The 144,179-nt window shown below is 49.9% G+C and overlaps 1 protein-coding gene across 6 annotated transcripts; it reads right to left on the minus strand.

Moving 5' to 3' along the window:
• Window positions 1-8,975: 8,975 nt before the first annotated feature.
• Window positions 8,976-101,410, minus strand: LARP4B (La ribonucleoprotein 4B). Of its 6 annotated transcripts, none has more exons than XM_047739971.1 (18): window positions 101,150-101,410; window positions 72,378-72,512; window positions 71,716-71,775; window positions 55,959-56,109; window positions 55,444-55,584; window positions 42,010-42,088; window positions 40,402-40,538; window positions 34,338-34,441; window positions 31,222-31,332; window positions 29,770-29,823; window positions 29,477-29,686; window positions 26,980-27,086; window positions 26,214-26,465; window positions 25,191-25,236; window positions 16,311-16,475; window positions 13,850-13,974; window positions 13,647-13,755; window positions 8,976-12,507 (listed from the first exon to the last, which is right to left on the minus strand). In XM_047739971.1, the coding sequence occupies exons 2-18, from the start codon at window positions 72,456-72,458 to the stop codon at window positions 12,235-12,237; spliced, it is 2,205 nt and encodes a 734-aa protein (XP_047595927.1). In that variant the 5' UTR covers window positions 72,459-72,512; window positions 101,150-101,410; the 3' UTR covers window positions 8,976-12,234. The 6 variants fall into 6 exon arrangements, with proteins under 6 accessions (XP_047595927.1, XP_047595928.1, XP_047595929.1 ...); XM_047739972.1 differs by having other exon boundaries at window positions 101,347-101,367; XM_047739973.1 differs by lacking the exon at window positions 101,150-101,410 and adding an exon at window positions 100,591-100,704 and having other exon boundaries at window positions 72,378-72,516.
• Window positions 101,411-144,179: the final 42,769 nt, after the last annotated feature.

Genomic DNA, 144,179 nt, shown 5'->3' on the forward strand with positions numbered 1-144,179 from the left:
TGACACACATCCAAACTACAGTGCGCTACGCTACCGCTCCCTCCGGCCGGAACCGCAGAAGTCAAGCGCAGAACAAACAGCAGGTGTTGAGAGGCTGTGGAGAAGTCGGAAACTCCCGCAGCTGCGGGCAGGAATGCGAACTGGTGCGTTCGCTCTGGAGGACAGCATGGCAGTTCCTCGAGATGTTAAACACAGAGCGACCCTAGGACCCAGCAATAGCACTGCCAGGTATTTATCTGAAGAAAACAAAAAAATGGAACTCAAACAGGCCTTTCACCCCACGTCCCCCGCGGCATCATTTCCAGCAGGCAGATGCGGAAGCAGCGCGTGTGCGTCCACGGATGGAGGGACAGGGAGGACCGTGTATAAATAGTCCTCAGCCATAAAAAAGAGTAAGATCGGGCAATCTGCAAGCACGGGGAGGGATCCTGACGGCACTGTGTGGAGTGAATTAAGTCAGAGCAATGACGGAGGACCTCGCTCATCTGTGGAACCTAGAAAAATAGAATGAAATAAACTCCCAGAGCAAGAACAGACTGGTGGTTCCCAGCGGAGGGGGTGGGGCGCAGGCGACACGGGGAAGCGGGTCAACAGGGACCAGACTTGCAGCATAACAGAAGCAGGCCTGGGGGCGTCCTGACACGCTCCTACCCAGAGAGCTGGGCCGGCGCCCACCCGAAGTGCTCTTACCGCCGCGAGGGAGCGCGAGCCGTGCGCGGTGACGCATGCGCCCTGGACTCGGCACAGCACTGTCTCAGGGCGTGCGCGCTGCCGGTCCCTACCCGCACCCCTCAGCCTGAGCGTGGCTGCGGTCACTTGCATCTCCGTTTAAGAGCAGAATCGTTGAGCTCCACCGTGTGCAATGCAAAGGCTCCGGGCTCAGCCCGGCATCAGCGACGCGGGTCAGTAAAGCGCTCCGGGGCCGGAGTCCGGGCGCCTGTCCTTACCATGGGCGCACCGGCTCTCTCTGACACGAAGCTCCTCCGCGACGTCCACGGGCCGTCCCCATGCTGCGGTCTCCCATGCTGCGCCGGCTCCCTCCCTTGTCCTTGTGACCTTGCTCTTTTGCTGGCTGACTCCCTGGGGCGTCCCTGCTGGGGACATGTGACGCCAGGGCCCGGGCTGGCCTTCCTGCCGCTGCCCCGTCATGTGCGGGCTCCGGCGTGCGTGCACGTGTCTGTGTGCTCATTGTGCGGGCTCGGGCGTGCCTGCTTGGGCGCGCGTGCTCCGTGTGCGTGCGGGCTTGGCGGCTGCAGCTGTGCACGATACGGCACTGGACAGCAGCGCGCCTGGATCCCGCAGACCCGGAGCTGAGCGGCTCTGCGCTCCGGAGCCCCCAGCGAGCTGACGTTGCAGGGCCCGGGTTGGGAGCCCCCAGCTCCCATGCCCCGTGAGGCCACGCGTGGTCTTTGGACGGGGCCAGGGCTGCACGGCCAGACGCCCCGGGGCACCGGTGGGGCACACGGGCTTCCATCCAGCGCTCCGGGTGCCCCGGCGCTCCATGCACCCCCGAAAGGCACTGAGTCCTGGCAGAGCCGTGCCATCTGCGGCTTCCAGGCTGTTTTTGAGCATTTTTAATTTTCAAAGGAGAGGGCAGGCAGGCCGGGGCAAGGTGGCCAGCGGCGTCCGGGCGTCTGTAGGCCTTTTGATCCCTTGGTCTCCAGACAGCACTCCAATTTTTCACAGGGCTTATTTGACCCTATGAAATGTTTGATTTAAAGACACATTCCCAGGCCCCTGGGGCGCTCCATGCCTGAAGCCTCTGCCTTCCCATCGGGTGATGATCCTGGGGTCCTGGGATCAAGTCCCGCATGGGGCTCCCTGCTCACAGGGGTGTCTGTTCTCTCTCAGACCCTCCCCCCCATGCTCTCTCAAATAATAAAATCTTTAAAAATAAAATAATAGGGCGCCTGGGTGGCTCAGTGGGTTAAGCTGCTGCCTTCGGCTCAGGTCATGATCTCAGGGTCCTGGGATCAAGTCCCGCATCGGGTTCTCTGCTTGGCAGAGATCCTGCTTCCCTCTCTCTCTCTCTCTCTCTGCCTGCCTCTCCATCTACTTGTGATCTCTCTCTGTCAAATAAATAAAATCTTTAATAAATAAATAAATAAATAAATAAATAAATAAAATAATAAATAAAGACACATTCTTGAGGGCTCAGCAGGACCAGACCCGTCCCATGGTCGCTGCCGGTGGCATGGCTGAGGTCTGAACCGGCAGGGACGAGCAGAAGGATGCAGAAGCCTATTCGCCATGTTCCCACGTGCCTGCAATGATGGCAAGAAAGTGGGGAGCACCAGTCACGACCGCGCCAGAACACGAACCGTGCAGAGATGAATTTAATGGAAGACACACAGAGCGGCGCGGGAAGGTCCAAAACCCATTGGAGGGCTGCCAGGAGGGCCTCGGAAAGGGCCGGGTGGGGGCTCTGTACCCCACGACGGGTCTGTGGATCCGGGCCAATTCCCATCCGAATCCCAGAAGGACGTTCTGGTGAGAACCGACCAGCTGCAGAGGCCCCACGACCTCGCAGATGAAGGACTAAGTGGAGGGCGGGCGTCTCCTGGTCCTCAGCCATCGAGAAGCCATGGTCAGCAGAGGCCGACATGTTAGCGGGCGGACAGACGGGCAGGCTCGGCGCACAGCGGGGTCGGGAATCAGACCCCCACACGCCGGATCAGCTGACGTTCGACAAAGGTGCAAAGTAAACCACCGGGGAAAAGTCACTCAACCCGTGGGCGGCAGCGGCACCGTGCTCGCCCCTCACCTCCCACGCGGAAGTTAGCACAATGGATCTCAGAGCTAAACGCAAGGACTGAAACCATGGAACCGCCAGAAAACACGGGCAGGTAATCAAGACCGCGGTTTGCAGAGTTTTCTGCTTCGTAGTGAAGAACTGCTGCTCCTGAAAGGATTGGGGAGGAAAGGCGACGGACAGACCTGTGTCGTGCAATGCCACGCACACTGGAAGGCGGCGGCAGGAGCCAGGACTGCCGTTGGGGCGGCAAAACCTGCTTTGACTCTTGGATCCGGACACGTGGACGTCAGGTCCCCAGCAGGCGCACAGGCAGGCAGCAGAGAAGCCAGAATTGTCCGGCCACGCTGAGCCGTCCCGCGATCCCCTGCTGGGTACAGGTCCCCTGTGAGCACATCGCGGCTGCCTGGGTGACGGGCCAGCATCCGTCCACTGCGCAGGGACCCAGCACGGGCCAGAGTGTGGACCTTAGCAGCGAAGGCCGCAGGGACGCCGACAGGGGGGCGGCGGAGTGTCAGACGGAGACCCTCAAGGTTGTACAACAGCCTCTCCAGACTCCTGGCTTAATTCCACAAAGCAAGCAAGGTCAGACACACCCAGAAACACAAGTGGGACCAGTAGTGCTGGGACCCCCAAAGGCCGTGCACCCCCGAAGGCGTCTGGAGCTCCGAGGAAGCCTAGCGTCTTGCAGCGAAGCAGGCGTACACGGATGGAGGACATGAACTTAGCTCCAGTTAGTGGCCCCTGTTTCTTTTTATGCTCTTACTGACTAGGGTGCTCACGGTTCCGTGTAGACTCACGCTGCGTTTTGGCAGGACGGTGCTGGCCAAGAGCACTGGCCATGAGTGGGTTTACTGGGAAAGGGCCAAGGTGGGCAGGACCGAGGGCGGGGTGGGAAGCGCTGTTCCCGTCTTCGGACAGGTGGGAGGCCTCCTCTGAGCCACTCCCACTACAGCAGACTGTGTGTCCCATCAGAACAGCAGGACAGACAGCCCTGTGACCACCGGGCTCCGCTCAGCCGGCCTCCAGCCCAGTCTGTCGGGCTTGTGGTCAGGGCGACTGGCCCTGAAGGTGTCCCTTCTGCAAACTGGGACAGAAAGCCAGGGAAACCAAGACTGCTGCCCACAGGTGGTCAAGGAGGGGCCCACGAGGGCAGAAGAGGGGATCCCTGCAGCTCCCCTGTCTGCATGGGAAGCATGGCCCACCTCAGCCCACTAGCCCTTCTGCCCTCGAGATGCTTGGCACGCCCGTCAGCCTGGTGATCTCCTGGAGGAGGCGGGCACCCCTGTCCATGTCCCCAGCCCACACTGCAGCTGGGCCCCTCCTGGAGCAGCGGTGGTCATGCAGGGAGCTCCGGGGGGCTTGCTTGCCCGCAGGGCGCTGTCCCTATGTGCTGGCCCGTGTCGCCTCCTTCCTCTGTGCTCCAGCTCCGCTGGTGCCCGGACTCCCCGACCGCTGTGGCCTCATAAAATTCAAGTATGCAAACGCAACTCCGGAGCTGCCCCACTCTCCACCCCTGCACCCCCAGGGCTCAGGCCGTGGTCCTCCAGCCTCTCCCGGCCACACTCCGTCTCGACCCCCACCCACCACTTCTTTTCCCCGAGGCGGCCTGGACGCCCTTCACACACAGCTCCACTCAGACCACCCTACCCAACAACTTTGAACACTTCCAGGCACCAGGCCAACGGCATTACACGAAACAGACCCCCCAAATCAGTGCGTGCCCCAGTAGGGGCGTGCACTCCACTGGGGGCCAGCCACACATGGCCACGTCCTGTCAGATGGCCGCTGGGCCTCAAGGTCATTAGGCCCGGAGGTCACATGCACTCCCATGGGTGGCAGCAGGCGTGCGCGCTGGGGTGGATGGCCGGTCAGAGCAGCCGTTAGAGGCTTGTGAGGCCGTGGGCCGCCCGGGCACTACGTGGAGGTCAGCTGCCTGGCACAGGTGCACGGTGGCAGCGAGCCGGCAGGTTCAGGGAGGGCTCAGGGACCATGGGGCCTGAGGGGTCGGGATGCACGGTGTCAGCAGCGGCGTTTCCCGAGGAGCGTCCCCGTGTGTCCGGGCCACCCCTCGCAGGCGCCCTCCCACCACCCCAGGGTGGACCCACAGGTCTGACCAGTGCTGCTCAAGGATGGAGTCGGGGGGCGCCTGGGTGGCTCAGTGCGTTAAGCCGCTGCCTTCGGCTCAGGTCATGATCTCAGGGTCCTGGGATCGAGCCCCACATCGGGCTCTCTGCTTGGCAAGCAGCCTGCTTCCTCCTCTCTCTCTCTGCCTGTCTCTCTGCCTGCTTGTGATCTCTGTCTGTCAAATAAATAAAATCTTAAAAAAAAAAGGATGGAGTCGGCTTCCGAGTCCACCCAGTGAGGTGAGAAATTCCTGGCGGCTCTGACAGGCAGCTGACTCCTGTGTTTAACCCCCCAGGAGACCTGGGGCGTGAGGACTTGGCAGATGACGCCCAGCACCGTCCGGGAAGGGAGGACAGGACGAGACAGAGCAGCTTGTGGAAGACACAGCGTGCGGCGCAGGGATGGTTCCTCGGTTCCTCGGTCCACACACACAAGGCCATGAGCGGAGACAGAGGGCCGGAGAGGGCTCAGGTGGGAAGGGGAGCAATGACACCCAGTAAGGGGACACCTCAGAGCGAGGGGATGGGGAGGGAGACGGTACGGGCACAGGTTCCCACAGCCGAGCTCCCCAACACCCCGCAAATGCTCACTGGCCGGCGGAGTGCGCGCGCCACAGCGGGGACTGGGGGCCACCCCACAGAGTGCAGGTCTGAAGCACCACACAGCGCGCCACCAAGCCCAGCCTGACGCATCGGAGGGGACAGCGGTCATACGGCGACCTGCCTGAGCACAGTGGCACCAAACTAGGCACCGGTAACACGAAGACAAGAGGAAAACCTCCCAACACCGTGAAGTGAAACACCACCTTCTACAAAATCCATGGGTCAAAGAAGAAACCTCAAAAAAAAAAAAATTTAAAACAAAGAACTGGGATTCAAGGGAAATGTATAGCATGGAACACTGACCTCAGAAAGGATCATAAATCTGTCATCTTAAGCTCCTGAGAAACTAGGGAGAGAAGAGCAAAAGAAACCCAAAGCCAGCGGAAGGAAGGAAACTCTCAAGGACGACAGCCCCGGCTTGCCCCCAGGCTTGCCCCCAGGCCTGCACTAGCCCAGGGCTCCTGTGGGGCTGCCACTTCTTCCCCAGGGCACTCGACCTGCCGACCACATGTACCTCCGACTGTCCTCCACAGTGGCTGGCGTGCAGGGCGACCCTCCTGTGTCCCTACCCCAACCCCCGCCCTGAACCCCAAGCTCACGGCAGGAGAGGCAGCAGGAAGAAACCTGTTTGCCTTTGCTCGTTGGGCTCAGGCTAGTTCGGAAGCTGGTCCCAACAAGCAGAGTCTGCCGGTGTGGTTTTCAGGGGCATCGGGCCAGGCCCCGGCCGCAAGCGAGCCCTGTCCCCGGTCGGACCGCGACCCGCTGGCACACGGCCTCTGCGGGGAGGCTGCCCAGGGTCCGTGGGAGCCGGACGGGGCTGGGAGTCGAGCTGGCCCCCCGCAGCAAGGCCCGGGGCCGGCTCTCACCTCTGGCACTCCCGGCCCTGCTGTGGCAGCAGGGACCGCTCCCGGGTCACGACAACCAAAGGGCTGATTCTGAGGACTGGGGTTTCGGCCCCGACATGCGGCCACCTGCCCGTTCCCACCTCTCCCACATTCAGACACCGCCGGCCAACCTTTCTGTGGCGAACGCCTCGCAGGCCACGGGGGCCAGGCCAGGCACGGCCAGCTCTTCCTTCCTTCCATAGATCCCAGACTCGTGCGACCACAGTCGTCGGGGCCTCGCCACCGCACCCGTTCAGAAGGGCCGTCTGGTACGGGCCCTGTGAGTGTCCTGAGCACGTGTCCCGTCTGCGGGACCACCGGCCGCCCCCGGAGCGCACCTGCTTCGCTTCTCCGTGTTCCAGAGGGCCCTTGCACGCACGTGTGTTCTGACAGAGCCCATGGGTGCACAACCATTCCCGAACAGGTCATGAGTTTCAGCAACACAAGGGGCACCCTCGGCTCAAAGGACAGCCTGGGCTGGAGCGAACCCAGGCACCGGCTGTCCCACGGGGGGCACGCGTTGATGGCTGCAGCGCCAGCTTGTGGCCTGCACACGCCACCACCAGCGCCTGCCACGGGGAGCCGTTCCTGCCCCGGGGCGGGGGGGCGGCGGCGGCAGGGGCTCCTCCGGTAATGCCACCCTGGGCCCTGCCAGTGCAGCGGAGCCCCTTGCCCGGTGGCCCACTTGCCCGCCGCAGCTCAGAGCAGGCCACGCTGCCCATCCAGCCTCCCGGCGCGGGAGCGCAAGCCCGGGCTTCTGGTGGGCACCCGACGTGTTAGCAGCGCTCTGTGGCGTTTCTGGTTCCACGGACACGCAGACCCGAGCGGGGAGGTGCCGCTGCAAGTGCCCGTCGTTCTGACTTCCCTCCTTACCTCCCACCCGCCTCCGCAGGGTGGCCAGGGACAGAGTGTCAAAGGGAATCCCAGACACGCCAGTCTGCGCCCTGAGCTCCAGCGGGGCTCCCTGCCCGTCGCACCCTGCGGCGCGAGGCCGCCTGCCGGTGGTGCTTCAACCGCCGCTTTGGTTCCGAGGTTCAGAAAAACCCAGGATTTCAATGTCGGTGACAGCTGTGGGTGGGCCACGGAGCGGAATGCCACAGTTCCACCTTCCTGGGGGAGGGACGTCGACAGGCCGGTACGGCTCCTGCATCCTCCCGTGGCCATCAGAACACGGGCTTTGGCTGGCCTGCGGGCCCAGAGGAGGAGCACACAGTGGTGAGGCGTGTGTCTCCCCACACGTCTGTGACAAGTGGGGCCGGGGTCAGCAGAGCCACCACACCGAGCCTTCATCAGCCAATCCTGATGTGTGACTGTCACGTCGAGCCACTGAGTTTTGGATGGTCGCCTGGAAACAGCAAAGCATCAGCCCAGTTTTCGAATTTTCTAGGCCCGTGCTATGCTAAAAAGAAGACGTACTCAGTATCTCCTCAGCTTGACAAACATTTACTGAGCCCAACCACACGGCAGACAGTGTACTCCGAACAGGGGATACAGAGGCGACTGGGATGGGCTCGGTCCCTGCCTTCGTGGCGCACACTGAATGACAACTGCGGGGAGTTCCGTGAAAGAAACTCCTAGTAACGCGGGACGAGAGCTGAGCGGAAGCCCACGGTGTCGGCAGAGACCGAACTATGGACAGTAAAGAAGGGGCACCCAGACAACACGCACGCGTCTGTGGGGACTCTGCAGGCAGCAAGGGTGGCAGCACACATCACGGAGAAGAAACGAGTGACACAGAGAAAAGCGAGTCTCCGTATGGCCCAAGCAGAATTCGGCCGTGACCCAGACCACACGCGCACGCACAGGCCGGCGGTCCCAGGTGGACTGATCGGACGCACGCGCACGCACACGCACACATTATCTTATGCCTCCAGAGTAGGAAAATACTTCATAAACAAGACCAAGACGCTAGGACCACAGGAGAAGGATGACAAATTTTACTCCACGATAATCAGAAACTGTAAGTACGACAAGACGGCCGGCGGGGGTCGAGGGCACTGTCCGTAACATACTAACCGTCAGCCGCGGGACGGAGTGGAACAGCGCGCCGGTGTGAGAGACAACCCCGCCGGAGGAAACGGGAAAAGGAAGCCGCTCGGACGAGGGCGAGCAGTCCAGCGCCACGTAAGCAGCCACCCGTGCGCGCCCCAACCCCGCCACGTCCGGGCCGTGCACCTGCCTGCAGCCCTGGGCAGGGGCGTCGCGAGTGTTCGGGGGAGAGTCGGTTACCTTGTTTCCGAGGCTCCGTCTGACCCGAACACCACAAGAGCCCCTCTGCAAGGGCCTCTGTGGGAACACCGCACAAGAGATGGGCCGTTTCCCGCAAGCAATGTAAGACCCCAACACGGGGTCTTTGTTTGACCACTCTGTGGTCGAACCCGGACTCCGTGCAGGGCTCCCCGGAACGCCTCAGCCCGCCACGCCGCCCGGGGCCCCTCGCGCCGCGGCCGCTCCCGCTCGGGGTGTGCGAGAAGCGGCGACAGTCCGACACCAGCTGGGAGGCAACCACATTCCATTCTCACATACACTGACGGGAAGAGACGAGAATTATTTTTTAAAAAGATGTATTCTTGAAGGAATTTTTAATTAAAAAAAAATCAAAAGAAAAACTGAACAGTGCCTAAATCTTTATTTTTCATAACCTACATTTTTTCCAAATTAGACAGTTTTACACTGAATGACACAAAAGGAAACTTAAATTATCGATAGTTTACACGTAAGCTTGATTCCAGTCTTAATGAAAAGTAGAACAAAAACAAAGGCCCTCCAGAAAGCTTCCGGATTACGTCCCGCTCCATGGCCTGGCGGCTGCTGGCCCCACTTCTGGCTTGGATTGTCTGCCGTGCTCCAGGGGACAGGCCACCAAGCCATGAGCCCACGACTGCAGCCCGCCGGCGGCAGGCGCAGACACGCACCCTCCTCACCCGCGGCTCGTCACAAGCAGAACCAGCCTGTGAACGTCACCTGCGTGACCCTGGCGAACTCAGCCACCGGAAGCGTCTACTGCCGCCCGCTGGTGACAATCAGTGATGCGGGGACAGGCGGGCCAGACCAGGAACATCGGGACACCAACTCTTAAAAAGCAACTACTCTACGGAAATTCATGTCTGGTGAACTGGGGCGAGATTCTCATCCCTCTATTTCCACATTGCAAGTGTCCTCACACGATTTCACAGGCCGCATGTCATTTGTGATTGCTGCGTCTGATTCCACGCCTTGAGGCGCTGCAGGAAAGGAAAGACTTCCGCTTCTACAAACGGACAAAACACTCCGACTGCTGGCCGCTCGCGCCAGAGCCGCCGTCTACCAGCCGCGTCCCCAGCCTCCTCGCGCGGTCTCCACTTCCGTGAGTGGAAAGTCTCACGGTGCTCTCCGAAAGCTGGTGTCCGCACAGGAGACGAAGCTACTTGGCGGATCATCTTGGCTTCACTCGAAAGGGCGCTATAAAACCCCCGCAGGGCGAGCCGCAACCCTGGATGCCACCGGCGGGGCCGCGGGGCAGCAGCGCGGGGCCCGACAGCCAGGCCACGCCGCTCCTGCGCACCAGCTGCCCCCGGGCCTGGCCGGGCCCCGTGGCTGTCACTACTGGCCACCTTCACCCTGCCTACGGGGGACGGCTACAGCTGGCGCTAGCAGTCTCAGCTCCACGGGGTCTGCAGACGGGGGTGACGGAGGCAGACCGCGTCCGCTCCCTCTGCCGGCAAAGACCACCGCAGGCAGGACGTCCTGGGCCTCACCTTTCCAGCTCTCCTTACAGCACTCGTAGGAGTTGGGGCGTCAGAGGTCAATTAATTCCTGATTTCTTAAGTCAGCAATCCCTCGCCTACAAAAAAAGAAATCCCCACGTTCCTCTTACGCTAGCATGGTGTGCTCCGGACACGAGTCCTGGCGGCTTCTCTGGGGAGACGGTCCCGCGCACCGGGGCGTGCGCCCCTCCGGCAGGGCGAACCGTGCTAGTTCTGATTTTAAGTAGATTATCTTTTACGGTCTCCTGAAGCTCCTGCCAGTTTCTGCTTCCTACATTCTGCTTTCACATTAGCTATGATTAGTACATATTTACAGACTTGTGAGAAGAGCATGAAAATGTCGGAAGGCTTTGCTAGGACTTTCCACTTCCCTTCTGCAGCAGCAAAGAGGCAGAATCAGACCAACACACCAGCATCAGGGAAAAAGAAAAACACCTCAACAAATTAAAATAATATTCAAACCACAACATTTAGTTTATCTACATCCAGCTCAATAGCAACATTTATAATATATCAATAATTTTTATCAGATTTTTCTCTGTAGGGTACCTTTTTAATATGTTCTGATTATTTACAACTGTACAAGCAAAGCACACACTCCCAGGTGCACATATGTAATACAGCATTGACCATCCGCATTTACAGGATTTCCCAACCATCTGAAAAAGGTCAACTGTTGAAGATCTTCGGGTCTACTACGGACGCCACTGCCAGGCCCTGTGCTACAGAGCGTGCGCTCAGTGACACCCGCGGCGGCAGCCCCACCAAACCGAGTGGCTCGTGACCCACTCGCGCCAACCCAGGGGCCAGTCTCCACCAACTCTAAGCTGTCTTATACAAAAGTTAAGGCAAAGTCATTTTCAAGTTTAAATAAAATTCAAGTCTTTAAATATTGGATGGAAATAATGTTTTAAAAAGAACCCTCAGTCTTGTTAAATAACTTTTTGTGGAATAAACTGTATGGTTACGTTTAGCAGGAAATGTTTTAATGTCTGCTGCTTAGAATACTTCAAGAAAAAATTTAGGCATTTTAAAACAAAATAATTTATATTTAACTTTATTATGAACTGCTAGCGTGAGTGCATGCGTGGTGTTCAGAGCGCAGCACTTCCAGAGGGGTCGCTGAGACCCTCGTCTTGGAGGAACGGCGAGCCTCGCCACCAAGGGCACTGCAGACACCACTCTCATGACTTAAGGAACACTTCCACTGTGTGCCGCCGCGGAGGTCCAGGAAGGCGCCCATGGAGCCGGCTAACGTGGGGCAGACGCGGGAGCCACGGTGGCACCCACGCCCTCCCCGCAGCTCCCAGGAGCAAGATAACATCAGGGTACATTTTCGCGGGGACGCGTCAGTGGCAACCAGGTTTATGTTTTCATTTCAGTTCTATTCACAATGTGCTTTGACTCTATCTTACACAACAGCCGTGCGAGCCAGGAGTGAGCGGCTGGTTACTAGCTTGCAGCACATCAAAACTCAAGGTTTCAGGGCTCTCTTGGGTGCATCTCGCCCAGTAGATCAAAAGCGGGCTATACTTTTTTTAAAAAACAAAAACAAAACCAAAAACACTAGCGTCACTTGCTAAGGTTCTGAACGAAGCACAACTCCTGTACCAGCGAGGGCGCGACCTGACCCCATGTCGCCTCCAGGCCACACGGACCATGTCCCCTCCAACCTCCATCCCAGCTGTCCTCAGCCCATGCATCGGTCTGGACATCGCAGAGGAATGACTTGCTAACCAGTTATTTTAAAACAAGAAGTAGCATAGTTCCGCTTAATTTAGAAAAACTCACTATATATAGCCTGCATTCACAGCCACATGGAGGCTTAATAAAAATATCAATTTGTTCGGATAAATGCATTTTCTACCCTGAAAAAAATCAGACTTATGCATCACCTCCAGTTAAGCACCAACCTAAAATAAGGTTTATGTTAATTAAATCCTGAAAAATAGATTTTTTTCAAGAGGGGAAAATCTGACTCATGGAAGAAAAACCACTCGCAGGCACCTCACCGGCCTTGTCTACGCTGCAAGCCCCTAACCAGCGGCTCATTCTCGGCCCGAGCGGGGCAGTGCTTAGTTGTGGCGACCCCAGCTCCTCACAGCCCTCCCAGACCTCGGCGCTCACTGAGGGGACTTGGGAGGGGTGCTCTGTTCTCTGTGTGGACGCTTCCCGGCGGCTGGGGGCGAGGGCCGGCGGCCTGGCGGCCTCCTCTGGTCTTTGGGTGGTCCCGGGTTGGACTTGGGAGCGGGGGGCTCTCTCTCGGCGAGCTTCTTTTCTTCCTTCCCGCAGCTGACGGCGTTGGGCTTCTGTTCTTTCGGCGGCTGCAACGGGGAAGACGGAGGCTCTCTACTCGTCCTCTGACAAATCTCCGCGTAGCTGGGTTTTCGCAGTTCCTGGGAACAGACACAACCCTGGGGTTACGTACGCGGGAGGACACCCCCACATGTGCGAGAGCAAGTGCACTTCTGCTTAGTGAACCAAGCCTTCAGCAGGTGCCCCATTCCACACCCGGAAGTGCTATCACTTGTACAAGTTCATGAATTTCAACAGGTTTGGTTTCCCTGCAGCACATGGCTCCCTCCGAGACACTCTAGGAACATCTTATAAAAACGGGTAAAACCAGAAACAGTCCTGAGATACACAGTGCCGACCTCTGTGCCCTCCCGAGTCACACGGAAGCCTAAAAGGTGTGAGAAAAGGTGCCCCTGGAAAGAGCCAGAAGCAGCATCTACTTTCCCTGCCCACAGGTCCTTGCAAACACCGTCACTCTGCACAGCATGGGCCTCCTGGAAGCCCCGAAAACCATGCTGCCCATCGCGGCCCAAGGAGATTCAAATAATGTTTGTGCCCATTTCAAACCAGAGGCTGGTGGTGTGGATTCAGGAAAGGTGAAGACAGAGTTAAACACTTTTTAAAAAGTTAATTTTTCAGGTAAGTGGAAGCTTGAAAGCCAAGTAACAGGAGAAACAGAAGACGGTCTCACCTGCATAAGCCACACACTCACTTAAAAGCAACTGTAATCTATAAACGTCTCCTTCCGAGATGCGACCTTATAGCTGGGATTTCCCTCCCAAATCTAATGGCAAAAGTCCCCCAAACCAGAACAGAAAGGCCGGGCGCGCCAAGTGGGAGGAGGCAGGCAGAGGAGCTGGAGGGGAGGCCGGTGGCCGCACGGAGCCGCCCGACAGGGAGAACAGGTGGGCGGGGGTGGCACGGCTCCTTCTCGACATCCCTTGGGAGGAGACTCGCCCGAGTGATGAGAATCGACGGAAAACATGGGGCTGTAGTCTTGACACTTCAAAAGACGACCTCACTCAACCAACAGTGAAAGCAGCAGCCCCCAGGGTGGCGGCAACGAGCGACAACCGCGCCCTCGGTGGGGGTCGGCAGCCGTACCCGTACCCAGGGTATTCCGTGCAGAAAGCACGGCACCGACACAGGTGAAAACCCAGCAGGCCGCAGGTCACTGAAAAGCAGCGGAGACAGGAAAGGAACACCGAGCCCCTCCCCCCTGGGGCGGCTGGACACGTACCGTAGCAGCGCCGTTCACCTGCACCGATTTACTGGCCGTCGTAGTTAGGGCGGAAGGAAGTCTGTCCACACTCGAGGCTTCTCTCTGCTTCTCCACCATCTTGGGATCCCTGTAAAACGCCACCACAGGCGTGACTCTCGCGCTCACCAGCGACAGGCAAGAGCAGTCCGACGGCGCCGAGGGCGGCAGAAGGCAGTACTTACTCCGGCAGCCGGACGGGGGAGGGGGAGCGCCCATAGGCTGCAGATGCGGCACAGGGAGCGGGCACCAAGGGCTCTCTGGGGGTCACCGCGGGAAGCATGCTCGTGCCTGCATCCGCGTTTAGGCTCTGAAAACCAAGAGGAGGACGGTTTAATTTGGGTAGAGACGCAGCCCTGAGACTTCTGTCCCCGTGAATTAGACACACAAACAAAGGACCTAGTCTGAATGACAAACCTTCCCACCTTCCGCCGGTGGAGGGGCACCGGGGTCAAAGCATGGCCTAGAACAAGCGGGGCAGCTGGAAAACACTGCCAACTAGCAGCATGAGGAGAGAGAGCCCTGCCTGTCCAGAGCGCCCCCGTCACAGCCCACAGACCCCTCACCACTTCTGCGACTTGGGCTCCCCTCTGGGCTCCACTTGCATCGCCCGTAAGCTGGTTTTCTGCACGGAGTTAAGTATCAAAGGCATCTTATTCCTGACACCCCAGTGCCCAGCACAGCCTGGCACATGAGGAGTCTTCAAGTCTCCGTTACATGTGGAGCTCCCGACCGAATTCCGCATAGCTCCTTGTAACTAAAGCCCGAAAGACGGACCCTTCAATCCAGACAAATCAATTTGGGTGCCTCAAGGTGGGCAGGCACGGACAGTTCCCACCCCGGAAGCAGGTGTATGAACCCCCAGTTTCACAGCTGTGGAAACAGAGGCTGGGAACACGGACATGAACCTGTCCTTGGCCGTGGGACACGGCCGTGAGCAGCACCCGCGGCACTTGCTCCAGGCAGTGCACCAGGGCGGCGCTCCTCATGCCTCGTGCCGGTGTCACTGCAACTCCGAACAAGCACAAAGAACACTGTCTTCCAATTCTACTTCCCAAGGAGACCAAAGGTTCAGAGGCGGACTGAGCGGAGAACACCTGGAGGGAGCAAGGCGGGCGGGATGGCACCGTCTGTGCCCTCTGCCCCCGGCACCGGGCCCTACCAAAGCACCAGACTCTTCACAAGTCCATGCTCAGCTGCGGGAGCAGAAAACGCCTCCTTTCTGTAAAGGCTCATCGACTCCAGGGGCTTCGCTACGCTGCAGGGCAGACGGCAGCCGGTGCACGACCCGCTCCCCCCAGGGGCGAGCTGCCAAGCCCCTTCCAGCCGCCTCCCACACCAAGAGCCGAGGCAACGCAAAAAGCTGCTGGAGGGGCTTCGGGGAGAAGCTGGGACTCCCTGGCCGTGGGATCCAGCTCAGACCTGTTTAAAGTGGCCCTTCTTTCTTAAAAAAAAAAAAAAAAAAAAAATTACACGGAGACTCCAAGTATAAACCACTGCAGTTCCTGCTTTTGAAGCAGGTGGAGGCCAGCCTGTTGTCTCCCCGTTCCCACCACCAAGGGGAGTTAAGGCCAGGGGGAATGCTGCAAGTCAAGGTCCCTGCAGCGCTCACACTCGGACATCGATGGAGAAGGCAGCTGTAACCTAGAGACTACGGTCTGAAGGTGCAAGACTTAAAATAACGCACAAGACATGCCAAGGGCAGCATGTGCTGGGTACTGTCACGCACAGACTCCTGGAGTCCACGCCCCCTCCAAGGTTAAGGACCAGAGCGGTAAGCACATGGCGGCATGACGGGGACCGGACACGGGGCCTGATGAACCCCTCCCCGAGCCCCTGGTACCCCGAGCCTCTGGTTACCAGAGCTGGTAGCGCAGGGTTTCTATGGTGGCCCCCTACGTCTACACGGGCCAGTGCAGCTGCGAGGCGGCGCCTGCCCCAATCCAGAGGCCTTCCATCAGGGCGCAGGAGGGGACTGTGACTGAGCCAGGCAGAGATCTCACACAAGGACGCATGTTACTGTGGCAACTTGCTAGGTGCCCCACACCTCTGCCCTGGCGAGAGCTCACCCAGGCGCCGTGCATCACTCCCAGCAGCTGCACAGACCCTCCGTCCCTTGGGACTGCTGCAGAAGCCAGAAGGAGCACTGCAGACTCTCAGTCTCTGGCTCACATAGCTCACCAGGTGCTTACAGAAGAGGGAGAGCAACTAGTGTGGTCGCAGAACTGACCAAAGCCGCCAAGCAGAATTACAGAAGGACGTCTCCAGGCCCCTTGCTGTGGCGTGCGTCACTAAAAAGTCTACCACTTCTGTTGCAACTCAGATTTCTGTTTTATTTTGTGGACTTGTAAAATAAAGGCAGGTCCTGAATAACAACAGAAGCGCAATCTGAGCCTCGTGGGGACAGGGAGCATCTGTATGGCATGCGACACCGGTTTACACCTGACCCTGGTGGGCAGTAAGGGGATGAACAGAGGAGGTCTAGTCACAGGTTCCAGTCTGACCTGGCCACTGCACACCCACGTAACCTCTGGCTCACCCCCTTCCCTGGAGCTCCCGCACACGCCAGCACTGCCTGTAGGAAGAGTGTGGCAGAGCACCCGGTGCCGACTCGGCACCAGGCAGACACCGCGGTCCAGAGCTTACCCTTTCTTTCGAGGACCCTAGTAACAAGCTAGACAGCCTGTTTTCAAACAGGTCCTCTGTCTTCAGGTGGCCTGCTGCCCCAGGCAACGGAGGGAAGTTGGACAGTCCTAATTCGAAGCTCGGGGACGGGGGCTTTGGTGGCGTTGGAGACTGAGTTTGACTCCTCTGAAAGAGAAAACACAGTCACGCTGCAGGAGTGCAGACTCTCCGGCACTGCGCCCCGGGGCCCAAGAGCGAGGCGAGCGATGCATTCCGGCGTCCTCCCGTCTGGGAACAACAGAGGTCTCCCACCACGGCACTTCGTCATTTGAGGCTGCCGCCGGCTATGCAGAGCTACCTCTCCGGGATGCCGAGACCACCCAGTTCCCGGCCCACAGCCAGCCACAGACCGGGGCACACGAGCATGCGGCAGAGCAGAGCACAGCACACGGACAGCGGAGGGACTAGTGAGGGAGGCAAATTCAACCCCACCGGCTGAACACCACAGCAGCCCGAGTATGGCCACTGACCGTGTGCATCTCCAGACAAGGACTGCTATTACCGGAGAGCCTGTCACCTGACTTACAGAGGAGACAGTGAAAGAAAGAAACAAAAAATGCCACTCTGCTCTGAAACTTATGTAAGAAACTTTACAAAGATTTCCCTTAAAAAATAGTTTTAAAAAGGGGCCTGGGTGGCTCACTCACTCAAGCATCTGCCTTCGCCTCAGGTCACGATCCCAAGGTCCTGGGAACAACTCCCCCATCTGGCCCTCTGCTCAGTGGGAAGTCTGCTTCTCCCTCTCCCTCTGCCCCTCCTCCCCTCTCCTGCTGGCTTGCTCTCTCACTCTCTCAAATAAATAAATAAAATCTTTTAAAAAATAGTTTAAGGGGTGCCTGGGTGGCTCAGTGGGTTAAAGCCTCTGCCTTCGGCTCAGGTCATGATCCCAGGGTCCTGGGATGGAGGTCCGCATCAGGCTCTCTGCTAGGTGGGGATCCGGCTTCCCTCCACCCTCTCTGCCTGCCTCTCTGTGTACCTGTGATCTCTGTCAAATAAATAAATTCTTTTTAAAAAAATAGTTTAAGAAGGGGGAAGGGACTTCAGTCACCTGAAACCTTATTTATTTAAACACTTTATACTTTAAAATCACTATGTAAAAACATGGTATTTGATGACAGATTTTTATCAGATTTCTTGAGTTTTCTTCACAAATATATCCAAGAGTAATTTATAAACCCAAGATCCTGAAGCAAGGGATGTATTTTTATTGAAAAACTATCTGAGCAAGTTGCTTTAACAAGCTAGAGTCATACTGTGAGCATCCAGTTCCTTGGAGAAGATAAGGGACAGCGGGGAACAGTTATCTGGGTGAGGTGCAGGCTACTCTGACTGGAAAAACAAGGCTTTCATGGGGCTCAGGTAGCTTCAAAGGACCAACACTGCCCAGCAACTTACACCAACAGGAAGAGGATTCCCTACAGGGGCAGAATCTGGAGAAAGTCTGTGAGAACTCAAGAGACCGCAGGTTAAAGAATGAAAAGGGATCCACGCTGACAAAAAAAAATCCCACTGTGTCTTAGGGGAATTCATCCCAAACCACAGAATAAGGTAAGACCACAGCCAGAGATCTAAGCAAAAAAGATGTAAGTAATATGCTTGACAGAGAACTTAAAGTAATGATCGTAAGGATGCCCACTGAGCTTAGAGAAAAGAAGACATCAGGGAGACCCTTACCCCAGAGATAAAAGAGCAAAAACAAACAAACAAAAAAAACACACACAAAAAAACAATAGATCAGAGGTGATGAGCACAATAAATAAGATAGGAACAGGCTTGATGCAATGAACCGCAGGCTGGAGGAAACAGGAACAAATTAGTGACCTAGAGGATGAAGTAATGGAAAGTAATGAAGTTGAACAGAAGAAAGCAAGCATTATGGAACATAAGGAACACAAGAACAGACTCAGGGAACTCAGTGACCCTATCAAACATAGTAACATTCTTATCAACAGGAGTCCCAGAAGAAGAGAGAAAGGGGGGCAGAAAGTTTATTTGAGGAAGTAACAACTGAAAACTTCCCTACGCTGGGATCCAGAAGAAAAAAAAAAGAACTCCCATCAAAATCAATAAAAGCAGGCCAACACCAAGACATACTGTAAATTAAACTTGCAAAAAATAGTGATAAAGAAAACATCTTAAAAGCACCAACACAAATCATTAACTTAAAAAGGAAGACCCATAAAGTTAGCTGGAGATTCTGCAACAGAAACCTGGCAAAGCACAAGGGAGTGGAATCATATAGTCAATGTGCTGCTGAATGGGAAAAATCTGCATCCAAGAACAGTGGATCCAGCAAGGCTGTCATTCAGAATAGGAGAGACAAAGGGTTTCCCAGACCAACAAAACCTAAAGAAGCTCATGACCACTAAACCAGCCCTGCAAGAAATCTTTGAGGGGAAAAGAAAGACCAAAGACCTTTGATGATCAGAGAAAATGATCAGAGAAAATCTCCAGAAACAATGAAATCAGTAATAAAATGGCACTAAATATAGATCTATCAACAATCACTCTGTACGTAAATGGACTAAATGCTCCAATCAAAAGACACAAACCCTCAAAACAGATTTAAAAAAAAAAAAAAAAAGTAAGATCCATCTATGTGCTGCCTATGACTCATTTTCGACCCAAAGACACCTCCAGATTGAAAGTGAGGGGGTGGAGAACCATTTATCCAAGTACAAGGCTGTCAAAGAAAACCAGAGTAGCAAGACTTATAACAGACAGTCTAGATTATAAACCAAAGACTGTAACAAGAGGACAGGAAGGGCACTAGATCATAGAAAAGGGGACAATCCAACAAAACAGACCTAAAAATTGTATTTATGCACCCAACACGGGAGCACCCAGATACATAAACCTATTCATAACATAAACATAAACATAACCCAAATAACAGTAGGGGACTTCCACACCCCACTCACAGCAATGGACAGATCATATAAGCAGCAAAGCCACAAGGACACAATGGCTTGGAATGACACAATGGAGCAGATGGACTTAACAGATATATTTAGAACATTTCATTCTAACACAGCAGAATACACATTCTTTTCAAGTGCACACGGGACATTCTCTAGAACAGACCACATATTAGGTCACAAAGCAGGCCTCAACAACTACAAAAAAGACTGAGATCATACCATGCATCTTTTCAGACTACAAGGCTATGAAACTTGAAGTCAACCACAAGAAAAAATCTGGAAAGACCACAAGTATTTGAAGGTTAAACAACAGGCTACTAAACAATGAATGAACGGGTCAATCAGGAAATCAAATAAGAAATAAAAAAAAACAAAGGGAAACAAATGACAATGAAAACACAAAGCTCCAAAACCTTTGGAACGCAGCACAAGCTGTTCTAGGAGCAAAATATATAGCACAGGCCTATGTCAAGAAGCAAGAAAAATCTCAAATAAACAATCTTACACATAGAAGAGGTAGAAAAAGAACAACAAAGCCTAAACCAACAGAAGGAAGGAAATAATAAAGATTAGAGCAGAAAAAAGTGATACAGAAACTAAAGAAAACAACAGAACAGATCAATGAAACCAGAAGCTGGCTCTTTGAAAAAACGAGTAAAACTGATAAACCCCTGGCCAGACTTACCAAAAAGAAAAGAGAAAGGGCCCTAAATAAATAAAATCACAAATGAGAGAGGAGAAATAACAGCCAACACCACCACAGAAATACAAGCAATAATAAGAGGATATTATAAAAAAAATTACATGCCAAAAAAATGGGCAACTTGGAAGACATAGATAAGTTCCTAGAAACATACAATCTACCAAAACTGAAACAAGAAAAAGCAGAAAATTTAAACAGACAAATAACCAGCAAAGAAATTGAGTAAGTAATCCAAAATCTCCCAAAAAAACAAAAGTCCAGGGCCAAATGGCTTCCCGGGGGAATTCTACCAGCATTATCCTAATTCTAAAATCAGATAAAGACTCCACTAAAAAAAAGAGAAGTTCAGGCATATTTATCCTTGATGAACATCGATGCAAAAATTCTCAATAAAATACTAGCAAACAAAATCCAACAACACATTAAAAAATCATTCACTACAATCAAGTGGAATTTATTCCTGCCTTCAAGCATGGTTCAATATTCACAAATCAATCAACATGATTTACCACATTAATGAAAGAAAGGATAAAAACCATATGAGCAGGCGCCTGGGTGGCTCAGTGGTTAGGCCTCTGCTTTCGGCTCAGGTCATGATCCGAGGGTCCTGGGATTGAGCCCCGCATCAGGCTCCCTGCTCCACAGGAAGCCTGCTTCTCCCTTTCCCACTGACCCTGCTTGTGTTCCCTCTATCGCGGTCTCTTTGTCAAATAAATAAAATGTTTACAAATAAAAAACCACATGATCATTTCCGTAGAGGCAGACAAAGCGCAACATCCAATCACGATAAAACCCCCCAATAAAGTAGGTACGAGGGAAAATACCTCGGTAGATAATAAAGGCCATCTACGAAAAACCCACAGCGTCTTCAATGGGGAAGAAGTGAGAGCCTTTCCTGTACGGTCAGCAACACAAGAAGGATGTCTGCTCTCACCACTGTTACGTGTGACAGCACTGGAAGTCCTGGCCTCAGCGGTCAGACAACAGAGAGAACTAAAAGTCGTCCAGGGGCGCCTGAGTGGCTCAGTCGGTTAAGTGTCTGCCTTCGGCTCAGGTCACGGTCCCAGGGTCCTGGGATCGAGCCCCCCGTCAGGCTCTCTCTTTCTCCACTCCACCTGCACTCTCTCACTGTCTCTGTCTCTCTAATAATTAAATCAAATCTTAAGGAAGGATGGAATGAAGGTCATCCAAATCGGCAAGGAAGAAGTCAAAACGTCCATTATTTTCACATAATGGACCACACCTTAAACTGCAAAGATTCCACCAAAAAACTGTTAGAACTGATAAACAAATTCAGTAAAGTCACAGGTTACAAAACCCACGTACAGAAATCTGTTGTTTATCTATACACCAATCCTGAAGCAGCACAAAGAGAAATTCAAGAATCAATCCCATTCAATACTGCACCAAAAACAGGCACTGGGAAGAAGCAAACAGGAGAAAGACGTGCACACTCTGCAAACCGTGAATCACTGATGAGAGAAACTGAAGATGACATGAAGAAACGGAAAGGCGTTCCATGTTCATGGACTGAAAGAACAGAGGTTGTGAAAGTGTCTGTAAGACCTAAAGCAGTCTGCACGTTGAATACCAAAATACCAACAGCATTTTTCACAGAGCTAGAACAAATGATCCCCAAATTGGAACAGAATCACACAAGACCTCAAATAGGCAAAGCAATCTTGAAAAAGAAAAAAAAAAAAGGCGGGAAGCGTCACAATTCCAGACTTCAAGCTGTATTACCAAGCTGCGGTCATAAAGACAGTGTGGTTCTGGCGCAGAAACAGACGCATAGGTCAGCAGAACAGAATAGAGAGCCCAGAAATGGACCCTCAACTCTACGGTCAACTAATCGTCGACAAAGCAGGAAAGAACGTGCAATGGAAACAAGACAGCCTCTTCAACAGACGGTGCTGGGGAAATCGGACAGCCACACGCAGAAGACTGAAACTGGACCATTTCCTTACATCACACAGGAATAAATTCAAAGACCTCAATGTGACACCTGAGACCATAAAAATCCTAAGGAGAATACAGGCAGTAATTTCTCTGACCGTGGCAGTAGCAACTTCTTTCTTGGTAAGTCTCCAGAGGCAAGGGAAACAAAGGCAAAAATGAACTCGTGGGACTTCATCAAGATACAAACTTTCTGCACAGCACAGGAAACACAGTCAACCCAACAGCAGGGCAACTTTCGGAATGGGAGAAGTGACATGCAAGTGAGGTACTAATAAAGGGTTAGTGTCCAAAATTATAAGAACTTCTACAACTCCACACCCCCAAATTAATACTCCTATTAAAAGACAGGCAGAAGACATGAACAGACATTTCTCCAGAGATATCCAGATGGTGAACAGACACGTGAAAAGATGCTCCACATCACCCATCATCAAGGAAATGCAAATCAAAACCACAATGAGATAAAAAGTCACAGTGGTCAGAATGGCTAAAATTAACAAGTCAGAAAATGAAGGTGTGGACAAGGTTGCGGAGAAAGGGGAACCTCGTGCACTGCTGGTGGGAACGCAAATTGGTGCAGCTGCTCTGGGAAACAGTATGGAGATTCCTCAAAAAAATAAAAATAGAGCTACCCTCTGACCCAGCAATTACACTAGGTATTTACCCAAAGAAAACAAACACTAGTTCAAAGGGATGCATGCACCCCGATGTTTACAGCAGCGCTATTTACAACAGCCAAACTCGTGTGTGTGTGTGTGTGTGTGTGTGTGTGTGTGTGTGTGTGTGTGTAACAATGGAATATTAGTCAGCCATCAAGAAGAACAAAATCTTGTCATTTGCAATGACATGAATGGAACTAGAGGGTATTATGCTAAGTGAAATAAGTCAAAGACAGACAGTACCACATGGTCTCACACACATGCAGAACTGAAAAAAGAGGAGATGAGCAAGGGGAAGAGAGAAACCAAGGCACAGACTCTTCACTGTAGAGCACACACTGCTGGTCGCCAGAGGGGAGAGGGGCGGGGATGGGGGACACAGGTGACGGGGAGGAAGGTGCGCACCTGCTGTGACGAGCCCTGGTGACTCGTGGCAGTCCTGAATCACTATGCCGCACGCTGAAGCGACACTGGGTCGACTAAGTGCAACTGAACATTTTTAACAATAAACCAATACAACGCGGTAAGAAGTTAAAAATATCAACCCCACCGTGTCTTTCCGGCGTCCCTACCTGTTTCTCACCTTTATCACGGTGCAGGTAGCTGAAGTTCAGCTCGTTCCGGGGGGCGACGTGCCCTCAAAAGCAGGCCCGCACTTACGATCACTCGGCCCCTCCACGCTTCAGGAACCTCGGTGACTCGGCAAGGCTCTGAGTGAGGCCCAGACCTGTGGTCTCAAAGTACTTCTCAGGGGCTTGCAACATTTGCATTTTCTTTTTCTTTTTTTTTTTTTTAAGATTTTATTTATTTATTTGTCAGAGAGAGAGAGAGGGAGAGAGAGCGAGCACAGGCAGACAGAATGGCAGGCAGCGGCAGAGGGAGAAGCAGGCTCCCAGATGAGCAAGGAGCCGGATGTGGGACTCGATCCCAGGACGCTGGGATCATGACCTGAGCCGAAGGCAGCTGCTTAACCAGCTGAGCCACCCAGGCGTCCCAACATTTGCATTTTCTGAGGGGAACCCAGGTTTTCAAAAGACCGCATTTCCAAGCATTCACACTTCAGAAAAGTTGACTAGACCCTGAGGCCTGGGGAACAAGAGGGGCAGGTGACAACGGCCGAGGCGCAGAACTGCCAAGCAGCAGCGCCCACGGGTGAGGGCTTGTCTTGAGTACAGTGTTCAAGAGTTTTTAGGATTTGCACGGCTTGAGGTGAGGTACGAACGGTGGCCCTCGTCCCACAGCCTGGCTGGGCCAAGCGAGCACACGCTATTACCCATTTCTAAGTTCCAGAAACTGTCCCGATGCAACCACAAATGCACTCCCCTTAAGAAATGCGCCTGCATCACATGCCTGGCCTTCCACGTGGCCACGACGACTGGGAGTCAGGAACACAAAATGTAGCAGAGATGGCAATGGGAAGAAATGTCACCTCTAAATGTAATTTAGTAACCAAGGAGAATAATTTATTTAAGGTAACTATTAACTGACGACCTATTCTGATGCTAGCCTTGCCAGTCCAAATGTTACAGGAATTAATTCCAACTATAATCAGCCAATAAAAATGACCATACCAAAGGGTTCACCAAAACCAGACTAAACTAACCAACAAGGTAGAATTCTGGGTGTTTTTACTAACTACTGATTTGTACTTTCTGAGTTCAAGGCAGAGAAAACAGATCTTTTACTATGGGAGCGCACATACCCGCTGGCTCAGGGGGCCGGACCAAGAATTCACTCAGTCTCTGCAGTCCTCCAAGTGTCAATGTCTGTATCCTTCCTCCCACGTGTGGACACACAGCGGCTCCCCCAACACACCAGAGCTGGGCAGAAGCCGTAGCCACGGGAGCAAGTCGTACAGAACCCCAGCGAATGCGGCCGTGCCCCAGGAACTCAGCACCCACACGAGCCACCCTTTATTTCTGCGTTTGTTCCGAACATAAGTTACAACAGAAGGCAGTAGTGCTTTCTTGCTTTCTTGCTCTTTTTTTAAGAGACAGAAAGAGGCAAAAGCAGGAGGAGAGGGAGAAGCAGAATCCCCACCGAGCAGGGAGCCCGATACAGGACTCGATCCCAGGACCTAGAAATCATGACCTGAGCTGGAGGCAGACACTTAACCCACTGAGTCCCCCAGGAGCCCTGGCAGTAATGCTTTCTGTGTAGGGATACACATTAAATGTTCCGAACTAAACATACCAATGAACTAATTCCCACACAGAAGTTCACTCTGCTTGTCAAGAACCATTAAGTTCAGTTACTTTCACTCGCACCACACGGTTACCCAGACAGAGAATGCGTCTCCATGTGTGACAGACTGCCCTGCGTGCCTACTGGGTGGTCAGCCGTGCCTGCCGCACAGCGCGTGCACATGGAGACACCAGGGAGCGACACTCTGCAGCCGCGGGGGCCAGCAGCATGTCTAGAGACACGCCGCCAGCTTGTCCCCTTCAGGCCACCGAGTCAGTTACCACCTGACGCTCATCACAGTAAAAGAAAAGCTCCACACGTCCTAACCTTCAATCACGCAGTTAAACTGCACGTCTGTTTAGTACAAATTAGGTTTAAAAGTTTTATAATAGTGTCAAGGGCTGGATGTACTCACTGTCAGCTTCTCCTCCCGTTTCTTCCGGTAGCCAAAGGAATTCTTCCTAGAGAAGAGGAAAGCAAAACACTGTGAACTTTTTCCCACTTGAAAGGTTTTTCACTGAGCACATGTATGTGCACACATAGTCTTTCTTACTTTGTAATCTGTTACAGTTGACTTTTTATTGTAAAACCCCAACCTTAGGAAGTATAACCAAAACAAAAATTTTGTGGTAAAAGACTAAAAGTGATGTCAAGATTTTAAAAAAGCAGAAGAGTAAGAAAAACATTTACTGAGAGAATTTTCCTAGTGAACATTTAGAATTTTTGTTACAGAGATACCTGAATGTCCATTCAGCTGCCATGACAAGACACATAAAACCAGACAATGAGCTCTATAGGTGAACTGTTAACCACTGCTAATGAAAACGGACTGGGTTAATCGTCACAGTGGAAAGACGCCAAAGCAAGCTGGCATGCTCTCCCTCCCTCCCAGCCCTGACATGACCACATCAGCCCCCGTCCGCTGCCACCGGCCGGCACTAAGGTTTCCAAGCCCCAGGCCCCTGTGACAGCCAGCTCCCAGCTGTGTGCACAGGTTTCTAGAGGTCTAGGACTGGCACCGTGTCCCACACTGAAGCAACAAACACCGATGGAGTGGCCAAGTCCTGGCAGGCCCTGAGGCCACACGCCACTCTCATGCCCTGGACAGGCTTCTGTGGCCTGACAGCCCACAGGCTAATTCTATTCCATAATTTTGTTTTTATTTACTTATACCTTTGTTATTCCTACTGAATACACTGGTGCTGTCCGTGTGAGCTGGAAAGGAGTTCAAAGAAGTAATTTTGACTAATTCCTTTCCTTTCCAGAAAACATACAAGCAGTCTTGCCCAAGATGGCCTAACGAGCTGAGAGCCCTTGCCTGTGATGTACTTGAAAATAACATTTATAAAACATACCTAAATTGATGGAACTTGTAAATATTAAGAACTTTTTAGAAAAGGCAGGTCATAGCTGTCTGACAGCAGCTCGAAGTACTCACCTCCCTCTCCCTAAGCCAGGAGGCGACTCCGCGCTGCTCTGCTCCACTCGGCCAGACCCAACCTCCCTCTTGGTGTAGGTCGGAGGGTTCTGTATCCGTGTTCTAGGCTGACCTGTCTGCCGTGTCTGTGGGCTTCGAACACCATTAATTAGCCGATCAGCAGTGAAGTTAAATATCGAAGGGCTTTCTAATAGCCCAGCTCCTCTCTCTGTGGTGGGAATGGTGTGGCGAAGATGAGATTTACTAGGATTCCTGTAAACAAAAGGTTTGCATGCTCATTCAGTTATAATGGCATCATGGCATCCTAAAATGGGATCACTGATATAGGAATGTCTCAGCTAAAATGCGCTCTCTACTTAGAAAAATCTTAAAAATGTTACTGAAGAAACAGCTCACGCATACCATGTCTGCTAGCATGAATCGACAAGGTATCGACGTCCTGCTCAGCGGCGTCCAAGCCCACGTTAAAAGCAGACACCCGCAGAGACGCGGTGCAGACAACCTGCAGGCTCTCAACACACGTTTCAGGGCTTCATCCCATGGAATGTTAAGTCCGTGCCTCAAGCAGTGTGATTCGCACGGTCAAACACATCCCGACAGATCGCCAAAGCCCTTTCTTCACTAAGTCAAAGGGACTCGTGCACATGGGGAGGACCACCTGGTTTAAGGCCATCTGTCTTGCTCTGCCCTGGAGCACACCACACAGCAGTGACCCGCCACCACCAACCCCGGACACCACAGCCCTTCAACCACTCATGCAACTTGCCTGCTTCGTGGAGGGTACTGTCTGAGGGAAGTCAGAGGAGATGCTGCAGGTTTGAAGGTTGGAGACGTAAACCCATTTATAAATCCAGTATTTGGAAACGGGGTCACCTAGATTCATTAAAAACAAGTCAACAAGCCATAAACAGACCTGGAATTGGCGAACACCACAGACACCTTCCGCTTATCTGGGCTGTTTCTCGACATTTTATTCAATTTTATACTGAAAATATTCCCAGGCTGAAAAGAATATGGTGTTAGATCATTGCCAACGACCAGTATTTCCTGAGCCAGGCTGGGGCAAGACCTTTATCTGGGCCGACTCGGGTAATCTCACAGCAGCCTGCTGAGGAAGCCACTGACACCTACTCGGAAGCTAGAGCCGAGAGCAGGCGGGACAGAAAACAGATGTTCAGGACAGCGGAAGACCCAAAGTTGATTTTAAAAACTAAAGGAAAAAGGAAAAGCAGCGGGGAAAACTCTGGGTCAGAAAGGTACCCTTGGAACTTTGTAAGCCACCTCAACAGCCTGCTTGAGAACAGCTGCCAGAGTGAGACAATTTAAAAATGGGTCAATCACACCAGAACCCGATTCTGAGATTATAAACTATGCTAAGGTCACTCGTAACAAATCACTTCCTGGATGTACTTTCACATACACAACTCTGCTATCTGCGTGACTGAACTCAAGAGTTTAAAAAATAAACTAGCTCCTGACCCAGTAATTTAACAGGACTCGCAGAGAATTCACAGGCACCGTATGTTCACATCTGCTCAAAATAACACAGCACGCTTTCGAGCAAGCACAAGGCCGCAGGTGCCCACCCCCAAGCCAGGATCACAGGAACCCTCCTAAGTGGGCGGACAACTGACCCCAGGTGCCAAGAGCCCCTACTCCAGCCCGATATGGGTGCAATTAGAGAAATCAGAGGAGAGACTTAAGAGGAACGAAACTGCACAACCGCGGCGGCTAGCCTCCTTGGGAGAAATTCTCCCACAAAGGAATTTGAGGACTTCATCTCCCTGGAAGGTTCCCTCATCATGTATCAGCTACAAGGCTCTCGACACGCTTTTACAGAAAGCAGCAAAGATTTCAGAAAAGGGGCGCATTATGAGGAGTCCCTCTGAAGAGAGAGAAGCGGCTCTTGACGCCAGCACCTGTCTGCTAACTGCCTCCGCCACTGCGGGGTTCTAGACCTCCGGGCTCTGCCAGCGCCAGACAGGACCCCTCCTGACCCTTCTCCGTCTGCCCTCCTCGCATCCCGTAAGCCACGGGCCAAAAGCACATGGCTCAGGGCACAGTACAAAGCCGAACAGCTTTGTCTCCCAGTTCCCCGCCTACACCTATGGGTCAGTTCAGAGACCCCCGCGATGCCACCGCTGCCAGCGCCTCGGCACGCGCCGCACCCTCTCCTGCAGCCTCGCCTCCCTCACACCCCTGCTGTAAGCTCAATGGAGGAGGACGGGACACCTGGCAACCTCCAAATTTGAGGTTTCACCGTATCAGTCCCGCTTTGCCAATGACCGCGTGTCTGACGGACACCGCTGTCCTCCCCAGGCCGCGTCCCTTCCCGAACACATCTTCACGAGTCAGCAGGGAGCAGGCACCATCCCCGCTAGGCGACTCGCTCCTCTCCAGCTCTCCCTTCAGCCAACGCCCTCCTCCCACTGCGAGTGGTAAGGGGAGCCGCGGCCAGGCCTGGCCCGCAGGCGTCTCCCATGCCCCACACCTGACCCGAGCGCCGCACCCTCAGTCATCAGCCGGCCTCCTGCTTTCCGACCACGACCTTCCACACACTCCACTGCCCCACTCTGGTGCCCACTAAAGCCGCCCTGCAGCCCGAGGCACACCTGTCCATCTGTCCGTCCATCCGCACTGTCGTGGACGGGAGGCCGACGGCCGGGACCGAGTAGGCAAGTCCTGCTTCTCACACCCCACGCTCCACCAAGCGCGCAGCAGCGCCGAGGCAGGGTCCACCTGACCTCTCTGACCTCTCCACTCTCGCCAGCAGCGCCCCTGGAGGAAAGCGACTGGCCCCACTTCACAGGCCGGTCAACTCCAGGGCCGGTGTGAGGGAAAAAGCTCGCAGGTCTTCCACTTGTCCTCGGCTGCTAGAATTACTGGAACGCCTACCTCTGTCTCCTCAAAAGCACTTCTCCCTGCAACCCGCCCTGCGCTCAGGAGTAACCCAGGCCTCCCAGAGCCCGGACCACGCTGTGTGTTTTCCTGGGGATTACATAGCATAGGAAGGTGCGGCCACACAGGAGGGCAGGGGGACTGGGCCGAGATCAGTATTAGAGCCTCCGAACGCTTTCTTACGGGTACGAAGCTGCATACTGATCTCCCGATGAAGTTTAAATCTGCCGAAGAACTCAGGTCTGTTTCATGCTGGCCAAGCATCTACGTCCCGGGTTCGCTACCAGAACGACATCCCTCCCGAGCACCCAGTGCAGCGTCCACAGCCTCCTGCCACGCGAGCTCCAAGTAACGACAGGACTCACCAGGGGGGGGTCGAGATAGCTGTGTGTCGCCGACCACGTCTGGGGGGCGATCAGGCTGTACAGGGGGAACTGCTGCTGGGGGCTGTAGACCGGAGGCAAGTAAAAGGAGGCTGTGTAGCGCTGCTGCGCGTAAAGGCTCATGTCCAGAGGTCTAAATCCGTTCTTTGGCAAAAATGTGTTTATAGCTATTGCCTTTGCTTTTATCCGTGCCTATGTGGGAGCAGAGAGATTTCTGTCAGCGCGCCCGAAAACTGGTCTGCAAGCAAACAAAGCATAACCAAGGTCCCGCTTACCTTAACTGGTTTTCCTTGAAAAGTCCTGACTTCTTCTCGCAGATACTTGTAGGCCTGAGGGCAAAAATCACCCAAACGCCACCATGTTAATCTCATAAGTCAGATGAACAGACAGCCCAACGCCTCCAACCAGGAACGGGACAGTGAAGGTATGGCAGACAAGACCCAAAACACCATTCTTAATCCACTTCGGGTTACAGACTCCTTTGAAGAACCTCTAAGACCTAGGGAGCCTCTCGCAGAAACTCTCCTGAATGACGTACAATTCTAGCAGTGCTAACACACACCACCAAAGCCTCCCACGACCACAGGCTCAGCACGCCGAGCCCCTAGCAGTTACCCTGATGTGGAAGCGGATTCACAGTCGGAGAAAGGGAGACACTCTGATGGCGGTACCGGTGCAGCTCCTACGCCTCCCCTAAGCGCCCTCCTTAGCTGGGAAGGCTCTGCGCCGCCTGTGCTGCCCCCGGCCGCCCCCCGCCCTGCGCTGCTGAGGGGCCTTGCGCCTGCTCCGCCAACGGGACTCCCCTCATCTCCCACCGCCCGGCCCCTCTTATGCCCCTTCCCTCCAACCCAGTCAAGCCCGTCCTTCAGAGGCCTGTTTCTTCTGACCATCGCAGCACCCACATCGCTTCCCACCGCACAGCTCCCCCCGAACAACCGGAGTCGGAACTGCGAGGGTCCACTTAAAGGCAGGCTTCGGCAGACACACACAGGACAGGACTATGAACGGACTTTCTCCTCCCCGTGATTTTCTTCACAGTCTCCTCTCTCCTCTAGCTTACTTTATTGCGAGAACACAGTACACAACACAAATAACACACAAAACACATGCCAAATGTCGCTGCTATCAGTAAGGCCGCGGGGGGCTGGCGGTGGAGTACAAGCGGTTCAGACGTGAGGCGTCCAGAGTTCGATGTGCGTCCCCCCTGCATGGAGTCAGCATCCCTAACTCGCCTGTCGCTCAGGGGTCAACTGTACTAGCATTCCTTGAAGCATGTTAATGTTTCCCCCAATTAAAATTCCTCTTTCAGGCCAGGGAGAGCGTGCGTCTTCCCTCCTTCCCTCTCCTCACAGAGCTTCCTCAGGGCCTCTGCAACTCTCTGACACGCACAATGATACCTCGTGAAACTTAAAATGACGTTCAAATTTCCCAGAACATTTATCGAATATTAAAACTTTCTCTCACCCAGATGAAGGAACAGAAGTCATGTTCACGGGCTACTTGTCGTACATGTCCTTGGGAAATAATGTCACATGCTCTACTGCCACACGAACAGTCTTCACAAACATGCCTACTCAGTCTCTATAACCTGATTCCCCTGTGCTTTATAGTCAAACTTAGGGCCACCACACAGCAGTAATCTCTAGGCCCCAATTGAGTGCCCCCCACGTCTGGCTTGTGAGGTCAGGGTAACACTGAGCTCCACAGGGGCGGGGGGGACGGCTTACCTGCTGTGCATCAGCTTCAGTCTCAAACGTAATAAACCAATTATCGTTATAGGCAAATTCACAGTTTATAAATTTCGGTAAATTGTCTCCTTTAAATAGTGCTTCTACTTCCTACAGGAAAGAGAGAGGGAGAAATTAATTCTCATCTATGCCACATGTGTCCTTACCAAGTAGAAACGACACCCAGGGACGGGGGGTGCGTCTCCCCCACCAGGCAGTGCAGAGAACACCCCCGGCACACAGGCGCTCAGGCGCAGCGTGCAGAAGGGCACCGCTTTGGAGTCACGGGCCCTACTTCTGCTTCACAGCACTCCTGGAGGGTCGAAGGGAACCTCACACGAAGCTCCACACCAGTTCCAGGAAACAATACACGAACACTTAGTACCCAATAAAGTAAAATCCAAAATGCCTGGAATCCATTCAAAATCTACTGGGCACACAAAGAAAGAGAAAAATGGGACCTGAAGGAGAAAAAAAAAAAATCCATCACATTAGACCCAGAAATGATACAGACGACAGAATAAAAGGGCAAGAATATGAAAGCAGTTCTGGGATATATATTCTATATTCAAAGAGGTGAAGACTGAGCATGTTAAAAAGAGACACAGAAGAAGAAAGAAAGATCCAAAAAGAACTTCTGGAATGAAAAATGCCGTACGTAGGATTAGCAGTTAGTTAGGAACTTTGACAAGAAAAGACAGGAGAAGAGAAAAAGTGAAGAAATGATCCCTCAGGAAACTTCCATTCAAGAGACGTGCGAGCGGCACCAAGGGACATCACCACCAAACAGCTTAACACCTCACGGCACTGGGAGAAAGGGAGCAGCACTAACACGCAGAGGAGCCAAGGAGGAACGCCGCGCACCAGAGCGCAGGACAGCAGCTGCGGACACCGGAAAGGAACACACACCTGGAATCCCCAGTTCTACGCCCAGAGAAAAGGGCTTCCGTAAATGAAGGCAAAAAACAGATTTTCTCAAAAAGAATGAATAAAAAAAAAAGAAAAGAATTTCTCAAACACACAAAAGCTGAAAACCCTCCCTGCCAGGAGAGCCACAGCCCAAGAACCAAAGGACGCCGGCAGAAAGGAGGCCAGAGCAAGTGCGGACCTGGACGTGCGCATAAAAAGCACCGTAAATGGCAAATGCTGGATAAACACATCTTTCTTACTTTCAATCTCTCGGAAAGAAAACGAGCTTGCCTGACGCAAACGTAACAAAATACAGTGTGGTTCGGGGCGGCAGCGCGTGCCAGCTGGGCATGGGAGCAGAGACGCCCGGGAAGGGGCAGCCACCGGCCCACGGAGGACGGCCCCACCGATCCCGGACGCACCCACCAATGTGCCGGCTGGGAAAACAAAAGAGTTAGAGCAAGAAGCCAAGAAAGGGAAACAGAGAGAACGAATGTGACCAAGCCGAATGGGAGGCGCGGGAAGAAAGGAAATGAGGACCAGCACGGAGACACGGAGCAGCAGGTGTGAATCCAAACCCAGTCCCGTCACTGAGGGCTCACACAGAACGGTCCCAAGTCCCCGCCGAGAAGGCCGCGAACCTCCGAGAGGCCCAGGAGAGCAGGACGCCCGTCCAGGCAGCCCGCGGACCGCCCGCTCTGGCCGCCGACAGCCAAGGCGCTAAAGGCCCAGACACCGGGGCCACACCCACAGGGACAGGACAGCACAGGGGCGGCACCGCGGACACCACGGCTGGTTCCAGAGCAAAGTATTCCCGGGGAATCAGGGCCACTTTGTGAAAGTCTATTACTCAACCAAATGAACTACCATTTAAAGACTTTTCCAACCCTGGACCGGCACGGGGCTGCGCGGCACCGGGAAGCGCACTCCGCAGCCGGGGCTGAGGGCTCTGCACTCTGCGCCCCGTAAGCTAGCGACCGCCCCTGCAGCCAGCCCCACTCTCCCCCTTCCCTTCTGTTTCAACCTCAGTTTACCAAAATTCTAAAACACTTCCATGGCTCAATTTTACAACAGATCTAGGGTGTGCTGTTTGGAGTAACACAAATACACCAAGATCAACGTGTGCGGCTCAAAAGAGAAAATTCTTCTCCGCTTTAGCCCTTACGAGTGTCTCAGAGGACCTCCGTGTGCGGGATCACTGGGCGCTAACAAAGACTCTGGACTGGTAGAAAGAAGTAAGGGGACACTCCATATTTACAACCTTAAAAAGAAGAGGATAAAAAATTCATTCCCAATTTCTTTTTCTTCACAGAGAACACAGAACTAGAAAACAGCAAAAAGTAAAACTCGCTGGAACAGGGCCACACTCGAGACAGGCGAGACTTCTTAGGCCAGGGTTGTCAAAGCGCACCTCTGTCACAGCGCGCTGAGACGTGTCCCTCAGACACGCACGCAGACCGGCTCCACAGAGACGGCGCTGAGCACGCGGGCGGCACGAGTCCCTCAGGCCTGACCCAGGAACACCTGTGACGGACGGAACGGACCTCCCGGGGTCGCGGACAGTCCCCGCAGCAGACAGCGGCCGTGCTGTCAACAGGCCAGAGCTGGCACTGTCGGAGCCTCACATGAAGGCTCCTCATCATTTCTGGGGCAGAAATAGACAGAAATGCTCGTCACTGCAAGAGGCACCGCAGTCTACGCTTTCAGACAAGTGAGGAGTTTTATAGCAACGCAGTAACTGTGGAAGACTTTTCATGACTCTGACACTATCAAATACTGCGGTTCCCTCAAATTATTGCCCAAGTTGGCATTTTTTTTTTTTTAAATTTGAGATAGAGTGATAGAGTGAGAGGAGAGAGCACAAAGGCAGGTAGCAGGGAGAAGCAGGCTCCCTGCTGAGTAGGGAGCCCCACACAGGGCTCAATCCCAGGACCCTGGGGATCGCTTAACCAACCAAGCCATCCAGGCATCCCACCCTCTTCAGTATTTTTTAACGTGAAGAATATAATGGAGCTCCAAGACCAAAAAGTTTGAGCACCACTCTTAAAAATGAGTCACACTGTAACCAACAATGTATAAATCCTGGGAAGAAAGTGTTACTGTGCGTATTCTTTACAATATGCCCTCTAAAAAAAGACCACAGGAGTAAACAGAAATAAAACAAAAACCCACAAAGAGAGTCCGAGCACCCTTCAGAGGAGACTTACTTCTACAGGCGTGGACTCCGGTATTTCCCGCAGGATCACAATGCAACGACTCTGATTTGGCCTTACTTTTTCTCCCTTCTCATCCACTTGGACTAACGGTAAAGCTACAAAGAGAAGAAAAATGAATGGTAAAACACAAATATTCAAACAAATTGTCTGTATTCTACTTATGACATAACAGACACACCAGTGTGATGTGCTGTATCTTACTCACTAAACACAATGAAGACACCTGTATGCAGCAGGACACCTTAACACAACCCATCAGAAGGTTTTACACCCATCTCACAGGTTAAATTTCTCAAAACTAAGGAGCACAGGAATTTAAAAAGTCCTTTAAGATTTAGAATAAATTTAACACCATGAAACAAGGATTCAACAGTGCAAACGACATGTAAATCACAACTCAGAGTTATTGGCTTCCTCTTTTCTATGAGCCCCCAGCGTAAAATAATTTTCTGACCATCACGACTCTTTATTTTGAATCACAAGGTGCCACGGGGTCCTACACAGCTTTTCCCAGCAGTGACGTCCTCCATCACCGCAGCCCACGGTCAACCCAAGGAGGGTGGTGGTGCTAGGGCAACAGTGCCAGCACAGGGACGAGCCAGATTCAGACCTCACAAGTTTTTACATACGCTCCTTTTTGTGCTGTTCTGTTTTGGTGTCTCGTCTACGAAACTGTACCACGTGTGGATTCCAGTCACAACGCAGCACGACACAGTCAGGGCTCAGAGCTGTCCACCCCCCAACAAAGACATGCTGCCAACATGAGGAACGAAGACTAACTTCACTACAAGTTCTACTGATATTGAAAGTACCCTAAGGGAACGTTATGAAAAAGTTCCTGCCAATAAACGTTAAGTTAGATAACTTACATGAAACAGAAACATCCTTAAAGATACACACTATCAACGTTCGCTCTAAGAAGACAGTCACCAACACAGACCCAGATCTATGAGAGAGAGAAACTCAAGGCCCCCGTGGTATCCCCGGAGAATCAGACACTTGAGAAAAAAATAAACCCGTTCTACAGCACAACCTCTTCCTAAATACCTGAAAGAGAAAACACGCCAGCTCCACCTGCGAAGCCAGCCGCTCTCCGATACCCAGACGGAACAAAGACAACACAAAGCAAGAAAACTAGAGACCAATATCCCCTGCGAACACAGATGAAAAATTCTCACCAAATTCTGCCAAATCAAACCCTACAATATATAAAAATAATAAACCATGACAAGTGGGGTTTAGCTCGGTAATGAAAGATTGGTTTACCAATCAAAAATTAAGCAACAGGGGTGCCTGGGTGGCTCAGTGGGTTAACCCTCTGCCTTCGGCTCGGGTCATGATCCCAGGGTCCTGGGATCAAGCCCCGCATTGGGCTCTCTGCTCTGTGGGGAACCTGCTTCCTCCTCTCTCTGTCTCTGCCTGCCTCTCTGTCTGCATGTGATCTCTGTCTGTCAAATAAACAAATAAAATCTTAAAAAAAAAAAAAATTAAGCAAAAGAATTCAAATTAATGGACTAAAAAATAAAAAAAAAAAAAAAAAAAACATTTAATCACCTCACAGATGCAAAGTATGTGGCAAAACCCAACATTCTGAAAAGAAATTTTCAGCAAATTAGGAATGAGAGAAACATCCTCACGTAGGGAAAGCCAGCGTCTAGCAGCACACTTACTGAAGACAGGACAAAGCAACAACAGCCACTCTCTCTGCTCCTGGTAGGCGCTGTCCCAGAGGCTCAACCAGGGCGATAACGCGAGCGACAGAAACTGGACGCACCCAGACTGGGTACGAAGAGCGGAAACTTTCCATTCACAGGCAACAAGCTTAACTCTATGAAGAAAATCTGAAAAAATTTCCCAAAAAACTAGAATTGAGGAGTTTTAACAAAGTTTTCATCAAACTTTGTTACAAAAAATACAAAAATGAATTATATTTCTACATCCTAGCACTGATGGAAAACTGAAATAAACACATTTAAAACTGTGTCAAAAACAGGAAAATAATTATAAAATCTGTTAAGATACGGACTACCTGTACATTGAAAACTGCAGAACATTACCAAGAACAAATTATAAAAGATGTAAATAAATGGAGAGTTACTGTGTTCATGGAATGTAAACCTCACTATCATTATGTGTCAATTCTCCCCAAATTGATTTGTACATTCGATGCAATCCCAATAAAAATGTTTTTAAGGGTGGCTCAGTCAGATATGCAGCTGCCTTCAGCTCAGGTCATGATCCCAGGGTCCTGGGATCAAGTCCCGCATCGAGCTCCTTGCTCAGTAGGAAGCCTGCTTCTCCCTCTGCCTCTGCCTGCTTGTGCGTGCTTGCGCTCTCTCTCTCTCTCTCTCTCTCTCTGACAAATAAATAAATAAATAAAATCTTAACAACAAGAAACCTTAAAAAAAAAAAAAAAAAGAAAAGACACTGCAGGGCAGGTGTCAAAACAGAGAAGCAGATCAAGGACACAGGCCCAGAGATAAATCTGCAGTGGGGGGCGCATGGTCCCGACAACGACACCACCCAACTTAGGGGAGAAGGGAGAGCCCGTCCAGCTAACGGGGCTGGAACAGCTGCATATCCACATGTGAGGGGGGCAGAGAACTTAGATCCATACCTCAAACCACATACTAGTATTAGCTTAAAATGGACCACAGACCTAAACATGTAAACCCTAAAACTATAAAACTTCTGGGAGAAAACCTCCATGGCTTTGGTAACCACAGATTTCTTAATAGCTATGCCACCAAAAGCAAGATCATGACAGAAAAAAATTAATAAATTGGAGTATACCCAAAATTCAAAAGAGTGTTGTTCAAAAGACACTATTATTGGCAGAATAAAAAAGAGAAGCTAGAGACTAGGAGAATGTATTTGCAAATCACATACCTGGTAACAGCTTATATCCCGACACAGATGATGATAATACAGATCTCACAGGACACACCCTCCCACAAACCTCAATTGTAAGAAAACCAATAAAAAGGTGTGGTGGGGGCACAGGACCGGACACTTCAACAAAGATAAAAGGAGAGCAAAGAGGCACGTGAAAAGACCCCTCCGCGTCACCAGCCATTAGGGAAACAGAAACTGAAAGAGCAATGAGATAAAGTCAGAGAATCTGCAAGTAGGACGCCCGCCCGCGCACACAGCGGGGACAGCAAGGGCGTGGGGCAACCGGCCGCATCACCGCAGGCAGTTTCACAAGTCAGAATACGCCCTCCGTCCTGTCCCGGCTACTGGGAGAGAGAAGCAGGAGCCCCGCGCACCACGGACTTGCACACCAGTGCTCGACGCACCTGATCTGCACTGGTCCACACCTGGCGAGCGCGAGTCTACCAACGGGCGTGAATAACCGAGTGCGGCCGATGTACCGTGCGGAGCAGGACTCGGCAATGAAAGGCCAAAAGCTATGGGTGCGCTCTCCAGCAATCGTGCTGAGCCAGGAGGCCGGACCCCCACCCCAAAGGCTACTACACGACCGACTGCATTTGCATGAAGCTTCAGAAAGCGCAAACTAAGGCACAGTGACAAAAAGCAGACGGGGGGCAGCCCGAAGCACGAGGAAACTCCCGGGTGGGCAGTATGGTCGTCGTCGCCACTACGGTAGCTCTGCAGGTGCATGAAGATGTCGAGACCTGACAGATGTACAGGCAGTAGTTTAAGGTGTGTAAACTCTGCCTCAGGAAAGCTGTAAAAACAAAAGAAGCAGGGACTGGCGAAGTTCCCTGTGCTTCTCATGTCCCAGTTTTGTCCCCGGTTCGTGTGCCCCCGCCTTAAGGTTCACCTTGAACCAGGAAGGTCAGTCCCACTCGGGTCTCCACACTCTCACCCCTGGACCTCTGAACCCATGAGAGGCCGACTCGGATCTGCGGGACTCGTACCTGCGCACTGCCGACATTACCGTCCCGCGGGTGTGTGAAACGGGCTTTGTGGTCAACACTACGATGCACTCCTGCTGAAAAGGCAGCCTAGTTCATTGTAATTGTTGCAGCGTTCACAGTGAGGCTGCGTCACAACGCATCTACTCATGCTCTGCTGACGAACACCTGAGTCTATTTTTTAAATTAGCAATTTCAACTGTATTAAGTATAAAAGCAAAGCATTTGAATCAGGCATTCTGTGCCATGCACTGCGTACCACGTGTATTATGACACAAAAACATAATTTCTGCAGTTCAACCAACACCAGAGTTTTGGTGTTGTACCAGGGAATATTCAAATTAAAATGTTATCAAGTGTCTACTGTGTGTCTAATGCTACATGTGAGGCATTCTGGGGACGGGGTAAGATTTAAACAGGAGATCTCTGCTCACAGAGGCTCATTTCTCTCACCGTCCGCAGAACTACAACCGCTACGCTAACTCCACGATCCATCAGGCCATCGTGCTGGCACATGTCTCTGTCTGAAGCCAAGTGAACGGAGGCAATGAGACACTTCAGAGCTGAGGAGGAGGCGAGGAGGTACCCCTGCAACTCCAGACCCTCCCCCCCAGCAGGGAAGGCAGAAGAAGGGCGGAGAGGGCGGCGGGGCTGTGGGTCCACAGAGAGAAACAGCCTCCCTGCAGCAACCGCACAGGGCAACCCAACAGCCTCATGCTCTGCAGGAACGACTCCTGCCAGCGTCAACCAGGAATCATCCATGGGGCAGCCAAGTTCCCAAGGAAGGCCTACAAGAAATAACTACACCTGGGACTCCTGATAATGACCAAAGGCCGTGAACTGAGTAAAGTGTTTTTAGGTTAGGAAAGCCACTGGCCTTTATTTAAGTGCGCCAGACAGGACCAAACTCAACCCGACCCACCAAACAGACTTCAGTTCTGAATGGAACGTCAAAAACAAAGCCACACTGGAAAGCATAAACAATCTTGGGAAACAGCGGTTACAATTTTCAGAATTCAAACTTCATAGATGATGCTTGCCCGTTTCTTCACTATCTGCTCAAATAATTGAGTGACCTTACAAAATCTGTCTGGGAACAGGAAGCAGAGAACTTTCATTTGCGAATAGAAATCCAACCAAGTTTTAAGATAAGATGTTCACGTTCACCTATTCCTCTATGAAGTCGAATGCACACAAGAAAAAGTCATCACTACCTGCCAGTCATGCTGGGGAGTGTGGAATCCCTGCTTCCTCAGTGACAGAGTCACAGCGTGACCAGGGAAATGGGGTTTCAGTTCTGACTTGACGGATGTCCCCTCGTTTAGAAATATTTGGGGCAAGGGGACATACTGTACACTGTGTTCTTTGTGAAGGAGTCAGAGCAGCCCTGAGAAGGGAGGCTACAGAAATAAATCATCTGGTACTTGCAGTCCTATTATAGAAAGTGACTTTCTATAATTAAAAACAATCCCATTTGAAAAGATATCCAATATACTGTACACTGAATTTAAAACTCATCCCCAGAGAAGCTATCACAGGCAGCAGGGAGGGGTGGAGGCAGTACAGAGGCCCTCCAAAAACTCTGGGCGGTGGTGGTCTCGCAGCCATACGCCAAGGCCCACGCTGACCCAGCCAAGCGGCACACACACGCACGGCACAGCGCCCTGGACGTCGGCTGTAACCTCAGGCAGATGGTGTCTTCGGAAACACACGACCAAGTGGCTGGGCTGTAGACGCCTGCACCAGCAAACCACAGCTTAGAAGCCCACAGTCCCGGAACCCCTGCTGGTCTCTGAGGTATTAAACCTTGCTCTGATGTTGTCAGAGGTCCAAGAAACAACTTCACTCACAATAACCTTTTAAAGAAAACAGTCCCACTTCACCCAAACTTGAGCCGGAATTTGAAATTTAAAGCCCTTCTTGTTGCTAGTATGCTAATGGAACTGGCCTCCAGTGCCGTCCTTCCCCACATCTGTCACCAGCCCCAGCGGCCCTCCGCCTCTGCAGCAGCCTTTCTCGGGCGCACTCCCGGTGAGATGCGTTTCTGAGCCCATCAACAGGCCCCGCCAGACAGGGCACTGGCCGGAGCGGCCAGGAAGGCAAAGGAAGACCCCACTCGTCATCGAGTACCGGGCGAGAGCACACTCTCACCCCCCCGACCGCCGTTTACTTACACCTCAGCACCTCCACAATCAAGTTCATGTCCGTGCTCAGCTTCTTGACATGGTCCAGGTTGGCGACCGTGGTGATCGGCACATACTGATCACTGTCCATCTGCGATATGAGGTACATGTCGCTAGCCAGGTTCTCCCTGCGGAAAGAAGACAAGAGCTTTTAATGCCTCCTTCTCTAAAGGGACGCTTCCAAAGGGGGGTGAGCGTGGCACGGCTTCAGAGCCAGAGGAGAGCTCCAACCCCAACTGTGCCTCGTCCTCTCTCGGACCTTAGGGAAAATTTTTAAAGGTATCTGGGGAGGCAGAGAGAGCAGAAGTATAGTGCGCCTTTTACAATCACAATGAATGAGTGGATAATCCATTAAAAATGTATTTATAGCTTATCTTTGTTCTAAAAAGTGTCTGAGTAACTTAATAAAAATACACACAGTTTTTTAGGTAAGAAAATCCAGCTGAAAGAACAGGCCAGGAAAGGCCGGTGCCCAAGTGCCTGCTGCGCCCGCTGAGCCCTCTGGAACGCTAGCAGCCGGGAGCAGGGAAGGACCAGGACCAATCCCACAGCCCTCGGGGTCACAGCAGGCAGGCTGCAGGCGCTGGCAGCTCAAGGGTTTGCGCCTCTGGTGAGGCTTCCAATAAGTCTCCGTTAACAGGACAACGTGCTCAGAACACCTCAACGCAGACACACTGGTCCTAGGGAAGGCAGAGGACAGTCTCCAAGGTCCGCAGACGGCAACGCTGCTCCATCCCCACCGGTCAGGTAGCGCAGAAGGGACAGAGGGAGCTGTGTGAGATGCAGACGCCGCCCTTCCACCTCGCGGCCTCGGAGCAGCGGCCCTCCCCTGCAGAGCGTACGCGGAGGCCGTGTGCCAGAGCCATAACCGGGGAGGGGTAGGCCAGGAAGGCAAGCTGGGGCACCCGCCCCGCCTCTCCCCTCCACACAGGCCCACAGTCTCTACAGCGGCCCTTCCCAGAGGCTCTGTGAAGTCCGAAGACAGCCCCAGAGAAACACTTGAAATATCACCTTCGCAGACAGAAAACCTTACACATGGCCCATCAGTTTTCCTCACAAAGAAAACTACATTGAACCCAGTCCCATCTTCCTGTATGTATGTTTCTGCCACATGGAACTTTAAAGGTTCCACTCTGCGTGTCAACAGAAAAGGCGGTACTCAGGACAAAAGCACAAGTGGAACTACAAGCGGCACACACAGAACGATTTGCCACTGCAGAGCCTGGCATACTGGGGGAACTAGAACAGGAAATCTGTTCTGACTTCACTGCTCCAGAGTGTCTCTGGGAGGTCCCACCCTCAGAGTCTGATTCCATGGGACTGGGGGCGGAGGGTCGTGTCCAGGACTCTGAATTTCAAAAAGTAAACCCAGGTCAAGATCATCACAATGAATTTGGGGAGAACCATGGGAAACACTGACCTAGCTGATTCAGTTCAGTTCTCCCCGTCAAAGGCTTTCACCCCTCCATGTTCCCCACGTCCTATGCAGAGATCAACAGCTCCCTGCCCCTTCTGCACTGAGTCACATCTGTACATAACAGCCAGTGCACAACACCCGAGTGAGCAGGCACTAGAACTTCTAGCCATCGGCATCCTTACCTAGATAAGCAGAATTCCAACGTCTTTTTAAGTACTTCTCGGGGGTCCTCCTGGCTTTCCGGCTGAGACTCATTTCCTCCTACATAAAAGAAATGATCAACTCAGGAAAAATGGTTTAAAATTTACCAAGCAGATGATTCGGCACAGTGATTCTCCTGTTTCCAATATACATATTAATTCATCTACACATCTGTGCACAGACAGTAAGAAAACTGCTACTTCACCTACTAAGAAAAGGAAATCAGAGGCAAAAAAAAAACTTAAAATCCCCTCTCCCCTAAACCAAAACAAGAGTTAATCTGAGGAGTAAGACTTATTAGTAAAGTGCGGAGGTCCTTATTCCCAGCTCCTGTGGAGGTCCTTCTTCCCCGCTCCTCCGCCCCGTAAAAAAGTGTCAAGTTTCTTTAATACCTTGTCTCAATTCAAAAAGGACTTCCAGGTAGCCTACAAGAACACAGATACTTAAACAATAACAAAATATAAAGGAAAGAATAAAAGCAAGGAAAAAGATAAACACAGGCCAGAACGATAAAGGCTGGAGATCCTTAAGCCCATGGGCCATCAGGACGACGCAGTCTCTACACCGGAGTCTTGCTCTAACGTCCACACGATCAAAGCTCCAGGTGCCAAGTGCCGGGGGGGGGGGGGGGGTGTCAGAGGTCCGACGGAAGGGGGCCACGTACGTAGCCCTCACGAGCAGGCAGGGGCCGGAACCGGCTTCTAGCGGAGACTTCTCCCAAGATGCCAGATGGTACAGTGGGGGACACTGAAGTGTGTTTCCCACGAGGCACTGGTCACGGAGCAGAGGGCTGGAGCTCAGGGTAAGGCCCTGGCACCGCCAGCAGCCACACACTGTGACAGGAGGTTTTCATACTGGAGTTTGGGGTGAGTCCCTGCTCCCCTCCCCCGGACTCTGCATAGCAGGCGAGGACCCTATTTTTAGGTTGCCAGGATAGCAGAGGCAAGGAAATACAAAGAACTAACAAGTTTTTCATACACTTCTGTGTAGATCTGCATAATCCTATACGTGGAATTTTCTGAGAACAAACACTTAAATTTTAAAAGTCAAAGACCAACAAAAAGTACGGAGAAAGCAGGGCATTTATTAACAGTAAGAACAGAGAGCTCGTGCCTGTTTCTCACAGAGCTTTACCAAAATCCACCCACAAACAGCAAAAGCAAACAATAAAACAAAGCAAAAAAACCCACAACCAACAAAATAAAACCAATGGACTTGATGAGGCTGGAAATTACAAAAGGCCCTTGAAACACAATCTAATGTCATTCCTTTGTCCAGAAAGGCCTCTCCTGGGCACTCACTTAAACTCATATCCCACCACAGATTTCAGACATCTACTGTCTCCTGCATGCCAGGCACTGCTGCAACGCTGTTTCCTCAGCCTAAAGCCGTCAAACTCTGCTCCTGGAGGGAGAGGCAATGCCCAACTGAGTAAATAAACACTGGACATCAAGTCAGGGGCAACCGGACACCGAGGAGAATACCACAGGTGCAGGGAGAACAGGGCGGAGCTGCTCCAGTCACGCCAGCCAGAGGGGTCCTGCCTCAGAGCCCGGCGGAGGGGACGGCAGGCCTGGCAGGGATCCGAGGGAGCGCACCCCCTAGCAGGCAGGTCCCCCATGTGCACAGGGGAACACATGAGGAATGAGGCCACAGAGGCAGGGAGGGAGGCTGAGGACATGAGAATTCTAACGTAAATGTGATAGGAAGCCAACGGATGTCGTCTTGGAGCAATTTCTCTGCGCTGAAGACGGACAGCGAAGGCACAAGAGGGAAGCAAAGAGCCTAGTTGGGACGCCAGCACAACAATCAAGGACAAACTAGTGTCTGGGACTATTCTAGGTGAAGGATGGGACTTGAGCCACGAACACAGCAGGACAAGGCCAGGGGGACGGGACATGGAGTCAGCAGGAAACAGGACACAGCAGGGCCAGATGAGGGAGGCCATGAGTTCCTCACTCAGCCTGGCAGCACCCCGTCGCTGGAGGCCTGGAGAAAGGTGGTGCTGGTGATGAGGCTGGGGCGAGAGTCCACCTGGGCGGGGCTTGAGGACGCATGGGAGGCAAGCACACAGAGGCGGACGATCCAGACGGTGCTGCTGCAGAGTTCTGGGGTGGGGGAAGACAGGACATCGAAGGCGGTCTCATGTAACGGAAGCGAGGACAGAGCTATCTGGAAGACTCCTCACGCAGCGGAGGCAGGGCCCCTTGTGAACGTACGAGCAAAGGGGTCACAGAGGATGTGAGACAGACAGGTGTCAGGGTGGAAGGTACTCTTCTGACAGCTCCAGTCCTCATAATTAAGACACAGACATGAGGTCATCCGCTTCTAGGCAAGAGAGAGAACAACCAGCAAAACAGCTGGAAATGGAGGGGCAGTGCCAGCTGCAAGATGGCAGAAGAGGAGGTCCCCACTCGTGCTCCCCTCAGCAACAATCCAGCATCCATCCTCAGACAAAAATGCCCTATGGCAGCTGTGGCATCCAGGGAGGAGACTGAAACCCAGATGTGGTCCAAGGCTAAGCAGAGCCGTTGGGGAAAGCGCGCCCTGCACTCAGGCAGCTGACTTGCCAGAGGCCCCAGCTATAGCCTTCTTTGACTTGGTCCTGTCCCCAGCATCCTCTGCCAAGAAGGAGCCTTGCCCACCCAAGCCCCGGGTCATAGGCGCACAGACCTCAGTCCTGGCTTTGGACCCCACAATGGCCGACGACCCAGCTCCAGTCCCGTGGGGCTGCAGTCCAGTTAGCATACTCAGTCACACTCAAGTACTAAGTGGGTCCTGGAAGTGGGCTCCAGCCACCTTCCGGCTGGTCCCTGAGCAGGTCTGTTGGCCAAGGGTCCCAAAGGAAAATGACTGCAGTCAGTGCCCCTAGAGACAGGCCAGCCGACCTCAGGGTCCTGAAGCGCACCTGGGACTTGGCTTCAGCTCCTCCCAGCTGCACCACAGTCTACAAGCAGTTCTGCCCACCCGGAGATGCACCCAGGGACCAGGCAAGACCCACAGCCTGCTAACAAGCCCACTAACTCCACTGCAGACCCAGCAGCATCCTCGTGACCCAGCTCCGACCCATCATGACTGTGAAAGCAGAGGGAATGCCATCAGCCCAAACCCACAGGAGAATGTCCTTGCCAGACAAAACCAGTCTGTAAAGACAGGAAGAGCCGTTTGCTCCTTCAAATGCACGGCATCAAAATGCAGCTGCACATAGGACGCGACCAATGGAAACTGACAAGGCTCTAGGAACTGAAGCCAATGAAACACAGACGGATTCAAAAGAATCACCTTAAAGAAACTCGGTGAAATCCAAGAGAACACACACACAGACAACTAAATGCAATCGGGAAAATGATGCAGAAACAAAATAAGAAGTTTAGTAACGAAACAGAAGCCACAGGGAAGAACCAAACAGAAACCTTGGAGTTGAAGAACACAAGGATAAACCCGAGAACTCAACACAGCACTTCCACAGCAGGGTCAGCCATGCGGACGGAAGACTCAGCAAACGCAAAGACGGGTCACGTGACTACAGCCCCTTAGAGCGCTGACAAGAACCAAGAATGAAGACAAGTGGGGAAGTCTACGTGAGTGACGGGTACCACGCGCCCATCTGCGTGTGAACACCAACAACCTGAGAGAGAGATCAAGAAAACAAACCCATTCACGACTGCATCAGAAAGAACAAAATACCCACGAATGAATTCAACCAAGGAAGTCAAAGACCTGTACCCTGAGAGCTACAGACATTGATGAAAGAAACCGAGTAAGACACAAGTAAGTGGAAAGACAGTCTGCATTTACGGACTGCAACATTATCATTAGAATGTCCACACTCCCAAAGCAATCCACTGACTCAATGCAATCCAACCCAAAATTCCAATGGCATTTTTCAAAGAAACAGACCAAACAATCCTAAAATTCATATGAAACCACAAAGACCCTGAACAGCCAAAGCAATCTCAAGAAGGACAAAGGGGACTTCAAATTACACTACAAAGTAATCAAAACAGGTTGGTATGAGAATTAAAAAAGACACACAATCAGTGAACAGACTCCAGAAATAAACCCACACATACACAGTGCACTGGTTTTCAACAAGGCTAACAAGAACACTGAATGGGGACAAAGTGTCTTCAGTGAGTGGTGTTGGGAAAACTGGACAGCCATATGCAAAAGAATGAAACTGAACCTTTATCTTACATCACATGTCACGTTGTTGTGAAGTAGACAAAAATCAACTCAAAATGGGTTAAAGACGCACATAACACCTAAAACTGTAGAACTCCTAGAAGAAAATGTGGGAGAAAAGCTCCTCAACACTGGTCTTGGCAACAACTTTGTGGACCTGTACCGAAAGCACAGGCAACAGAAACAAAAACAAACAAGTGGGATCACATCAAACTAAAAGCTTTTGCACAGCAAAGGAAGCCACTGACAAAATGAAAAAGTGCCCTATGGAATAGGAGAAAATATTTATGGTGTCTATATTTATCTGATAAGGGGTTATATCCAAAACATATAAGGAATTTATTCACACTTAAAAGCAAAACAAAAATGTGATTTAAAAATGGGCAAAGGGGGCACCTGGGGGGCTCAGTCGGGTAAGCGTCTGCCTTCGGCTCAAGTCACGATCTCAGGGTCTTGGGATCAACTCCCACATCAGGCTCTGTCCTCAGCAGGGAGCCTGCTTCTCCCTCTCTCTTTGCCTCTCCGCCTGCTCACACTTGCTCTCTCATAAATGAATAAAATGTTCAAAAAAAACTGAGCAAAGGACCTAAAGAGACATTTTTCCAAAGAAGATTTACAAATGGTAACGGGTACATGAAAAGGTGCCCAACATCACTAACCATTAGGGAAATGTGCATCAGAACCACGGTGAGGTATCACTCATCAGACCTGCTAGGATAGTTACCATCAAAAACCAAGACAACAAGTGCTGGCGAGGGTATGAAGAAAAAGGAACTGCTGGGAATGCAAGCTGGGGCTGCCCCTCTGGAAACCAGTACGGAGGGTCCACAGAAAGTTAAAACCAGAGCCGCCCTACGGCCCAGCAATCGCACGACGGGGCGCACATCCCACAGAAGGGACGTCACAGAAGGGACGTCAGCACCTAGAAGGCTCTGTGCGCGCCCGTGCTCACTGCAGCTCTGCTCACAGGAGCCCGGACCAAGGACCACCCCGGCGGCCGCCCGCGGATGCGCGGATGAAGACGATGTGATGTACACACACACTGGGAAGAATCCTGGCATTTGAGACAACGTGAGCACTGAGGCACTACGCTAAGTGACCTAAGTCAGAGAAAGGGAAAAACTACATGATCTCATCTGCATGTGCAATCTACAAAGTCCAAACCATACACACAAAGGACGGACCCGCAGCTGGAGAGTGGGAACAACGGGGAGGTGCTGGTCACAGGATACGATTCAGTCACCAGCTCAGTGAGGTTCTGGGGATCTTAGGTACAGCACGCTGACTACAGTCAACAATACTGTATCACATGCCGCAAACTTGCTAGGAGAGTAGATCGTACGTGTTCCCAGCACACCGAAACCAGAAAAACAAAAATACTCTGTGAGGTAATAGATGTGTTGATTAGCTTGACTATGGTAATCATTTCACAGTGACTATATAATATCAAATGATCAGTGTTGGATACCGTAAACATATTCAAATTTTACTTGTCAATTATACCTCAATAAAGCTAGAAAAAATTGTCACCTTACCCCATTTTTCTTATACTGTTTCCTTACGCTTTTGTCTTTTCTATTGTCATTCCCATCCCCTTACCCTACCTACCACAAGCTTAGTATGTGTAGTAGGAATTGTCTGTCTCTGCCAAGCAGAGGACGCTCAGTACAGCAGGGGCTCTTGTCAGTTACACTCACTGATGCGTCCCAAGGACACAAGGCACATGGTGGGCTCTGAATAAATATTTCTGAATGGAAAAACAGAGTAAATGAAACAAGTTTTCCAGATGTAGGAACACTGGTCCCAAAGAGATATGACACCTACAACTTTCCCAAGCCCGGGATCTGCAAGTGGGATGGGAAGCCAAGAAGCCAGTGGGCATGCTGAGCTAAGAGGCACCGGAGAGGGTGCCAGGACAGGCGCACCAGGAAGGCCTCACAAGCAGGCAGCCCTGTCACAGGATGGGTGTGATGCGATCCCGGGAAGTGGGTAAGAACCACCCAAAAGGACGAGAAGCAGCCTGCCTCCCTCCCTCACAGGGGCTCGAAGCAGTGCCTGCTCCCACCACAGCTACACAGAGCATGGGGTCTTGCCTCGGGGGCTGGAAGTAACTGGCTCCTAAGCAGCACTCCACTCCTGCCTAACAAACCTTAAAACAAGATTTAAAAAGGATCAAACTATTTCCACGTCAGTTAGATGCATCCTGGAACAATAATCAAACTATCTAAAGAAAGAAATACAAAAATACAAAAATACCAAGCACCCAACCAAAAATTACCATGAGTGTCAAGCAGAAAAAGTCACCCATTAACTAAGAGCGACCTAGCAAGAACAGTCGGCACGGGTGTTAACACTGACCAAGGTAATTATCATGGCAACTGTCCACATGCTTCAAAAGTTAGGTAGAAACATGAAAAATATTTAAAAGACCCAAATCAGACTTCTACAGATGAAAACTACAAGGTCTGATATGAAAAACATACTTGATGGAATTAACAACAGATCAGACATTATAGAAGATTAATGAGCCTGAAGACAGATATACCAGAAACTTTCCAAAATGAAACCAAGAAATAAGAATTTTTAAAAAGGACAAAGGATGGGGGGGCGCCTGGGTGGCTCAGTGGGTTAAGCCGCTGCCTTCGGCTCAGGTCATGATCTCAGGGTCCTGGGATCGAGTCCCACATCGGGCTCTCTGCTCAGCAGGAAGCCTGCTTCCCTCTCTCTCTCTCTCTCTCTGCCTTCCTCCTTGTCTACTTGTGATCTCTCTCTGTCAAATAAATAAATAAAATCTTAAAAAAAAAAAAAAAAAAAAAAAAGGACAAAGGATGGGACGCCTGGGTGGTTCAGTGGGTTCAGCCTCTGCCTTTGGCTCAGGTCATGGTCTCAGGGTCCTGGGACAGAGTGCCCTATCGGGCTCCCTACTCAGCAGGGAGTCTGCTTCTCCCTTTGCCCCTCCCCTGGCTGGTGCTATCACACTGTCAAATAAATAAGTAAAATCTTTAAAAATATGTATTTAAAAAAAAAAAAAAAAAGGAGAGGGGCACCTGGGTGGCTCAGTGGGTTAAAGCCTCTGCCTTCGGCTCAGGTCGTGATCCCAGGGTCCTGGGATCAAGCCCCACATCGGGCTCTCTGCTCAGCAGGGAGCCTGCTTCCCTTCTTCTCTGCCTGCCTCTCTGCCTACTTGTGATCTCTGTCTGTCAAATAAATAATAAATAAAATCTTTAAAAAAAAAAAAAAGGGGAGAGGATCAGTGAACTCTGGGACAACTTCAAGGGTCTTAACAGAGACATAGCCAGAGATCAAGAAAGAAAAGAAACGGCCAGGGAGGCATTGAGGGAGGAGCAACATTTGAAGATATTATAGCCAACATTTCTCCAAGTCTGGTGAAAACATTTATAAATCACAGACTGAAGAAACTCAATGAACACCTACCACAAGAAACATAAAGACTGTCTTTAAGTTACATCATAATCAAAACGCCCAAGACCACTGATAAAGAAAAAGGGCTTGACAAAAAAAAAAATCTGACAACAGAGAATTCTATACAAAGCAAAAATGAATGTAAAATAAAAATGGTTTGGCTGAAACACTCCACCACAGCAGATACGCACTACAAGAAACATCCAAGTCTTTGAGGTGGAAGCAAAAGGATACCAGGAGGAGGTCCAAATTTACACAAACGAATGAAGACCACCAGAAGTGATAACTACAGAGCACCCCCCTAACAAAAGCAAAATACATATTCTTCTCAAGGGCAAAGGAAACATGTACTAGGATGGCCCAGATTCTGGGCCACAGTACAAATCTTAATAAATTTAAAGGGATTCAAGTCATAAGAATTACGTCCCATGACTATAAGGAGATTAAATTAGAAACCAAGAAAAGAAAGGTTCCCGGAAAATCCCTAAATATTTGGAAACTAAATACCAGACTTGTAAATTACCCATGGATCAAAGAAAAAAAATTCAAAAAGAAATCAGAAATAATTCTGAACTGCATTTTTTCAAAAACCCACTATGTATCAGAATTTGTGAGGCTAACGGACTACTTCGGAGACTTATGGAAGTGAACAGCTACCTCAGAAAAGAAGAAATGCCTCTCATCAATGAGCTCCGTTTCCACTGTAAGACACTAGGGAGAAAAGTAAACCCCAAGTAACAAAGAGAAAGTAGATCATACAGATCAGAAGAAAACCAAGGAAAGATGAAGGAGAAAAACAATGGAGGAAAAAAACTAAACCAACTACTGGTTCTTTCAGATGACCACCAAAACTGACGAACCTCTACACGGATTTATTACAGGGAAAAAAGAGACACGAATTACCAATAACAGTAAGGAGTTATGTGACACAGCTGCAGATCCTATAGACGGTGAATCAACACTCATTAGGAGCAAGTCTAAGAAACAGAGCTGACATTTCAGATGACGGGGACTGAATCTTTACAAGACCCAAGTAACTAAAACTCCCTCAGGAAGATACAGAAAACCTGAGTAGCCCTACATGAAAAAGCAAACTGTAGGGCCACCTGGGTGGCTCAGACCGCTGAGTGTCTGACTTAGGGTTTTGGCTCAGGTCTTGGTCTCACGGTTGTGGGTTTTCAGCCCCGTGCTGGGCTCCGTGCTAGGTGTGGAGCCTACTTAAAAACAAACAAAAGCTACAGCTGAAAACTTACCCTAACACAAAACCCTAGGCCCAAATGGCTCCACTTCTTCATTTAAAAAAGAAATAACCTCTTCCCAAAAACAAACTGCATAGGAGGGAATACACTGAAAAGAAACTACAGACCAACATCCCTCATGAACACAGGTATAAAAATTCTATGCAGGGGCGCCTGGGTGGCTCAGTGGGTTAAGCCGCTGCCTTCAGCTCAGGTCATGATCCCAGGTCCTGGGTTCAAGCCCCACATCAGGCTCTCTGCTCAGCAGGGAGCCTGCTTCCTCCTCTCTCTCTGCCTGCCTCTCTGCCTACTTGTGATTTCTCTCTGTCAAATAAATAAATAAAATCTTTAAAAAAAAAAATTCTATGCAAAATTCTGGCCAATCTAATCTAACAACAAATCAAGTGTGTTACATCATGACCCAGTGACGCTTATCGTAGGAATATGAGGTGGACTGAATACATGAAAAATCATCCTAAGACTAAACGAAAAAATTATGATCATTGCCACGATGGAGGAAAAAGCATGACAAATTCCAACAACCCCTCCTTATATAAACTCTCGGCAAGCGTAACAGAAGGGCCCCTCATGAACCTGATAAAGGTCATGTACATAAAACCAAAACTAACATTACACTTACTGTAAAACGCAATGTCTCTCCCCTACGATTAGTCAGATGTTTGCTCTCATGATCTGCTCGCCTGTTTTTAAAAGTCACCCCACACTCACCGTGGAGCTGGAACTCACAACCCCGTATCAAGAGCCACACACTCCACTGACTCAGCCATCCAGGTACCCCTCCGTTCCCCTCTGTATTGAAGGCTCTATCTAGGGAGATCAGGCAAGACGAAGAAGTTAGAGGCAAAGACAGACAGAAAGACAAAAAGAAAAAAAGAATGACAGAAAGACAAAGAGAAAGAAAGAATGAAAGAAAAAGGAATCAGATTGGATAAGAAATAAAGCTGAATGTATTCACGAATAACATGACTATCTATGTAAAAGATATGGAATCCACAAAAAAGTTCCTACAACTAGTAAGTGACCTTAACATGTTTCCAGAGAACATCAATTTACAAAAATTAACTGTATTTCTGTATAATAATTTCAAATTAAATTTTTTAAAAATCACTTACAACAGCCCCCCAAAAATATGAAATACTTAAGGATAATTATTTAAATACAGAAGACATGGAAGACCAGGACACTGAAAAGTAAAAAATACAGCCAAGAGATATTAAGGAAGACCTAACCAGGTGTAGACATACAAGAGCTCGCGTGCACCACACTAAAATGCCATTTTTTCGGGGCGCCTGGGTGGCTCAGGGGGTTGAGCCTCTGCCTTCGGCTCGGGCCGTGATCTCGGGGTCCTGGGATCGGGCCCCGCATCAGGCTCTCTGCTCAGCGGGGAGCCTGCTTCCCCCTCTCTCTCTGCCTGCCTCTCTGCCTACATGTGATCTCTGTCAAATAAATAAATAAAATCTTTAAAAAAAAAAATTTTTTTTAAATGCCATTTTTCTCCAAGAGATCTATGGATTCAATGCAATCCCAATAAAATCTCACCACTTTGGAGACAGACACTGACCAGGTCATTGTAACCTGTATGGAAATGAAAAGGAGGAACTAGAATAGCCAAAATAATTCTGAAAAAGAACAGAATTGGAAAGCTAACACCGCTTGTTTTTTTTTTTTTTTTTTTAATTTTTTTATTTTTTTTCAGCATAACAGTATTCATTATTTTTGCACCACACCCAGTGCTCCATGCAATCCGTGCCCTCTACAATACCCACCACCTGGTGCCCCCAACCTCCCACCCCCCACACCGCTTGTTTTTAAGAATTACTTACAGTAATCACAACAGTGTGGCACTGTTGTGAAAACAGATTTAACAGATGCGTGGAAAGGAAAGACATAGTCCAGAGATAAACAGACACATGTAGGGACAAATGATCCTGATGACAACACAAAGACAGCTCAAACGAAAAGGGGGAGTCTTTCTAGCAAATGGTGATTAAAAAAAGACTTTGCTGCTGTACCTCACACTATATCCAACAATTAACTTAAAATGAGCCATAGACCTTAAAAATGTAAAATTTAAAATTATACCACTGGGAGAACACCTTTGTGACTCTGGATTAAGCACAGATTTCTTGGATACAAAACCAGAAGCAAGATCCATAAAAGAAAAAAAACCTGATTTAAAAAAAAAAAAAAAAAACTAGACTGGGGCGCCTGGGTGGCTCAGTGGGTTGTGCCTCTGCCTTCAGCTCAGGTCATGATTCCCAGGTCCTGGGATAGAGCCCCACATCGGGCTCTCTGCTCAGCGGGGAGCCTGCTTCCCCCTCTCTCTCTGCCTGCCTCTCTGCCTACTTGTGATCTCTGTCTGTCAAATAAATAAATAAATCTTTAAAAAAAAAAAAACTAGACTACTAAATTTTATAGGTAGTCTAGTCTAATTTTCAAAAGATAATGTCAGAAAAACAAAAGACAAGCCACAAACTGAGAGAATGTATTTGCAATTATAAATCTGATAAGAACTTGTGTATAAACATATAAAGAACTCCCAAAACTCAGTGATTAAACAACTCAGCAGGAAAATGGGCAGAATACCCAAACAGATCCTTCACCAAAATGGTAAATGCGTATGTTAAAGATGGTTGACACTATTAGTCATTAGGAAAAAGAACTTAAAACTACAGTATGATCCAACCACCTTCTGAAGTGCTGAAATTAAAGGACTGATCACATCAGGTGGCACGGCCGGGGCTTCACTCCACAGCGGACGCGCTCACAGTGGCACCACTACAGACCACAGCCCCACTGTTTCTTAAGAAGATAACCTACCAGGTGATCATCGATTCCATTCTTATGTATTTCCCCAAGAGAAGCAAAAACATACATGTATACAAAGTCCTGCCTTATAAGTGTTCATAGCAGCTTTATTGGTAAGAGCCCCACCCCACACTGGAAAACACCCAAATATTCACCAGCACATGAATGAAAAACCAACCGGGGCATAGGATGGAACGGAATGCTGCGCTCGGAAAAAGCGAAAAATGACCTACAAATGTCACAACATGAGTGAATCTCAAAATTAGTAAGCCAAGTAAAAGAAGCCTCACAAAAAGCACATATGCCATAAAAATCCATTTATATAAAATTCTAGAAAATGCAAACCAACCCAGAGTGACAGAGAGCCTGTATCAGTGGTTGCCCGGAGCAGGGAGGGGCCCAGGAAGCTTTCAGCAGTGACAGGTGTGCCACAATCTGGCGTCGCAGGGACATACACATCTTACCAGACACAGCAGAGAACAGAGTGGGAGTAGAAGTCAGCAAATCAACCCTATCATGCCCCCAACTGTGTGCGCCAAACCAGGGCAAATAAAACCTACAGAAAAGCTGGGCTCCACTTCCAGCACGTAATGCTTGTTGTACGTCCATGTACAGCTCTACAGCCCCAAGAAAGAAGAGGAGGAGAGCACCAGGGTCTAGGAGAAAACAGAGGGCTCGCTACGGCCGTCCAGGAGCTCGGCCACACCGGGCTCCATGGCAGCCCAGCTGGGAGTTTGTGATCCCAAATTCAAAACGACAGCATTGCACACTACATGTTTTGTTCGGCCACCGTCAATCCGGTCAGGACCAGACACACCGGAGGCAGAGAGCTGATGGAAGGAAGGAAGGGAGAACAGGCTGAGGGTGACAGAGGCAGAGGTGGGAGGAAGAGACGGCAGGAAGACGAGCGCCAGCGGCCATGGTGAAGGCAAGGTGTTCACGGGGCTTGCCCTGTCAGGGGACACACCAACACGGACGCACTGCTGTCCCCCGGAAGCGCGTGAGCACTACATGCAGGAATGTGTTAACACACCGCCTCCTGGGAAGCCTCGCGCGGCGACACACCGGGAAGGTAGGCCTTCTGGAGCTCGCGTGTGGCTCCGGCCCGTCCCCTGGGGCACCAGACACACTCCCCGTGCCTCTGGTCTGCGTGATTCCCGTCAGCCACCTTCAGCGAGTTACCTGTCCTGCTCCCACGGCCCCATCAGCCGCTCTGAGACAGCCACGGCCCGCCCCACCGGCTGCGGGGCCTTCTCGCTGCGCTCGTGTTCCAGACACAGAACCAACTCGCAGGGAAGCCAGCCGCGGCCGCATCCATCTCCCTGACGTGGTTCTATGGCCGCCCACATCCCGGCCCCACGACAACTGCTTTCTTCCCCCCCGCCCCTGCTCCTTCTCTTCTGCAAACAGCTTTCCACTCACCCTCCCTTTTTATGAAGTAAGCTCCGCAGGCTCCGAGTCTCGCCTCCAGCACTCCCTGCCCCTCGCTGCAGTGTCCCAGACACCTCGCCCTGCAGTCCCCCTCCCGCTTCTCCCCATCAACCCAGACCCGCCTTCCAGGAACCACTCCCTGCGGGGCCTTCCTGACAGAGCTCGTACCCACTTAAGAGGTAGTTTCAAGGAGAATCAAAGGAACCAATGAAAGCCACGGTGTTTGGAGAAAGACTTAAGCTAAATTTTAAAAAGCAAAATGAAAAAGCTCACACTCTATATAAAAATGAGCTCATGACACAGCCTTACCGGTCTCGCTATCTTCCGGCGGAGACTCATGTTCCGAGCGACCCAGAGCCAAAGTGCTCACAGCGGTTTGGTCTGACGCCTGCAAATCCGACAGCGCCACATTCTCACGACTTTTGTCACCATCACCATTGGCATCCAACCCTGTAATTAGGAATTTGATCCCAAAACGCAAAATCAGAATAACTTTCTTTTAAAACCAAACAAAATAAAAGCTTACAGATGCAGTTGCTTCAGTTTCTGTAACTTGGACTCCTTGGCTCTTCAGTACTATAACCACAACACAAATTTTAATTAACACTTTTTCTCAATTTTTTTTTATGTTAACTAGGCTCCCAGCCCAATGTGGGGCTTGAGCTCACAGTCCTGAGATCCAGAGCTGCGCGCTCTGCGGACCAAACCAGGCAGGGCCCCAGTCAGCAATTCCTTCAGATGGGTAAACGGGAACAAAGACCACACCAAAAGACCACACCGTGAGAGCAAAGGCTCTGCACATCCCGGTCACGCCCACAGCTCACCCTCCTGGCCGCAGTCCGTGCACGGGCCCGACGGCTCCTCCCAGTCGGCACTCACACCGCCGTCAGCTGCGGGGCCCGCTTCCAAATGCAGCACCGGCGTCCCCCACACTTTAGCATTAGGGTTTAGCTCCGAAACCTTGGCTGTCGGTACCTAGGGGAGAATGTGACAAACATCTGTATCCCAAATCCAATCAAACACAATTTTACTCACTAATTCATACTTGAAACACGTCTGTGTGAGAGTTAGGCCAGAAAGGCGGAGTCTATTTACACGTCCACTGCGGAGGAAACGTCATGCAAAGGAACAGAAGCTGACAGGCCGAGCTCGGCTTCGTCCACCAGCAGGCTCCTCAGTTCCCAATACGCAGAAGGCTCTCCAGACACTGCACACGAAAGACGAGGTACCTGCCTTCGTGGACATTCAGGAAATAACTGGGGACCCAACTGTCATCTCTGTCCCAGACACAACTCACAGACTGACCACCTGAACGGACTGTAGATGGATAAAATTCTTCAATCTCCACCATTCACATAAGCAAAGGAGACAGACAACACAAGTCCCTCAGAAGAGCAAAGGTCCCACAATGGTTCTGTCCGGTAAGGGCTCCGTGCCGCTCACGTGCAGGACCTTGGTCTCCTTCCTGCTCCGACATGCTATTTGTCCCAAATGCTCCCCCACTGTCCACATGCTCACACCTTCATTTCCTTTGGGGATGGGTGAGCTCTTCTCTGGTGCACCTAACTAGCCCGATTTTTCTTCTCTTGCTCACACACCTCAAGTGGATATCTGAGTCTAAAGAAAAATCAATGTCCCTGGGGCAGCTGCTCCAACTCACTCCAACTCGTCGTCACAATGCTCTCAGCAAACCTAAAGCAACTTCCTTTGCCCACGTAACACAGCCTTGATACCACCACACAGAAGTCGGAGTTTCCTCGGAGAGCGACAAGGGTGCTAGTCCCAGGAGCTCTCAGGGAAGGTCAGGCAGGAGCCCTGAACTGGGAGCAGCCTCCCTGCATGAGCCCGAGGGCAGATGTGGTGCTGTACTGTCCCCAGACGTGCAAAGGGTCAGGAAATATCATGATCCGCCATCGAGGACAAGTGCGGATTAATACCCTTCAGAAGACAGAGTAAGGGGGCGCCTGGGTGGCTCAGTGGGTTAAGCTGCTGCCTTCGGCTCAGGTCATGATCTCAGGGTCCTGGGATCGAGTCCCGCATCGGGCTCTCTGCTCAGCGGGGAGCCTGCTTCCCTCTCTCTCTCTCTCTCTCTCTCTCTGCCTGCCTCTCTGTCTACTTGTGATCTCTCTCTGTCAAATAAATAAATAAAATCTTAAAAAAAAAAAAAAAAAAAAAAAAGAAGACAGAGTAAGTCCCCCTGGCTGGGGTGATTAGGGCTCGCAGTGAGAACCAAACCTGTGACACGGACACGAGAGGCCATGTGGTTAGGCGACAGTATGCACTTTGCTCACACCTACAAGGTGAGGGAACCCACCCCCCCCCCCCCCCCCCCCGGTACCAGAGGCCTAATGAGGCCTGTCTGGGATTCTCCTTATGAAGCACGCGTGACAGGGCAGAAAGCGAGGCTCCCCTTCTCCGGGAGTATCACACCCCGGAAGCACCGGTTCTTCTCCCTCCCTACGGGACACTGAAACTTCCAGCTCATTTTCAGCGCACCACTTCTCTCTCTTCCACCCATCTCTCCAGGAAGCGCTCCCTACACGCTCACGGAGCGCCTCCCCGGCGCTCGGCGGTCCGGATAAAACAGTGAGCAAGCAGACACGACCCCGCCCTCCTGAGCAAAGAGGACGACTCGGGAGACACTCGTGTTTCACAGACATCACTACCCTCCCCCAGCACTTCCATGTTTTCCATCTGCTTTTTTTTATTTTGTTTTGTTTTGAACTCTTCCCCTCTCTCTTTCCCAGTCCAATGCTGGTATCAAGGCCTTTTCCTCACTGGACTCTCCATCATGTACCAACACACATCAAGCCTTCCCACGTTACTGTATTCAACCCCCTGAAGTGGCCCCGACCTCAGGCACACACTCCAGTTCCTGCTGCCCACTGACACGGGTCCTTCCCAGCGTGAGCACCTTCCGGAGCTACCTGCTCTGCAGCATCCCCCGCGCGGACTGCCCGTCACACTAGGACGCAACGCCGGAAGCAACAGCCTCAGAGCCAGCGCAGGGCTCGCCCTGCCACAACACACTTGACCTTCCCACTAGTCCGTCCCTTCTGCTCACCACAGTACTGCTAGTGCCTCGTAGTCCTGACCTCAGTACAGTTGTGCCTGCGAAAGGTGCTCAAGGAATGAATGTTTAATAAAGAACAACAAGAATTTTGTGCCAGAACTGAGAAGAAAACCTATCCTTATGAAAGGTACTACTTCTTCGGTGGTGAATACTCCACTCCAAGTCAAGAATTTGGGACTCGGCACAGTTGTAAGCAGTTAACCGTATCCAAGTGATACTCTTGAGTGACAAGGGATCAAAGAATGGGGACATATCCTTAGGAGCTGATGACATGACAACTACCTCGAGTCTGCTAGGTGCCGGGCACATTCACGTACCTTCCTGAGCAGAATCCCAACAACCCTATGAGGGTGTCATGAAGAAGAAAACGATGGCAGAGAGAGCTTAGGTAACATGTCCACGAAGGCAGAAATTAGAAAACTGTTCTAACATCAGCAAAAACAAAACATTACCAAAAACTCATTACCTTCTTGTAATTCACATGAAAAATAACTTGTCTGTTGTATTTCTTTAAGGTGTGGGTCTTCTCCTGAAGTCATGTGGAACTCCAAGCATCCATCAACAACCCAAGTTTCACCTGCTTGGCGACCTTATTTTTCCACCGAAAATTCATGGCTAAGCAGTGGTTATTATAAAGTGAGCTGACCTGGGGCGCCTGGGGGGCTCAGTGTGTTAAGCCTCTGCCTTCGGCTCAGGTCATGATCCCGGGGTCCTGGGATCGAGTCCCACATCGGGCTCTCTGCTCGGCAGGGAGCCTGCTTCCTCCTCTCTGTCTGCCTGCCTCGCTGCCTACTTGTGATCTCAGATAAATAAATAAAATCTTTTTTTTTTTTAAGATTTTATTTATTTATCTGAGATCACAGTAGGCAGAGAGGCAGGCAGAGAGAGAGAGGAGGAAGCAGGCTCCCTGCCGAGCAGAGAGCCCGATGTGGGACTCGATCCCAGGACCCCGAGGTCATGACCTGAGCCGAAGGCAGAGGCTTAACCCACTGAGCCACCCAGGCGCCCTAAATAAAATCTTTAAAAAAAAAAAAAAAAAAAAAAACCTGAAAGTAGAAACCCGTAAGTTCCAGCACTCCCACTTCCAGATGTTTACCTGAAGAAAACAAAAATACCGATTTGAAAAAAAGTATCCGTACCAGACGTCCCCTGCAACATTATTTACAGAAGCCAAGACACGGAAGCCACCGCAGCGTGTGCTGCTGTATAAAGCGCGATGCAGCCTCACTCGGTCGTAAGTAGACCAGGAAGGCCTGCTGCCCGTGACGACACAGGCAGAGCTGCCGGGCTCTCGGCGGAAGGAGACCCGTCGGACAGACACCCGACGATCTCACTTCTGCGCGGAATTTAAAAACGAACAAATGAGCCAAGCTCGTAGAACAAATCTGGTGGCTGTGGCGGGGGGGCTGGGAAAATGGGTGAACTGTTTTTTAGTTTTAAGGTTTTTTACATGTGTGTGAGAAAGAGAAAGAGCGAGCACAGAAGCAGGGGGAGCTGCAGACAGAGGGGAAGCAGGCTCCCCACTGAGAAGGAAGGCCAGCGCGGGGCTCAATCCTGGGACCCAGGGATCATGACCTGAGCCGAAGGCAGAGGCTTAATCGACCGAGCCACCAGGCACCCCGGTTTATAGCGTAAATAAACTGAATTTATAGACAAAACAAACTGCCGGTTGAGCCAACGAGACTCTGGTGTTAGACGTCTGCCCTTCAGTCGCGCGTGTCCAGAAGGACCGTGAAGCGCAGGACGGGCCGCGCGTCTGGCGGTGTTCGGGCTCGTCGCGGGCTGCGGAGAAGCTGCTCCACCGACCGCGGGCTGCGGCGGCGCCTGCGGCCTCTCCAAGGAGCAGCACCCAGCACCCTGTGGCCAAGGCCTGCAGGGGCTTCTCCGGACACGAGACGGACGTCCACACCAGTGAAAAGCAGCAAACGTGGAGCAGGAAGCACAGACTTGGGAGTCTTCTCCACTGTCCGAGTGTGGCCTCTGTGAAAGGACTTTAAAATGCCACGGGACAAACGCTTGCTCCGCTCCGACAAGGGGGTCGTGAGGAAGGAGCGGGCGGGGCAGGGCAGCCCTGAGGAGCAGCCGCCGCACCCTCACCGCAGAGGCCTGCACCGAGCTGCGTCTGACGGCCAGACACGTGCCGGCGACAGCTGGCCCACAAACGCTGGCCCAAATATATCACGCGGTCAACTGAGTCACGGTCCCCAGGTGGGAAATGGATAAGCAGAGGCTACAAGAACTCACGGCCTGACGTAAACATCCAAACTACTGTCCATTATTTAGAATAGAATTTCGTGGAAGTTAAAAGCAATCAAAGTGAAGCCCCAGCACTCCCCAATAATGAACACCGATAAACATACTTACTAACTGTCCACCTCTACTCTGCCATCCCCAGAGAACAGCCTCTTCTGCCGCTGGCAGCTGGTACAGGGGCTTCTCCAGCCAGAATAGACCGGCCTCCACGGCCAGCGGCCTCCCAGGCAGACACGCGCTGGGCCCCTGCTCCTCTTCCAAGGCCTCGTTCCCGACGGCGTGAGCCCACGCACAGCCCTCTGGGTGGTCCTGGCAGCCATCGGCCAGTCCCTCAGAAAACGTCACACTTGCAAACGCTCCCACTGGGTAACAGGCGGGCTCATTCAGAGACGGGGAGCACCACGGCCCTGGGAAGCTGGGCAGGTCCCCTCCTGCAGGACTCGCAGGTATATGTACAGCGTCTCCTGTGAGGGGGACGACACGGGCCCTGCCACGTGGCACTATTCCTGCACTGTCCCCTGTGGTGACGGGAACCACCTGCAGCACCTCGTGAGGGGGGTCGGTGCATCCATGCACTCGGGCCACACGGGAACATGCCTCGAGAGTCTCCCCCAGTTCCATGTCTCGGACAGTCACCTGTGGACTTCCCACAAAGTCCACTCCGCCGTTCCACGCAGGGCCACTGGGCACGGGTCCGGCACGACGTTGCCCGACGTGGCGTGCGTGTGTGCTCACCCGGCACACGTGGATGCTGTCCCTCTCCCCCCGACCTGCTGCTGCCCGCGTGCTCATCCCCGTCACGCCACCCCCTAAGGCATCCGCTCGCTCCTCAGCCAAGTCTGAGCAAACCTGCTGCAGTCCTGCCTCTTCACGGCTGTGAACAGAGTCCGCCTCTCCTGCCTGTGACCTCTGCTCACCCGGACTCGAACCCAGGCTCAGAGGCGATGTGCGACCCAGACCCTCCAGTCTGCAGGCACTCAGGGCTCCGGCCGCGCCGCCCTCCCGTGTGTGGTGGCTACTGCCACCAGGCGGCGCCGTGGAGGCCGCCGGCCTGAGAGCCGCCCCGCGCGGTGCGGAGCCCGTCTCCCAGCGGGAGGTGGTTTCTGAGTCTGACTTCACATCTCCTCTGGTATCCTCACGGGTCTCTCTCGGACTGGCCTTCAGTGACTCTTTTCGGGCACTTCCTGACCCTGGCCGGTCACTCACTGCGCTCTTCACACACACCTCATCTTCCGTTTTGACACACGGGCCCGTTTCACGTTCTTCTTCTGGGCCGGCGAAAGCAAACACAGAGGAGATAAAGCTACCCTGAAAACAGTCGGAGCCGTCAAGAGACTTGCCATCTGGGGGCACTTCCTGGGAGCTTCCGAGTTCTGGGGTGCCCGTTGTGGGGAACACCCCCTCCGCGCCCGTCTTGCACGGCGCAGCAGTTACATGGCAGATCTGTGCTTGGGCCGGGCTGGCCCCAGGATCTGCACACAGGTCTGCCACCTGATGTGAAGGTCTCCATTCGAAAGCCCTCTGTCCATGACCCTCTTCTTCAAAAATGCTCATTTTATCCTTATCTGGGTAAGATGAACTACTTTCAGATTGCAAAGACAAGTGTGCTTTGTTCACAGGCTGGATGCTTCCAGGTTTCAGGCTGCAGACACCGGGCTGCTGCCCCCCGGCCATGGCTGGCGTCAGCAGGCGGGCTGGTCCAGCATCACCAGGTCCGTTAGGGGCTACTTCTCGGAAACTGGCATGAACGGGAAGACACTGGTTTCTAAGGCTCAGGCAAGGGACACAGCTTTCCCAACTCGGATGAATCCTATCTAGACTCCGGGGAAGGAGACTACCTTCTGGCCTGCTAACATCAAAGCGGAAATAATCACGGTCTTTCAGTGGTCTCAAAGAATTATCTTCTCTTTCCTTTTCAGAGTTTAAGCTCTGGCCTACGCTCACTGCTACAGCTCCAGAGTCACCATTTCTCTCCATTTCTGAAGGGTGGGTTAGTGAATCAGCGTGCGAGTCACCCGTGGGACTTACCCGTTCTAGACTACAGTTCTCACTTCCTTCAGGGAGGGCACACACACATCCCGGCGAGCTAGTGCCCACGTTACGGTGAAGTGCAGGGAGTGCGCCCGCGTTACATACTGCGCTGCTTTCTGTGCAGTCTCGAGGGAACCCAGTGCAAGCGTGAGCCCTTAAAGACACAGTCATTAGTTCCAAACCAGGTTTGATATTTTCCTTAAAAACTTCCTTCCTTTCATTTGGGCTGGGCATGCCCCGTGGGGACCGCTCTTCCTGCGGGGCAGCTAACTGTCCTGGGCCTTGTGCAGCCTTCCCCAGCGGCCGGGCCCCTCTGCGAAGTCCCTCAGAGGTGACAGCTGAGCGACTGTCTTCCCCAGCAGCTGCACCATACACGGGGACACACAGCTCCTCGGCGAGGCCCAGGCCATCAGGATCTACAACACAAATACTGTACAACTCGCTCTCTCCCCAAGCCCCATGTGCCTGGTGACCACCGCAAACAGGGTATCTGGCCGTCACCCCCCTGCCAGATCTGTCTAAAGAGCTACTGTCACTTCGGATCTGAACGTTTACCGCCCTGTCGTGCTCGGTGAGGGCGTTTATGCGAGCGGCTGGGGGATGGCCAAGACGGCTCCCTATGTGGGCACCTCCCTGCACGCCCTGGCCGGAAGACAGAGCCTCGTCACCTTTGGGACAAACGTCTTCAGAGAAACCCCGTTCCCCGACAGAGCTCACACGGCGAGTGACCGATACACGGCCACAACCGTGCTCAAGAGCAACAGCTTCTGAATTCGTCTCTCTCTCCTCAAAGCTTTCAGACCGAGGCAGGAACTGGGGCACGGGAGGGGACACAGAGTCGGACGACAGCCTCAGCCCCAGCCCCCGCGGGGGCCCCGGGCTCGCAGAAGCCCTCACCCACAGAGTGGCTCCGGCAGCCGCCCGGCCGCCGCCTCCATGTCGGACACTGGGCAGCCCCTCACCTTCAAGGGTATCAAATAATGAAGACAAAGCTTTACTTATCTGGCGCCCCGACTCCGCCTCCTCCACAGACTCCGGCAACAGGCCAGCTTTTTCGCTGTCCCTGTCACTGCTTCCTTCTTTGCTGAAGCAACAACCCATGTTCGAAAGTTGAAAAGCTCACACAACCACGCCTGCCGTGCTCGGAGCCTCCCCAAGTGCATCTCACGCTAACTTGCTGTGACTTCTGACGAGAGGCCGACACCCAGACACCAAAAATAACCCCTTGCACAGGAGTCACATGTCCCTGCCACTCAAATCCAAAACCCGAACTACCACAGGCCCCGCTGAGCAGCCGTCCTCCGCCACGCACTAGAGACCAAACGCCACGTGGAATCCAAAGCCTCAGAAGAATACATAATTTTCCTAGTATTTTTCCTATTCTCATAAATTCAATTAAAAAAAAATCCCTACAATTGTTATCCCAGCCAGAACAAGACATTCCAGACTCCTGCGTTTTCCACGCTGTTTCCGCATTCTCTGAATTGCATGCCATGGGATGACGGCAACCCAAGGGTTAGAGTGTTTGTTCCCCAAGGAAAAGCGACAACAAAGACGTGTTCTTTCGAGTGTACAGGCAGCGGGAGCTGCAGCTCACTCCCGGCTCTGAGAACCAAGACCGCAGGTACAGAGGGGTACCTGCGAGGTGCGACGCCACAACGGTGTCCACAAGGGACACACACGGCAGTGTTCATGGTGAACAGTGCACAGTTGGGATTTGCTCTCAAACACCCCAGCAAGTCAAGAAGGAAATACATACGCATCATTTTTTTTTTTAAAGTGTGTGTGTATAGGGAAGGAAGAGATGAAATACCAGTAGCAAAATGGTGGGGGGGACTCTTCAAGGTCACGATGGGCACATCAGGTTTATTATTTTCACTTGCACAGATGTCTATAAATTCTCACTAAGACAAAGGAAAGAGCAAATGAGAGAAAAAAAGAAAATCAACATCCAGCAGGCCAATAGCACCAAGTCCCTTGAAAGTTCCCAAAACCCTTCCTAGTCCAGGTTATCGTCCAGGTGTGAGGCTCGGTTTATGTTGACTACATGCATAAGCTTTGGAATATCATCTAATCTGTGTTAGGAGCTTTCTGATTTGTAAAGCGGGGCCAACAACAGCTGTTTTAAAGGCTTGGCATGAGGACAGTAAGTAAAATACTCAGATCAGAACCTGAATACCCCTCTGAAGTCCTCGCACTCTGGAGCCAGGCCAGCTCTAGAGCCACCTCCTACTCTGTCATGCTTCCCTCCTCACCTTCTCTAGTCCATCCACGGAACCCAACCAAACAACCCCAGCACGGCCTGCGTTTGCCCATCTGTCATGACTTCTAGCCACGCTTTCCCAATCGCACCATCCTTTGTAAGATCATCCCCCCAACTAGGCAGGACAACCATCTCCCACCCCCACACGCTGGTCCCTCTTTATGCCTCTAGGAAAGCATGCGAACAGCAAGTCTCAGCACTGGTCCCATCAACTACCTCAAACCGGGATCTATACTGGCCTCGGAATCTGCAGGTGCTCTAAAAGGATTAAAAGACGCAAACACAGGAACACCTGGGTGGCTCAGTCCCTTAAACACCCACCTTCTGATTTCAGCTCAGGTCATAATTTCAGGGTCATGAGATCGAGCACCGTGTCAGGCTCCGTGCTCAGCGTAGACTCTGCTTGTCCCTCTCCCTCTGCTTCTTCCCACACTCTCTCACTCTCAAATAAATAATTTAATTTAAAAAGATGTAAACACAAAATCTTAAAGACATGCCCACGTTTGTACATAAGTTGAGGAGCACAGGGGCACTACGCTACAATACTTTAACTGACCTGCTCTGTTGAGAAAAGAGTTGGATTTAAAATGTCCCAGCATCAGGGGCGGCTGGGTGGCTCAGTTTGGCTCAGGTCATGATCCTGGGGTCGTAGGATCGAGCCCCGCGTCAGGCTCCCTGTTCAGCAGGGAGCCTGCTTCTCCCTCTCCCTCTGCCTGCCTCTCTACCTACTTGTGCCCTCTATCTCTCTGTAAAATAAATAAATAAAATATTTTTTTTTTAAAAAAAGTGTCCCAAACTCACTCATGCCTGGTGAGGGCCAAGCGACACCAGGTATGCCATAGAAACACACCAGCAAAGTCATGGGCAAGTTGTGCATGTGGCGTTCAGCAGCTCAGGCTGAAGAAACCCTGGGGAACTACTAACACAAGTATCTGGCAATGCACCTTTAGTTCCAATAAAACATCACCTGCCAGACTAAATGAATGTCATTAATTTGCATTTTATTGGTTTGGGCAATCAAGTTTTGTATTTCTGTAAAAGTTACATGCAGTAAGAGTTTATCAGTAGTTCCCTATTATTAGAAAAACAATAACAGCTTAGAAAACGTTCTCATTTAAAATGTTATAAAAAGTCAAGGAAAATGGGGAACTAAGTATCTCCAAGCTTTCATTCCCCTCAGAAATATCAAGAAAACAACGAAAAGGGGCGCCTGGTGGCTCAGTCAGTTAAGCAACTGCCTTCAGTTCAGGTCATGATCCCAGAGTCCTGGAATCGAGTCCTGAGTCAGGCTCCCTGTTCAGCGAGAAATCTGTTTCTCCCTCCACCCCTCCCCCTTGCTCGTGCTCTCTCACTCTCTCATATTTTATAAAAATATAAAATCTTTAAAAATTGAAAAAAATTTCAGTTTAAAGTGTGGGAAAAAAAAAAGAGGGGCGCCTGGGTGGCTCAGTGGGTTAAAGCCTCTGCCTTCAGCTCAGGTCATGATCTCAGGGTCCTGGGATCGAGCCCCACATCGGGCTCTCTGCTCAGCAGGGAGCCTGCTTCTCCCTCTCTCTCTGCCTGCTTGTGATCTCTGTCAAATAAATAATTAAAATCTTTAAAAAGAAAAAAAAATAAATAAAGGACTGTCTGAAGCCCAAAAAAGCTAGGGCGAAACTCTGGGAAATCAGGGAAATCAACAGCAGTCCTGTATATGGGAAATTCCAAAAGCCACACCCAGGCAAGAGAGACGCTCAGAACAGTCCTGAGAAGACCTGAGGCTTTCACCGTGGACTGATCCACAAGTCTCGAGCACATGAGCTAGTCAGTGAGGTGCTGTTTCAGGACAGCCAGTCTATGAATACTAGAAAGGGTAGTTGTAGCCTCTCTCCTGTTTCCTTCGGGGAGGAAGGTGTCTGGACTGTTTCAGTGCCTGGCATTAACAGAAATCTCTGTCAAAACATTTGCTAACACCAGCTAAAAGCACAGAGACTTCAATGAACACACATATGACAAGGGACAGTCTTTACAAAAATAATCTGGGAAAGCCTCAAAACAGTTAAGACATTACACACACAAAATCAAATGCCCAGTTCTCGGCAACAACAAAAATCATAAGGCAAACAAAGACACAGGAAAACACAACTCACTCAAAGGAACAAAATTCACTATCCCCGAGAAAGCTCAGAGATGGGACTTACTCCACAAAGACTTTAAAACAACATTTTTAAATGTGCTCAAAGAATAAGGGAAAAACATGGACAAGGAACTAATGTTAACCAGTAAAATGATATATGAACAAAATGAAAATGACAATACCAACAAAAAGACAGGTATTTATAAAAAGAACCAAAAGGAAATATTCTGGAGCTGAACAGCAGTATAGTTACTAAAGAAAAATTCACTAGAAGGTTTTCAACAGCAGCCTTGGGTAGTCAGAAGAATCAGCAAATTTAAACAGGGGACAAATGAAATTATCTAGAGGAGTAAAACAAAAAACAAAAAACAAACCAGAGAAAAGTGAACAGAGCCTGAAGGACTTACAGGACATCATCTATGTCCCCTATGGACCAACACACTCATCGTGGGAGTCCCCACAGAGGAAGGGCAAGGGAGACTATTTGAAGAAATAGTAGCCCAAAACTTCCCAATTTTGATGAATACACAAATTTACAAGTCCACAATCTCAACAAACTTTAAGTAGGATAAACACAGAGACCCACACCAAGACACATTACAATCAAACTGTTGAAAAACAATCTTGAAAGCAGCAGGAAAAAAGCTAGCTGTGAGGCACAAGAGCTCTTCAGGAGGCCTATCAGCCGGTTCACCACCAGAAACTTTACAGGCTAGGAAGCAGGAGCAGATATTGTTAAAGCACTGAAAGAAAAAACTGTCCGCTGAGAATTCCTTATCCAGCAAAACGGTCCTTCAAAACTGAAGAAGAAACTAAAACATTCTCAGATAAACAAAAGTTGAAGTAGTTTGTTCACACCAGGTCTCCCCAGGAGGAAAGGCTGAGAGTCCTCCAGGCTGAAAGGAAACACGGGACACGGTAACACAGAGCTGCGTGAAGACACAAAGCTCTCTGACAAAGGCGAATGCATGGACAGTTACAAAAGTCAGTATTATTATTTTGATTTACTGCTCCATTTTTTATTTTCTACAGATTTAAAAGGCAAATGCATAAAAAAATTATAAGTCTATGTTATTGGGCATGAAGCGATAGAGATGTAATCTGTGACATGAGTAACATGAGGAGGAGGATTTTACAAGAGAACAGTTTTTGTGTGTTTTATTAAAGTTAAGTAGGATGAAAAATTAGGCAGTTATACCTTCTGGATATTATACGTAATTCCTATGGTAACCAGATATATGTATGATTAGATAAAGATAAGTTTTAGAATAAACAACTAAACTATCAATTATAACATGCTGATACTAATGAGATTTTTCAATTTAGGTGAAGTATGCCTTGCAAAGACATATCAATGAAGTCCATTACACAGTTCCTGCCCTTTTGGGTCTTAAAACTGCTGAGAGAAAACTAAGACATTTGAAACATTTTTTTTAATGATTTTATTACTTGATAGATAGAGCCGGAGAGCACAGGCAGAGCGAATGGCAGAGGGAGAAGCAGGCTCCCGCCCAGCTGAGCCACCCAGGCACCCCACTTGAAACATTTTTTAAAAATAATATAGAACATAACTTCTTAAATAAATTTTAATCAAATTATAAAAGCAGTACAGGTGATTAGAAAAGGATGAATCAATGAAGAGAAAAGTTAAAGCCAAGAATGCCACTGCGGGACATAAACGTTTGTCAAGATAAGCAAAAAATTACAGAGGGAAAAAAAGGGATTAGAGTTGACTTCATTCCAAGTAGTAACTCAGTTACTTTTCAATTATATATCCCAATCCATATTTACATAGTTTTGTTTTGTTTTGTTTTGTTTTGACAGAGAGAGATCACAAGTAGGCAGAGAGGCAGGCAGAGAGAGGGGGGAGGCAGGCTCCCCGCTGAGCAGAGAGCCCGATGTGGGGCTCGATCCCAGGACCCTGGAATCATGACCTGAGCCGAAGGCAGAGGCTTTAACCCACTGAGCTACCCAGGCGCCCCACATATTTACATAGTTTTAATGGTCTTTTCTATATAATAAATTTATAAAGTAGTAAGTAATAAAACCTCTCTCTACTTATTTCAAACTTAAACCCATCAGACTCCAACCTCTCCACTGGGGTCCAACTGGGCCCACTGCCCCCCCACTGCTTGCTTGAGTTTCCACCAGCTGGATTTCCCCTCCACAAACCTTTCCTTCTCCAATTTCTTCCATCTCGTAATAAATGAAGCCACTATCCATCAAGCTGTTCCACTACCCCTGATTTATCTCTCCCTCACTCCAATCCAATCCACCACTTGGTGTGGTTAAACCCACCTCCAGAATAATCTGAAATCCGTTCATTCCTAGTCTGATCCACCATCATCACTTCTACCCTCCATTCCTTAACAGTTTCCTATTTACCTTCTTTGCTCACTACAATCTATTACATATAAAAACAGACTGAAGTCAAAGTCATCTTCCTAAAATACAAGTCATGCTATTCCCCACCTAAAATCCTCACAACTTTATCCCAAGTTAACTCCATCCACTCAGAGATCAGTCTAATAGGTTTTTGTTTGGGGTATTATTTTCTACTTGGTTCTTTTTTTAAATGAAATAACAGATACCAGAGAGGAGGTACATCTCACCTTGAGTTTGGACTCTGAAGCCGGGTTGCCTGGGTTCAAATCATGGTTCTGCCACTCTACAGATAAGTAATCTTGGGGAAATTACTTAAGCCTCTCTGGGTCTCAACTTCATGAGCTAAAGATCAATTTTTTTGATGCTCACTGATTGGCTGGGGTTGTAAAGAATTACTATTCAGTAAGGTTTCAGTGGCGGGGGGGGGGGCTGTACAATAGATAGGATTAATATTACCACTGGATAAATGCAAAGTTGCTCCTGAATTATTCGGACATTTATTTGGGCACCACTATGGCAATTCTACTCTCACCATGTCCAGCTGGAGGAAGGCTGAACCTACAAGAGACCGCTTCCCAAATCAGCCTGCCAGACACTCTCACTCAGCCACCAAAACACCGACGGCCACGCCCACACACTCGGGCACACCGTGATGATGCCAGCTAGAAACTATTCAAAGCCATGCCGTTTATAACAGCAGGAAAGAAAGAAAAACAATATAAATGCCCCCAAACCAATGGCTTAAGAACCAGAGCACTACAACATAAAGAAAATACCATAATGGCAAGGACAAGGAGATACATAGATGAAATCATGCCATGTGGGAAAAGATGAGGGGAAATACACGTACGCTGATTACAACTCCATAAAAATGTGGTATCCTTTCATTTTCTGTAAAGATGCTTAAGTTTGTTGTAAATAAAGCTTTGTTCTAAGCCCAGATATCTCCCCGGGCACCTTGAGCTCTACTATTTAATGATCCTATGAAAACCTAAGTGTGCAACACCCTGTTAACACTGGCAAATAGGACATCCACATTTTACAAAACTTTGCATCAGAGACGGGATGTGCCCAAGGGCCACCAGCGGTGCAAAAGATCAAGGCCGAAGCAAGAACTTGTCATCAAGGGTCTCTTACAGGACATTAGCTCTTAAAAGTGAAAGAGCACATACAGGCGGTACTAGTTGCCAATTTTTTCTGTACAGAAGTGAAATTCTACATTCTGGCTCAAGTGTTTCAATTCTTTTCTAGACAGGTCTTGTCTCAATATTTATGCATAGATTAATAAAACAGGCAAAAAAAAAAACAAAAAACAAAACAAAAACCAAAGAATCCAAGATTTAGTTTTATCCTTACCATAAGTTTTAAAGAGATTATCTGAATATTATGTTGGACCGTAAATCAACCATGGGGAGGAAGAAGATTGGTCTTTAAAAGATTTTTTTTTAATGATTTCTGTATAATTTCCTTTTTAGATTACTAAAGGTCTTGTACTGGGATCTTAAACTACTTAAAATATTATAAAATTCATTTTAAAAAATCAATGTAAAATACAATATACAAAAAAAGTACATATACAATAACAACAATGAAATAATAATAGTTTGGAGGGAATCTTTCATTTTTAAAAATTCTACCTTAATGGGGGCGCCTGGTTGGCTCAGTGGGTTAAAGCCTCTGCCTTTGATTCAGGTCATGATCTCAGGGTCCTGGGATCGAGCCCCGCATCGGGCTCCCTGCTCAGTGGGGAGCCTGCCTCCTCCTCTCTCTCTCTGCCTGCCTCTCTGCCTACTTGTGATCTCTGTCCAATAAATAAATAAAATCTTTAAAAAAAAAAAAATTCTACCTTATTAAAAGGATCCACAATCCAATCCCTCCTTCAGATGCTACATGAACTGCTTGCAATATGGACAAAATTTACTCCAAGTTTTCTAAGATTACTTTGGAAGTTTTTATTTTCTAAACTGTGCCAGGTTTGTAAGATCACTTAGAAGATGCCAAGCTCAGTCTGGAGCGGCCCCAAATGCACCTGACATACGCATATGCACATAAGGTAAAGACAGAGTTGAACAGCGGTGCATCTCCATTGGCTTATTCTTTCACTAACCAGAGCCAAAACATGAAGCTGATTTTCTTAGTAAAAGCCTACTATGACTTGTGTACTTTAAAGAATAGACTTCCAAAATGCAGCTCTAATCATATGTAGCCCACAGATCACCAGTGGATCACTAAGAACACCGAGAAGAGTATTTGAGACTAAATGAACACGACGCACACCCATCTGTAGACCTAGACATGCAGCACACACAGAAGCCAGAGGAGGACACAAAGTACTGGCCACTTACAACAACCCACATGGGGCTCCCCCACCACCAGACCCCCTTTGTTGGGAAACATCAGCATGTTCTAATTTTGTTACAATACACAGTCGTTCATTCGTGAGCCTCGGCTGTGAATTACCTGACTCAAAGCTGGGATGGAGCTTGTCTGAGGAGTGGTCTGGGATATGGGACCATTCATCTGTAAAATTGAAAACGTCAAACACACCATCAGGACAATGGAAAGCAGTATTTTCAAACCACAGTAGTTTAGCAAAAACAAAACCCCCTAAGAAAAATACATTTTTACATGACAAACCAATAATATTCAGAAAGATGTAGGAGCCTAGAAACTTAAAATATTTTAAAATTCTAACTGACCACTGTAAGCCAAATTCTTTGTAGTTTCAATGGGGAAAATTAATTAAAAATCTGCTTTGCTTGATATGGTAAAATCTTAAAAGGAGTCAAAATTTATTTTACAGTCCTAGTTAATTCTTTAAATACCTACCAGTAGAACAGGTGTAATGTCATTACAGTATTTACAAATCACTGCATTTTTCTTGGTGATTTCAGCTCCAAAAGCTTTTAAGTGTCTGGAGATACGTGTTTTCTCTCTCACCCACCACTGCTTCCTCTACTACTAAGCTTCGCATAAACTTATTCAGAATATAACACCTATACTTCGGTTGTAAGATCTGCCAGAGTTACTACTCTGATTTACTTACTAAATCCAACACAGCCTCTGTGAGGAGGAGAGGAGAGCGAGGCACCAGGCCAATTCTGGCCTCGACCCACACTCACCAGATGAGCGCTGTCCTTCCCTTCCTGGACTCGCTGGCCCTGCGGTTCAGCCACGACCTTAGTGTCCTGATCAGAAGTCATGAGCTGTTTACTTTGTGGCTGCACTGGGAGAAGCTGAATGGCGACCGTAGAATGCTGTGAACCAAGAGGAGACAACACATCAGTAACCTGAAGTACAGAATACAACGGATGCTCAAAATTAAGTTACTAAGAAGTCTTAAAATTCTCGGGTTTTCCAGGGCATGTGTTTATCCCTCTGGAGTCTAAGCGGCTTATTTACCTATTTACTTTAAATTTGGGCTCACGCCCAGCATGGAGCCCAAGTCAGGGCTTGAACTCATGACCCTGAGATCAAGAGCCCAGGAGAGATCAAGAGCCAGGCACCCAACGGACTGAGCCACCCAGGCGCCTCTGCAGTCTGGGTAGTTTAAAAAAATCTACCCACTGGGCGCCTGGGTGGCTCCAGAGGTTACGCGTCTGCCTTCAACTCAGGTCGTGATCTCAGGGTCCTGGGATTGAGCCGTATGAGGCTTCCTGCTCAGCAGGGGCGCCTGCTTCTCCCTCTCCCACTGCTTGTGCGCACATTCTCTCTCTCTCTCTCTTTCTCTGTCTGTCTTAAACAAATAAAATCTTAAAAAAAAAAAAAAAGGAATCTGCCCATAATTCAACCCAAGAATATACTAAGACTAGAAATCACGTGTTAACATACAAACTCACTCAACTCATACTCAGAAATCCGTTTTCTTAAAAACAGAAAATAATAAAATAGGACTACAATTCGTGATTTGATGAATCCCAAATTTACATGTATCATTTTGACTGGCCCCATTAATTTATTTTGTTCCAGAACAAGAGTTTTAAAGAGAAATAAACAATAATTAGTTAAAAAGGAATCCCTTCAAAATCCTGACCCACACAAACTGAAAACCACCTCAAGACAGGACCGGGGCATTTGGGCGGCTCAGCGGTTAAGCCTCTGCCTTTAGCTCTAGTCATGATCCCAGGGTCCTGGGATCGAGCCCCGCTGCTGCAAAGCAGACTTTCCAAAGCACTGATTCGCCTCAACAGTTAGAGACTGAACTTCCAACAAGAGATCTCATCTGATTTTCCCAAACAGCATAAGTAATAACTCTTTTAGACAACAACACTCATTATTTCGTACGATCAGCGTACGAGCCAGGGTTCTCAGACACCCGGGGCTGCCCTCTGGTGTCTCCCTCTATCTGCAGCGCCGCGTCGCCTCAGAGCGCCACTAGGACTGGCTTCAATCCAGGTTCCTCTCAGGCTGGCCTGAAACACAGCAGCCACAGGCCAGATAGAGAGATTTAAAAGCGAGCTACTTCTGTCTCGCAAGGTAACCAGGCAGGTTCTTCGTTTCTACGACGGTGCTCCCGACTCTCAATAATCCGCTTAGGATAAATTCCCAAAACTCTCGTGGATGAAACCATCTGAAGATCGGCGGTAATCTCTTCCAACGGACAACGCTACCATCAGGCACGGAAGCACAAAATCACTTCTGTGCTGACAGGTTTGGCAGTATAAACTGCAGGAAGCGAAGAAACGCCTGAAACAGATCAGTTTCATGGAGGTCAACGTCCTCCAAAGTCAGGGTATGAGACGTTCAACTCTAAGAGTTTGCAACACGTGAAACTATCACAGAAACGAACGTCAAGGGGCGCCTGGGTGACTCGATGAAGCATCTGCCTTCGGCTCCTGCCATGATCCTGGGCTCCCTGCTCTGCTGGACAACCACTTCTCTCTCTCCCCTCCACTCCTCCCCCTACTGGTACTCTTTCTCTCCCTCTCTCTCTCAAATAAATAAAACTGAAAGAAAGAAAAAGAGAAAGAAAGGGACGGACGGACAGACGGACGGACATCGACTCTCCCCAAACACCAGAAAATGAAGTCATGGGATGCTAACTAGATGTCACAGAAGGTGTTGTAAACACTTTGCCACTATGAACTCCTCGATTTCTAAGATTCTCAACGAAAAAAAATGTTTGGTTAAAAACAAGGTAAGACAGGGGCGCCTGGGTGGCTCAGTGGGTTAAAGCCTCCTCTGCCTTCAGCTCAGGTCATGATCCCAGAGTTCTGGGATCGAGCCCCGCATGGGGCTCTCTGCTTAGCAGGGAGCCTGCTTCCTCCTTTCTCTGTCTGCCACTCTGCCTACTTGTGATCTCTCTGTCAAATAAATAAATAAAATCTTAAAAAAAAAAAAAAAAAAAAAAAAACAAGATAAGACAGCCAAAAGGGGGACATTCAACTGTAAGAATCCTTTATTACAACTACTACCTATATTTTTTCAGTCAGAGACTCTGTGCCTCCTGACAGAACCGGCAGCAAGGCCAGGAAGTGGTCTTGCAAAACAAACGAACAGTGTGCACACGCCCAGGATGGTCTCATTACTGACTCGCTGCTCCTTACTTGCGAACTCACTACGAACAGTGCCCCTGCGGATCCCAGCGGTGCGGAATACTCGGACAAGTAGCCTGGCTTCCTCAACACCAATGACACACGATGCACCTACTGGCCAAACCATGGCTTTACTTGGTTTGTGTGGCTTTATTCAATTCAAACAAATGACAATCAGAGACGCAGTACCGATGGGATATTTGATGGTATCAAAAAATTACTATATTTTCTAAGATGTGAGAATGATGCTATGGTTATCTTTAATTTAAAAAAAAAAAAAACAGGCCTTACAGAGTTGCATACTGAAATATTTACAGGGTCAGTAATATGATGTCTGGAATTTTCCTCAAAACAACATGTGGACAGAGAGGTGGGAGGTCGTATTTGTTCCCCTTGGAAGAGGGATATGGAGGTTCACGATTCGATCCAGTCTGCTTGTACATGCTTGAAAATGTTCCATGACAAAAGGCTTAAAAGGTAGCACGGCAGTGTCCTAGCGCAACAGACACAGCCAACCTGGTCTGTCCCAGGCCTCCTGTTCACAAATACTCCTGACGTCACACCACAAGATCTCTTAATTACTGATCTAACATGCACTGTTTTTCTAAGTCCTACACCTGAAAAGACCTTACTGATCTCCACCTTGTTTAAGCAGCACAAAAGGTACAAAGCATTAAAATCAGACTTTATCAAATGTCTGAATCTAAAATAAAGACAGAGTACGATTATGCAACACTGACAATAGTTCAATAAATAACAAAACCATCTATTCATCACTTATTCAAGAGCCCCAAACCACCCTGAGACTTAAACCATTTAAACTACTGCTTCCAGGAATGGCTGAAGAGCAGGTCTCCAGGTTTTAAAGAGAAAGGGAGGGGGGGGTAGATTTATCACCAAAACAAAGCATTTGCCAGCATAAGACCTAGGAATTTGAAAACCTGATAGTGTTCAGAGGCAGCCTTCACAAAGCCTTCCTGAGCTGAACAAAAGGGCTTACTTCCCTGGTTTGATTTCATCTCTGAAAGTAAAAAGGCAGAGATGAAATCAAAGGGCCTCCTTCCTGTCCTGTGGTCTCTATGCTAGTTGGACATTTTTAATTTCACCTGTCAAAGCTATACCTAAAAGTTGAATCAGTCTTATTAAACACTTGGGAGAGGATGGTTGTCTCGGATCTGTTCCTAAAGAATCCTTTTCCCATGTACCAGAGATGTCTGTTTCATAATGAAACACTCATTAAGGTCTCGGGGTCCCATCTAGGACCTCCCACGGCATTCAGTTGTCTCTTCCACCTGTGACAACTCCTCAGGCTTTCCTCATCTTGTCCACACTTTCCAAGAGCGCCGGTGACTGCTTCTGTCACACCAACCTGGGCCACACTCACTATGACAGCAAGGAAGCCAGGGAGCATGCCTGAGGTCTCGGCACAGAAGCAACAGGAAAGGAAAGGGAAGGAAAAAGGGAAGGGAAGGAAGAAGGGAAGGGAAGGGAAGGGAAGGGAAGGGAAGGGAAGGGAAGGGAAGGCAAGGCAAGGCAAGGCAAGGCAAGGCAAGGGCAGGGCTCTCACAGCCACAGGACAGAGCCTGGAAAGAACGAACGGGTAACAAACGTGTCCAAATCCACACACCACGCCGGTCACCTCTGGAGGTTCTCAGGATACCAAGTCATCTCTCTGAAGCTTTCTATAGGCCAGCAGTCATCGGCCTGCTGTTCCTGCGTGACGCCTGCAGCGCAGCCACGCAGCTGGTCAGGGCGATCGGCTCTCCGTACAGGAGCCACAACTAATAAACACTGAGAGACCAAATTGGAAAATCAAACTGTTTTTAAGAGCTAATGAAATAAAAAAGCAATAACCCCTGATGTCTGCTCAACCCCGGGGCAGAGCTGATGGAGAACTTCACAACGGCTGGATGAGAGGGGACACTAGAGCAACTTTTCCATCCTGTCAGGAAAGTGGACGACCAGGTGTTACATTCTTCCTGATGTGAAGAGCGAGCACCATTTATCAGTCATTCTTCCCAAAAAAAGAACCTGTAATCAAACCTCTAGACCGGACTCCCAGTGTAAAGGAAACTCTGGGACAATACATGTTTAATCACATCCACACAAAGCCATTAGCTAAATCCAAAATGTGGGGCATTCTAGAAGACAGATGACCTCACTTCTGCAGCACACTTAAGACCTGGAAAAATGGGAGGAATTTTTTATTGCCACAAAATACAAAAGCTTTAACCAAAATAACCTTATGTAATGTGAGAACTGTATCTGGATTGAAATAAATTAACTTTAGAATGACACTTTTGACAGGAAAAACTGACTGCTGCCTAGGTAACAAAGTGTATTATCGAATGATTATTGATTCCACTGGGCACAATACAGGTGCTGTGTCTGTTTAAAGGTCTTATCTGGGAGACATATAAACTGAAAGACTACAGATGACATTACATACGCAGAATTTGCTTTAAAATACGCTAATAATTTTTTTGGTAAATTTAAGAAACAAAAATACAGAAGAGTAAATGAAACAAGATGGGATCGGGAGGGAGACAAACCGTAAGTGACTCAATCTCACAAAACAAACTGAGGGTTGATGGGGGGAGGGGGGTTGGGAGAGGGGGGAGGGGTTATGGACATTGGGGAGGGTATGTGCTATGGTGAGTGCTGTGAACTGTGTAAACCTGGCGATTCACAGACCTGTACCCCTGGGGATAAAAATATATTATATGTTTATAAAAAATAAAATTAAAAAAAAAAAAAGAAACAAAAATACAAGACTGCAGCAAGTGGCTGGCAGTTGAAGACAGACAGGCACACAGAGGGCTGCTCTGCTACCCACCCTCTCTACTTCTGCGGTTAAAAATTCCCACAATAGGGACGCCTGGGTGGCTCAGTTGGTTGAGCAGCTGCCTTTGGCTCAGGTCATGATCCCAGCGTCCTGGGATCGAGTCCCGCATCGGGCTCCTTGCTCTGCAGGGAGCCTGCTTCTCCCTCTGCCTCTGCCTGTCATTCTGTCTGCCTACACTCACTCTCTCTCCCTCTCGCTCTGACAAATAAATAAAATCTTTAAAAAAAAAAAAAAATTCCCACAATAGGGGCGCCTGGGTGGCTCAGTGGGTTAAAGCCTCTGCCTTCGGCTCAGGTCATGATCTCAGGGTCCTGGGATCGAGCCCCGCATCGGACTCTCTGCTCAGAGGGGAGCCTGCTTCCTCCTCTCTCTCTGCCTCTCTGCCTACTTGTGATCTCTCTCTCTCTCTCTGTCAAATAAATAAATATCTTTTTAAAAAATCCCACAATAAAAAGTAAAAAGAAAAATTTGACTAGAATACAGTATCAACATCCACCTAAAACTTCACATGCTTGCTGTTATTTGAAATCTGTGCTGGGGCGCCTGGGTGGCTCAGTGAGTTAAGCTTCTGACTTTGGCTCGGGTCATGATCCCAGGGTCCTGGGATCGAGCCCCACATCAGGCTCTCTGCTCAGCAGGGACCCTGCTTCCCCCCCTCTCTCTGCCTGCCTCTCTGCCTACTTGTGATCTCTGTGAAATAAATAAATAAAATCTTTAAAAAAAAATCTGTGCTAATGAAATACTATAAAAATAACTAAACTATTTCACAAACCATGTTCACAGCAGCTTTAGCAAGAAACAAAAAAATAATTATAGAAAAGCAGGAACTATTTAAAATATTCAGAGGTTGCATTAAGTTAAAAAAGCAGGGTATCAGACTGCGGACAGGATAATTACAGCTATGTTCTAAAATTCACATAACTAACCGTGAATATTTACAAGTATATACACTAGGATGGGGCTCAGGTGGTTAAGCGTCTGCCTTGGGCTCAGGTCATGATCCCAGGGTCCTGGGACAGAGTCCCACATCAGGCTCCCCGCACAGCAGGCACTCGGCTTCTCCCTCTGCCACTCCCCCCACTCATCAATCTAATCTAATCTCCCCCCCAATCTAAGAATAAGCAAAATCTTAAAAAAAAAAAAAAAAGGAAAATGCAAAACAAATATGAACTAGGTGTTTAAAAAAAGGGGTAGTTTTTTATTTTGTTTCATTTCTGTAGTCTCAATTTTTTGAATACCTTGTTTCATAACCACACACACTTCAGAAAACTCATGGGGCTTGCTGGCGGCATGTTTGCCAAGCAAGCACACAACCCAGAGTCCCATGCACTTTTCCTATAGAAAGGAGGAAGCCCTGATCCAGCAGGAAAGCATCCAACTCCCTTCCCAGTGGGCTGTCAATACAGACTAATAAAACTGCCAAATGGGTGTCACAGCATTTTTCTTGTGAAAATGCATAACTCAGTCCTGCTCTCTAAGACAGAGGGTCACAAAGGGTGGCCTGGGCCTGTCAGGGGACCCAGAGACCTTCCCAGGGCCTGCAGGTCATACGAATTGGCACAACAATGCCAAGATGCCACACATGCTCTCCTCGTAAACTGCCATGGGGTTCTGGTGCAGTTACAGAGAATGGCCAAGGTTATATGAAAAGACTATTAAAAGATTCCTCACTTTTCAAACTATGTATTTGTGTAAGGTCAGATTTCCTTCTCATCCTTCAACCAAAATAACATATCGCTAACATATCAAATGCAGAAACAGAGAAGAAGCGACCTGAAAGTCTTTTAGACATTGAAGAGATTTATAAAAATATAGAACAATGTCTTTCTCATCAAATTATTTTTTGTTTTTGAAAAGACTGTTACCTTTTATCATAACCACTGTTATTTATATTACATGTAATGGCTTTGTTATTACTCTCAAAGAAAAATCTTTTTATATTTGAGTCTTAATTTTTAATACAAAGATAAGCCCTACAGACTAAATTCTTAAAGATCTGCAATAATGTTTCAAAGTGCAAAGAAGTCCCAAGACCACAAAGTTTGAGAACCACCAACAGAAGACAAAACTAGTCCTGATGTACAGATGCCTGGTGTTCACGGAGAGGAGACACCGTATGTTCACAGACAGGAAGATGTGGTATTCTGATGGCAACAGTCCCCACATCTAAAGAGTCAACCCAATCCCTATCAAAATCCCCCCTGCCTTTTCTGCAGAAATTAATGAGCTGATCCTAAAATTCCTATGGAAATTCAAGGGACCCAGAATAGCCAAATAATCTTGCAAAGGACAAAGCTGAAAGACTCACACTTCCTAATTTCAAAACTTACTACAAAACTATAGCAATTAAGACAGTGTGGTATTGGCATAAGGAGAGACACACAGATCAACAGACAGAACCGAGAGTCCAGAAATAGACCCCGTTAATTCTCAAATGGGTGCCAAGACCTTTCAATGGGGGAAGAAAGCTCTTCTCAACAAACGGTGCTGGGACAACTGGTATCCATGTGCAGCAGAACGAAGGCGGACTCTGTCCAACTCTGTGCATAAAAATTAATTAAAAATGGATCCAACACCTAAATATGGGCACCTGGGAGGTTCAGTGGGTAGAGCACGTAACTCTTGATGGCAGGGTTGTGAGTTCAAGCGCCACGTTGGGTACAGAGATTACTAAAAAGTAAAATAAACTTAAAAAAAAAAAAAAAACCACCTAAATGTAAGAGCTAGAACTGCAACACTCAGAAGAAAACGTAGGAGTAAATCTTCATGGCCTGGATCAGGCCATGTCTTCTTAGACAGGACACCAAAAGCACAGGTACCAGAAGAAAAAAATCCACTGGTCTTCATCAAAATTAAAAACTTTTGGGCTTCAAAGCACAGCACCAGCAAAATGAAAAGATAACCCAGAGAATGGAAAAGAGTATTTGCAAATTACATACTTCGTAAAGGTGTGTGTATATATACAGAGCAAGAGAGGGAAGAGCGTGTTCCTGGAACTCAACTCTAAGAGACAAGTAAGTAAAAGACAGGCAGAGTCTGAACTGACATTTTCCCAAAGACATACAAATGGCCAATAAGCACATGAAAAGATGCTCAACTTCGTTAGTCATTAGCGAAATGCAAACCAAAACACAAAATGCCACTTCAAACTCACTGGAACGGATATAATCAAAAGACAAACAACAAGTGTCAGCAAGGACGGGAAGAACTGGAATCGCGGCGCACTGCCGGTGGGAACAGGAGGCCGCACGGCCCCTCTGGGAAACGGCTGCAGACGCTGAACACAAGCTCGTCGTATGACCAAGCAATCCCACACCCAGATACACACCCAAGAGGACAGAAAGCACCTATCATCACCAAAAATTGCACATGAGTACTCATCACAACATAACAGCCAGAAAGTGGAAATAACTAAAATAACTATTAGAGGTCGAGATCCTTACTTTCGTCCATGTGCTTGGCATGCCTCAAACAATGAGAACCACAGCTGAAGAACGTGATAATTTCTAAAACAATCAAAATAAAGATCTCATTCTCTTAAACATGATTTTTCCCCCTGCTTACAAGACGGTGGTGTGTAAACATAGATGATTTGTCTGCATATTAGAAATCCAAAAAGGAAAGAATTAGCATTTGGATCTCTGTTATGCAATAATTCCTCAAAGTGCTTTACAGGTCACTGAATCGACTTCAATTCTCTTAGTAAGGTCTCCTGCCCACTTAGCGGACTGGGAAAATGAGTTCAGGGATGACTCGGTAGAGGTCACACAGTGAGCTCATCCACAGACACACATCTAGTTTCTGCTCTGCCACTCTCTGTGCCCACACAGGAGTTCAGCAGGGCAGGCCGCTCACCCCACCCACCCACGCCAGTGGGCATCCCCACCGTGACACGACCTCCAGCACCCACAGCTTCTGCAGCTGGTCTCCATGCCTTCCTCCCTCCTCTGGGGACAGACCATAGCGCACCGGTGCACAGATGATTGAAGAAAACATTTAAAAACAAGCACTCTTTAAAAAACCAACATGGTGCCTAAATATAAGCCAAATATTTCATGTCTTTATATGACAACGACCTGATTCAATGTCAAAAGAAAAACTCACTGCGTTGAGAGACAATTTGTTGCACCTTCCTGGGAAGTTTTCAAGTATACAGAAAATTTTTTAATCAGTTGACCTTGAAATGCAAACATTTCATATGAGATGAGATTCTACTATATGGGGACCAGATATAAGACCTCTTTTCTTGATCTAAAAACATTCTTCTGAAGCCAAGAGTCTCTACTTCCCCAGGTCGCCCTCCAGTCTCTCCACTCAGTGGGCAGTCAACACTTCACACACTCTATTCTGGCCTGGGCCGCTCCTCCCTGAGGGCTTCCTTCCCATTCCTCTCTCCCTCCTCCACTCACACAAAGCCTTCCCGGCTCTTCAGGGCACTGACCAGATCAGTGCTTCTCCTCTACTATCCCGACTCTCTTTAAGGAACCCAGGTGTTTCATGTCCTTACACACAGGGTGCAGGAGGAGTATGTATCCCAGCAACGGTGGCTACAGTTCACCCCCGAGAGAGTCCTTCTGTCAGTAACACCCATATACAGGTGGCTCAGCTGCAGTGCTGTCCCCGTGCTCTGCTTCCGCGCCGCAACCACAAAATGAGGGAGAGGTCAGGTCAGCTGAGGCAGCGTCCACCTCCAGACCTCTAGAACTAAAACTCCTTGGGAAAAACAGAAATGGTCAAAGAAGCTAAATCAAATCATTCCAGTGCAATCAGAGCATCTGCAGATCTGGAAGGACGTGTGTTAAGAAGAGCACCTTTCTTCTAGGAACTCCATTTGCACAACTCTAAATGGAGGCGTAAGAAAATGAAATACTGCCACAGGAGTCAGGGCCCCTCGTGCTCTCGCCTAATGCTGCAGGCCACACTAGCCGGTTTATCCCGCGGCTCAGCGGCCATCTGCATCGCGTGTTCCCGTCTTAGGACGGGTTAGTCGGTGTACCTTCCACAGCACCTTACAAAGATCAGATATTCAGCGGACTCTGTAGGCTGGAAGAGTGGGAACATCCACAGAGCAACAGACAGCGGTCTCCAGGAGAGCGATTTCTCAGACGCACTATCTCCACGACAGCCCGTTCTCCCCACAGAGCTTCTTCCCTGTAACTGTGGCTGGCACGCAAAGACACAAACAAATGAAAGAAAGGAACCCAACCTTAGTAAAGTGGTTGTTCAATTACACATTTAAACTGTCTCCCTATAGGGAAACAGTCCTGAACAGATGCTGCCAGTAAGCTTCCAGATTAATTTTTTAAATTTCCTTTTACACATGTACACCTGTGCTTCTACGGAAAGAGCCGGCAGTGGGAAAAGGTAACTTTTTTTTTTTTTAAGATTTTATTTTTTATTTTTTTTTTTTTAAAGAGTATTTACTTATTTGACAGGCAGAAATCACAAGTAGGCAGAGAGGCAGGCAGAGAGAGAGGAGGAAGCAGGCTCCCCGCTGAGCAGAGAGCCCGATGCAGGGCTCGATCCCAGGATCCTGGGATCATGACCTGAGCCGAAGGCAGAGGCTTAACCCACTGAGCCCCCCAGGCGCCCCTGAAGGTAACTTATTTTTTACAGTTTGATCTGATTCTGCTCCTAGAGAGGGCGTAGAATCAGACACAAGACACACTTATTTCTCCAGCAAATAGGATTGGAAAAGTACCCACATGAGAAGTAAACCCCCAAAGTTACATTTAAAAATTTTCCCACTAACAGCTTTTTAGAATTTCTTTAGAAACTACACACACACACTCAGAAAGGTCCCTTCTAGCTTTATGAATAAGCTGGTTGGTGGCAGGACGCCTGGGTGGGTCAGTCGTGAAGTGTCGACACTCGGTTTCCGCCAGATCATGATCTCAGGGCTTCAAGATGAAGCCCTGCATGGGGCTCCCTGCTGGGCATGGAATCTCCTTAAGATTCTTTCTCTCCCGAGCTGCCTGGGTGGCTCTCCGCCTGCCTCTCTGCCAACTTGTGATCTCTGCCTGCCAAATGAATAAATAAAATCTTTAAGAAAAAATTCTTTCTCTTCCTCTCTGCCTCTCCACACACTACCTCAAAAGAAAAAAAAAATTGGGGCGCCTGGGTGGCTCAGCGGGTTAAGCCGCTGCCTTCGGCTCGGGTCATGATCTCAGGGTCCTGGGATCGAGCCCCGCATCGGGCTCTCTGCTCAGCGGAGAACCTGCTTCCTCCTCTCTCTCTGCCTGCCTCTCTGCCTGCTTGTGATCTGTCAAATAAATAAATAAATAAATAAATCTTTAAAAAATTAAAAAAAAAATTGATGCATGACGTTATCACACTCTGGAGAGGTCAATTATTTCAAAAGATTGTCTTAGATGGAATTCTTATGAAAATACAGCACAATACAAAGGGAGAGCTTAGGTCATCTCATTAACCCTCTGGTTACAAGCATTTTTGACAAACTTCAAACTACCAGTCCAATACTTGGGTCTTAAGGAAGCCTAAATAAAATATTATTTGAAACAAGTGAAACAAATATGAAGACTAAAAAGTCGTCTTACTCTGCGTGTGACTATGATGGTTATTTTGTAAAAGAGGGCACAAAGCTGTGGTAGGCGATCATATCCCTAGATACAGCGCCTTTCTGCCCTCAAACTCTATCTTTTCCTCTGACCATGAGTCACTTCTCTTCCAGGAGAAGACCATCTCCGGAAACAGATACACATCTTTTCACCCAAGAGAAGCAGATGGAAGGAGCATCGACCACATTAGGCCTAGCTACATAGGGCACGAGCTCAGCTGGTCCGCACACCTGCCTGACCATGACCAGCAAGTGCAAGGCCAGACCAAACCGGTGGCCTCCATGGACACGATGCAGCCTGTCTACTCCGTGCCGCCTAAAACGAAAGGAGTAAAATACAGGAAGAACTGTTTTCCACAAAGTTCAATCCCGTAGTTGAAAAGGTAACTGCACCGAATCCAGCCTGTTTAGAATGTACTCTGACCTCCATTTGTCTATCATCATTTCCCCATTAAGAACCACTTCCCATATTCTCTGCCTGCTTGTGATCTCTCTGTCAAATAAATAAATAAAAAATCTTAAAAAAAAAAAAAAAAAAAAAAAAGAACCACTTCCCATATTGTAAACCATAAGCCCGGGCCAGCCAGAGCTGCCACAGTGGCAGGCCAGACAGACAGCCCGCTGAACCGCTCGGGCCTTACTCAGGCCCCCTCAGTCCCAGGATCACAGCCACCCAGGCACTTTCGGGCCACGGGCACCTCCACCTCTGCCATCTCTTTCCTCTGCCGCACACAACCTCCAGATTGCAAGCCAAGTGTGTCTAGTGTCCAGGGGAGGAAAAATGGCCTACTGCTGTCATTCCATCTGTATTATCACCTTATGCACAAAGAGCAGAACTGCCTCATTCAATCTCTTTCAGAATTTATTTTTACCCCAGGGAACTCCATTATGTGTGGCTCTCCCTTGTTTGATGACGCAGTTTTGTTAACTTCATTTTGAATATGGCATCATTTTCTTGAGATAATCCACACTCTCCCTAAAAATCTTCACTTTCTCTCATTTACATTTGAACACAAGAAATGCTGACGGCTTAATGTAGTATCAGTGTACAGCTGCACCAAGGAAAGGTCAGAATCAACACCACAAAAAAAGTCTTTCAAGAGACCCCGAAGTCCTCTTCGAAAAAAAAACCAAGGCTCCGGATAGGACCTTGCTTCAACCCTTTTCAAAGGAAAAGTCTCCATGCACCTCGGTCTTCTTGTCCATCTTTCATTCCCCTGAGGAATGCCGATCACATTTTATTACCCTTTGCATCTACTGTCACCGAACTACAGGTTGAGAGCGCCGCTGACCCAGGAGGGCGCCAAAGATAGAACCAGAGGTGGAAAACTGGTCTGAGTCCAGAACTATATATAGCGTAATTTACTTTAAAAAAAGTTAAATTTAAGAAAAGCCAACACAACAAAAACCTGTACACCTGACACTGACAATTTCCACTTCTTCACCCTATAACAGGCATGCAGTTTGCAAAGATGTTAAATTAAAAAAAAAAGAAAAAAAGCTTTACTTTCAGAAAAGGTACTTTTGAGCTGTGTTAATCAACAGCCAATTAATCAAAACAAAGGAAGAACATCCTGAATGCACCGTGTTTCTCCAAATGAAGGACAATGGAACTCAGCCAGTCATGAAAACATTCCCAAGAGCGTGCAGGCCTCTAAGTCAAGAGCTGTTCATCCAACAGATGGACGTGATAAAGACGACTACTGCGCCTGGGGCCTCACTGGGTCACGCGTCTGCCCTCAGTGCAGGTCAGGATCTCTGGGTCCTGGGATGGAGCAGTGTCAGACTCTGATCTCAACGGGAAGTCTGTCTGAAACTTCTCTCTCCCTCTTCCCACTCCTGCTCATGCTGTCCTGCTGGGGCTCGCTCCGATAAGTCTTTAAAAAAATTAAAAGCCATTTAATAGCTTTCTAAGTGGTGATAAAATATGCCTAATTTCAAAACCTACATTAAAGTGCGTCCCTCCTTTCTTGAATTTTTTTTTTTTTTTTTGGGCTGGATACCTTTCTTGAATTTAATGTTTCTAACGGATGTGTATTTCTTAGCACTGTGGTGAGAGGGAAATACCCTGTACCAACTACACTCCTGCACAGCTCGTGGAAATCAGACCTCGTAAGTCAACGCCAGGGACCCAGCTACAGCCTATACGTAAGACAACCTGAAAAAACTTCATGAAAATGACCAAATTTTCCCTCAGTAGTTCCCACATCAAGGAAGGCCTGGAGGGGGTACTGGGTGGCTCAGTCGATGAATTGCCTTTGGCTCAGGTCATCATGGCAGGGTCCTGGGATCGAGTCCCATGTCAGGAGTCTGCTTCTCCCCTCCCTCCGCCCCTCCATCAGGCTCAGGCTCTCCCCCGCCAAACTTTCACTCACACTCTTGCTCTCTCAGAGATCAATCCTACCAAAACAATGGTTTGGAGAAAAAACAACGTATTCACTGAAGGTGCACTGGTCCTCTATCCGCAGTCTGGACCCCACTTCTCCTCTCTGCCCGGAGCTCCCCTTCTCCCTCCCTTCGCCGCTCAAACATGCTTGCCGGGGCTCCCTCCAAACATGAAGCACCGGGGAGCTGAGCGGGAAGAGGCCGGCGGAGCAGAGACGGGAGCAGAGACTGGGCAGGACGGGAGGGAGAGGCTGGGGGCCTCCCCGGCAGGTGCAGCCTCTCAGGAGACGCCGCTCCCCGGGATGGCCGACTCCCTGCTTGCAGTGGAGATGCTCCCCGAGGTCTCCGCACGCCCTTCCTCGCCGCAGGACACAGGTCATCCCAGCGGCCGGCCGGCCTCGGGCTCCCTTCACCGCCGCAGATGCTGCCCCTCCGCAGAGCGCAGTGAAGCGCTTCCTTGCCCTGCAAGGCCGGAAGCAACTGGAAATGAAAGCAGCTCACCCTAAAGCCCCTGCACAGGTCCGTACCCACTTCGACTTGGACAGGCTCCTTCACACGGATCTCGTCCTAGAGCGAGCCGGCCGGTCGAGGCCGTCTTTTCTTCTCACATAAACCGTAATGCATCACCTAAGACTTGCACTTTGTGTCTTTAACGTACAGCTTAGTTTCAAAGTATGAACGGTACAGTCCTGCTGGAATACTTATTCTCCAAGTTTTTACACCTGTCTTATCCATAGACCCAAGTGAATAGTTTTCTTAGTGGTTTGTTTTTACTGAGACACTCCCAAGTTTTCAAATTAATTTTCCTATGAATGTTTTTCTACTATTTTTATCAATTTCCATTAGTTAAATCATATAACTGCACTAAGGAGTCTAACTGCACTGAACAAGTTTGGGAACGCACTGCACTGGCTTTTTGGAGCCGACAGCGTAACTGGCAGGCAGAGAAAGAGGACAGCGGGGCGCAGGCGGCACCGGCGCAGCCGGCCTGGCCCACAGGCCACTAGGCGCCACACCTGGGCTCACCGGCATGAGCTGTGCTTCCCTGGGCTCTGCGTTCATGGCTTCAGTGAACACCACAGATCGAACATCAGTGTAACTAAAGCAAACATCTGCAGACCTTTTTTTTTTAAGATTTTATTTATTTATTTATTTGACAGAGAGCACAAGTAGGCAGAGGGGCAGGCAGAGAGAGAGGAGGAAGCAGGCTCCCCACTGAGCAGAGAGCCCGATGTGGGGCTCTATCCCAGGACCCTGGGATCATGACCTGAGCCCAAGGCAGAGGCTTTAACCCACTGAGCCACCCAGGCGCCCCTGTGCAGACCATTTTTTGACCTACAGACAGCTCAAAATCAGTTGTTTAAAAAAAATCCATTCCCGGGGTGCCTGGGTGGCTCAGTGGGTTGGGCCTCTGCCTTCGGCTCGGGTCATGATCTCAGGGTTATGGGGTCGAGCCCGGCATCGGGCTCTCTGCTCAGCAGGGAGACTGCTTCCCCTCCTCCCCCCGCTTCTCTTTGCCTGCCTCTCTGCCAACCTGTGATCTCTGTCTGTCAAATGAATAAGAAGTATCTGTAAAAAAATAAATCCATTCCCACCACCCTTCTCATTTAAGACAAACAAAAACGGATAATCCCTCCATCTCAAGGAAAGAGAACAGATCATCTACCCAGCTGCCCAATCCCGACACCTACAAAACGCTTTGAACTTCCTCTCAAATAAGCCTGTATCTGTCTCCCGATCTCTATTACTGATAAAAACTGCTCAGATAACCATCATCTCTGAACCAAATTACCACCCCAACTTCTTATGCATCTCCAACCCCACACCAATTCTTTGTAGATGACTTTTCTGATACAGGAGACGGTCATCCCCAAAGGCCTGCACCTGGACTCCGCATCTTCTCCACTGCCTGGGCTGCAAGCCCTTCACACCTAGGGACAGTGTATGCCAAACGCACACTGTCTCTTCAGTGCTGGGAAGGCAAGGAAGTCTACCTTCTCAGTCACTGTATTTCTGACACAGAACCTAACAGAACTAAACCTCAGCAGATACATGTTTGCTTAGTCACTGCGTTTTTCATGCAATAAACACATGAGAAGAAATTCTTGGTATTTAGAATGATGATGGCCAGTAAAAGCCTCCGTTGCTACATACTACAAAAATGTGTTAATGTAGGAAAAGGCAGTGTTTTTAGGTTGGGGCAAAATTACTGTGGGTTTTCATTTTCATTTCATTTCAATTACTCTCTAGATGCTGTATGTGTGTGTGCATATGTGTGTACTTGGAATCTGAGCATGCAGAAGAGTTAAACTACAGAGTGAGGTTGATAATAAAAAATCACATTTAACTAAAAAATAACATTGAATCCTTGAACTTCTGGGTGGCAAACACACTAAAACTATGACTTTACTGAAGGTGGAGGTCAAATATCTTTTTGAAAATCTTCTGAAAGCTGAGTCCTTCCCCAGGGAAAACAGACCTATACCTGAAATGTTAAACACAGACTAGGAAGTTCAAGGACCCCCTAGCCCACCTTCCAGACAGCAAGCTGGCCATCTGAGGAGGAGGTCAAGAGCAGGGACTCGAGGCACACCCAGCACCCTGACTCCCACTAACCGGGCAGTGACACTGGGCATGCTCATCGGACCTGCTGTGAGCGGGTTTAGGGCAGGTACGACACAGAGCACGATCAAACACCAATGCAGTCATAACTAATTACTAGGCAGAGGCCAGACCGGGGGAGCCACGAAGCACACCCTGACTCACAAAGCAGCAGCCGGAGCCTGAGATCAGGGCTCCACTACCAGGTGTGACAACCTGAGCATGCCTTCACACCTCCCAACATGACCATGCTAAAAGGGAATACTGAAATGCAACGAATACCACCTAGCATGAAGCGTTCCTTATAAAACTGATACCACTCTTTTTTTTTTTTTAAAGATTTTATTTATTTATTTGACAGACAGAGATCACAAGTAGGCAGAGAGGCAGGCAGAGAGAGAGGAGGAAGCAGGCTCCCTGACGAGCAGAGAGCCCGATGCGGGGCTCGATCCCAGGACCCTGGGATCATGACCTGAGCCGAAGGCAGCGGCTTTAACCCACTGAGCCACCCAGGCGCCCCAAACTGATACCACTCTTAAAAAAGAATTTAAGTTCCACAGTTAATGAGTTCAAGAATACATACCACTTTAGATAATCTTTCATTCTGATATACCAAAGGATATGTATCCTAGGCCTAATACCATCTCCATTTTAGAAATAACTGATCATGACTCACTTAGGATTGGAGTTCAACAGATGAACTTAACACCACCATAGAAGTTCCAAGCAAACTATCAGAGTCCGCATCGGCTCCAATAATTCTGAGAGGCTGTTCAGCAAGGTAAATGAACTTCTCTCAGTCCTGGGATTTGGGGAGCCCCTGGCCCCAGTGACACTCACTATAAAAAGTACTATTAAGGGGCACCTGGGTAGCTCAGTGGGTTAAAGCCTCTGCCTTCGGCTCGGGTCATGATCTCAGGGTCCTGGGATCGAGCCCCGCGTCGGGCTCTCTGCTCAGTGGAGAGCCTGCTTCCTCCTCTCTCTCTCTCTGCCTGCCTCTCTGCCTACATGTGATCTCTGTCTGTCAAATAAATAAATAAAATCTTTAAAAAAAAAAAAAAAGTAAAAAAAAAAAAAGTACTATTAAGGGGCGCCTGGGTGGCTCAGTGGGTTAAGCCGCTGCCTTCGGCTCAGGTCATGATCCCAGGTCCTGGGTTCGAGCCCCACATCGGGCTTTCTGCTCAGCAGGGAGTCTGCTTCCTCCTCTCTCTCTGCCTGCCTCTCTGCCTACTTGTGATTCCTCTCTGTCAAATAAATAAATAAAATCTTTAAAAAAAAAAAAAGTACTATTAAAACGTTCTGGTTAAAACCAGCATTTCTGGGGCGCCTGGGTGGTTCAGTGGGTTAAAGCATCTACCTGCCTTCGGCTCAGGTCATGATCCCAGGATTCTGGGACAGAGCCCCGCATCAGGCTCTCTGCTCAGCGGGGAGTCTGCTTTTCTTCCTCTCTCTGCCTGCTTCTCTGCCTGCTTGAGATCTCTGTCAAATAAATAAGTAAAATCTTTAAAAAACTAATTAATTAATTAATTAAAATAAAACCAGCATTTCTGAAGCTCGGCTGGGCTGTGCGGCACAGGCCACAAATGTATCAGGTTACTGTACCTAACGCATATCCGAGAGCTGGGTCCTATTTGCAATGGACTTAGAAGAAAGAAATGAGATAGACCCCATTTTCTGGTCTTCATCATGTCATGTAAAGCAAACTGTCTCGAGGCCTGTTTTCCAGACAGCAAAACAGGTGTTCTGAAAAACGACAACAAAAACCAGCAAGCGTTTTGGGTCCTCTGAATTCCAAGCCAAACACGTTGCTGAGGGTGAAGACTGTGGCGATCTGCATTCATTTCTCACCTTTTGTAGGCAAACTCCAGGCTGCTAAAATCTGAAGTCACTGCACACGGCAGGGAGCGGGCGAGAACAGCAGCTGAGGACGGTAAACCAGGTAAACCTGGCCGGGACAGGGGGTACAGCGCTCACCGGCTCACCGAAGTAACCCTCTCTCAGGTTCGAGATCCTCTTTACCAAAAGGGGAGGAGCACGAACACAGAGGACACTACCAGAGCCTGAACACGGAACCCCGCACCAGCAGCGGAGATACCAAGGTGCGGCTTAGGAAGGAAACCACCAAATTCTTAGGAATTTCTCAAACTAATTCTCAAAGACAGTATGTAAACCGCAGTCTTAATATAGGACACAAACTGGAAGACCTATTAGCGCCTTCCAAAGCTGATTAAAGCCAGTAAGTTAAATTATCTAAAATGATAAACAATATCCTTACTTTTCTTAAAATAAATGTTTTGAAAAACACAGTTTAATAGCAGCTTTAAGATTCTGCTTTAAAAAAAATAATAAGGGATGCCTGGGTGGCTCAGTTGGTTAAGCAGCTGCCTTCGGCTCAGGTCATGATCCCAGCGTCCTGGGATCGAGTCCCACATCGGGCTCCTTGCTCGTCAGGGAACCTGCTTCTCCCTCTGCCTCTGCCTGCCATTCTGTCTGCCTGTGCTTGCTCTCTCTCCCTCTCTCTCTCTCTCTCTGACAAATAAATAAATAAAATCTTTAAAAAAAAAAAAAGAATAAAAAAAATAATAAAATGCCAACTTGAAATTCTGTAGCATACATAACGTGAAGGCTTTTACCAGTTTCACTTTTTCTTTTGAAATCCCACTATTAAGAAGCATCTTACGTGAGGTCTGGAATTAGAGTACAGCGCAGGGCTGAGCTCAGGGAGGACAGCACAGGCGCGGCGCTCTGCCGCCTGCTAACTGGCCGTCCTCTGCACTAACTTTACACTTCTGGGCCTTCAGTTTGAGTCCTTAAAGCTCCAAAATCCTCGAACAGGAACTGCAGAGTTACACTATTTTTCTGACAGTTATTTCAGAAATAAGTTATCAAATCTCAGTTAATAAAATAAAGCAGAGCAACACTCAGCCTCGGACAGTGACTGTCCCAAGTGTCACCGCACTCACACAGAGCACTGTAGAACAGGCGGAAGAACAAAAGCCTTCTCTCTTTGTCTGGTAACTCCACAGTGACCGATGGTGCTGAAGAAAACAAAATTCTCCACGCAACTGGATTAAGGCTGATCAAATGTACTATATGTCATTACTAAACACTCGGTCAGTACGTTGCTCACAAGCTTCCGACAAACGTACCACAGCAACGCGCTACAACATAAACCGGAAGTTAATGATCTAGCTTTTATTTCCCTGCTCATAAAACCGCCCGGTACTATCATTCGTGGCCACATAATGACCCTCGGAAAACTTCGGACCTACAGCTCATTACCCTGAGCTGTAATCTTGCATTTTCAAGAAAAACAGTGAGTTAACAGAGCAAAAACCTGCACAGTGACAAGCACACTTTCCATATTCTGAACTTCAAAGGAAAAGCGCCAAGACTGTCCGTGGGCCTGACTGAACCTTCTAAAACGCAGGGTCAGGAGGACCTCAAGGAACTCCTGTGCAGGAAGAGGCCGCACCCAAGGGAAGCCTCACCAGGTCAGAGACTACTGCAGATGTGTATGGCACATGCATGTCCTGTTCTTTTTAAAAAAAATGTTTATTCATTTACTTGACACAACGGAAAGAGGGCAGGGGGAGCAGCAGGTAGGGGAGAGGGAGAAGCAGGCTCCCCGCTTAGCAGGGAGCCTGATGCAGGACTCAATCCTAGGATGATGACCCGAGCCGAGGACAGGAGCTCAACTGACTGAACCCCCAAACGGCCTGCAAACGTATCTTCTTCTTCCCCCAGTCCATTCACCCTTAGGGGTTAACTCTCCGGCACAGAGGCCTGAAAGGTAATGATTTCAGCAGAAGAAATGGAAACGCAACAACACACAGAAAGAAGTGTGCGGAGCCGCGGTCATTCGGACCTTCGGTCTGCACTGCTGCTCCCCCCCGTGTTTAAGAGGTGCAGAAGAAAATACTGCTGATTCACCAGTTACTCATTTGTACAATGGTCTGTACACAAGTGACCTGTTGAAGGGAAACCGGAAACAGCATTAGAGTCTAAAAACAAGCAGCACTGGAGTTATGGATATTAATCAGAAAGGAACACAGGGGCGCCTGGGTGGCTCAGTGGGTTAAGCTGCTGCCTTCGGCTCAGGTCGTGATCTCGGGGTCCTGGGATCGAGTCCCACATCGGGCTCTCTGCTCGGCAGGAAGCCTGCTTCCCCCTCTCTCTCTGCCTGCCTCTCTGTCTACTTGTGATCTCTCTCTGTCAAATAAATAAATAACATCTTTAAAAAAAAAAAAAAGATTATAAAAAAAAAAAGAAAAAGAAAAAAGAAAGGAACACGGAACTTCCAATAATCCCAAGGAAAGTTTCATCCAAAAAGGTTTTCACACTAAACTTCTGCACTAAATGACAACCAGCGTACCACCAATTGTTTGAATGATTTTACCTCCTAAGGAGAAAATGGTTTTGCATTCTAAAGGCCTAGACTGCTAAAAGGTAACTTTCCACAGGGACTTCAAGTCTACTTTCAAAAGTACCTGCTATTCTAGGGCGCCTGGGGGACTCAGTGGGTTAAAGCTTCTGCCTTGGGCTCAGGTCATGATCCCAGGGTCCTGGGATCGAGCCCCGCATCGGGCTCTCTGCTCAGCAGGGAGCCTGCTTCTCTCTCTCTCTCTCTGCCTGCCTCTCTGCCTACTTGTGTTCTCTGTCTGTCAAATAAATAAATAAAATCTTTAAAAAAAAAAAAGTACCTGCTATCCTATGACTCTGCAGAGCTGGGAAGAGCCAGTCAGCAAAGGATTACGGTACTGCACCTCTGTGTGCATATACATATATACATGGTAGGGCAGAAATTACAGATGGAAGATTTAAGAATGAAATAGACATAAAGTAATCAACAAAGAGAAATATTCAGAAAGCAGTCTTTAAAGAACAGGTTTTAAAGGACACGGTATCTTAAAAAAAAGTACTTAAAAGGGCATGTTTAACATGTTCAGAGAGCTATAATCAACTTGTAAATTAAGGTGACTTGTAAATGTGTATCAAATTGATCACTGTTTTTGTTCTTATATTTTGAGCTTTGACAGTAAAACAAAGCTTTTTGAAATCTGAAAACAGGATGTTCTCATTTTTCAGCGATGTTTCTAAAAAAGGAATCTGTCAATTAGACCACCTTAAAAGCTGATGTCACATACTTTACAACTGTTAAATACTAGTAAATTTAAGGCATATTTTTAAACCATCACTATAAACATTCTGTATAATAAAACTGAATGACTTTCTAAGTAAGCTATTCTTCATTTAGGCCAGGGCTTGGCCTTTGCCCCCGTGATGCACGTAAGCAAAAACACCAGGGCCCTCCACCTCAGGGACCAGTGTGGAACGCCCGTCCATATGTGTGCCCTTTCCTTCCTCTCCATGTCACTCTCCATAAAGCCGGCTAATCACTTAAAATGGCAATTCTGGTCATGTAATTCTCCTGCTGAAAACCCTCCAAGCGCTTTCCACTATTCGTGGGATACAGAGAAAACTTCTCACCTACACAAAGACGTCTCACATCCTATATGATCCAGCTGCTGTCTTGACTCGCCCTTCTTTACCGAGCCTCATTCAGATTATTCGTCCAAATCCCTGTGCACGAAATCGTTGACACTCATCCTGTTTGCCTAGCAAGCTGACTCTGACCCACCACACTCTTCCTTCGAGAGCCTCCTGGCCCCGTGAGGCCCACAGGCCAGCACAATGTATGGCTCTCATATGTGGTTATTTGGTCATCCACCTGCCTCCGTGGCCCATGAGCTCCAGAAAGCAGGGCAATCCATCCCTTTTGTTCACCACTCTAGCCCCCAGATTTATTCATGAATCATTTGGTGAATACTCTGTACCACGGAGAGGCCTGGGTTCCTGTCAACGAACAAAATAGAAACCCTCAAGCTTACAGAGTTAATTCAAGCCCCAGAAGACAGACCATACATGAACTATGGAAATGTCAGGGTCCGTTATAATGTAGTAAGAGCTGCAGAGAAAAATAAGGCAGGGAAGGGAGATGAGAGTGTCCGCCACAGGATGTGCTACAGTAAGAGCGAGACCACTCGAGGGAGTGTGGTGCTGAGTGCCAGCAGTAAGTTTTGTGGATGGAAGCTTCAAGACTCCAAATGCCTGTCTGCTTTACTTTCAATAAAACACCCCACTTTTCAAATCCCTCGTAGGCCATGAGCCTTAGAGAAAAGTTCCAGCATCATCTGTCTTCGTATTGCTAGTGTCTTACCGATCAAAAACACCTGCTCAAGGAAGGCACAAACCCTTGTCTTTCCTCCAGTGCCTTTCGTTCCTACCAAACCCTGAAACGAAGACTCTCTACAGGAAATGAAAAGTGGGAAAATCCACTGAAGTTTAAAAATACATTCCCAGGGTGCCTGGGTGGCTCAGTCATTAAGTATCTGCCTTTGGCTCAGGTCATGATCCCAGGGTCCTGGAATCGAGGCCCGCACTAGGCTCCCTGTTCAGCGGGAAGACTGCTTCTCCCTCTCCCGCTTCCCCTCTTTGTGTTCCCTCTCTTGCTGTGTCTCTCTCTTGTCAAATAAATTTTAAAAATCTTGTAATAAGTAAATAAATAAATATAATTTTTCTGTATTGTAATTGATTTGTTTTAGATTAATACAATCTGTTTTAACTTTAAAGCCAAGAAACATTTTTTATTAAAAGGGGGCAAGTTTTATCTCAGGGTCCTGGGATCGAGCCCCACATCAGGCTCTCTGCTCCACGGAGAGCCTGCTTCCTCCTCTCTTTCTGCCTGCCTCCTTGTGATCTCTGTCAAATAAATACATAAAAATAAAAAAATAATAATAAAAAAAGGGGGGGCAAGTTTTTAAAGACTGAGAAAGAGTACAATCTAGGTCACATGATTAAATGACTCCATCCAATTCACAGCACGCACTAGATACCACTATCAAATCACTAATATTTTGTCTATTTTGTATAACCATGCACTCTCCATTGCACTCATTTCAAGTGAAGATTTTTATGTTTGTTTACAAAGGCGTGCAACTGTACAATCTGCAAATCATTTCCCTACAACCAAAATGAGAGGCGTCTTTAGACACGCCTTTTTCCACCTGGTTGAACAAAGTTTACTAAACATCTACAGATGGGTCTCCAACCTACGATGGCTGGGCTTACAATTTTTTCAACTTCACGATGGTGCAAAAGCAATACACATTCAGTGGAAACCGTACCTCAAATTCTGAATTTTGATCTTGCCCCAGGTTAGGAAGCTCCCTCCCAGTCAGCCCCTAGGTCACAGGAGTAACAACTGAGATACAGACTACCGTCCTGCACCCATGCGACCATTCTGTCACTTTTGGTACAGTATTCAGTGAATTACAGGAGATAGATACTCAACACTTCATAAACAAATAGGCTTTGTGCTAGATGATTCTGTCCTAACTGCAGGCTAATGTAAGTGCTCTGAGTCTGTTTACAGCAAACAAGGCTAAGCTGTGATACTCTAGGTCAGGTATATGAAACCCACTTTCAACTTCGTATTTTCAACCTTCAGTAGGTACACCGGGACATAACCTATCACAAGTCGAGAAGATCTGTATAGGGCACCTGGACCTGAGCTGGCCAAAGAGGTTACAAACAAAAAAGATCTCACCCACAGGAGCTTAAGTTAATTCGTTAGGGGCTGTGCCTGAGCTGCTACAGAAACAGCAAAGCACTAAGCACAACCTTAGAAATTACGGCAAGGATTCCTGAAGGACTCCTGAAATACCTTTAAAAAGATGGATTAAAGAGCAAAGAAGTTTAAAAAAAAAAAAAAAAAGATTCCATCTCAACCAGAGAAATGGGGAGCAAAGGCAACACCACTTGCAACTCCATGCTTCGGAGGGAGAGGCAGTGGTCAGTTTAGGCCAAGGCAAGGCAGCCCAGCCAGCAAGGAGGCGGCAGAAATGCCAAGGCCCCTGGAGCAGGGCCCCTGGGCGTTTCTCATTTAGACAGGGGACAGTCACGGAGGAGTTTTTACAAGGGCTTAGCAATCAGGATATGCCTGTAAAGCAACCTCTGGCCGCAGTGTGAGTAAAATGGTATGTTGCAAATAAAAAAGGCACTTTATTTTTATCACACAAATAAATACTATCCTAATTTTAAGTTTTCAAGCGCATACATATGCATACCAAATTTCGTTAAGAACACTTTCAGTGAAGACTAAGTCTCATCTCAATGATTATTAAACTCCCTCTAAAAATTAAGTAGCACGCTTTCAAATTTGACTTAAATACGAAATGTCCTTAGTGTTCTACAAAGCACTCTGTGACCTAGGTCTCACTATCAGGGAAGCAGGGAGGACACTGAAGAAAAAACCGAACCGTGAGAGAGGACACAAAAGTGTTGACATCACTCAGTAGCAGCCCTTATTAACTAAGCTCTGAGGGATTCACAGAAAAACGGTGAAGATAGTTTATGAAAGTATCAAAGGAGGGGCGCCTGGGTGGCTCAGTGGGTTAAGCCTCTGCCTTCGGCTCAGGTCATGATCCCAGGGTCCTGGGATCGAGCCCCGCATCAGGCTCTCTGCTCAGCAGGAAGCCTGCTTCCCCCTCTCTCTCTGCCTGCCTCTCTGCCTACTTGTGATCTCTGTCAAATAAATAACATCTTTAAAAAAAAAAAAAAGTATCAAAGGAAAAAAAAGTATCAAAGGGACAGAAGGGGCTTTGGAGTGAGGGAAGATAGGAACGGAAGGAAGTATGAGCTGACTTAATACTTCTCTTAGCGGTTCCTGAGGTTAAAGACACGTGCAGGAAAAATAAAGTGTTGGAACATTTCCACATTGGAGTTCTCTTCCTTCTAATAAGAGAACCTAAACTTTCCACTTTACAATTCAATATTCCTATAAAGAAATCCAATTTCTCACCCAGAGAACTGCAAGAGCAGCGGCGTCGCTCCAGGAGGACACCAACGAGTGCAACAACGAGCGGCTCAGTCTGAACTGAACTAAACTCAAATCTGATCTGGTGAGTGTGCGCTCAAAAGGCAGGGCCTCATTTACTGCAGACTCTAAATGAGCTCTCACAGAAAAGAGAACTCTTCATGGGAATAAAATCTTACAAAACAGCATAAGCAATAATGCCCAGCAACAGTTTCTGTTTCTAACCATGTATTTTCCATAAAAACAAACCTCAGTGTTTGTTTTCTTCTGTCGATTAGAAAACTGTTGAGTCAATGGCCTTGTAGGAGGAATTACAAGAATACACTGAGATTTTCTTGCCTTTACCTATTTGAAAAAATCCTTAAGTATGAGAGAACTCTGCAAGAGTACAACCAGGGGTTATGAAAGCGTATTTAATACTCGTGCCTTTAACATGGAGACACTACGAATGGCATTTAAAGTATCATTTATCCATACAGCTTTTAATAATCTCGAGGGACCATCATAAAGATAGCACACGTTAGGGGCACCTGGGTGGCTCAGTGGGTTAAGCCTCTGCCTTCGGCTCAGGTCATGATCTCAGGGTCCTGGGATCGAGCCCCGCATCCCGCTGTGCTCAGCAGGGAGCCTGCTACCTCCTCTCTCTGCCTGCTGCTCTGCCTACTTGTGATCTCTGTTGAGTAAATAAATAAAATCTTTAAAAAAAAAAAAAGCATGTTACTAAAATTAGAAGGCCTAAGCAATAATCCTACTTATCACTATGGAAAGTATGAACGGCAGCGAAACGTGGAAGTAACATGGAAGGAGTCCGTCGCACCACTTCCCACTTGGTCACAGGCCTCAGGTCTCCCACTACAAAAACTTGTAAACCTGTCGCAGATCCACTCACAGTCTTGGGGCTCCTTGAAGGCGCTGCTTACCGTCCGGCTGTTAACAACCTGGGGCTCTCAACTTGCCCTTTGCGGCCCAGAACCACGTTTTATGGTATGTGAAGCTTCGGAAAGACAAGCGACTAGAATGTTTCGCGGAGTTTAAATATGTATTTGTCAAAATTTGTGCTTATTAGTGGAAATCATATTAAGTTCCATAAGTTCTCCAACTCCCAACTGTCTTCTAAAGCACAATCCGTGGGACGCCTCGGGGGGCTCCGCTGCTCCGTCTGCCCCGGGCGGGTCATGACCCGGGGTGCTGGGGCAGAGCCCGCTGAGCCAGAAGCCCGCCTTCCCTCCGCCACCCCTCTGCTTGTGTCTGCTCTTGCTGTCTCTCTGCCAAATACGTAAAATCTTCAAAAACATGCCTCAGTGAAAGAAAGCACAACCCCCGGAGCCCTGCATAAAACCCGGCGCGACCCTCAGTGCGCCGCCGCAAGGTCAGCCGCGCTCCGCCGAAGCCCGGCAACCGACGGCCAACTCGCCCCCCACTTCCTCCCGGCTCCCACTCCCACACAGGCAGCTCCTTTCCCAACACACCCCTGACCCTCAGATGCTGCTCCCTGCGCAAAGGCAGGCGACCGAGCAGAGAGCGAGCCCGGCAGCGCCGTCGACCCGCCGGCCCCGACAGCGCGGACGGAAGCGAACAGCGAGGCGGCCCGCGGCGCTCGCCGGTGTCGGGGAGAAGTCGTCGTACAGACTCGGCGGAGACGGCACCACCGACGGGGGCGCGGCAGCCCCGCGAGCCCGACACCGGACGATGAGGCGAGGAAAGCGAGGCACCGAGAGGACCGGTCACCGCCGAGCAGGAAGACGACCTGCGGTCGGTCAGTGAGCTCAGCCACTGCTCCGGAACGAGCGAACCGCGCTTCTGGCCGCGGACGAGCGTCGGAGGGAGGTCAGCGGTCCCCGCCACGGCCGGCCTGAGGCCTCCGGCCACCGCAGCGCACCGCAGCGGACAGTCGCTCGCAGCCCGAGTCCCGCGACGGCGGCTCCTGCGCTGCCCGCGGGGAAGGCCAGGCGGCCGCAGCGGGTCAAGTCCTGTCAGCGGCGGGGCTGCGGCCCGGACGGAGCGGCCGCTGGCAAGTACGGAGACCGCGCCCCGCGCTCCGCGAGGGCAGAGCCCGGGACAAGAGGACCTCGTCCTTCCCTCCCCCTCCCGCAAACGACCCCGGAGCCCCGACTCAGGCGCGTCGTGCGTCCCTCACGCGGCTCGCGAGCGCGGCTGAGCGCGGCGGAGGAGAACCCGCACTCGCGAAGGGACCCCCGCACGCTAACGACGCTCGTCCTCAGGCTGGCGCCGGCCTCTCCGGACGCCGCACCCGCTCCGACCGACCCCCGCAGGAAAGCCCTTCTGCCCGCCCGGCCGCCCCCGGCTCGGAACGTCCCCTTGCAGGACACACAGCCCGCGGCCGGGCGACGCCGGACGCCGCGAAACCCTCCGGAAGGCTCCCGCCGCGGCGCGTCCAGAAGCGCAGGCCGCCGCTCGCAGCCACCACGAGCAGCCGGACGAGCGCGACACCGCGCCGAAGGGAAGTTCCCACTGACTGGCCGCGCCCGGCGCGCCGCTGCTGGGACGCCGCTGACCTGGCCCCGCCACCGCGCGTCCCGGCGCCGCCGCCAGCACCCCGGGTCCCCGGACCCCGGGTTCCTCCAGCCCCTCCGGAGCCCGCCTCGGCTCCAGCCGCCCGAGAGGAGGACGCGAGCGCTCGGACACGCCCGGAGCAACAGGATCCCCACTTCCTGGTCCCAGTGACCCCGTCCCCTCCCCGCCCGGCCGGCCGGCGGGCCGGGGCCCGGGGCGGAGGGCAGGGCGAGGCCTCTGCAGTGCGGGCCGGACGGCGGCGCGGCCCGGCCCCAGACCCCGGCCCGGCCCCCGCCCGCCCGCCGCGCCGCCCCGGCGACGCCCGGGCCCCCCCTGGCCCGCCCCGCACTCGGGCCCTGCCTCGCCGGCCGCCCCGCGGCCCCCTCCACCGCGGCCCTGCCCGCCGCCCGGCCCCGTCCGGCCCGCACTCCGCCCGCCGCGTCCTCCGGGAAGATGGCGGCCCGTGACAGACGGGCGCGGCGCGGGTCCGAGGCGGCGGCCCAGCACCGAGCGAGGAGCGGAGGGCACCGAGGGGCCCGCCCGCGGCCCGCCGCGCTCACCTGTCAGCAGCGCCGCCGCCGCCCGGCCGCCGACCGCCGCAGCCCCGGTGCCCGGCGACCGCGCCACACGCGGACGGGCCGAGAGGGAGGGGCGGGGAGGGCGCGGCCGGCCCGGACGAGCGGCGGGGGCGGCGCGGCGCGGGCTGGCGGCGGGCGGCGGCGGCTCCTTCCCGTTTCGGGCCCGAAAATGTCTCAACCTCGCGACTCCGGCGCCCCAACGCTCCTTCCCGTTCGCATGAGAACACACAGCTCCCGCTTCCGGGGCTCGGCGGAAGTCCCGCCTGGCGCGCCCGCGCGCCCGCGCGCCCGCGCACTCCGCGGCCCGGCCTGCCGACTGGCGCTCTGCGCCCGGGAGAGCCTCACGTCAGGGCGGCGTGGCGTCCCGATTGGCTGCGCGCGGCGCCCGGCCGCCCCTCCGCTTTCCGGCCTTTCCGTGCGCGCGCCCCTCCCGGCGGCGCTTGTGATTGGCGCGGGCGCGCACGCAACCCCGCCCCGTCCCGCGCACGCTTCCCGGCCCCGCCCCGCCGCCCTCGCCGCCCCCGCTGCGACCCGAACCCGCGACCCTGAGCGGCGTGGACCGGGCTCCGCGATAGCCGTCTGCCGGCGGTCGCCGCACCCGCTCCCCCGGCCTTAGGGACCGCACCCTCCGCTTCCTTCACCCCGGGACCGCAGCCCCCACTCTCCCTGGGGCAGCGACAGACACCCCCCCCCCGACCCCCGCCCGGGACCGCACCCCCCGCCCCCTTCCCCCGGGGCAGCGACCCACACACGCCACACCCCTGCCTTCCACTCCCGACACCGCGATCCAACCCCCACGACCCCGGGACCGCGCCCCCGCCCTCCCCCCGCAGAACCAGGCCTCCGCTCCCCTTCAGGCCGGGGCAACGACACACTCCAGACCCCCACGCCCCCTTTGATAACGTTGTCACATCCAAGCGGCTAGAAAGCTTACAGGCTAAATAATGATATTTAAAATCATTTTAGATAAATAAAAATATTCTAAAAGGGGGGCCGGTGCCTGGGCGGCTCAGTGGGTTAAGCCTCTGCCTTCGGCTCAGGTCACAATCTCAGGGTCCTGGAATCGAGCCCCACATCGGGCTCTCTGCTCTGCCGGGGGCCTGCTTCCCTCTCTCTCTCTCTCTCTCTGCCTGTTTGTGATCTCTGTCAATAAATAAATAAAACTCTGTAAATAAGTAAAAATCTTTTTTTTTTTTAATAAATAGTAAAATCGTTGTAATGACTTCGTAACAGGCAGGTAAGAGTGGAACGTCCCGCAGTGCGGAGAGCGCTGACATGGAGCATTTGGAGCTCCCTTCCGGAGAGGACTGGCCGGTCGAGGGTGGCCTTGCGGAGTGCACCTGGCCTGCTTCCCTGCACTTGTCATCTTCTGGGCCCAGACCCCTCCTCCCCACTGCTGAACTCTGCTGCAGACCACCTTGGGAAGATGGGGAATTCTCCAAAGCTGGTGGTAGACTTCCACCGTTTTTGCCTGTGTCAACATTCAGGCAGACATTTTGACACATAGATAATTTCCTAAATTACGGAAAAGGTCAGTAACCTAAGTGATCCGAGAATACTTCGTATTGAAATGACATCTTTATACTGAAATGACATCTCCTCTTTCGTACTCACATAGTGTGATCCTTCTTCAATCAAAAAGTGGTAGATACCGGGCGCCTGGGTGGCTCAGTGGGTTAAGCCGCTGCCTTCGGCTCAGGTCATGATCTCAGGGTCCTGGGATCGAGTCCCGCATCCGGCTCTCTGCTCAGCAGGGAGCCTGCTTCTCTCTCTCTCTCTCTCTCTCTCTCTGCCTGCCTCTCTGTCTACTTGTGATCTCTCTCTGTCAAATAAATAAATAAAATCTTTAAAAAAAAAAAAAGTGGTAGATACCACTCACACCTGTCGGGCTAAAATCAGCAACACCAGAAACAGCAGGTGCTGGTGAGGATGCTGAGAAAGGGGACCCCCTGCAGTGTTGGTGGAATGCAAGCCAGTGCAGCGGCTCTGGAAGACAGTGTGGAGGGTCATTGGAAGGGTACTAGGCTAAATAAAGTAAGCCAGTCAGAGAAAGACAAACACCATATGATTCCACTTACATGTGGAGCTTAAGAAACAAAACAGACAAACAGAAAAAAAAAAGACAAACCAAGAAACGGACTCTTCACTGTGGAGCACACACTGCTGGTCACCAGCACGGAGATGGTGGGGGATGGGGGAATGGGTGGTGGGGAGGCAGGAGCACCAGGTGGTGGATGGACGTGTTGAATCACTACATTGTACCCCTGAAACTAATATCGCGCTGTATGTGAACTGTGCTGGAGTGAAAATACAAATAAAATTTACAAAATAAAAGAAAAACTGGGTTTTTATTCCCCTTTGTTTTTGTGGGTTGTTTTTTTTTTTAAAGATCTTATTTATTTGAGAGAGAGGGAACGAGAGAGAACATGAGCAAGGGGGAAGGGCAGAGGGAGAGAGAGAAGCAGACTCCGCACTGAGCAGGAAGCCCAGACGAGGGGCTCAATCCCAGGACCCTGAGATTATGACCTGCACAGAGGCAGACACTTAACCAAATGAGCCAACCAGGCGCCCCTGTGTTGTTTTTGTTTGGGTTTTGGTTTTTTGTTTCTTTTTCACCTGTGTTTCAAAAGAAACACCCATTTTCACCTTGGAATATGAGGTTATAACACAAAACACATTTTTATGGCATTTCCGCTTAGAAAAATAAGATCAATTTTAAAAAAAAATTTCAGTATAAATTTCTCAACCCATGGTCCCCCTCACTTCCCATGTCATACAGTTACAAGTTCTACCTATCCCACCTAAAAAATCGTTCCTCCCCCTTAGGATGGTTTCGCTTCCTGTTTCCTCTCTCCTGATTTAATAGCATGGCGGCTGGTCTCTGTTTCACATCTGTTCATCACCCTCCCCACTCACTGTGCCAACACACATTCCCATAAAAATCCTCCTTGCCGTCCTCCTCTGATAATGGCCATGGAGGGTGAAGTCCAGGTTGTGTTTTATGGAGCAGAAGGCCCTTCACAAATTGGTCCTCAATGCAGCTGTTTCCTTACATCTCTTTCCTGCCCCAGGGTCAGACACCTGACCTTCATCACATGCACCTGACTCTGGGGGATTCACTGGGTGTGGTCACGGAGTGAAGCACGGGCTCTACACGGCAGGATGGTACCATTTCCTGACAGTCCCTTTAAAAAGATTTTATTTACTTGTCAGAGCTGAGAGAGCACAAGCAGGGGGAGTGGCAGACAGAGGGAGAAGCAGGCTCCCCGCTGAGCAAGGAGCTCAGTGGGGGGACCCCCGGGATCATGACCTCAGCCAAAGGCAGAGGCTTGAACGACTGAGCCACCCAGGCGTCCCTGACGGTCCTTTTTTTTTTTTTTTTTAAGATTTTATTTATTTATTTGACAGAGAGAGAGAAAGATCACAAGTAGGCAGAGAGAGAGAGGGGGAAACAGGCTCCCCGCTGAGCAGAGAGCCTGACATGGGGCTCGATCCCTGGACCCCGAGATCATGACCCAAGCTGAAGGCAGAGGCTTAACCCACTGAGCCACCCAGGCGCCCCTCTGACAGTCCTTTTAAGGAAAGAGCAGAAGGAGGCACATGGGCTCCTGTTGAGCCTGGAGCCTCTTTTCACTTGTGAGCACCTGGGTTCTTTAGTGCCCCCCTCCGTCTGTTCTTTGCCCTCTGCCTGGCTGTCCGTCTCCCTTCCACTTCTGGTAAAATCAGGCTTTGTTTTCAAGGTACTGCTCAAATGTCAACCATTTAAACCTTTTCTTTTTTGACAGTTGGTTTCCTTTCCGGGTCGTCATAGTGCTGTATTCATAGCTCTGTCAACACTGCTAGAATTTGCCACGGACGTGCCAATCAGCCCCGACAGTGGTCAGTTGCACAGGTAGAAACCATCCATGGTATCTAGCTCTGTGTGTGTGTGTGTGTGTGTGTGTGTGTGTGTGTGTGTGTGGTGGGGAGGAGGGGGCTGCCTAAGACCTCCCTAATGTCCGCTGAATTGCCCAATTAAAAAAACAACATATTTTTCTCTTAGTAAAGGCCGAAATTTCAGCTAGTGTCTGAGAACATTTTCTTTTATTCTCCCAGCATTTTCTGTGAAAAATAAACACTTTTTCTCCATTGTGTATAGCACCATCAGAAATTACCTCTATGGGGGCGCCTGGGTGGCTCAGTGGGTTAAGGCCTCTGCCTTCAGCTCAGGTCATGATCCCAGGTTCCTGGGATCGAGCCCCACATCGGGGTCTCTGCTCGGCAGGGAGCCTGCTTCCCTTCCTCTCTCTGCCTGCCTCGCTGCCTACTTATGGTCTCTGTCTGTCAAATAAACAAATAAAACCTTAAAAAAAAAATTACCTCTATGTTAGGGAGCTCATTTGTGGCTTAGCCACAATGCTCAAGCTTTATTCCTAATGATTTAGAACTATTCACTTATTAAGTTAAACAAGTCCTCACCAGGTACCTGCTTCCCATCCAGGGCTGTGCTAAGTGCTGGGGAGACAGCACAGAGGAGCACAGCCCAGGAGGCAAGTAGACGGGCAGTCAGGGATAGTGAGGGAAAGGTTCCCCCGGTGCGTGCATGGACCTGCGCCTGGGGGAGAGTAAACACTGGAGGGGCCAGAGCCCACTTGCTGGGGGAATCCAAGTGAGAAGTGAGGCAAGGCCAAGGAGACCAGAGTGGAGAGGCTGCAGAGAAGCACCCTGGCAAGGAGGGGGAGGCCAGTCCAGGTCAAAACAGAAGTATTTGAGCACGGCAAAGCAAAAAGTCAAGTTGGTGAGGTGCATGGAGGGCACAGGACCCAAAGGGGCAAGGAAGGAAGAACCCCAGGGGTCTAGTGATTTGGATATTTGGATTTGACAGTGAGTCGAGATTTTACTAAGAGGCAAGAGGGGACTCAAAAAAGGTGTTAAGCTTTGGTGGAGCTCTGTCCCCAAAAAGTCACCCGAATAGATATATAATAAGGAACTAGCTTAGTCAAATTAGTGGCAGTGTCTGAAGGAATAGGACAGTAATACATTAGAACACATTGTGGGGAAAAAAGAATGCATGAGTTCATACTAGGAAATGCAAATACATGGGTAAGTTAAAAAAAAAATACTAAAGATGAGGAAGGAAAAGGGAAAGCTTTTCTTTACAGTATGCTGACTAAGACATCGAAAAGGAATGATTTCACATGTCGCCCCATGCAGCTGTCATGGGATCCTGGCAGGAGTCATCCATGAAGGCTAAAGTCACTGGGGGAAGGCTGTTGAGGGACAAGTTATGCCTCCATTTCACAGCTCATTAACTGCCCACGCTTCGTCATTTCAAGGGGGACAGGGTGTGTTTCCAGTGGATACAAATGTGGACCTCATGTGAATCAAGGGTTGAAAGTTGGCATCCCCAATAATGGTGGCCTCCTAATGTCAGGTGACATGACCTCAGCTATGTGGTGTTCCTGCTGAAAGTGCAAAACTAATAAGAGGGAACAATCAAAAATTTAAAGCAAAGACATATACAAAACAATGGGCCCCTAATCCTCAAAAATATCAAGGTCATAAATGACAGTGAAAGGTTGAGGGACTTTTCCAAATCAAAGGCAACAGAGGAGATGTGACAAGTGAATGCGGTGTGTGACCCCACCCCAGCTGCTCCGTCAGAGTGACGTTTGCAATGGTGGACGCGTCGGAACTCCCCCACACAGAGAGGGTACGACCGAAGCTGACTTGGTAAGTCTAGGTGTAGGATACAAAGTGCTGCGACTTGTCTGAGTTGGGAACTCTTCAAACGGGAGATCTGCTCTTAGAGGTAGTACTGAAGCATCGGGGAACGACATGACCTGATGTCTCAGATTTCCTTCCAGATCATCGGATAGGGAGGTGGTCAGTGGGAACAGAGGCCAGCGGGCAGGCCGCTGTCCAAGCTCCAGGATAGACCCCTCGTGTAGGGGCTCCCAAAACTCCTCCCCACTCCTGGAGGTGTTTAAATTCCCCCTAGATAACAAAAATGCGGGGGTAAGATGGAGGGTTTCAAGTCACTGTCCATAACCCAGGAGCATGTTCTGCTCAAAAGCAGTAGGAGAGGACTTCTTCCCAGGCTACGACAGGGCCTTCTGGCTGGAAGAACATTGTCCGGGTGAGACCCCCAGGCCTTCACCTGCAGAGGCTGGGAGGGTGGGTGTGGGTGTTAGCAGCAATCGCCCAAGGCTGGGAGGCCTCGGGGCAGGGAGCAGGAGAAGGGAGAGTCACACGGCTGAGGGCCTGCTGGGGGAGGTGCAGGGCTTACGGGAGTACAGAAATTCTGGAAAGAGAGGCCCTACTTCGAGAAAGTGTCTGAGAAACTTGCATGCAGTTTCAGTCTAGCTCCTCTGTGGAAAGCCACGGTGAAGACCCAGGTTGGTCCTTCAAGGCTCCCGTGGTTGGATTCGCGCTTCCTTGGAAAGCAGCTCCATCAGGGCGGAGGGAGGACACTGGCCGGAACCGCAGCTTAAATTCTTGCCGTTTCCGGCGGAGATCCTCTGGGATAGCTGACCTGCACGGGGCCTCGCTGCCTCCAGGTCCGGGAAAAGACCACATTTCCACCACGACTGGCTGCCCAACTAGTTCTCCTGTGCAGGAGACCTGAGCCAAAGGAAGGATGAGTTGATGAGACACGTTTGGAGACACTTGCATGGATGTTTCAGACAGAAAACTGGGCTAAATAAACTTTTTTTAAATTAATGGGAACATTTTAATCTTGGAGACCTGGCACACTGGACATCTCTTTTTAACCCAGCATCTGTGGACACTCCGCCTGCTGAGAAATGAGAGACACCCCAACGGGAGAGGAAGCCCCAGCTAGGTGGGCTGCCAGTGTCCTGAGCCTGGAGCGCCCACAGCGACCACCAGCTTCGCTCCTGATTGTTCCGGGTCGCCGTGCCCCGCTTCCGCAGCACCCCCGCCCCAGCTGGAGCGTGGCCCCAGCCCCTCCCGGAGGACCGAGCAGGTGCCCCAGGCTGTGCTCCCACAAGTCTCCCGAGATGCAGGCCTCTCCCCGCAAAACTTCTCTAATGAAGACTGTCAGCCTCACTCTTTTCGGAAATGGACGCCCCCGTGCAGTCATCAGAGACGTGTGGCCCCTGCTGCTCACCAGCCGTGAAGAGCTCGCAGAGGGGAGAGCCCGAAGGGCAGCGGGCTCCATTTTTAACCACTAACCACAACCGCCTAATGGGCCTTGACGTCTCCCTCCCCTGATTATAAACCAGCCAGAGTGTCCCCAAGCATGCTGAGCAGCCCGCGCCCCAGTGTGCTTCCCCTTCTGTCTCTCCCGTCTTCCTTCCTGGAAGTAGTCAGCGGTTATTTCCCATACAGAAGGCGGACGCTTGCACCTCCTCCGGGAAGCCTTCCCAGAATACCTGCCTCCGCCCCATCGTCGGCAGGACCCGGTCCTTCAAGGTGCACCTGTAACACCAGCTCCTACGCAAGGCAGAGGAACGCAGCTTCTGTGCTGTCCTTTCTCTTGGCTCGTTATAAGCTCTGCAAAGGCAGGAGCCAAACGTACAGTTTGTATCCTAATCGTTTCCCGGCGACCCGTTAGTGAGTGTGTGCTGAATGGAAGTCATCCCCGCGGGACACTCGCAGCCAGCCTCCCCGAGGCTTCCTCCTTCGTCTCCAGCTCTGCTCACTGCGCTGAACCCAGCGGACCCGCAGTTCCTACCTGCTGCACTTTTCCCTGCACTGCACGGCGATGCCTACTTCTGTCTCCTTGTTTGTTCCGACAGCTCCATAACCTTAGACACCACACGGCAGAGTGGGGGATTGTAATTCTCCACACAGCGGCATTTTCACCACGGTGCTTTCCTCTGGCGATACCTCAGTCACTCTGATTAGACGTAGGAAGCACTTAATCCACGGCGTGACACACTGGCGTCTCCTCGGGACACAAAGACGGGCACCTCAGTCACAGCTGCCACCGTAGGAGGCTACTCAGCCCATTTCTGCCCATCATCGTCCCCACCCTCAGTGACACAGGACAACACTTCCCAACCTCCCCCCACCTCTGGGGATCTCACTCGGTCGGAGTACGACCCCCGTGCTTGTGTTCTATGAACAAAGGCAGAACACACATGAGAACAGATACGTATTTCAAATTTTTCATTATGTCAAATACCTGAATTTACCCTCTTCTTTAGAATCATCTCATCCTTAGCTCCGCTGGAGTCCCAGAGTTCATGAAATTTCTATCATTTGACAGAGAAGAAGAGTGAGCTAATGGGGGTTTTCATGCTTTTTAAAAAAACCATGACCCGCAGTAAAAAATACATTTTAAGGGGAGCCTGGGTGACTCGGTCGGTGAAGCCTCTGCCTTCAGCTCAGATCATGAGCCCAGAGTCCCAGGATCGAGCCCCAGGTCAGGGTCCTTGCTCAGCGGGGAGTCTGCTGTCTCTCTCTCCCTCTGCCTGCTGCTCCCCCTGCTTGCGCATGCGTGCTCTCTTTCTGTCAAATAAATAAAATCTTTTAAAAAGTACATTTTCTATTAGAGCCCACGACACACCACACACACATGCCCAAGCGAGAGTTCCATGAAATGTTGGTGGTGGAAGCACCACATCGTCAAGGGGCTTAATGCCACTTCCACGTGGTCAAAACGGTAAATTTTACGTTGTGTATATCCTGCCACAAATTTTTAAAGTTTTGTGAAATAGTATTTCCCCTACTCTGTGCCGTTTTTCTCTGATGTCCTCTATCCTGGTTTTTTTTTGCTCATTCTAGGTGCAACATTTAAATTGACTCAGGACTTGCCGTGGTCGCACCTTCCACTCACTGGTGAACCACTGAGCTGAGTGAGGGTGAGACAGCAGCGGCTTATTCCTGGATTTTCACACAGCCCATGGCACCGTTAGCTTTTCCCAAACATTCGAAGCAATGTTATCAAAAAGAGTAAAACGAGTTGATCATTCTCCGTCTATGCACGTAGAAGTGGGTCATTCTCCGTCTATGCATGTAGAATTCACTGTTTAAAGGCTCCAACTGGAACATTTAGAAAATACAACTTAGAGTTGTCTGGGGGGCTCAGTCGTTCAGCACCTGCCTTTGGCTCAGGTCATGATCCCGGGTCCTGGGATCAAGTCCTGGGTCGGGCTCCCTGCTCAGCGGGGAGTCTACTTCACCCCCTCCATCGTTTGTGCTCTCTTGTGTTCTTTCTCTCTCTCTAATAATAAGCAAATAAAATCTTTGAAAAAAAGACAAGAAAATATGGCCTAATTGCATGCCCTGTAAGTTATATCTCAGTGTGCACATCTTTTCTTCCTCACTTTGAAATTTCTAAGTATGTGATTAAATTGAAATTTCTGAGTATGCTGTACCTTGTTTCACGTGGCAGAGTGGAAGACGGGTAGCTTTCCACACAGAGAATTAACGAGACTTACTACATCGCCCTCTGATAAAGTTCAGTCAGACTGAGACCTCTTTGCTCAGAGAAGAACGCCACTTCTACTGGAAGACATTAAAGTGACCTGCAGGTCCAGTTCTGGCTGCATAACCTTTACTGAATGAAGACACGAGTTATTTCAGATCTGCTTGAAATCGGGATTCCTTCCGGCCCGAGACCCCCTGACCAGAGTGCTTGCTCGCACGCAGGCGAACGTAGTTCTTCTGATATGCTCCCCCTTCCTCCCCCCAAGAAACAGGAGCATCCACTGAACACTGGCAAAGTCCCAGCTTTGCTCTTGAGCCCAATGGTGTTTGTATATGTGCTGCCGAAGCGAGCACAACCCGATGGTGTTTGTTAAAGGGTAGAAAACAAAAGGCTTATTTTTTGTAGGCATACAAAGGAAATACTGCATATGGTATGGGCTGCGTTCTCAAAAATACTGAAGTATTTGGGGGGAAATTAGACATTTATGAACAAGACAGTATGTAACAAAATGGTAAATAATCAGAAGAGAAAATGTGTCAAAAATAGAGGTATAGGGGCTCCTGGGTGGCTCAGTGGGTTGGGCTGCTGCCTTCGGCTCGGGTCATGATCTCAGGGTCCTGGGATCGAGCCCCGCATCGGGCTCTCTGCTCAGCGGGGAGCCTGCTCCCTCCTCTCTCTCCGCCTGCCTCTCTCTCTACTTGTGATCTCTCTCTGTCAAATAAATAAATAAAATCTTTAAAAATTAAAAAAAAAAAATAGAGGTATAAATACCAAGGGGTAGGGAGACGGTCAGGAAGGAAGCCTGGTCAAGCTATGGAATTCTTTTTATAGATGCCAAATTCCATGTGCCATTTTGTTATGAATTTTTGCATTTGCATTTATGAGGTCTACAGGGCTTTGGGGGGTTTTATTTTGTTTCATTTGTTCTGTCTTTTTTTTTTTTTTTTTTAAGATTTTATCTATTTATTTGACAGAGATCACCAGTAAGCAGAGAGAGAGAGAATGGGTAAGCAGGCTCCCAGCCCGATGAGGGGCTCGATCCCAGGACCCTGGGATCATGGTCTGAGCTGAAGGCAGGGGCTTTAACCCACTGAGCCACCCAGGTGCCCCATGTTTGTTCTGTCTTTGTCTGACTTTGGTGTCAAGATGATACTAGCCCACGAAATACTACCTTCATGACATGAACTGAGAGACGTTCCCTCCTTTCCTGTGTCTTGGCTGAGATTATGCCGAAATGGAATTAATTCATAGGTGTTTGGTAGAATGCGACCCTGAAAACGTCTGGGCTGGAGATGGTCATACTCAGGGCACAAAGCTGCTTTCCATGTGTGGTGTGACCTCCTGCAGTGAGGTCGTGTTCTTGCACTCCCAGTTCACCAGACCATCACGTTGATGTTGTGAAATCAGCAGGGCGGGATTACCCTCACCTTTTAATTGTATTTCAGTTCAAGAAACAGGCTCAAAGGTTGAATGACTCATCCACTCTCACTTAATAAGCAGGAAGGAGCAAAGGCGTGTTGTTTCGCAGTGGAGGGGGCGAGTTTGCGTCAGGCTGGAGTTAAACACTAGGCTCTCTGGGGAGAGGCAGGTGCACAGAAGGACATGCGAGTGTCGGTCGACAGAGCGCGTGTTTCTGTCTGTTGGGACAGGCGTGCTGGGGGATGTTTGAGCCCAGGAGCAGAAATGCCCTTAGAGACACGGGTTTGTACTGTATATTGACATGCCGTTCACATGTGGCCTTTATGAGACAAGAGGTCCGGCCCTGTCTTCTCCCACAGAAAGCACCCCCAGGAGGAAGCTAACTGCACCCGAGCCTGCGGCCTCTCACCTTGTCTGCTAAGGGGAGAGGGCCGCTCAGAGAGGGCAGGAAGAGAGCGCCCCGGCCTCTGCACACAGCCCGCCCTCGCCCCGGCCTCGGAGATGCTGGGACGGTTCGGACAATGAGCAAGGAGCCGGTAGTGCTAGCGACGCATGGGAGGAAAAGCTGGGCAGCCCCAGCGAGCCCTACCGTGCCCGCAGCACACACACTCAGACAGCCTTAATCCCGCAGTTCCCGAGCCTCACCCACCCCTCAAAGCATCGCCCCCGAGCCTCAGCATCCTCAGCGTTCCCGTTTTCGCACGCAGCTCTGCGAGGTTGTGCGGGCTCTGACTGTGCAGAGAAGGTAGGCAAGCTCGGGGCTTCTGGGGTCTGACCCTTCCCGAGTTTGCGCACGGCCCAGCCCTGGGTGTGGAAGCAGGAGGCGCACACGCCGGTGTCAGGCCGTTCCGCTCGCCGGGCCCCAGCCGAAGCCCATCCATTCCCACCCAGCTCCTACGCGGCCCACAGGGTCCACCTCAGTCCCGCCGACCTCGCCCCAGGAGCTCCGTGCAGGCCCCACTCCATCTTTGGGGCCACCCTGAACCCCCAGCCATGGCCACCGGCCTTCCCCAGCCCCTGTCAGCAGCCTGCGCTGGACCCCTTCAGGTCAGTCTCAGAACTGATTCCCAGCCAGGGCAAAGCGGTGTCCGTGAACAAGGACGGGCTGTCCTGAGCCAGGTCTGGCCCAGTCAGTAAGGGGGAAAGGGGTGCTGGCGGGAAGGTGAGCTGGGGCTGGGGGGAGGGGCTTGAGGGATTCCCTCCCACACTTCGTGCAACACCTTCAAACCTGCTGTGACACCAAGGAATGGCGTCAGTGGATGCCCGTGGCCCCGCCTATGTTCCCCTGGAACTATTTACTTTGCTTCATGTACACGATTCCTTCTCAGTCCAAGCAGCACAAATGAAAGCGTTTGTACAAGCAGTGCTGGGGCCGGGCCCGGACCTGGCACCATGGCCAGTGGGGTGAGGGGACGCTCTGGCATCAGGGCCGGGCTTGGCCACAGCGTCGGCCCCTGTCTCTGTTTCCACTTCCTGCTAGAATCGGTCTTGCCCAGAAACCTGGCCTATTTGGCTACAGCCATGAGTCCCTTTGCCAGCCTTGCTCCCTGTCCCCGTCCTTCCTGTCTCTTCCTCTGTTCCCAGAACTGAAACCATGCAGTGGCTTCCCTGCCCCTCTCAGTACCACCACTGTTTGGTTTGGGGCTGTGACCCATCTTCTCACTGCACTCTTCTGGGGGGCGAGTTTCTGCCATGGTCAGCTCTGAACGGTGCACCCTGCACGCTGGGGCCGACGGCCTCCTCCCAGGCCCTGGTCTCCTCCTTGTCCTCAGCCCCCTAGGGACTGTGAATCTGGCCCCCATGGGTGCAGAACCCAAGCCAGCAGGGGTTTGGTAGAGCAGAGCCATTCCTCTGAGCAGCCATAACCTCATGAACGCAGCCTTTCCCTGTGTCTTCCCATGGCCCTTACTCCCAAGTACCTAGTGTCCCTTATCAGACTGGACCCACCAGGCCCCCACACAGTGGCCCACATGGGAGCGAGCTTTCCCAGGTTTCTGGAACCATCGAACGAGTTCTTGGGTGTGACTAGAGAAGGAATAGCCGTCTGAGCTTAGCCTTGAAGGGTTTGTGATGGGAATTTATTTAGGACTCAGAAGCACAGGGTATCACGGTCACAAAGCGAGGGCTCCGTCATGGCTCGCTTTACAGACGGAGCGACAAACAGCATCTGAAGAGACGAACACAGATTCCCGGGACGAGCCCCGGCCACACATGGAGGGAACTGGGCCACGCTTCGAAGAAGGGCAGAGGCATCGGCAGTGGGAAGTGGGAACGTTCACTTATACTGCAAATGCTCCCCGGGACAATGTCCCACGCCTGCAGTGCAGACACGGGCCTCTCTTCCCGGACATCCCAGCGGACCGTGAAAGGAATCCTGGTGTCTTCCAAGGTGGCCTAGCTTCTACTCCTTTCTCTCCTCCTTTTCAGCCCTCACGCTGCAGTCAGTGGTCTCCTCTCATTCAACGGGTTCCTTCCAGACTCTCGGTGGGTGCCCGAAACCACAGGTAGTACCAAATCCCATGTATGCTATGTTTTTTCCTATACATACGGGCCTTTCTTAAAGTTTAATTTGTAGATTAGGCACAATAACAGGTTAATGACAGTAACCAATAATTAAGTAGAACACATAACAATACGCTCTAACGAAAGTTATGTGGATATGGTCTCTGTCAAAACCTCATCGTCTGCATTCACCTCTCTTCTTGTAAAGACGTGAGATGATAAAACGCCTATGTGGTGAGGTGAATGACACGGCCCTGTGACATGGCGCAGACACTACCCACCCGCTGACGGTGCTTTGGAAGAAGGATCATCTGCTTCCGGACTGTTGGCCGCAGGGAACGGAAACCGTGGAATAGGAGGGCACTACTGTCCTGGCGACCTTGACCGTGTTCCGTAAACCCCGCAGGCTGTCTTCAGTCTTCTTCTTTCTGTTTTCTCCTTGCAGCTCTGATTACACTACTTCAAGCAGCTTGTCTTAGACGTTACTGATTCTTTCTTCTGCTGTGGGAGCTCTCTGCTGAATTTTCCAGTCATTGTCTTCTTCAAATCCGAAATTTGGGGGTTTTGTTTGTTTGTTTGTTTTAATGATTTCTATCTCAGGGCACCTGGGTGGCTCAGTCAGTGAAGCATCTGCCTTTGGCTCAGGTCATGATCCTGGGGTCCTGGGATCGAGTCCCCCATCGGGCTCCCTGCTCCACGGAGAGCCTGCTTCTCCCTCTGCCTCTGCCTGCCTGTGCTTTCTCTCTCTCTCTCACTCTAACAAATAAATAAAATCCTTAAAAATAAAAAAAAATTTTTTTAAACTACTATTTTGAATTCTTTGTCATGCAATTCATAGATCCCCACTGCTTTGGGCTCAGTTGCTGGAAACGTATCGTGTTCCTTTGGTCTTCCTGAATTTTCGGGCACCTTGTAGCCTTTTGGGCGGGGGGTCTGACACTGGAAGAAGAAATCGCCTCTTCCAAACCAGGCACAGTGACTTCAATGAGGGCCTTTGCTGGGACAGGTGCACAGCAGCACCGGACTGGGGTTGGGGGCGGTGTGCCAGGTCTGGTGGGCACTCAGGACTGCTGGGTCTAGTAGGCACGTGGGGGCACAGGGTCCAAGGCGGCTGCACAGCAGCAAGACAGCAAGATGGCTGGCATGTGCCTGGTGGCAGCCCCGGGTCAGCGGAAAGGCACACTGGTACCGTCTCTGGGGGACGAGCAGGGGTCCAGCTCTGAGGGGCCCGTGGTGTGGGCCCTGGCTGTCTGTGGCAGTGGGAGTCTATGTAGCCACGACTGGGGGGGTCTTTGGCAGTGACAAGGGCTGCGGGCCCTCAGGTCTTCCTGCTTGTCGTTTTCTGTGGGAGCTCACCCCGAGGGGGTCCTCTTGGCACTGAGATATGCTGGTCTGGGGCAGGGGTGACACACGAAACACCTCCGCGCCTTCTTCAGGGGCTGCATCCCGCCGCGTTGCTTCAGCTTCTCGGCCGCACCCCAGAGAGGGGCGATCATCCGAGGGGAGCTGTTACCCTGTGCTGTGGGGCCAGGACGCCGTCTTGCTGTCGTCTCCTGCCCCCCTCCGTAACCCGCCAGAACTGCCACCAGGGGGGCGACCCACGGACCAGCACTGGGCAGGCCTCCAGACAGGCTTCGAGATTTCTCCTCCCGCCCCGACCCCTCATAAGAGGACATGTGCCTTTCCAGCACTTTCCGGCACTCTCTGGGGCTGGCGCCGATGGAGCAGGAGCGGAACCGCTCATCGAGGCCGCTATTACTCTTCGAGAGCTAAGACAAGCTGGGACCCAGGTCACTGCTTCTCAGGAGAACACTTCACCGTCCCGGTGCCAGGAGTCTTCACCTGTGGCCCAGGAGGCACCGCCGACACTTCCTCGTCCCGGGCACGAGCTTCTCGAGCCTCCTGACTTGCAGGAAAACCGGAGGAGCTTCATAGTCCTGGGGCGTGGAGTGCAGCAGGAAGTAAATCAAGCCCACGGCACGGAGTGACCGGCAGAACCCAAAGCTGCTCTGTTCGCTCTTCGCAACGACAATCCCTGGAAACCCTGGAAAACCCTGGCAAGAAGGAAAACGCGGGAGGGTGTCCGGAAGCTCAGATCTTTGTTCCTGTCTTCACCCTGCCGGAGGCGACTGCTGCTTGTGGGCACAGAGACCCACGTCCTGCTCGGTCCCTCTGCTCTCTGACACCTTGAGCCAGCCAGCCCCGCTCAACCGCTCCTGCTCGCCACTCCGCAAGGGACGTGCGGCGGGACTCGGGTGTGGCCTCCGAGCCTGCGGCCTCTCCGTGCAGCTGCCCCGGGGCTCCGGCCGGGCATCTGCTCCCGAACTGCGGACCCGCGAACCCTGACGGAGGCGAATTACATCTGCACCGACCCCCAAGGCTAGCGCGACAGGGCGCGGGGCCTGACTGTCACCAGAAGCTGTAGACGACACAGTTCTCTGGAGCTCCCGCGGGCAGGCCCAGTGCGCAGGGAGTGTCGCCGCAGGAGCCGCTCACCCCCGCCCGCTGGGCGGGAAAGGACGGGAGCTGGGCACGCTCCAGCCTCCCTGCGGGCAGGGGCTGCGGGCGGGGGCTGCGGGTTGCAGGTCGGGCATGTTCAAGACTCTGGTATATAGGGGCGCCTGGAAGGCTCAGTCGTTAAGCATCTGCCTCCGACTCAGGTCATGGTCCCAGGGTCCCGGGATCGAGCCCCGCATTGGGCTCCCTGCTCTGCGGGAAGCCTGCTTCTCCCTCTCCCACTCCCCCTGCTCCTGTTGCCTCTCTCCCTGTGTCTCTCTGTCAAATAAATAAAATCTTTAAAAAAAAAAAAAAAAGACCCCGGTATTTACTCTCTGGCCTCATCTGAACCCCAAGTGGGCTGCACGTTTCGTTCCTTTAGAGTCTGTCATTTGGTGACGAGAATCATCTCCAAGTCACAGGAGAACAAAGCCTGAAGTCCCGAGCCTCAGACGGTTTGCAAACATTCTTGACGATGGGAGGGAAGAGCTGGTCTTTGCGGTGAATCTGGAAATACCCGTCCCCCGCCACACTGCTCCCCTCGCCACCCGTCAGGAGCCTGCATTCCCCAGAGTATGACACTCCCTCCCTCACTCTGAAATGCTTTTCATGGATTTTCCTGATGACAAGAGCAGCACAGAGTCGTCACCACTCGCGGAAAACACAGAAAAGCCCAAAGCAGAGAATAAACACGTCCTGTGTCCCCCGGCAAGAAGCAAGCCTTCTTGCGTCGTGTTGCTCTAAGCCCTTCCAGGGACGAGTGCCGGCGCCGGGGCGTGGGGTGCTTGCACAGGGCCTTTTCACCTCCCTGATGCCGGGGCTTTGGAAGTCAGGCGGGTGCTATGGCAGTTTCTGGACTTTTTCCTCAGAAGGGCACTTGGGACCCAGAGGATGAACCCACCCTGTAGGGATAGAGGGAATCGGGGAACCCACGTCCCTGAGGGTTCCTGGGTGGCAGCTCCGGTGGCCAGGACGCCCCCCCCTCCAGGAGGGACAATGCACTGCAGGTGTCCTCACTCCCCATCCCACTGTCTGCTCTAGTGCCTCTCACACGCAGGCACGCCTGGCTTCCCCCATGTCTGTTCGCCTCTTCCTTTCCTTATCCACAGATCTCTGTTCAACGCGGCGGGTCCGCCAGGGGGAAGCGGGGTGAGCAAGACCGCCGGGGCTCCCATCTGCGCGGGGTCAGAGCAGGGAGACGGCAGAGCCGCACGCACGAGCTCCCACCCGGTGGTGAGGGCCCCAGCGGGACACAGGGTGCGGGTGTGTTATTTTCCCTGCACTGTCGCACCAAGTCCTCACAAGCCTCGTGGCTCAACCACACGTCCGGAGCTCAGAAGTCTGACACGGGTCCGGGGTAACAACACGGTGCCCTTCCTGGAGGCCCTAAGGGAGAAGCTGTTCTCTCCTCTTCCCGGTAAGGTGGGCCCCACCCACTCAGCTGCAGGCTCCTTCCTTGACCTACCAGCCCCCGGCCACGGTGGGGGACTGAGTCTTTCTGACGCCCCACCCCCGCACTGACCATCCTGCCTCTCTCTTCCATTTCTGAGGACTCATGATTCCATGGGCTCCACCCAAAGTAATCCCAAATAATCTCTCTTTTTCATTTTATTTTTTTTAGGATTTTATTTATTTATTAGACAGAGAGATCACAAGTAGGCAGAGAGGCGGCGGGGGCGGGGGGACGGGGGTGGAGGGGGAAGCAGACTTCCTGCTGAGCAGAGAGCCTGATGCGGGGCTCGATCCCAGGAACCTGAGATCATGACCTGAGCCGAAGGCAGAGGCTTTAACCCACTGAGCCACCCAGGGACCCTAATCTCTCCACTTTGAAGTCAGCTGATGAGCGGCCTTTAACCCTCCTGCTGTTGAAATCCCCCTTTGCAACGTACAAGGACATACCCACGGGTTCCGGGAATTCAGAGGAGGACATCTTTGTGAGTTTTATTTGGCCTGCCATGGGGCGTGTGGTGAATGGACCTGGACATACGGGGTGTCCTTCAGGTGGAGGGGGGGCCTCTGCAAGGAGATGCATCCACTGGCAAGAGTAGGCCTTCCGGAATTCACCCAGGCACACCAGACGCTCTGAGGCTGGACCAGCCCCTGCTGCGTGGAAGAACAGAGTGGGACCGAGTGGGGGCAGGGAGCGTCAGAGGCGAGGTGGGGGTGCACAGGGGCCCCTGGGCCTAGATCTCCTCTCTGTGGAGTGGAACCTGTCAGAGGTTTTGAACAGCAACGTGATGTTCTGTGGTGTGCGCCGTGTAGACCACGTAGAGAACAAAAGCGGAAATAAGGAAAGTGAACCATGGGGAGGGGGTCACAGTAGTAGGTTAAAGAGGGGTGATCAGGGCGGTACTGGCAGGCTCTGGGAAATGGGAGTGGGTTCAGGCTATATCCTGAAGACAGAGGCCACAGAACTTGCTAACGCAGAACTTGCTAATGCAGAATTTGCTAACGCAGAACTTGCTAGCGGCGGCCAGAGAGGAAGGAGAAAACCCGAGAGTGGGTCTGGGCATTTTGGCTAGAGGAACGGATTGGCTGGTCACAGCTTACTGAAAAGCAGAGAAGTGGGTGAGAAATGGACTTCAGGGATCCCAAGAGTCTGCACGGGTTGGGGTCAGCTTGAGGTGTGTAGCAGGGCTCCCGGTAAGGCAGTGAGGTTTGTACAAGTCGGCTTGGTGGCCTTGATGACACACCTCGGGTGCGCAGCTTGGACAACCAGCGTTTTCTTCCTTCACCGTTCTGGAGGCTGGAAGTCCGTGATGAGGTCCCAGGGTTGGTGTCTAGAGAGGCCCATTCTCTCTGTGCCTTTACATGGTGTTTCCTGTGCGTGTGCGGAGAGAGCGAGCTGCAGCATCTCCTCGTCTAGAAGGGCACCCATCCTATCACAGAGGGCACCCGGAGCCCTTCCCGATCCGGCTCCTTGTCCTTCACACTCACCTCTTCCCGCTTCTGACTCCACCCACGGCGGACCCTTCCCACTTCTCAGGCAGTCACGCACCAGCCTGAGACGCACAAATGCTGCACTCCACCACGGGCGCCTTTCTCTACCTTTCGCAGCAAGGGCCGGCCAGCGGGTGGGGCGGAGAGGCGGGAACAGTCAGAGACAGAGCCAAGGTCGTCAGGGAAGGAAGACGTCTGCTCAAAGAAGCACAGGAACGACATCAGGGGACGGGTCAGATGATGCCACCAACGCCAAGAACCGGGTCTTGACAGGTGCATATTAGAGAGAAGGGCATCTCAGGGGCACCTGGGGGGCTTGGTTCGTTAAGCTTCTGACTCTAGGTTTCAGCTCCTGTCATGGTTTTGCCATCGTGGCATCGAGCCCTGCGTCCAACTCTGAGCTCAGCGTGGCGTCTGCTTCAGACTCTCTGTCCCTCTCCCTCCTGCTCATTCTCTTTCTCTAGTAAATAAATAAAATCTTCTAAAAAGAAAAAGAGAAAAGAAAGAAGGGCATTTCATTGATCAGCAGTGACATTAATGGAGGGTTGGCATGGGTGAGAGAATGCGGAAACCACACGGGGGAGCCTGCGGGAGCGCTCTGGCTAGACACAGCATCTTTCCAAAAAGAACAGGGAGTATCTGGACAGACAGTCCTCCGTCCTCTCGAACCTCTCCTTATCTGTGGAGTGCATTTTCCATAAGTGATATTGGTGGCTTTTTTCCACGTTTGTCCTTCTCACCCATGAGAGAGCATTTGTGCTCCAAACCAGTAGATACAGCACTAAATAACAAACATATTTGTCCTCCAATCTTCCAGATGCCTTCGTTTTAAATCCCAAACCGGTGGCGGCTCAAACTTGTTACTCAGCACGTGCTGTTGAGGCAGGTACGTTGTGCCCACCACCTGCCTGCGGAGGTTCAGGAGGAGGGACTGGTCAGCAGCGTTCCGGGTGAGTAAGCAAGGAAGACAGGGGCAGAAAACGTCCTCTGAATTTAAGCAACCAGAAAGTTCTCGATGTGCTTGCTGGCTGATCTTGTGGCCTGACAGCAAACAAAATAAATGAGGAAAAAAATTTCATGATGGGAAAATTCTCTGTAATGTGTTGAAGAATTTGGGGGTAATTAATTAATTAACGAATGTAGAAGCCATTCTGCAATATGTTTATTTGCTTTTATGTTCAAAATACTATTGTTCTTGGTGCAAAATAATAAAACTTGGAAAACATATAGGTAGGAGTAATCAGTAAAAGTAATCTATAATTACCCTGCAGAGAGAGGCAAGAGGCACAGTGAACATTTCGTTACACGCCCTTCCAGACTTCTAGCTACACATCGTTATTATTTTAAATAAAATGGTATCACATCATTTATACTGTTTTTAAAAAAATAATAGCTTTATTGAGGTAAGATTCACATATCAATACAACTCACCCACTTGAAGTCTAAAATTCAGTGGCTTTTAGCACACGTGGTGTGTTCAAGCATCTCCACAGGCAGTTTTATTTTTTTTATTTTTTTTAAAGATTTTGTTTATTTATTTGACACAGAGAGAGATCACAAGCAGGCAGAGCAGCAGGCAGAGAGAGAGGGGAAGCAGGCTCCCCATTGAGCAGAGAGCCTGATGTGGGGATCGATACCAGGACCCTGAGACCATGACCAGAGCCGAAGGCAGAGGCTTAATGCACTGAGCCCCCCAGACACCCCAACCACAGGCAGTTTTAGAACATGTCCCCCACCCCTGGGACAGGAGCAATAGCTGAAAGGTATCCTCCCCTGTACCCCACCTTCCCTAGCCCACCTCCCCTAGCCCTAACCAGCCACGGATGCACTATCTAGATCTCCCTGTCTGGACATTCTATGTGCATGGAATCGTGCAACGTGTGGTCCCTCATAACTTAACTGCTTCAGTTCATCCACATGGACACATATGTCCGTGCTTCGTTCCTTTTTATGACAAAATAAAAGTTCACTGTATGACTATCTCACGTTTTGTCTGCGCATTTGTCAGTTGATGGACACTTAACGTTGTTTTGACTTTCTGGCTATTATGAATACTGCTTCTGTGAACCTTCATGAGCAAGGTTTTGTGCGGACATGTTTTCATCTCTCTTGAATGTGTACCAGGAGTGGAAGTGCTGGGTCCTATGGTAACTCTATGTTTGATCATTTGAGGAACAGCCAGACTGTTCTCCAAAACAGATGCACCATTTTCCATTCTCATCGGCCATGTGTGAGGGCTGATTCCTCCACGTCCTTGTCCATACTTGTCATTATCTGTCTTTTTTTACTCAAGGCCATGAGGCCTTAGTCCTCTATTTTCTTCTAAGAGTTTTATAGTTTTAGCACTTTTGTTTATGTCTTTGGTCCATTTTGAGTTAACTTCAGCATAAGGTGGGAGATGAGGGTGTGATTGCACAATTTTGGATGCAGCTGCCCAGCTGTCCCAGCACCATTTGTTATAAAGACTATCCTTTCTCCATAGAAATGTCTTGTCATGCCAGAGAAAACTCAGTTAATCATAGATGTGTGCGTTTATTTCTGACTCCCATTTTTATTCTGTTGACCTATATGTCTATCCTCTTGCCAGCACCATACTGTCTCAATTACTATTGCTTTGAAGTTAAGTTTAAAAATTGGGAAAGGTACATTCTCTGACTTGGTTTTTTGTTAGGATTGTTTTTGGCTCTTCTGAGGCCTCTGCAATTTCATGTGTACCTCACACTCATCCTGTCCGTTTCTGCGAAGACGTCAACTGAGAGTCTGATGAGGATTGCAAACTCTCAATTTGGAGACTCTTGCCATTTTAGCAACATTATTTTTCTAGTTTGTGAACATGGGATATATTTCCATTTATTTAGATCTCATTTAATTTCTCTCAATAACATTTTATAATTTTCAGAGTATAAATTCTAAATGTCATGTTATTACTAAGTATTTTTGATCCTATTGTAAATGGATCTTTAATGTCATGTTTTTATTGTCCTGTGCATGTGTATAGAAATAGTTGATATTGATCTTATATTCTGAAAACCTGCTAAATTCATTCGTAAGTTCTAATAGATTTTTAGTGATTCCTTAAGATTTCCTAAATACAGGGGTGCCTGGGTGGCTCAGTGGGTTAAGCCTCTGCCTTCCGCTCAGGTCGTGATCTCAGGGTCCTGGGATCGAGTCCCGAATCAGGCTCTCTGCTCAGCGGGGAGCCTGCTTCCTCCTCTCTCTCTGCCTGCCTCTCTGCCTACTTGTGATCTCTCTGTCAAATAAATAAATAAAATATTTAAAAAAAAAAGATTTCCTAAATACAATGTCATGTCATCTGTCAATAAAGATAGTTTTACTCGTGACTTTGATTTCTTCTTTCTTCCTAATTGTCCTGGCAAGGATCTCGGCGCAATGTTGGATAGGTAAGGGTGGACGTTCTTGTTTTCTACCGGATCTTAGCATGAAACCTCTAATCTTTTACCAAGTAAGTGTAATGTTGACCATGGGTTTTGTTCGTTTTTAGGATTCTTTACCAGGTTGAAGAATTTCCCTTCTTTCATAGTTTGCTCACTATCTTTATTATGAAGTTGTTGAATTTTCTCAAATGAGTTTTCTGTATCTGTTGAGATGATCATGTGATTTAAAGTTTCTTTTTTTATTCTATTTATATGGGTTATTACATTAATTGATTTTCAATTGTTATACCAAACTTCTGTCCTTGGAATAAATCCCACTTGATCATTGTGTATAATTCTTTTTATGTGATTTGTATTCCACTTACTAAAAAGCACTGTCTTGTTGAGAATTTTTACATCCATATTCATAAGAGATATTGATCTATAGTTTTCTTGTGATGTCTTTGTCTGGTTTTGGGATCCGAGTAATATTGCCTTCGCAGATTAAGCTGAGACGTAGTCCTTCATCTTCTACTTTTTGAAAGAATTTTTGAAGAGTTGGTATTAATCCTTCCTTAAATATTTAGTAGAATTCACCGGCAAAGCCATTTGGGCCCAAGCTTTGCTCTGTGGGTAGGTTGTGAATACGACCCAGTCGCCTTACGTGTTATAGACGTCCTCACGTGATGGGGCGCCCCAGTGCCTCAGGTGGTTGCGCATTTGCCTTCACCTCAGGTCATGATCTCAGGGTCCTGGGATCAAGTCCCATGTGGGGCTCTCTGCTCAGTGGGGAGTCTGCTTCTCCCTCTCCCTTTGCCCCCACCCAACTTGTACGCACGTGCGTGCTCTCTCTCTCTGAAATAAGTAAATAAATAAATCTTTAAATGTCTCTGTCTACAGGGGCACATGGACGGCTCAGTTGGCTGAACCTCTGGCTTTGGCTCAAGTCATGATCTCAGGGTCCTGGGACCACGTGGGGCTCCGTGCTCAGCCAGGAGTCTGCTTCTTATATCCTTCTTCCTCACCCCTGACTCATGTTCTCTCTCTCTCTCTCTCTCTCTCTCAAATAAACGAATAAAATCTTTTTAAAATAAATAAATAAATAAATAAATAAATATCTCTATCCCCAGTAACATTTTTGTCTTGGAGTCTCTCTTGTCAGACATTCCATGCTCATGGACTAGAAGAACAAATATTGTTAAAATGTCTGCACTACCCAAAGCGGCCTACACATGTAGTGCTGTCTCTATCAAAATCCTCATAGCATTTTCACAGAGCTAGGACAAATGATCCTAAAACTTGTATGGAACCACAGAAGATCCCACATAGCCAAAGCGAGCTTAAAAAAGAAGAACTGGAGGCATCACAATTCCAGACTTCGAGTTATGTTACAAAGCTGTAGCAATCAAAACAGTATGGTACAGGCACAAAATAGACACATAGGTTAACACAACACAATAGAAAACCCAGAAATTAACCCACAATTATATGGTCAATTAGTCTTGGACAAAGCAAAAAAAAATATCCAATGGGAAACAGAATGTCTCTTCAACAGTGGTATTGGGAACACTGGACAGCCACGTATAAAAGAAGGAAACTGAACCACTTTTTTACATCATACAGAAATAAATCAAAATGGATGAAAGATGTAAAGACGAGACCTGAAACCATAAAAAATCCCAGAAGAGAAAACAGGCAGTAACTTCTTTGACAATTGGCCACAGCAACTTCTTTCCAGATATGTCTCCCGAGGCAAGAGTTAAAAAAAAACAGAAATAAGCTGTTGCGACTGGATCAAAGTAAGATGCTTCTGCGCGGCAGAGGAAGCCACAAAATGTAAAGGCGACTCATGGAATGGGAGCTATTGAAGGGTTCATGTCCAAAATAAATAACTTAAAAAAACTCAACACCCCCCAAAATGAATAATCTCATTAAAATATGGGAAGAACAGGGACGCCTGGGTGGCTCAGTTGGTTAAGCAGCTGCCTTCGGCTCAGGTCATGATCCCAGCGTCCTGGGATCGAGTCCCACATCGGGCTCCTTGCTTGGCGGGGAGCCTGCTTCTCCCTCTGCCTCTGCCTGCCATTCTGTCTGCCTGTGCTCGCTCGCTCTCCTCTCCCTCTGACAAATAAATAAAATCTTAAAAAAAAAAAAAATATGGGAAGAACACATAAGTAGACATTTTCCCAAAGAAGACATCCAGATGGCCAACAACCACATGAAAAGATGTTCAATATCACTCATCACCAGGAAAATAAAAATCAAAACTGTAATGAGATGTTACCTCAAACGGGTCAAAATAGCTATAATCAACAACACAAGAAATGATAGGCATTGGTGAGGATGTGGAGAAAGGGGAAACTCGTGCACTGTTGATGGCAATGTAAGGTGGTGTAGCCACTCTGGAAAACAGTATGGAGTTTCCTCAAAAAGTTAAAAATGGAACTACCCTGTGATCCAGCAATTGCACTACTAAGAATTTATTCAAAACTACAAAAATACTAATTCAAAGGGATACATGCACTCCGATGTTTACAGCAGCATTATCTACAACAGTCAAATTCTGGAATGCCCTAGTGTCCGCTGATGGATGAAATGATAAAGAAGAGGTACAGTGGAATACTGTACAGTGGAATATTACTCAGACATAAAAAATGAGATCGTGCCATTTGTAATGATGTGGATGGAGCTAGAGGGCATTATGCTAAGTGAAACACATCAGAGAAAGAAAAATACCATATGAATTCACTCATATGTGGAACTGAAGAAACAAAACAAGTGAGCAAAGAGAAGAGAGAGAGAGGACAAAAGAAAGGCAAACCAAGGAACAGACTCTTCGCTCGAGAGCACACACCGCCGGCCGCTGGAGGAGAGGTGGGTGGAGGGACGGGCAAAACAGGAGGTGGGCATGAAGGGGCGCGCTCGCTCCGATGGGCACCGGGAGTCCTACGGGAATGCTGAACGACCACACTGTACCCCGGAGCTAACCCGACACTATGTTAACTACGCTGGGACGGAAAACTTTTCAAAAATGAAGTCCGTTTTGTCTAACGTCACTGGAGCTGCTCCGGCTTCCTCTGGTTACTATTTGCATTATGTATCTTTTTCCATTACTTTACTTTCAATCTATTTCCATCTTTGAATTGTAAAATGAGTCTCCTGTGACAGCATAAAATTGGATCTTGCTTTTTAACATCTAGTTTGACAAGATGTTTATTGCCTCCCCTTACTGGATTGTGTAACCCACTCACAGTTAACGTCACTGTTGATACAGTTGGCTTTATGCCTATCATTTTGCTTTTTGTTTCTCATGTGTCTCATCTCTTCTTTGTTACACGGTTACTCCTTTAATGTTTCCTTTTGCACTGAGTACATTTTTCTAAGGGAGAATTTATGATTTTCATTGTATATTTTTGAATTAGGTCCTTAATGGTTTCTCTATGGCTTACCACATGCATCTTATCAGAATCAGCTTCACATTTATATGTTTAATTCCAGTGAGACATAAAAGGGTTCCCTGCATAGTTCCATTCCCTAGCTTTCCTTTCTGTGGTATAAGTTACATGCATGCTATCTGTATAAACCTCACAGACCCAACAACACCTAGTCATTCATTATTATCACTTTATAATATGATATATTATAGAGGAAGAGTGACCATAAATTCACAGCTTTTGTTATACTGGGCATTTTACTGACCATTTCTGATTACCTTAATTTTTCCTGAACAAGTTCTTGTTTCCTTGTGGAAACATTTCCTGGGCACAGTACAGCTTTGCTGCAACTCATCTCTCTTATGCTATTGTTGGCAAATATATTACATTTCTATATGTTATAAGCCTAACAATATATCATAAACATATGTTTATATGCTCACTTTTTAAGTAGTTAAAAGAAAGTAAATATACACTTATACTATTATAATTATATAATTATCTTCACTATGCTCTTTGGTTTTATGTGTGTATATGTGTGGATTTGAATTCCCATCTGGGATAGTCATCATAGCTTTTAAAATTTCCTTTAGTATTCCTTGTAAGGTGACCCATAGGCAACAAATTCTCCCAGCTTTTGTTCATTTGGGAAAGTCTTTATTTCAGCTCCATCTATGAAAGAAATGGCTTTACCAGGTAGAGGAGTCCTGGTTGGCAGTTTATTCTTCAAGCACTTTGAAAATGCGCTCCTGACCTGCACTGCTTCTGGCGAGAAGTCGGCTGTCAATCTGACAGGGGCACCCTTGTAAGTGCTCCGTTGTTCCTGGCTTCCAAGGTTTTCACCGTGTGCTGAGCCTTCAGCACTGTCAGTAGGGTGGTCGGCTGTGGGAGAGTCTGTACTTATTCCTTTGGGACTTTATTGAGCATCATGGATTGTTTTTTAATAACGTTGGGAAGTTTTCAGCCATTATTTCTTAGAATATTCTTTTTGCCCCTTTCTCTTTTTTCCTTCTATTTCCTTGACAGGCATGTTGGTGCCCTCGATATTATCCCACAAATTTTGAAAAGCTGTATCCATATCTCTTCCTTCTTCCTTCTCCGTCGTTTGTATGTTCTGCTTCGTGATCATTACTGATCTACCTTCAAGTGTGCTCACTTTCTTCCGCAGGTTCCAATCTACCCTCCAGTGAATGTTTCATTCCAGTTACTCTAGTTTCAACTTCAAAATTTCTATTTTTTAAATACTTTCTGGCGCTTTGTGGGTATCTTGTCTTTGATGGCACTATAATCGTACCATCCTTTGCTTCCTACATTATGATTCCAGGTGGTTCTGAGAACTTGTTTATAAGGGCTGCTCTAGAGTCTTAGTTGACATCTGGTCTTGCCGCTCTCATAGGCTCTCTGCTGCTTGCTTTTCTTTTCTTTTCTTTTTTCTTCTCTTTTCTTTCTCTCTCTCTCTCTCCCTTTTTTTTTTCCCCTTTGGTTTCTGGGTCATGGTTTCCTTTGCATTTGTTTTAATTGTGATTTCTATTTTTCTGGTTTTTTTTTTTAAACCTTCTTTGTTTTTCCATTTCACCACAAAACATTAATATTTTCCCATGTTACTGAGTCTTCCAGAATGTGATTTCATATGGCTGTAGAATACACTATTTAAGAATGGGTGCCCCAGGGGCGCCTGGGTGGCTCAGTGGGTTAAAGCCTCTGCCTTCGGCTCAGGTCATGATCCCAGGGTCCTGGGATCGAGCCCCGTGTCGGGCTCTCTGCTCAGTGGAGAGCCTGCTTCCCATTCTCTCTCTCTCTCTCTCTGCTTCCCTCTCTGCCTACTTGTGATCTCTGTCTAATAAATAAATTAAAAATCTTAAAAAAAAAAAAAAAAGAAAAAGAATGGGTGCCCCAGGGTTAAAGCCTCTGCCTTCAGCTCAGGTCATGATCCCAGGATCCTGGGATCGAGCCCCACATTGGGCTCTCTGCTCCACAGGGAGCCTGCTTCCTCCTCTCTCTGCCTGCCTCTCTGCCTACTTGTGATCTCTGTCTGTCAATAAATAAAATCTTAAAAAAAAAAAAGGGTGCCCCAGTTTATTAAACCTGTACGGTGTGTATGGACCTTTCCCACTCTTTAGTTTTCACTAAGCAAACTTATTTTCTAAGTACTTGTATTTTCCACAAACACAAAAACAGATGACCAGCTGTCCTCTTTCCTTCTTTAAACAGAATTAAAAAATATGGTTTTAAGGTGTAAGAAAGATTATATAATTTGGACAGAGGGAAAACTATGTAATCATAGAATATCAATATTGACATCCATGTTTGAGAGACTTGTTCAGTCCTTGTTTCTTTCCTTCTGGATTCTCGGACATGGCTTTGTTTCTCAAAGGGGATGTTCCTGGCATTCTGGATGGGGCCGTGTTTCCCGTGTGGTGTTGTGCCGCACACCGTGTGACAGTTAGCAGCCCTCGCCCTTCGGCTGAAGTCGTTACCGCTTCCCAGCTCTTGTGACAACCCAAATGCCCTTTTCCCTTTGACAAAACATTGTTGAAAGTCACTGGACTATCTGTCCATAATAGTGTACTTTAAGTCCCGATAGTAAGTAAGGGGATGGAGAAGAGATATTTGTGCAAAACAATAACCTAGAGCACAAACGTCGCTACTTCTAATCTGTGCCCCAGACCTGCCAGTGCAGCGCAGACGCAGGGCTCCACGTGCTCAGCCAGCAAACAAGCCTGTGAGGTTCGTGTCCCTTCCCCATGGCCCATGTGAGGACACTGAGGCTCAACGGCAAGGAAACTGCCCAGAGTCACACAGCTCTGGCCGCTGAGCTGTGAGACGGAGGCCCCGCGCCCACCAGCGCCACTGCCCCCAGACATAGGGCAAAAACGAACATAAAAGCCGGAATGTGTAAGAGGATCTGTTGCTGTTTCTTTCTCTGGGAGGACATTACACGGTGTCCGTCATGACCGAGATTCACATGTGTGCTACGCTTCAGAGTCAAACAAACAAAAGAGAGGGGCGTGTTTACACACCGCCGTTTTGTAAAGGTCTGATCGTAAGTTGAGAAGAGAGAAAGGAATCAAAGTATCAGAACCATAGCAAGAGCAAAGCCTCGGGGCTCCTGGGGGTTCAGTCACTTAAGCATTCAGCTCTTGATTTCAGCCCAGGTCACAATCTCAGGGTCATGGGACTGAGCCCCATGTTGGGCTCCCTGCTGAGGGAGGAGTCTGCTTGAGATTCTCTCTCTCTCTCTCACTCTCTGCCTCTCCCCCGCACCTGTTCTCTCTCAAAAAAAAAAAAAAAAAAAAAAAAAAAAAAAATCGAAGCCTAGAAGAAGAAAACCAAGTTCTAAAAGGGTAGAACTCAGTACTTAAGAGGATTGGAAGACGTGTGCTTCTCATCTGCACTTAATTCCTCCGTTTGTGGGGCATAAATAATGTTCCTCATGAAATAAATTATTCTTTTAAAACATTTGTCTTCTCAGCTTCTGAAGGTGTTAACAAGCATCTCCGTAGCTGTGCTGGGCATCTGTTTGCTCCTAATTTTCTTCATCCTTAGTTTCTCTTACTGCTCCACGACGGGGAAGGTGGGCGCTGTGTCCTCGCTCCTCCGCACGGGCAGGCTTCAACAAGTTGCTCTCCAAGCCCCCGTCCTGAAGTGAGGTCCTGGGCATGGCTCCTGGAGGCCCGAGGGGAGGGAGGGTGGTATGGTTTGGGAATGCAGGAGAGGTTCCGTGGGGTGGAGCGTGGAGCCGAGGACCAAGAAAGAATTCTTGAATGGCTTCGGTGCAAAACGGTGGTTTATTAAAGCAGGAGACAGGACCCGTGGACCAAAGCAGCGGCTGCAGAGGGGGCTTGAGGAGTGGCTGGTTATATACTTGGGTGGGACAGTCAGGAAAAGGGAGGTTTCAAAAGAACTTTCATATGCTAAAGAGGACCAACTGGATACTGGAGGGCCTGCCGCTGTCAAGTTAAGGTTGTTTACTCCTCTAGCAAGGCATTAACTAAGATAGTTGGGAGATTACTGGAAGAATGTCACACGTGTCCCACCCAGGAGGTGGGGGTGGGTGGGGAGGGTGTTGTGGGTGTCAGCTTATGCTCCGTCCTCAGCCTCCCGTCTGCTCCCTCATCCAGAGCCCGGCCCACTCACCATCCTGCGCTCCAGAGGACGGTGTCTGGGCTGGGTGCTGTGAGATCGGCTGGATAGATGTGGCGATCCTCTACGGGACAGCCTGATTGCTAATGGGGAAATAGGCAGACGTAAAGCGCGGGGAGCACCGTGTCTCAATCCTGACACAGTAGCTTTCCCTCTGCGACCATGTCTACCGTCCAGATGGCACCTGCAGGTGTGTCGTGAAGGAGGTGTGACACCCAGACCCGGTGGACTGGTCCTTCCATCTTCAGCCCGTGGCCTGCTCTCACCTTGGCTCTTTCCTTGCACCCTCTGGCTCTGCAAACATTGCGATACTGTGACTTCAGCCGCTGCGGTCACGTGATTGTTCTGGCTGACCCTGACCAAGACACAACCCTAAAATAACAGAATTTTGAGAACCACAGACAGACTCAATGCTTGAGCAGGATGGGGGCATTTTCTTCCTGAAAGTAAAAGGAAGTTCATCTTCTTCAGTGGCTGGACACTGAGGCCTCCTGTGGTCTGCGGGTTGCAGGAATAAACTCTTCTTTTCTTCTGCTAACCTGTCTTTGTCAGTTTCATTCTGAGGCCCTCGTCTCCAGCAAGACTCTTCTGAGCTCGCACATCCAGAGGTCTCTGGGGGCCGGGTCAACCTCGTGAAGGGAACATCACACGCGTGTTCTCAGTGGGACAGGGAGGCACACACAGGCCAACTCCACAGAGCCTGATTTCCAGAGAGGTCCTGAATTCACAAGTGACCCTGGCTTTCTAGCATGCCCGTTTCCCTCCTCAGTGTGTGCTCTGAGGACCCCACCCCACAATGCTTAGGAAGCTTCCTAAAACGGACCTCCCTAGACCCTGCCTCAGACACACAGAATCAGAACCACCTGCAAGAGGCCTGCGGATTTGCACGCGCTACGGGTTCTCCAGGTCTCCATGTAAGAATCCCCCGGCATCCAGAAGGAAGTTTAGGAAAAACAAAGTTCCTCCAGAAGTGCACAAATTCACCTAAGAAAAGGCTCACAGAATGTCAGCAGAGGGGAGGATGTTGGTCAGTTCCCTTGAAGAGCTCTACAGAAAGGGAAGTGTGGAAGCCCACGTTTATAAACTTGTCCACAAGCCAAGATCTGGTTAGTGGTTTAACATATAGTTTCAGGGGTGCCTGCGTGGCTCAGTCCATTAGGCGTCTGCCTTCAGCTCAGGTCATGATCCCAGGGTCCTGGGATCAGTCCCGCATTGGGCTCCCTGCTGGGCGGGAAGCCTGCGTCTCCCTTTGGCTGCTGCTCCCCCTGCTTGGGCTCCCTCTCTCTGATAAATAAATAAATCAAATCTTTTCAAAAAATAAATTTAAAAAATGAAAATGAGATACAATTTCTGGGGCACCTGGGTGGAGGAGTCGGCTAAGCGCTGGACTCTTGGTTTCGGCTCAGGCTGTGATCTCTGGCTCGTGGGATGGAGCCCCAAGTCGGGCTCCTGCACACTGTGGAGTCTGCTGGAGATTCTCTCCTTTCCCTCCGGCCCTCCCCCACTCATGTGCATGCTCACTTCCTCTCTCTAAAATAAATAAATAAATCTTTATAAAATCTCAGTAATCCCGACTACAGAATCCCGACTGTGCTTTTGTCTTAGGCTAGGGCAGAAGCTCCAGAAACCTGCGGACGAGGGCCTGGGCGGGCGTGATAACCTGATGTCCAATAACTGCAGTCAGCCAGAGCCTGGCTCCAGAGACGGAGACAGGAGTCAAAGCCATGTCAGGCCATGGCCAGGGAGACCCGTAGCGCGCTGGCAGCACGGGCCCCGCCGCAGGGTGGGATGGACCGGGGCTGAGCTGTGGGGCACACACGCCAGCCCTCTCCCCAGCGGCGGGAGTGGCCACTCACTGTGGGATTCACCCTGAGTCCGGAGTACAGCGTTGACGGAAGTGTAGAAGGGGACCCAGGAGCGAGAGGCAGCGAGAGAGGAGAAGGAGGGTGAGAACGAAAAGGGGAAAGAGAATGTGGTGGTGCAGATCGGCCTGGACACAGGGGACAGGAGGCAGGAGCAAGACGGCGTGGAAGCTGGGAAGTGGACAGAGGACCAATGACCAGGTGCTCAGGCCCAGCAGAGCCAAGAGCGAGAGGGGCCGGTGGGCAAGCGCCAGGCCCGAGGCCAGGATGGCAGTGAGAGGGTCCGCCCCGAGGTAAGGAGCTCCTAGGAAGCGTGAAGCCCCTTCCCACCCCATCTCACGGGGTAGCTGAGGGCCGGAGAAAGCAGGCAGCCTGGCCCACAGCTCGGACAGGGGCTCTTCCAAGAGGGGTCCAGGGAGCAGCCTCAGGTCTGTGGCATCCAGACAAGATGTGACACAGCTGTGAAGAGACTCTAGTCCTGGAGAACCATCCACAGCTGCTCCGTGAGGAGCCCAAGGCACCTTCCTGGGCGCGACCCAGGGCCACCCCCTTAGAGCCCGGAGCCACCAGACCCGGAGGACAGCACCTGGCACTGCTTCTGGACCTTGGGACGAACAGAGGAAGGAAAAGAGCCTCAGAGTGAAAAGACACGGTGTGGGGGGAAGGTGACCTCAAGAAACGAAAATGCTGGAGCTGCATCCTCGGAGAGAGAAGAGTAGAGAGCGAAGCTGGGAAACAGCACAGAAGCCGCTTTTAAACTGAAGCTCGTTTTTTTTGCTTAATAATTAATTTACTTATTTTTAGAGAGAGAGAGACCAGGCATGTGTGCAAGAGGGCATGAGGGGCATATGGAGAGGGAGAGAAATTTTTTTTTTGTGTGTGTGTGTGTTTTGTTAGCAGATTTACTTTTTTATTTTTATTATTTTTTTTAATTTTTTATTTTTTTTCAGCATAACAGTATTCATTATTTTTGCACCACACCCAGTGCTCCATGCAATCCGTGCCCTCTACAATACCCACCACCTGGTGCCCCCAACCTCCCACCCCCCACCCCTTCAAAATTCTCAGATCGTTTTTCAGAGTCCATAGTCTCTCATGGTTCACCTCCCCTTCCAATTTCCCTCAACTCCCTTCTCCTCTCCATTTAAGATTCATTTATTTTTAGAGGGAGAGCGGGAGTGCACTCGAGTGGGGGAGGGGCGGAAGGAGCAGGAGAGAAGGGTCTTGGGCAGACTCTATAGGAACGGAGCCTGCCGCGGGTGCTCAATCTCAGGGCCCCGAGGTCATGACCATGACCCAAGCCACAATCAAGACTCGGACGCTTAACCAGCCAAGCCACGCAGGGGCCCCAGAGCCAAACACCTTAAAAAGGAAATACTGAAGGCGGGGAAAGCTGTTGTGAAAAAAAAACAAAAAACAAACCAGAAAAAAACAACTAGAGAATATTGATGCCAGTCTCAGCAGAACAGTGGTAAGGTGAATTTTTTTAAAAACTCTCAAAATCCAACAGAAAAAGGGCTGAAAAACAGGGATGAGATAAGAAACAGCCGTGCACCTGCGAAGAGTGGAACTTCCAAGGAAGCAGGAGGAGCGCCGCCAGCCATCCTGGAGCTCAGGCTGGGGTGCTCTGAGGGCTGCCCTGCCGAGTGCGGAACGGGGGAGGAGCTCACCGACACCTCAAAAGCAGCCCTGGGTTGAGCAGACCAGAATCAAGGCCCAGACCCTCCTGGGACACAGCACGACTTCTTCCTCGCGCCTCAGCAACCGAGGGACGGCAGATGGAACAAGGAGGAAGGCACCAGATCTAGGGGAGGAAAGTCCAGCACAGGACGGGGGGAGACGCCAGACTCCTGGGTGGGTCCTGAGCAAAACCAGGCACGCTGGGGCAGGAGGTCAACACCCAGACGACAGGACAGCGGACAGCCCGATGTGTCTGGGCCCCTCGAGGAGATACCTGTGCTCATGGTGGAGAGTATGGGGAGAATTCAAGATAAGCTCATGGAGAGTTAAACCCTTGAAAGACCAATGCAATTATTCACTCTAAGGAGGAAAAAAAAAGCATAGAAGACAGCAAACAGGGGCGCCTGGGTGGTTCAGTGGGTTAAGCCTCTGCCTTTGGCTCAGGTCATGAGCTCAGGTCCTGGTCATGTGCCCCGCATTGGGCTCTCTGCTCATCGGGGAGCCTGCTTCCTTCCCTCTCTCTCTGCCTGCCTCTGCCTACTTGTGATCTCTGTCTGTCAAATAAATAAATAAAATCTTAAAAAAAAAAAAGAAGAAAGGAAACAGAATCATAGTTTTCAGTGTGAATGGTGTTTACATAGATACAAGTCAAATACCCAAATATTTAGGAGAGAGCATGTTGAGAATTGATGGTGAGACACAGCACCTGTGCACGTGTGTGCCGCTACATGTGCACGTGTGTGCTCACCTGTGCATGGGGAGCTTTGCATGCGTGTGCATGTGTGCGCTGTGCGTGTGTGTGCACGTGTGTGCATGCAGCGGTGAGCCAAAACACACAGCCAAAGCCCAGCACACAACTGAAGGTCAGTGGAAAACACCGGAAACCACAGAAGCAGGAGGCAGCAAGCACCCCGAACCTATATTCAAGGTTAAATCGGGGGAGTCAGCCTTATCGGTGCAGTGTGGCCTGGACGTCACTGTGTTTAAAGCTCCCAAGTGATCTGATGTGCATCAAAGATTAAGAACCCAACTGAGGGGCGCCTGGGGGGCTCACTGGGTTAAGTGTCTGTTTTCGGCTCAGGCCATGATCCCGGGGTCCTGGGATTAAGCCCCACATCCAGCTTCCTGCTCAGCGGGGAGCCTGCTTCTCCTTCTCCCTTTCCTCCCCACTACTCCTTCCCTTTTTCTCTCTTAAAGAAAGTCTAGAGAAAAAAACCCAAAAAACAAAAAAAACAAAACCCAAGAAACAAAGAACCTAGTCGAGAGCAGAGATTGCGAGTGGGCTGGTGAGGCTGAGGAGACCCCCTAGGCCACCCACAGGCACCTCTCAGGGAGGCCTGTGTTTGTCACTGACACACCTTCACTGGGAAGAAGAGTGTCTTCTTGCTCTTGGATGCCGGCATGCCAGTCCCTTGAGTTGCTCGGGAAGGGAGGGGGCAGAGACCATCCGTGGACACTGATCTCCTGCATGGATGGAGCCCCGCCTTGGGTGTTCTGCACGCAGTCTCTCTGGAGGAGATCTTCGGGAAGAAGGTTGGGGATGGGGTGCAGACACACTGGCTCCAGGCCAGCAGGCTCTGGGCAGGTGCGCCTGACCCCTGAGCCTGGCGAGAACGGGGTGCCACCCAGGAAGGACGGGCTGCAGGGTGGTGAGCGAGAGTGGGCAGCTGCGCAGGCCTGGGACCCGTTCACTGGCCCGGGGGCCTGGTGCAGCCTCGTCTGTGGGGAAAAGTCATCAGAAGAGTGGGCCGTGGCCGCCTAGCGCATCGTTTCCTCTGCGGCAGGGGGTGGAAATCACCCCAGAAGATCTCAACTCAATGAAAATAAATACATTTCTCCCTCTCCCGCTCGCCTCCCCTTCTCTCCATAAATCAGGTCAGACAGAGATACACGTGATGTATCACATCGTCCTTGCTCAGGAGGAAGACTCAAGCGGAGGCTTTCGGCAATGGGTGGAAATTCAGATTCGATCTCCTCCGAGGTTTTCTCTGTCTCAAGACCCCGCCGTCCCGAGGGTGTGAAAACCTCATTGAGACGGAACCGGTAATTCACGGCGGTCACACCGGGCCCTGCCGTAGTGTGCCTGGAGCTCAGAGAGAGGCTTTCCGAGGAAGTCGGGCTTCTCCAAAGCAAGCCGAGGCCGAGCAGGACAGCGGCTCCACACCGACAACCGGCGCGCTCATTAAGGTAATTCTCGGAAAGCTTCCAGAGAACCTTGTTCTCCTCAGCAACCCTCTCTTAGCCTATTTTGGCTACTAAATGTACTTGACTTCCCACCAGCCTAAACTGATGGGTTCTGTCCCAACGCGGGCAAGCCCGCCGGAGACGCGGGAGACACTCACCGAGGATCGAGGCCGACGGCCCAGCCAGCGGCTGTCCGGCTGTCCGGCTGTCCGGCTGACGCTCCTGAAAGCCCAGCGCCCCGCAACTTCGCTCGCCGTGCTGGTGAGTTCTCAAAAAGGGGAGATTCTTCTGAACGCAAGGAAAGTGAGGCTGGAGGCAGCTTCTCCGCCTCGTGCCGTGGCCTGAGAGCAGAGCTCCCTCCCGCGCCTGCGCTCCTGCTCTCCAAGAACAGCTGCTAGGGAAGGCGCTGGAAGGAAAGAGGGCAGCTGCAGGGGGAGGACGGGCGTCTGCCCGAGGGGCCTCGGGCAATGGACAGACTCACGACGCCCAGAGCACGCTCAGCCAGGCCCTGCGGGTCTCGTCCTCCCCCGGACCATGCCGGAGCCCTGTGTTGAGGTCTTGACGCGGTATTTGAAGAAAGACTGGGGCATCCGGGGGCGGGCTGAGACGGGGATGGAAAACCTGGAAACTGTTTGGGAGAATCGTTGAAGGAAACAGGAATGGTTTCTGAATTGGACTGCGTTTGAGGCAAACATGATCGAAAGTTTCAAATATTTGGGAGGAAGTTCTTTTAAAAATGGCTCATTTTTACTTGGTGTGGAAGATAAAGCTTGTGTTTAGTCCTGCCACGTTTGCCTTCCTTTCTGCCTTCCTGCTGCCCCACCGCAGTCAGACCTGTGTTCAAGGAGGCTTCCACTGCCTGCAGGCTCTGCCAGGAGGCTCGAGGACCCTCCCTGACTTTTACAAAAGTTTGTAAGAAATTAAACTTTCAAGCGGTGGTAGAGAGAGGAGTGGTCTTTTTAAGAATTAGGAGAATAAGATACTCTGGGAGGAAGGGGATGGACGTAGGTGACTTGCCCCGGGGTGAGTGACCTCACCCCCTTCCACAAAGGCACCCTGGAAGGCAGGAGGGCCTGGGGGCCTGGGGGTTGCTGAGCAGCCACACCTGACACAGCCCCAGCGGGACCCTGAGCATTCCAGTGGTCTTGGGCATGAGCGAACAGACTAAAATAGGAATGTCCCTGAGTATTGGCTCCCACAGGCCTGTGGGAACTTTTCCTCGCCCCGTGGTTGTCGGGTTTTGGCCGGGAACTTTATACTCACTGACTCTGAGTGCTGACACTGACCGCACTGGAGGGAGGCGCAGATGTAGACGTAAACTGACTTAAGGGAAGGCATTGCCACTTCTTCCTCGCCTGTATTTAGAGCTTGGGTAGCCGTACGTTCGTGGAGCTCAATGACAGAGCAGGTCCACGAGTGCAAGGTTCGGAAGGGAGGAACTCAGTGCAGGCCAGGAAGCCTTAGCTCAGCACAGACACCGCCCAGCGACAGCACGGACCGGGGCGAGAAGCCGTGAACTCTGGTCACAGGTGGGGACTGGAGCGCTGCCCTTGGAAGGGTGCTTTGAAGGACAATCTCATGATGGTTGGCTCAAATCTGAGTTATCTCCCCTGTCCCCTCCAAATCTGGGGCTCTGTGAGTCTGTCGAGCCGCAGAGTCCATGCGTCAGGGTTGGAGCAGGATGGAGGGTCCAAGCAGCTTGTAAAGACTGACCCTGGGGTCCCGGGGAAGCAGCGGCTGGACTCGAGAGTCACAGCCCTGTCGCAGGTGCGGAGCCCATTTTCAGAGAGGACAGCTGTGTCAGCTTTGACTGTTCTCGGACGTGCTGTGTATTTTGTTTCCTCCATGATGTCCAAGGAATGTGTTTTCCTTTCCTTTGTTGTTGTTGTTTTTAATGGTGACTGTCAGACTGTACCGGGAATCAAGAGAGAAGAAACTTCAGGTGGAAACTGGAAGTAATCCTGGAGGAATCAGGGCCAAGGAAAGGAAAGACATAGATGGAGAAGAGAGATGGAAACACAGTCACATTCCCAAGCCAGGCTCGAGCTTTATCACAGGACGCCTCGAAGCCCCACTGTTGGGTTTGGCGGGACATCCTCCGGTGACACTCGCTCTGGGTCAGATGAACGTGGGGTTTGCAGAAACCACTGCAGCGGCATCTGAGTGCACACGCGTGTGCCCCGCTCCCACGCAGCCCTCACGCCCAGTTCTCGGGCAGCTACCCAAACCACCCATCGCTGTGCAAAACATTATCTGCGCAAGCTTTATGGGCAGAAATTAGTTCTTTAATTTTAATTATCTTTCATTTGATTGAAACCCCAAAGAATTCCGTCCGTTTAAATGTCAGTTCCAATATCAAAGTGTGGAAAAGTAACTTCTCTTTCCTGTTTTTGATAAGCCTATGAAAATTATTTTTGTCACTCCTAACTGAACTACTAGCAGGTTCCGTGTGATGCTAGGGGAAGGGAGCTGCGCATGAGAAACAGGTCATTCCGCTCTGTTGCTCTGCAAGTACAGAATGTGTAAACGCAATTACAGCTACTCGTGTTATATAATGTAGGGATACTAGGAAGTAGAGGTGACAAAAGTTATTTTGTAACAACTGGGGAAATACTGTTTTCTCAATTTATAAGGATTTCTGACCTCAACTGCACATCAGGAAGATATTTTGGAAAATCTTTTGGGCCGTGGCAATATTGTTCTAATTGGACTAACTTTCCGGCTAGTAACAGTGGTAAAGTCCGTATTAAATATCGAAAGCAGCGCTTGGAAGGCATCAGCAGCGAGCAGAAGCGGACAGAAACGGGAGGGACACAGTCCTTGAAATAAGGAAAGCAAACTAGTGAATGTCCTTCAGCCACATTCATCTGACTTCTCCCCTGAGACACTTCCCAGCTCCCCAGGGCACGTGAGACTCAAGCAAAAAGCGACAGTTTTACCAAGATGAGGAGATAGAATCTGGAGGTCGATGCTGTTGGAGTGGCGGGAAACTAGAGAAAATCCCAGAAGGGAAGGAGGCACACAATGGGCGTCTCCTGAGTTTGTGCAAAAACATGTCCCATGGTCTTGGCTGGCTCCCAACTACACATGTACACTTAGGGACCCAAATCAGCAGCTGGAAAAGCTAAGTCCCTGAGGAGGCCCTGCGCTGCCCACAACAGAGAAGGTTTGGAGTTCAAGTTCCATCAAGTCAGGAGGCCTTGATAGATGCTGTGGCTTCCCCAGAACGGACCCCCCTGGGGGGATCACATTTCAGGACTAAGGGTATTCCCTGCTCCTTTATGTGATGGTGAGTGAGGTGCAGCCCCAAGAGGACATGCAGGAGAGACTCAGGAAAGAACAAAGTTCATGACGCTCACAGGTCCCAGACATGGGAGGCACAAGGCCATACGGAGCCACGCCAGGAAGCACCAGCTGGTCTGGACGGAGGGAAAACCAAAATCAAGACCTTTACTAGGATTTCTGTGGGAAAGAAAGGCAAGATGGGACAGGGCAAATGGCTTAGGACTGACTAGTTTGAATAATTCCAACGGGCTCTGAGCAATAGGGAATGTCTCTTGTTCTGAAATGAAGACAGAGGAACTGCCTCCTGGGGTGCGGCGGCCAGGCAGGGGAGGTCTGGCTCCCTACTTTGCTTATCAAAGGTGTGCCCCGGGCTGAGACTTTCAGCATCTCTAAGGGGTTGGCTGGCCCTGGAAGGGGCAGCCTCTCCCCAGACAGAAAAGTTTTAAAGATGTCAAAATATTGTAATATACCAAAAAAATTAGAAATATAAACAATACACAAGACCAAAGAGGAAAACCAAAGCAGACCTATTTTGACAAAGATTCAAACCAAGTTTTCCACATGATCAAGTAATCTGCCACTAATTTAACTGCCTATCAGAAAAACAAATATCAGTTCTTTATAGAGGAAGATAACACACTCCAGTTTCTCCAGTATCATCCACAGTGTCAAGATACAGCGAGAACCACTAGATATGCCAAGAAATATGAGACACAATCAAGAAAAGAGTCTATAGAAACACGTCAAGAGATGGTCTGGATGTTGGAATTAGCAGAAGACTTTGGGTGACTCAGTCGTTGAGCGTCTGCCTTCGGCTCAGGTCATGATCTCAGAGTCCTGGGATCGAGCCCCGCATCAGGCTCCCTGCTCAGTGAGAAGCCTGCTTCTCCCTCTGCCTGCCTCTCCCCCTGCTTATGTTCCCTATCTTGCTGTGTCTTTCTTTCAAATAAATAAAATCTTTTAAAAATAAAATAAATAAGGCAGAATAAGACTTTAAAATAACTATTACAATAATAAAAAACAATTTATGAAAACAAATATGAAAAAATGGACAGAACATGCAAGCAAAGGAAAATTCTCATCAGAAAAATGTGAAATATAAAAAAAAATGAAAATTTTGGAAGACAAAGAACATAATATCTGAAATGAAAAATTCCATAGATAGACTTAACAGCATAATGGATACAGAAGAAAAAGGATCAGTTAACTTCAAGATACTTCATTAGAAAGTATCCAAATTAAACAGGAAATAATGGAAAAAATAAAAGACCATCCAAGATGTGTGGAATTATAAATTTGTTAAAAATACATGTCAATGGGACTTTAGAATGAGGACAGAGGGAAGGGGGCAAAATAAAGAGAGGTAATAAAATATAGAGCATCTCTTCTATATTTGAAGAGTTAATGGACAAGATTTTCGATAACATAAAATACACAAATGCACAGATCTGAGAATCCCAGTCAGAATAAACATAAACCACCCCTAGAAATATGATCATTAGATTACTGAGAAACAGATAAAGAGTAAATCTTCAGTATAGTTAGAGAAAAACTGCCCATTACATTCAGGGGAACAAACATAAAATGACAGCTGATTTCTCACCAGAAACAGTGAAAGCCATAAGACAATGCAATGGCAGCTTTGAAGTCCTGTAAGTACTTATGAAAGGAAGAAAGAAAGGAAGAACCGTTGCAACTTAAATTCTATATCCAGTGGAAATTTCTTCAAAATGAGGGAAAATTTGAGATATTTTAGAAGAAAAATATTCTCACAGAATTTTACACCAATGGACTTGCCCTCTAAGAAATGCTAAAGGAAGTTCTTAAAGCTTAAGGAAAGAATTGAAGAGGAAATCTGGATCTGCAAGAGGAAATGAAAAGCACCGACGTTCAATATACAGGTAAGGGTAACAATTATTCCTGTGTCATTTTCTCAAGTGTGTTCGAAGGAACAGTAATCGTGAAGGTGATGATGACATACTGTGGGGTTTACGACACACAGAAGTGAAACAGCGTAACACAACGTGCTACGGGATAAAGGATCATGTTGTGCGTTTCTTTCATCGAATGTGAGGTCTGATACAGTGAGCGGAGCCTGTGATGAAGTGAAGGTGCGTATTATAGTCGCTGGTGTCACCACCAGAAGCTACTCGGAAAGAAACAGCTGAAAAGCCAATAGCAGCAACAAATGAGGAGGAAAGAAGGAATGAAGAATGAATGGAAAACGGAGAGCAAAGAGTAGCTGTGTCGTCAAGAATTACACTAAATATAAAAGATCCGAACATTCTCATAGAATCACAGCTGAGAGAAAACCAGCGCAACCATCTGCTGCCTACATCGGCCTGTTCTGAACTTAAGACAAAGATAGATTGAAAGTGAAGGGACAGGGGTGCCTGGGTGGCTCAGGGGGTTAAAGCCTCTGCCTTTGGCTCAGGTCACAATCTCAGGGTCCTGGGATCGAGCCCCGCATCGGGCTCTCTGCTCAGTGGGGAGCCTGCCTCCCCCTCTCTCTCTGCCTGTCTACTTGTGATCTCTCATCTCTCTGTCAAATAAATAAATAATAAATAAAATCTTTTAAAAAACAAAAATATTTAAAACTGAAAAAAATAATAAAACAAGTAAAGGGACCAAGAAAGGGCAACCACCTCAGGTCCCCTCCCTCCTCGGGAGCTTCGTAGCATCACTTTGCCATCACTCAATAAACTTCGATTTGCTGCCCCCCACTCTGTCCAATCCATCTCTTCACCTTTCAAAGTGGCATGACCAAGAGCCACGGGCCCTGATGGAGGAAAAAAATCCTGTCACATTTATGAGGGTTGGCCCAGGATCTCCACCTTTGTTAGGGACAGCCAACCGAGAGTAGTGGGCACAAGTCTCTCTCTCTCCCCCCTTTTGTTTGTTGAAACAATGGGCACCCATCAGCCATTAAGAGCAATTAGCTTATCTGCCATTCTCAAGTCTGGGTGATAGACTCTCGGGGCTCCTTTCTAACTGGCCCCCCAACAGGAGTTGGGAATGTCAGTTTGGTGGGGGCTCAGAACTCTTCAGCGCAGGTCACTAGTTGTGAGGCACCGAGGGGAAACTGAGCAGCAACTGCTCGCTGAGGGGCCTGACCAAGACTACCCTTTGGTGGACACCTGCAGGCTCGTGGAAGGACCTGGCCCCTTACTTGTCCATCCATCCTTGGGGTTGTGCGGTCCATTCCAAGTCAGGAATGGAAATCCTGTTCCATGACCCTGAGGGAGCAGCCCTGACACTCAGACCCTGGGACAGAAATAGGGCCACAGCAGCTCATCTTGGGGCTTCCTATAAATGGAACAGGAAGCTTGAATCACTCAGTTGTTTTTAATAAACCAGAGACTCCTCCAACACTCAGGGACAGGAAGCCTTGTGGTCCAATGAGACCCCATGGGTCCCCAGCCTCATTTCATAGGGTTCCTGCGCCAGAGAGGACAAGCCCCTTGCTTTCGAGGATCTTAAAGTGAAAAAGGACTAGCCTGGTCATGAAGAGACATGGATTCCAGCTGTGGTTTGGCAGTAACTAGCTGTGTGGCAAGACTCATACCATCTCTGCAGTTCAGGTTTGTCCCATATGCAGATGATTACATAACTGATTAAGTAGCAACATGTCACTAATTGATTAGTTAGTTACCCAACCAACACCTGTTGAGAAATGACTGAGCCAGGGATGGGTCTCTGGCAGGGCTACAAGGGGCCCCTGCACACGGTGACCAACTTGTGGGAGGCCCACAGCTTAGACTGCTTTCTGAAGAGAGTACTATTCATTCACAGTGATGCTCAAGGGGGTGACAGTGTGACAGTCTCGAACTGGGGGTTATGACAGATCCAATTCAGGAATGGGGGCAAGACCACAGGAGCTGTAACAACACATGAAAGTAACAGAAATTAGGAGAATCAGTTACTTGGCTCTCTTGTGCTTCAGGATGAATGATCCCATTGTCCTCTCTTTTGAGAACCCAAGCCATTTGTATTTTAGGGGCTGTATTTTTGATCGCCATTTCTGCTAGTATACCAAGCCTATGAATTAGTCCTCAACCACCCAAAGTTTCTCAACCCTCCCTCCTGTCGTCACCATTGTTCTGTTCGACAGATGAGTTACAGGTGAATCTGTGCCACGCCAGGACTCTGTGGAAACCCTCTTACCGTTCACCGCCCCTTTGGGGTCTAGATGGGCCTGTGCTGGGGTGATACCTGGTGTATTTCATGAACTTGAAGGATACATGACATCCCAGAGTGTTACAGGAGATGTAACAGTGAGATGTTCTGGTCTTATCCAACAGGGAGTTCTCAAAC

This window comes from Lutra lutra, chromosome 8, assembly GCF_902655055.1.
Source record: "Lutra lutra chromosome 8, mLutLut1.2, whole genome shotgun sequence".
Lineage (NCBI taxonomy): Eukaryota > Metazoa > Chordata > Mammalia > Carnivora > Mustelidae > Lutra > Lutra lutra.

Excerpts from the sequence above, each read along its gene's own strand:
- LARP4B (XM_047739969.1), bottom strand. The coding sequence starts at position 63,592 with ATGGGTTGTTGCTTCAGCAAAGAAGGAAGCAGTGACAGGGACAGCGAA. Across the intron at positions 40,539-42,009 it reads TTGGAATTCTGCTTATCTAG|GGAGAACCTGGCTAGCGACA; the intron begins GTAAGGATGCCG and ends TTCTTTCCGCAG. Across the intron at positions 13,975-16,310 it reads TAGGGTCCTCGAAAGAAAGG|AGCCTAAACGCGGATGCAGG; the intron begins GTAAGCTCTGGA and ends CTTGGTTTTCAG.